Source organism: Boleophthalmus pectinirostris, unplaced genomic scaffold (genome assembly GCF_026225935.1).
Source record: "Boleophthalmus pectinirostris isolate CB_2022bp ecotype Guang Dong unplaced genomic scaffold, ASM2622593v1 HiC_scaffold_4, whole genome shotgun sequence".
In the NCBI taxonomy this organism is placed as follows: domain Eukaryota; kingdom Metazoa; phylum Chordata; class Actinopteri; order Gobiiformes; family Gobiidae; genus Boleophthalmus; species Boleophthalmus pectinirostris.
Window position 1 is genome coordinate 21,506,011 of NW_026571353.1, and position 121,429 is coordinate 21,627,439.

General features: G+C 39.0%; 6 protein-coding genes across 7 annotated transcripts in view; 2 read left to right on the top strand and 4 right to left on the bottom strand.

The window, feature by feature from the left end:
* ndufs4 (NADH:ubiquinone oxidoreductase subunit S4) overlaps window positions 1–5,247 on the top strand; it is an 11,197-nt gene extending 5,950 nt beyond the window's left edge. The window contains exons 3-5 of the mRNA XM_020918875.2: window positions 4,093–4,265; window positions 4,372–4,445; window positions 5,054–5,247. Coding sequence (XP_020774534.1) covers window positions 4,093–4,265; window positions 4,372–4,445; window positions 5,054–5,157 — 351 coding nt within the window. The 3' untranslated portion in view covers window positions 5,158–5,247. The remainder of the gene's footprint in view (window positions 1–4,092; window positions 4,266–4,371; window positions 4,446–5,053) is intronic.
* An 8,333-nt stretch (window positions 5,248–13,580) lies between these two features.
* arl15a (ADP-ribosylation factor-like 15a) lies at window positions 13,581–56,148 on the bottom strand. The gene is made up of 5 exons (XM_020937855.2): window positions 55,785–56,148; window positions 40,636–40,780; window positions 38,789–38,848; window positions 35,548–35,756; window positions 13,581–15,425 (listed from the first exon to the last, which is right to left on the bottom strand). The coding sequence occupies exons 1-5, from the start codon at window positions 55,794–55,796 to the stop codon at window positions 15,273–15,275; spliced, it is 579 nt and encodes a 192-aa protein (XP_020793514.1). The 5' UTR covers window positions 55,797–56,148; the 3' UTR covers window positions 13,581–15,272.
* A 736-nt stretch (window positions 56,149–56,884) lies between these two features.
* Window positions 56,885–64,300, top strand: snx18a (sorting nexin 18a). The gene is made up of 2 exons (XM_020937749.2): window positions 56,885–58,631; window positions 63,315–64,300. The coding sequence occupies exons 1-2, from the start codon at window positions 57,152–57,154 to the stop codon at window positions 63,566–63,568; spliced, it is 1,734 nt and encodes a 577-aa protein (XP_020793408.1). The 5' UTR covers window positions 56,885–57,151; the 3' UTR covers window positions 63,569–64,300.
* Window positions 64,301–74,761: 10,461 nt separating this feature from the next.
* LOC110156563 (chondroitin sulfate proteoglycan 4-like) lies at window positions 74,762–93,991 on the bottom strand. Its single transcript, XM_020920771.2, is given in 12 exon segments — window positions 74,762–76,520; window positions 76,523–77,350; window positions 77,353–78,300; window positions 79,016–79,199; window positions 79,505–79,677; window positions 82,112–82,243; window positions 82,677–82,875; window positions 84,810–84,986; window positions 85,215–85,688; window positions 85,966–89,535; window positions 90,944–91,107; window positions 93,907–93,991. Coding segments are annotated over 12 exon segments (7,185 nt in total). The 3' UTR covers window positions 74,762–76,269.
* Window positions 93,992–94,643: 652 nt separating this feature from the next.
* On the bottom strand, window positions 94,644–97,804 carry si:dkey-193c22.1 (uncharacterized protein LOC567837 homolog). 2 transcript variants are annotated; one of them, XM_020920943.2, is made up of 9 exons: window positions 97,705–97,804; window positions 97,039–97,066; window positions 96,815–96,964; window positions 96,604–96,724; window positions 96,328–96,531; window positions 96,154–96,237; window positions 95,922–96,063; window positions 95,561–95,723; window positions 94,644–95,123 (listed from the first exon to the last, which is right to left on the bottom strand). In XM_020920943.2, the coding sequence occupies exons 1-9, from the start codon at window positions 97,706–97,708 to the stop codon at window positions 94,889–94,891; spliced, it is 1,131 nt and encodes a 376-aa protein (XP_020776602.2). In that variant the 5' UTR covers window positions 97,709–97,804; the 3' UTR covers window positions 94,644–94,888. The 2 variants fall into 2 exon arrangements, with proteins under 2 accessions (XP_020776602.2, XP_055017763.1); XM_055161788.1 differs by having other exon boundaries at window positions 97,629–97,749.
* A 17,754-nt stretch (window positions 97,805–115,558) lies between these two features.
* Window positions 115,559–120,155, bottom strand: lipg (lipase, endothelial). The gene is made up of 10 exons (XM_020921902.2): window positions 119,871–120,155; window positions 118,834–119,024; window positions 118,435–118,614; window positions 117,603–117,714; window positions 117,300–117,518; window positions 116,979–117,221; window positions 116,751–116,871; window positions 116,444–116,671; window positions 116,255–116,359; window positions 115,559–116,172 (listed from the first exon to the last, which is right to left on the bottom strand). The coding sequence occupies exons 1-10, from the start codon at window positions 119,953–119,955 to the stop codon at window positions 116,160–116,162; spliced, it is 1,497 nt and encodes a 498-aa protein (XP_020777561.1). The 5' UTR covers window positions 119,956–120,155; the 3' UTR covers window positions 115,559–116,159.
* Between the last annotated feature and the right edge of the window lie 1,274 nt (window positions 120,156–121,429).

A 121,429-nucleotide genomic window follows, 5' to 3' on the forward strand; every position in this document is an offset into this window, starting at 1 on the left:
TAAAAAAATGACCTTTTATTTGATGGATTGTAGATTTTGTATCACACATGTCTACCTTTCATCTGTTCTGTTGTTTTACACCATCCTTGTGTTTTCTTGCTGTTCAGATTTTAGGCATCAGAAATGTTTTGTCTTCCTTAGACTGTTAAAAGATTTACAAGACAGATAATTTTAACATCCAGTGACTGAACCCTCTTGGATGATTTCCGACACAGACGCAAAGTTCCCTTTCTCTGGTTTGTTTAAGGTTTCAAATAATCCCCTTCCTCTAAATGATCACAAAGGGAGTATTGAGTGATGTCTTGAAGTGCAGAGGCCATTTGACTCTCCAAGTGAATGAGCTGTAATGTGTTTAGTGTAAAGTCATGTCCACGCCTCTGCAGAGCTCCGTCTTCATTCAGGTCCAAGCGTCAGAGCAGCTTTTCATCAATGACTGTGACTCTTGCTCTGCATGGTCATGTTCTTTAATAGATCTCCACAGCACACTCACCACATGTTGGCTAAATGTGTCTACTATTCCTGTTACCCAAACAAAGTGTCTGTGCATTGTGACCGGATCTGGAAACAATATTAGAAAAGCACAGAGCATATTTCATGTCACGGTGCCGGTAGAATTGGTTTAATATTCCACTATGTAAACTGAGGAAAATGAACTGCAGGAAACATAGACAAATCATCCACACTGACAGTGTGTGAAGTGATTTGAGGTCAAAGCGAAAGGCCCCTCTGAGGTAGACTCTTGTGGAGGTATGCAGTGCTGTCCAAAGATGTAGTCTATGTACAATTTAAAAATAATTTTAAATGCATTCATCTCTAGTAATTACTTTAAATAAAACTTCCGAGAATACAACGGACCTCATTTAACCTGTAAATATTATTTAGACTAATGTCCGTGTGCATGAACTTAAAGTTGCGTACGCTTCATTCCCCTAACCCTTTATTGTGGAAGGAGTGTTTAAATGTGGGCTGCTGTGCTTGTCAAACGTTTTCATATCAGCTTTTGTTCTCGTGTGATACAGTATCATCGTTGGATGTGCTCTTGTTTACTCAGCCTGTGCCAGCCCAGGTCTCCGCTGGTGCATTGTGGTAGGCCCAGCGGCCCCACAGCGACAAGCCCCTCTGCTCTTTATTTGGCTCATCGCCTGGAAGTGTCACAAATATGGACACGCTTTCATGTGACGAAGACTATGCCAGCGCTTTGGGCCTTTCTTAAGCCAGCCTTTCTGTCTGCGTGGCCAGGTATTGTAGGGCCCCGTGAAGACCCTGTGAATAGTGTCAAACTTGATCGTTCTCATTTTGCTTCCTGTACGCAGCCGAAGAAAAGTGCCCACCGTGTGGGTTTTCCTTTTGTAATGGCCTGCTCTAGTCTTCCTGGGAACACAGCACATTCCAGCCACAATCGTCCTCTTTGTAAAGCTGGCCATTGTGGCTGAGTCTGTTATGCGGATAACCCTCCTAGCTTTCAGTGTAATGCATGCAAGTATCATCCAAGTCTAGACTCTACTTTGCAAACAATAGCAGATAATGAGCGGAGTGTTTTCAGTGATCTGGCAGAGCTTTTGTTTTGACACATCCTCCCCTCATTCAAGACAAACCTTTTGTGCTCATCCACGCCTAAAATGTGATTTAAGGTCTGCTACATCTGGACAAATTATTGCACAAGTTCACCATCCATGGGCCTCATGTGTCAGTTATGCTTTATGTAACGTACATACGCGTAACCATCGTCTGGCCTGCTATTCCCAGGGGCATCGTTTCTAATGCACCTCAGATAGGGACTTTCAGAAGCAGAGCACCAAACAGCTTAACTGCAAATTAGATTTACCTCCACTGTTGTTTTTGAAATTCATCCTGGATTACTTAACTTCAGTGCCTCACTCATGTACTTAACATGTACTTCTGTCATAAAGTTCTGCCCAAAACATCAGAATGTGAAGCTCTGCTACAGCAGGCAAAGATGGTAGTTGTGTTATTGTGTGATGTGGTGCCCACTCTCTTTTCCTGGGGCTGACAAGAACATGTTTTTCTTCTCTCTGTGACAAGAAGGAATTGTTAAGGTTAAGTAGATAGGGCATCCGGAAATAATTACCTAGCACTTGGGAAGTTTTTCCCCTCTTCTTTATGTCCTGTTTTTGTCCTCTTTTCCTTTTATTTGAACTACCCTTTGTATGTGCAAATCTTATTTGTTATTAAATTGAGTGTAGTGTGTTTTAGAAGTGGGACCTGTAATTGACTAGACTGAAATACCATTGCCAGGCTATTTCCAAAGGAAAAGTAAGCTTTTGTGTGGAGTTCACGCAAAATGACCCCTTTTCTACAAATCAACCAGTGGATGACAGACAATGAAGAAAATTTGATTCTTTGAAGTTGTAAAGGCCATTGAAATGTGTTAGATTCTTGTATTGAAAGCCGAGTGCCCCAAAAGGCCTCAGTCCTAGATGGCTTAAGCCTGCTGAGATTTCATCACTTGTTTTCTCATTCCTTCAAAAGTTAACATTGATTTTAATGGGCTCCTCCAAAACCATTCTGGAATATGGGACTTTTCTAAAATAAAAATGTTGAAAGTTGAAAATAAAAGCAATGGTTTGCAAACTCCCTTATAAAATGTATTCTCTCTCTGAAAATGATTTGATGACAGCTCCCCACAAAGAAATAATTGATGTTGGCTTCCAGTTTTTTGTGCTATGATTAAACGAACAACAAAATAAACTCCTGAATACAAAGATGTATTTGTAGAACCGACAAAGGCGAGACAAAAATCCTAGCCAACAGATTAATGTCCAGTTGATCTGCAGAGTTGGCAGGACTCCGAGATGCCCACATGCACACTGTGCGGCGTCAAAGCTCAAAAACACTAAAACCTCAAGCCAAATTTAACATTATTTACTGCAAATATAAATGCCATTGATTTCCTTTCACCTTCTTTATTGTTGTTCTTACACTTAGGATTGGCCCAGTCTGGTCTTTAGTGTCATAGTGAAAATAAATCCCAAGATTGATGTGAATGAAAGATTATAAAACTTAGTCTAACTGATTATTCAAGAACTTTTTATGCCCCTACATTTTTGTACATTTGCTCATTTTTTCAGCTTATGCACTTACGTGTCTAACACCTGCAGGCTAACTTTGGATAACCTTTTCTCTTCAGTAATGCTTGTTTTCTTTGGAGGGAAAGGAAAAGACATGAGCCATTAAGTCTAATAAATTAGGTTTAAATCTTTTAAGTCACTTGAAGCATGCCACAATAATAAAGATAACACAAGTTTAAATATCACACGTAGGCACTCTTCTGTACAACCCACATACTTGAGTGTTGCTTCTAAAGCCATTCAAGTTGTCATATAAATCTCAGCATGCAGCCCAATGTTACCTGTAGTTCAGATGTTGAAATAAATTGGTTTGAGTTTGGTGTTTAGCAAAGGTCTCACTCAACAAAAATATACTAAAGTAAGGTAGTAAAAATTCTATATTTGATACTGAAAAAGGTAAAATCTAGACCTTTCCTGTATAGTTTTATCAGAAATAGTATAAGATGGCAAAATTACTTTTTGTGTGAAAAATTTTGATGTATAACAATATATATATATATATATATATATATATATATATATATATATATATATATATATATATATATATATATATATTCCATGTTATTGTCATAGTTGTGTATACATCAAAATTTTTACTGGTGACAGGAGTTCACTACTGAACACTCAATTTTGAATCATGAGTGAAAAACATGTTTCAGAATGAACTCTGGGCCCCCTTAGACCCTCACTCTTGACGACAAAATACAATTTCATTCAGCCAAATTTTTTATTACATATTGTTGCTTTTACAATGTCCTGTATGGAGTTAAAGGCATTATACTGAAAAGTTTGGTATAGGCCTTTTAAGCTAAGCTCATCCAATTTTGAAGCATTTATCAAAGTGCTGCTTATAGCAGCAGCAATAAGACAAAGTGTTGTTTTATCACTATGGTGTTGAGTCCCGGGCTTTTTCCTTAGTATCAGATTTGAGTAGGGAATGATGTATTATGACATCACTAGTTACCAGAGAGACTAACGTCTGTTTTGTTATTATTTTCAGGACATAACAACGTTGACAGGCGTGCCAGAAGAGCACATCAAAACACGCAAGGTGCACATCTTTGTTCCAGCGAAGAGTGCAATGCAGTCAGGAATCAACAACACCAAGAAATGGAAAATGGACTTTGACACAAGAGAGCGCTGGGAGAATCCACTCATGGGCTGGTCCTCAACGTAAGACTCTCTCAAATAAATTCATAATGATATTACTGTTGTTTGAATAATGGACTTTAGTTGTGTTAGTCAGTGACACATGAAAAAGTTCTGTTGTGCCTTGCAGAGCGGACCCTCTCTCCAACATGGTGCTAAATTTCTCTTCCAAGGAAGATGCCATTGCATTTGCTGAGAAAAATGGTAATGTATTAAAAATCCACATTGTTAAACAATACAAAATTGTAGAACTTTTTTTAGTTTTACTATGTGAAAGAAAAATCAATAAAATCTGTGTAGATTTGCGTTTATCATGCATGTGTCCACTCACAAAACCAGCACATTTTCTTTTAAGAAAACCTAATCCTCACAACAAAGTCAGTAAGCAGATGTAATGTTAATGAAATAAAAAGAGGTAGGGCTGTGCAATTAATTCATATAAGCGACTCATTTTGAGTCATTGATTCAATTATGATTTAAAATTCATTGTGATAATGACATGTTCTGTAATCGAGCTGTGCTCCTAACAGGTCTCCACACTATCTTAAACCTATCCCAAGCACAAATTTAATGTATTTCCACATACCAAGTTCACTGAGGCTTAAGCCTGGACCATCTGGGAAAGTTTGTTGAAAGTGAGCGAAGGAAAGCGGTGTTCTCTGTTTATTGCACCACCAAAGCGATTAGCGCAGATCTGACTCCACACAGCCTGTTGATGTCTACACTTCATTGTGGTTGGCCCACAGCCAAAATGAATATACATGACGTCCTCTTCCCCCATCACTTACTCTGATGTTGTTTTGCTTTTCCAGGTTGGAGCTATGAAATAACAGAGAAGAGGAGCTCCAAGCCTCGAGTGAAATCCTATGGGGCAAACTTCTCGTGGGACAAGAGAACACGGAGGTCCGCCAAATAGAGTGAAGACGGCCATCTGTTGCTTTGCTCTGTTTGTCCCACCACAAACCTGTACAAACCGTCAATAAAGGCATTCTTCTCTAGATGTAAACCATGGACTCATTATCACGTCTCTCTTCTTCAAACAGTCACCTCATTATTACTGACTACCTAACGCTCTTCACTCCATTAGGGAAATGGTTTTGCAACAGAAAAAACATACAAGGATTGCTTGTATTATTACAATTAAGACATTTGTGAGGGGAAGAAATGGTGACACTTTTCCTGTGTTAGTTTTCGTTTACATCCTGGCATCTGAGTGGATGAAATGCTGTATGCTGGAATTTGAAAAACTTGGAACTATTTCTTTCAAAGTTTTACAGCAACATCTGCACAGTGATTACCGCATGTTCCTAATAATATTAGCGCCACAACTAATAACGTTTATTACAATACAGTGAATAGCTTGGCCGCTCATGGAAAGTACCTTTTGAGTTGCCAAGTTTTTTCCCAAAAAGTAAAGTCACAGAGGTGAAGGGTTCCAATCAAAAATATGTTTTACTTTCACTTAAAACACTATACATTTATGGCGTCCTTAATGTCTATGGTCTATTTTTTTCTCGACTAAGACTGAATGTAGTGACGTCCTAGACGGTGAATTAAAACTGAAACAGGCTGATTAGCCGTCAATTGCTGCTCAAATCTCAGTATCTATTTATTTATTTTTAATCTTACTACTACACAATGTTTCTTAATAATAACTTGGTCATCATCAAAATGAATACTGCATTTTGCAACTAGTGATCAACAAGTGCCGTTGCCAATTCTTGTTTACACTCTTTGTGTTCGGTAAATAGTGGAGTAATAAACTGCGTGACTGCACCGACATTCACACACCAATTATGGCTGCCTAATTGCTATAGGTCAATTAACGCAAAGCATCGCAAATCCTTCACAGGCTTGCGCATGCTATTTACTTTGCTCTGTCACTCGGCACATCAAACGCACCGATCTGATATGAGCGTAATGGTCCGGACATGAATGACAGCATGTGCGTTCCCCTTTGAAATGGCCTCGGAGAAAAGCAAAGAGGAAAAATACTTTTGGCACTAGTTTGAAAAGTTGAAAGCATTCCACCAGCCCTGGCCCATAAGACCACAAGTGTGTGAACTTAGAGCAACTGCGTAGTGGCACATCACGGACCAATCCGTGTTCAGCGGTCCTGCTGCCACAAAGCACGCGCCAACTCCGCGTCTCGCAGACGCGAACTCACTATTCAAGAGCACACTTCTGGCAAGATTACAAATAGGCCTTTTGTGAATAATCAACTGTACTTGCCGGGAACATTTTTCTCGTGAAGAAACTGCTGAGAAAAAAACATAGGCCTACACGAATAGTCTGTCTGTTTGGCTCGGCTTATTTAAGGAGGTAGACCTATTCAAAGAGAAAATGTAGGCCAGTAGGCCTGAACCAGCTAAAATAAGGAATAGGCCTTGACTGTATTCTGTCAAATTGAAGGCTATTTTTTATGTCAAACGTTTGAATGTTGAGACGTTAAATTGCCGTTATTGTAGGCTCCTGGCCAAACACATCACTTTAGAGCTAATATTTCCTTGTAGGACAGATGACATTTTATGTTCAGAACACCTCCAACATGCATCACACAGCATCTCAGCACCTGCTCCTTATTATGTAACAGATTTGACGGGGTTTTCAGTCACTAACAGTGTCATTATCTTTTATTGTTTTATGGGCTAAGTAATAATTGCCTAAAGCAGCTGGAAGTTTCAATAAATCCTTTGCAGTGGGTCATCGCACAGTGACGAGAGGCTGTGACACTTCATTCAGTCATGTATTCACCACTGACAGTGACGACAGAAAATGTGGTAGCCACATGCTTCATCAGATCTGTGTGTGGTATGTGGTGTTTGAGGTGGTATACAGTCATGGATGGAGGCAGTGTTTCAACCTAAATGAAACAATGGGTTTTAACTAAGATGAACATTGTGTGCCATTGACATAAATAACACAACATGTCAATCGTTTGACAATATTCAGTTTCTAGATTTTATAATGCAGTACAGTGGGGGTCAAAGGTCACAGTGACCTGCAATAAGGTTAGCAGATTTACATAGTCACGATGATATGTTTTATTAACCAAATTAACCTCTGTCTTGTATTATTCAGCACCAGCCTCTGACAGATGAATAATGAAACCAGAACCACTTAGCTGTCATTAAAGTGTTTTTCACCTGTGCCCAGCCTCCACATGTGGACATGTGAACTGTGACAGTGCAACGCCTGTGTTCCTCATTGGCCGAGACTTTCTGCTCTGACTCCACAGCTGGCACACGCCCACGTGAAAGCCTGAGCCTGAACCAGTGCCAAGGCTTTATTTGTTAATGAAGCTTCTCTAAATAACACAAACACACCTTCACTCACGCAATTGCGTTGTTGCCCCCAGCTTCTTAATCATCAGCAGCACTTATGTAGTTCTCCAACTGGGATAGAGACACGCAACCCCATTTACCCCACTGCACTAAGTGTGCACCCTACAGGTGTGCACCCTCCCCACCACCAGAAACATGGACTTAATTTATCCAGAGAATTCATCCAGAGAATTTATCCAGAGAATTTGACCCATTTTTGATCCATCACAGAGTAGAGACTGACTGTAGAACAACCTCTCAGTCTGTGTGTTTGTGTTACTGGGAGATTGGGAAGATTGGATGTGACAGTTGAGATCTGTAGCTTTGTGCCCCGTCCTAGAGAATGGCAGGAGTATCCAAAGCATGCTGTGTGATTTGGTGTTGCTCACTTCAAAGAGTCACCGTTAGCTGGCGCGACGTTCCCTTTGCGTCTGGGGTCTCCAGCAGAAGAAAGGCTGGGGGTTAGGAAGGCCCTCTCCTGGGACTGAAGGCATCCACAACAACACACTCATGTTCCGCTATTTATCAATTGCTGTATTCATCTTTTCTGTTTCCCCATTCACAGCACTATCAGGTTGGACGTGACACTACCTCCTCTGAAGGGGTCAGGAGAACCCCCACTGCATGCACACCCACACAGTTATCCCCTGAGTGTCCTGAATGAGATCAAAGTTGCCATAGCGCCATGCAGGAGACAAAGGGTGAGTTGAGGTGCTTAAAGCAGCTTGCTGAGATGTCTGTTTCAACAGCTCAGAGCTTTAAGATGAATTCCTCTGCCCAACGTTAACATCTCATTAATAGGTGAAACAGGCATGAGGAATGTGTCCCTATTGACAAATCTAGTTTCTTCTATAAATCACTCAGAGTGCATTCAAATTAGCACAGTTACCACATCAAATTTAGGATTAAACTGGGTCTAAAACTGTGACTAAACCAGTACTAAACAAGGGCAAGAATGGGACCAAATCAAATCTACATTAGCACTTAAACTGAGCCTAACCAGAACATCTATGAATGCATCCTTCAAGAGCATCATTTTTATCTCTTGGTCACAAGCAGCTTATCCTGTACACATCAGTCCAAACTAATCAGCTCTTTGTTTATTTAGATTAAGTTTTAAAAATGTCTGGAAAAGTAATTCATTTTGGCCGTGTTTGAAGTTGTCTGAAAAAATGACAGGTGACGATGAATTGTCCCCCAAAGAGTGAATTGATGGAGGGGAGAAGGCTCGGGGAGGGAAAAGTTCACTTGTCCCTCCCTGTCCTGTTTGAAGGAGATGTGAGTTGGCAGTGCAGCAGAGGCTTGAAGATTAATGTTGCAAAAGGGGGCTCTGACAGCCTTTCCGCTGGTTGCAGTTCTCTTGGGTGGCCCGATTGGTCTTGGATGTCACTTTTGCTACTTAATCTTGTGTATGTGAACCAGACTGATTCTGAAGAGTTTGGGGAGGGGGCACAAACAGGGTGGGGGGCTGTCCACATGGGCAACTGGAGATTAGGACTGAGAAGAATCCTTGAATATCAGGCTTTCAACACCTAAACATGGTTGGTTTGTCATGCTAAGAATTGTTAAAATATTAGACGTACCACTTCTCATTTCCAGTCATATCAAATATTGAATACATATTTGGTAACTATCAGCATATTTAGTAGTATAAGTAATGATTAGTTTCAACAGGGAGGTTAAGCATTGATTTGGTGCTCTGTGCTCTCTTTTGTTGATCTTCCCCCAAAGATCTTCTGGCTTCACTAGTTCATTTCAGGAGCTTCCAAAACTCCTTTGGTCCATTTCAACATGAGCTTCATTTTGAGAGAACACTATAGACTCCTGAGTATTTGAAAAACGGGGTGTAATGATTTTGTTATGTAACTTCCATCTGTTTCTAATATCCTGTAAGCAATACATTTTAGGTATGCAACATATTTAGTTTACCAGTTGTGTTTGTGTGAGAAATGGGTGTTCTTGCATCAAACATTATTAATAGCTGTTTAGCAAACTGAGACTCTTGCAAGTGGTGAGTCAGTGTGGGGCAGCTCTGACACTCTGCACAGATTTTCTTGAAATTTCTCCTGTTGGTTAATCCTATCAGAGGATGTTTAGACTCTGTCCTCAAAGCAGTCCTAAACACACCGGACTGTGTCATACAATACCAAAACACACATCTACTGGAACCAATTATCAAGAGATTGGACTCTTGACATGTCAATATGTGGTAAGCTGCCACCTTACTGCTAAGGGGCATATACAGTACCAGTCAAAAGTTTGGAAAAAACATTTAAATTTATAGTTTTTCTGTTTTCAGTATGTATCTACAATATAGAAAGTAGTAAACAAAAACAAAAAAACCCAACAACAACAAAAAAAAGGAGGAATAGAAATATGAAGGGTGAGAAGGTGTACCTAAACTTTCGACTGGTAATGTGTATACTCTGAGTTTTGATTTACATTTGTACATCTATACTTGGACTTGATTGGATTGAAATCCACATACATGAGAATATGGCTCTTGTTAAAACAGGAGAGTTCTCTTGCAGCTCACCTCTCTAAGCCCATCCAACTGCTGCCCGGCTTGACCCTGTGACTTTTAACCCTAATCCACAGTACCTACAATCTATTTGTGTCCCACATGAAGCCTCTTCATTGCAGCCAGTGGCTGTCATGTTGTGGTGTCTGCAGCTTGCTACTCCAGTCGGGCTGATTCATCCCAGCACCACACTGTTACTCTAGCGCCTCTTGTATTATTTGTTTACTTGAGACTGATTTTGCGGTTTCCTGCGTGAGTCAAGCTCGGTTTCGTCATAGCTCTAAGGGCAAAATTACATTTGCACTTGACCAAATATGGCCCTGGTAATGATCAACATGCTGAGCCAAAGCTGTGGTAAAACACAGGTGCTGCCACTCTTTGTGCTGCTCAGTTCAAATATTGTTTCTGTGAAACACTTAGATTTTCTCCTTTTTGCTTTCACTCAAAACATTTTGAGAAATTAAAGTTTGTGATTTGTCTAGAGTCACACTTGAGCTGTTAACACAGTCAATATTTCAAGTCAGTGACCTAAACCTCCTCATTCCGTTACCATGATGCAGCAGCTACTATTTAAAGATGACTTTAGACATAGGCACATTTGAAAAGATTTGTAACGGCTAGTCCAAGCTCTTTAAGACGATAACTTGCTTCTAAAACCAGAGGTGTCTGGCCTGTTTTATTATCATGCTCTCAGTCTGTGAACTCTTTTCCCACAAGCTGTGATCTCCCCACTTTTTGTTTTCGACTTGTTCAGAGACGTGACAGTAAATTCTACAGTCCACACAAGGCACGCTTAAACCTCTGATGCACAGAATTCTTTAAAGAATTATGACAAGAGCAAGTCACAGTTAAAAAGAGCCAGAACGATTGCCATCAGAGGCACAGGCCCTAGTAAACACAGGGCTCAGTCTAGACCAATGAGACGGGCATGTTAAGGTCATCCTCATAAAGCTGTGAACATGGGGCAGACTGCAGAGCTCACCTGCACACATGGAGGATACTTTCATATGAGGACGCTCTGTGTGAAGACTGGGCCAAACAAAAGCATGAGACCACTGTGAAGTATTTTGACCTAAACATCCAGACGATTCTTTAGTGGCCACCACTAATTGACCTCTGGAAGGAATGCAGCAGCTTCTTCTTGACTGACGTTTGCTTTTAGCGGCTCCTGTGGGACAGGCGATAGTGGGGGAGATCCTCCGGAGATAGAGCGCCATGCCCCCTGTCCCTTCCACAACAAAGAAAGTGAGTGATGTTTTGATGTGGGGGCCACCTGGGATGTGGGTCTCCATCAGCACTCGGGACATGCACAGAGGAAGAGAAACAGATCTGATCCCAGGACAAACACATGAGTGACAAGCCTGCTGCAGTCCCACGGAAGTCCCCAGTCACACGCCACTCACACACGTAGCACAAACAAAAGGCCCTGCACGCTGACCACACAGACCGAGTTCAAATGTACATGTGCTATGTCTCACTGTACTCAACCTACAAGACATAACAATTTTATGTCATGTTAAAGTGTCAATGATAGAATAATGACCACTAACAAACCTTACTAAAAGTGATAAAGCATAAGTGCTTTTCAGTATGATCTCACTCACAGAGAACTGAGTGTAAAACAGAATAGAATGTATGGCATTTGTTGGGGATAATGGTTTCAATGGCCCAAAAAATCTCCATGAATGGCTGCTGGAAGAGTGTAAAAGTTAGGTTAGTGAGAGATTCATTAGGTGACTCACATCACTACAATTCTTAACTTCATTATTAACAGGCACCACAACATGAAAACCTACGAAGAGCTGCCTCCAGTATTGAGTTATGGTAAGACAATAAGAAAACGTATGTTATTTTACACATATGAAATGATGCATCCTTCTCTCGACTTCTATTTATTATATATATTATATATTTATATATTTTGTTGCTGACAGTGCCTTGAATTAAGTACCGAGTGCTGTGGATGTAAAGTGCTGGTCACCCATCATGATTCCATGAGCACAGGGTGTCGTGTGGTAGCTGAGCAGGGGTACAGGGCCCACATGGAAGTCAGGGCACACATCTGTTCCCGTTCGTGGCTGTTTCTTATCAGCAAAAATCCCGCCACAAGTGCTGAGCCGGAGGAAGAGTTTAAGAAAACATGCCTGCTTTTGTTTGTCTTGCAGACGAACAGTGGGCTCCCTGACAGCTTGTGTCATAGACTCTCAGGGCTGACCTGCCCATGTGTCATCATCATACTAAGATACACATGGGACTGCTATAAACCATGTCTTCAACTGCCATTAACAACACTTATAGTAATACTTCGCAATGTGAACTGTTCATTCAGACATTGACAGTTGAGCCCAGCAGTTGGTCACCGTTTGGACAGTGATGCCTTTCCTCAGGCTGTATGAACGTGGGAGATGTCAGAGCCAGGTGTCCTCAGAGTTCACATTCTTCTTCCTGTCACAGTCTTTGATTGATCAGCGGATTCTTCCTAAAACAGAGGACTTGATGAATGCAGACACATTGTCTACAAGCATTTGGAAGTTAACAGTTGTTGTGTCCACATACAAGATTAATCACTTTTTCTAAATAAAGTAGAATTAAACACTAAATATGTCAGATGGAAATGTTAAACAATAACATTTACAACATCAGACAATAAGTTATTGCAGTTGGAAAATCAGTTTATCAACTGATGTGACAAATCTTTCCAAATATTCTCATAATAAAGAATGACAATGGGGATGTCTTCCAGAAAAATATGTAACAACGTGAAATGAAGCATTAGTCAGCATATCATCTAGTGCATATATAAAACACAAATCAGACACTGAAGAGCAGTGGCAAGGCCAGAGACTGCAGACAGACAGGGAGGTGGGGCTTGTTTGGGGTCCTCTGGTCAACCTGATGCCCGTAGCCGTAACTGAAAGGAAACAGAGCACTTAGGAGAAAACCCCAATGAGAGCATGCACAAAAAGAGGAGAGAGCCAGAGAGAGTGAGAGGGAACGAGAAGGACAGAGAGGACCCACAGGCACCAGCCCATGTTCGGCCGGAGCAGCAGCAGACTGAACAGAGACATATGCCCACAGGGAAAGAGTGCAAAACAGGATCAAAGAGTCACTACGGCAACCTGCATGACAGAATTAAAGCCAAACATTTGATAGAGAGAATAGGGAAGGATTGAAGAGAGAGAAGAGGAGGTAGCATATCTGTATCAGGGACCGCTGTCGCACGCACTTAACCCTACACACACAACTTTGTACAAGCTCTCCACTTTTATTTTTCCCCTTTCCCTTTGCCTTGACCTCCATCTGCGTTAGGCCGATTATGCTCCAGGCTCAGATTTCCACCGGTCACCTTAAATCACAAATCAAAGACAACAAAATGCTTCCAGATTGTAAGTAAGGTGTGTGTGCTGTACAAACAAATAAATCAAGTCAAAAAGGACACATGTTATAGAGGCATCTAGATGGCATTAACTTGCATGCTTTAATATATTGTGAAGTTCTTTGTATGTGTTTTTTTTTTTAATGGTGCTCCATAAAAAGCACACTCAGTTATCCATTTCATGTAGTTAATATATAGTGAGTTTTAAGCCATTATTGTTACCTCATCAAAAACATACCTGGAGTTGTGTTCTGTTTCATTCACGTTTGAGAAATCCTTTATTATTAATCTATCTACATCTCACAAGAGCAAAATGGTCTATTCTACCTTGCAATAACCTGAAATCTGCTGCTTCATGATAACAGCTACCTTTTACCTTTAGTTTAGTAGAGATTGGAAAATCAAGGACAGTGTTTTCTGTTTGAGAGAAGAACACAGCCTAAATATGCAGGGTTTGTGTGTAAAACATGTGAATAAAATAAAAAAAATAATTCTAGGTATGTTTTTGATAAGGAAAAATAACATAGATCAGAAAATTACAAAATAGTTTAATAGTTGTGATTCAGTTGCATTATTTGAGTCAGTAATGCATTGGTTTATAAAGGTCTAACAACAACCTTTTAACTATGTTCAGTTAAAAAATTGATAATAGCAATAATTAATTTTTTATCTTTAATTTCTAACATACATAAACAGTTTTGAAAAAGCAAACATACAAACATAAAAAACTGCAGTGTATATTTTATACATACAAGAAAGCAGATGTTTAGTAATGTATTCCTCCAAAATGAAATGGGATGTCCCATTTAAAAAAAGAACAAGTGATTGAGTACATTAAAGAAAATACTGAAGAAATGATGAGAGTTTGTGGTACAGAGGCACAGTTGCAGGCACAGTCAGGAGGGCAGTGTGCAGAGGACCGGGCCTGCTACACAAACCACAGGGAGGGAGGGCTCTTCACACACAGGGAGGGAGGGCTCTTCACACAGTTGGAAGGCATTAGGTTGTCGGACAGGGACTTGTCAGACACAGCTGTTGCTCTGTCTGATTGATAGAATGTGTCTTCTATTTAAGTCACTTATCATAATGATTATGTCAAACTTAAAAAGAATAAAAAAACAACATTGTAAAAAAAAAAAAAAAATGAAATGTTTAAGCCTATACTATATGTTACCAGTGGCCTATTTCCAGTCCATCACTTTTTGGTCTTTAATCGTTTATATAGAAAATCATTGTAATATTAGCACAGCTCTACAGGAAAACTGGAAAATATATTTTGCACATTTCTAAAAGCATTCTGAATTTGGTTGCCCGTTCTTCCAACTGTGTCCATAGGTTCACACAGCACTTGTTATGATTAGTTGTACTTGTGGAAGGTACATAGCAGTACTATGTTTGCATGGGCACATTACTACTTGGACTCACAAAACTATTCAGATTAAATATTCATACATGGTGTAACACACACCAATATGTAACTACTGTACATAACACAAGGCTCTGACTCCGCAACATCTTACAATACACCCACATCCATCAAGTAAATCACTCAAAACTAGTGAATTGTATGACCTGGGCTCCACCATGAGAGGGTTAGTGTTACCTTTGTAGCAGTAAACATATTTTGACTTGTGGAAAACATTTCTCACAGGAAATATCTTGATTTGTGTGCTCTTCAACTGAAAACGTACAACACTAAAGTGAACTGTGAACATGTTAAAAAAAAGGAGGCCAGGGCCTGCTGATCGGACGGTACGAGTGGAGCAGTTGTACTTTCACTTAGCTGTTAATGTCAGTCAGCATTAACAGCATCATATCCTGACAGGTTCTGTGTCTTTGTCCTCCAATAAGCCAATGAAATTGCCAAAACTCTCTTTCACTCCCTCCATGTTGTCAGTCGAGCTGCCGTCAAGTATCCAGCGTTTTCCTCTGGCCAGTGGCTCCAGCTCGAAGTACTTTTTTATCTGCAAACAAACATAAAATGATCTGATTTATCATCAATGTCACAAAAACAATAATTCATGTAAAAAAAAATCATTTGAAGGTCAGATTACACAAATAGTGACATATTGTGTTTGCTCAGTTTCAGAGCCTGCTCTATACCTGTCTCCTAAAAAACAGACCAAACAGCAGGAGAGGTGTTGTTGCCAGAACTAGAACAAGCTGTTTTGTAAACATAAATGTAGCTGATGGACTATTGTGCTTTTGTAATTATTATTGTTACTACTGAATTATTTAAATTGAAGAGAGTGTTCTGCTTAAGACCCAAAGTTTAGAGGACTTCAATCAAATATCAGCAGCAGGGCAAAATAAGTCTGATGACTAAATTAATGCAAGAAAAGTGCGAGTTCTCTCAGGTGTTTGCCAATCAAAAGGACAAACTGTCACAGCCTCACAATCAAATCATCTTTCAACTTGTAATGAAATGGCTTGTGTCTAGACTGTAGGACTGTCTAGCTGCGCCATGGTGTGTGGCAGGAGGAGGATGGAGATAGGGGGAGGGGTGGGTGTGCTCTTTGTGTCTGTTCAGATGCAGCCAGCCATGCCAGCGAGTGGAGAGGGAGCCCAGTGTCTGTCTGCTGTAATGTGAGTTTAATGACAGATTAAGTCACCTCTGCGTGTTTGGCTCAGAAGCCCGGTGAGAAAGCCGAGCGGACCCAAACACAGTTAACAAATCTGTCTGGGTAACTAGAGCCGCCTTAGCCCAGGCTCGAGCCTCAGACCTGCCTGTCTGGCAGCCTGTTCCAAGGCCCTCTTCTGGAAGACTTTGGCCCCTGCACTGGCAGACACAAGTGACCTTCGTACAAGTGCAGCTCAGCCCCAGACACAGCAAATCCTGCCTTTGACACTGTGCAGCAGACAGCTGATCTAAAGAAGCACCCACTGTCATTTATTAAGAGCTCAGTACTGCTCCATTGTACTGAATGAAGAGAAATGCTTATCCATCTAATTATTTTAATTCACAGTAAAGAAGCACATCTTTGTCATCAAAGTGCAAAAGTGAAAAACTCCATGACCCCAGAGGCAGGTGTAACCCTGTGGCAGTCTGTGTGATCCAAACCAGTTTGTTTAAGATTAAGCTTCCTAAGAGCACTTATGCGTGAGGCACTGGGAAGGGTAAGTCATGTTTGCCAGATGGCTCCAAGGAGGTCCACTAGGTCATTCAGTCTAGTGTCTTCTAGGTCATTCAAACCTAGTATGTATGTCTTGTACAGAACAGTCATGGCACAGTCAAAAACTGTGGCAAATGTATTCATCCAAATCAAAAAATGCACACCATTTTTGTATTTTTGAACCATCTGCACTCAACAGAACAATAGTTAGAGACTAAGATACTAAGATTATGACAGTCTGTCCTCGTCCAAGACAGTGACAGAAAGGACAAAGGCATCCAACTTGACCTAAGTCACTTGACTACAGGCGATAAACTACATGAAGACCATGAAAATGAGTCCAACTATAAGTCAGCATTGGCCTGCTAGACACATGTACAAGAGACAACATTAACCTTCTGATTAAATAAAAAGGTCAAATAAATACAATAAAAATTAAGAAGACAAGTCATGCTGGTTATCACAATAACTAAGAGTAGCAGCTTGTTTGGGTCTTATGGCTGAGGCGTGACAAGGTCACTTTTTGGGGCTGGCCCACTCTTTTTGCAAGTGACAACACCCCCAAACTGGACTTGTTTAGACATAGGCCCGACGGAGATGTTTAACTCTTGAGTTTCCTTAAAACGTCAGTAACTGTGTGGAGTGAGGGAAATCTGCCCATTTTTGCTACGCATGTGACATGGCCCTGGACAACAATTTTTATATTTATTCAGCAGTAAATGTAAACATCTTGCACAAACTTATATTTCAAAAGGGAAAATGTCAAACGTATTGCATGTATTATAGTATGTTTTTAAAGGATATGAAGCCTATGCCTTAAAACTGTCTTACATTTATTTTCTTTTTAAAGGAACTACAAATGGATTGCCTCAATGAATTTTGAAATGAGAGAGAAAATGCAGGTGGATTTTAAGTTTGGATTTGAATATGGGTAGAGAGTGGGATGGAGTTCCAGAGATTTACCTAATATTAGGACACATGCTAGTTATGAAATATTGAAGAAAAATCCTGTTCTTTTGTAAATGAGCGGTGCTAATCCTTGGCCATTGCTTAATTCTGTTTTATTTACTTTCAGAGACCTTCTCTTTCACTGTGTAATTAGATTAACTGCCTTCCCCAAGGGAAGAGCGCAGAACTCCAGTAAAATGCACTAAGGTATCAGGAATGGCCACAACACTGTAGATAAAACAGTAGTGGAGTGGTTGATTTGTCCAGAGGTATGTACACGTATTAGGGACATTTAAGTCTTTTCACTCTAGAAGAGGCTAACAGCATTGCCAGATGGAGGTCAGTTGGATACACTTCTGCAGACATCTGTATGAAGTTGTTATACTGTGGCATACAGAAGACCTACTCAGTGTAAATGTGTGGCCCTTTTTCTGTCATTTATTTATTTTCTACCAATCTATAGTAGTGTTCACTGTAACAATTTCTTGGCATAGCTAAATATCTGTTGAACACCTACACAGGATTGTCTCCCCCTCTGGGGAGTATCACTGAAAATGGTCATCAGTAGCATCATGATTTAAGAAAAGTGGAATCAATAGACAACATCAATTACCATAATATGGATTTTCTATATGAATTAATGATTAATGTGTAATTTAAACTACTGTACAGTCCAGTCCAGCTAAGTAAGAGGCATCATAGAGAGAGAAAATATGGGCTTTCAGTCAAGCCATTTAGTGAGGAAAAGATCTAACTGGACAAATACAAGTGCTGACACTGGGCTGGAGCAGAGCCAGGTGTCCGTGTGTCAGAACATTGGGAGATGTCCCACGTAGAGCAGCAGATTTACTGTGCTGTGGAGCTCAGGTGGGACTGTGGGCCTCCCTCCAGCTCAGCCCGGCGCAGGTTCAAAGTGCCTGAGTCAGAACATTTGTGTTCAAAGCCAAGTGACCAGAGCCAGAGAACAGTCCTCTGGGGTACAGTCAATCTGAGACTGACTGCACTAGGGACATTCTTGTAATCCTTGGACCAATTCTACTGCGCTTAGGAGTCTATGGTGATGATGTCCTTTCCATGTTGGCAGTCATTCTGAAAATATATCTAAAAGATGTGCCTTGAGAATTCCCACATGGACAATGAACAAGCTGATCTTTCTGCCCTTTTAAAAAAATAAGTCCAGTGACATTTATTTATGTTTTTCAAGTAGTAGATCAAATGACTTCCAGAAATACTGCTCGTAAATGACCCATGGTGTAAAGTTTGTGCCTGCCTCAGTCACTGTTCATGAAGACATCTATATGTTGGGACAGACAAAAAAATTATGAGGACAATAAAAACATAAGGGTCCACACAATACCAACAGGAAAAAAGACAAGCCATATAGCATATATACTATTCTGAAATTCACAAAATTTGTTACTGTTGAGATATAATCGTTTTCACAACTAATGACCACATGACAGTCATTGAGAATCTTATGACCCAGAAGGCCAGAAGCCTGGCTTTATGCAGGGGCAGAGGGGAAGCTCCTTCATGTAGACAGAAGAATTGGCACCTTCAGTAGATGGAACATGGGGCTGACCCAGAACACACAAACAACCAGTGTGTATGTGGGTGTTATATGGAAAGTCAGTAGAAAAAATTGAAGGGTCACCAAATTGAGACAATTCTCTCTGACATAAATGGATTTTTACATTGGCCTCAAGTTCAGTCACATTCTGTTCCAAAGTGTTACAGGTGTTAATGGAACAGGAGGCATAGTCAAACAGGTCACAGACTCCTCAAGAAGAGGTTATTGGTCCAGATTTCTCAAAGAAATATCTTTACCACTGCTGTTTACATGTATATTAATATGCTGATTTGACATCAATGCAATGCAGCTGCTAATACAAAGCATCTTTTTGGAATAATTTATGTTGCTGAAAATAATAAATGGACAAAATGTTGAGATAGTTGATGAATTCAAACATCTTGTCATATGTATAAGATAGCACACCTACACACAATGCAATAATACAATACCTTTAGAGTTCTGCAGAAAAGAGTGGAAGAGAGTTTTCTTAGTTGTCTTTTTTCATTGTGCATTTCAAGAACAAACTCTTTCAAATGCAATAATTAAATTGAACACTTACTTGCTAAAATGCATCATTCTGTTAATATAAACATGCTGAGCCACCCTAATATAGATTAATGTAAAATGTGTCTCAAACTCATGTCATTTTGCGTTTTGTCGAAAGGCTTCAATGACCGAAATATTATGGATGGAGGAGAACTCCCAGTGGTTCCCAGTATTTGATGTTAATCACCATTAGTCTGGGGGTCAAATCACATTCTGAACATTCTTCACAAAAGTCTCACCCTGGTCAGTGGCAGCCAGTCGTCCGACTCCATTTGACCATTAGACAAAAGGAAAGGAGTGACCACCAGTGGGACGTTTAGTGGTGAATAGGGTCTGATGGTCTGAACTGTTCCTCAGTGATTCTGAGGAGATGGGGTCAGAGCTGTGGGAAAAGATGAGCATAGTGCCCACACAAACTGACGATGCTCCTTAACCTCCCAGTGGGCCAGACCAGGGCCAGAAAAGCCACATGGGTGGGAAGGGGAGGGTGAGCCAAGGTAGGTGGACCGATAAACAACAGATATACCATCAAAAAGACACACGCTTTTAAGTAGCTTGACATATTTTGCAGTGAAGGCCTCACACATATTCCTCTGAGGGAACTGAATATGTGCTGCATGACTGCTTTTCCAATTTCACCTTTAAAGCAGAAGACACAACACTCTCACATCTCCCCGGTTGTAACAGTGCTGAATGAACTTTCTTTTCATTGCCCTCTTTTACAGTGACACTGACCCATTTGCTTTTTTATGCCAACAGAAAAAATTTGTTTGTTTGATAGCTACTAAATGAAACTAAGCAGCACAAGTTCCAACCTGTAGTTTTGGCAGTATAGATGTAATATTCAGTGATTTTCTTCCCCCTCTCAGACATGACTCCTGGTTCTTTATCATAAGCAGTCACCAGATACAACAAGCTACAGATTTTGCACCACATTGCATTTTTTAAAAAGGTTGGCCTGTTTGATTACAGGCAAAACTAATGAGTCAACTATTTGAGCAAAATTAACTTCCATCAGAAAGGATTTAAGCTGACAGTAAACCCCTACTGTTTGCAAAAATCTGACTATTTTTAATAAGCGGCAAACTTACACTTATCATGACTCAAGAGTATTATGGTGTCATATACATTCAAATCAATCAGAAAGAACCTATAGGGGTACAGCAGTCATCTGAAGAGTGAACTTGGCAGAATTTATGAGATTGAGCCTATATTAAATTTCATAATTACACAAATTACATTAAATCACAACCAGAGATGACAAGATGAAGAGAAAAACCCTTGCAGAGACAGATCCCAGTGTCTCAAGAAAGACATTAGAGTCAAAGGTCTTAGAGCAATCAAGCCGTCAGCGCTGCATTTTAGCATGCACGATAGTCATCCAAGTGCACATGGTTAACTATAAGCACCTCTTAAAAGGCCATCACGCCTTGCACTATATGGAATCTCACACATTGGGGCGCAAGCCTGGGGGGGTAACTGATTTTATCCTGGCAATATGTAAACATTATAAGCATGTATGTTCATACAGTAAATTTATGCAATTTTGAATGAGTGAGACAGACAAACAAACAGGGCTGGCACGTTCCCCGGGTGACATCAGGTCCAGGTGTGTGGAGACTCCTCCAAACTCCTCGCTCATAATGTTGTTGCATAATGTGTTTTCCGTGGGCCATTTGTTTTTGCTACAATTGAATCAATTGACCAGAAACAAAATTACATGTAAATTTAACATCAAAAGGGTAAGAGGGTAAGTTTTGTTGATTGTTTGCACTGTACTTAAAGTACTAAATCATAGGATTTGTACACCATTTACACCTCTTTGTCAAAGGTTAATCAAAGACTATAATCTATTCTAAGGGCACAAGTGGTGACTGTTAAAGGGTTGTATTTTTTACAAATAAAAATATATATGGTTGTGCATTGGTTTCTCTTAAAAATAATAGATTTTAAATCTATTTTTGAAATTCTCTCTCTTCCTAGAATGTTAGCAGGTCACTGGCATTGGATGCACTGCTTTGTTGCTGTTCAATATATTGGTATAATTCATACAAAGCTCACCAAGGTCACAGGCCACTGGTCTATTTTTCCACAAGCACCATGTCAAGTGAAGTGCTGTGGAGGGGGTGGGGAGGGCTCCTAGTTGACCGGCTTCAGTCTAGACGGCTCAATATGCAGTTGACTTTTTAAACCCGCTTGTCTGGAAAAAGAGGAGCAATGAGGTAAAAGGGGTGGGGGGTGCTGCCTGCAGCAAAGTGGTGCTCGCGCATTTTGGAAGAGGGAGAGAGACACAGACCAGGAAAACCTCTGTGTCAAGGTCAGGGAGAAATAAACCCCAACCTTTGATGCACAAGCCTCACTCTTAGAGCTTTATTGTAATTAGGATAAAACAACTGCAATAACAGCAACAGGCAGCTGCTACATTGAAACATTAAAAGTTAACACTCTTAATACTTAAAATTCTTAAATGATTAAAATGTGCAACTTCATTCTAAGCTTGGAAATCTGACATAAAAGAAATGTGAATGAAATACTGTGGCTAGCTATACTGCTCCTGTGATGAGTAAGAAATGACTGCTGCTTACTCGGCTAAAGAGGTGCGTGGCAAAACAAAGCACAAGCCAACACAACAGTGTCACGCTGCGTGTGTGTTAGCGTAGCATCATTCATTCGTGATCACGGCTGTTTACACCAAAAGCACAAACAGGACCCCCTCCATGTAATGTCATGAGAACTTTCTCCTCCGGAAACGGATCACAGTTTAGCACAAACAAACTTGCAGACAAATGTAAGTCAGACAACATTTAATAAAAGATCTTAAAGCTGCAATGCTGGCAGTTATTACACACAATAGATTAAAAGTAAACAAAAAGAAGAAATGGGCTGTGGAGTTGAAACATTCCATAATACCCATCATTCATTCAAAACATGACAAGTATTTCTTTTCTTTGGCTCATAGTAGCTTTCTATAAATAGTTTAGTACATTTTGTTCTGGAATTTGACTGACTTCCTAATTTATTTTCATATGTATTATGTAATCATAACAATTGTACTAATTTTGTGAGTATAACACAGCACAGGCTAAAATTTAACGATTAAAATAAATTCACATATTGATATAGCAAAAACACTGTGGCATATGAATGAAAAGAACTACTGTCACTACTACTGACAAGTAAATATAAACTTCAGTTGAGGGGTTGCCAGTATCAAGACATTTCCGCTCCACTATGACGCAAGTGCACTGTATTGTAAAGGGTGATCTTGACAAGTTAGTTGGAGCCATTTGGTACACGAGTTGCTCACACTGTGTTGTTTTCTTGTTAAGGTCATGGATTGGCCCTTACCTGCGTCTCATCTCCTCCACAACCAATCAGGAAGTCCAGAGGAGCTGAGAGTCACCAGCGTCAGCGCCACAATGACACACTCACCATGTGCCAGACGCTTGACGTTTCAGTGTTTCAGACACTGGGCACAATGTGAGTCACTGAGCACAGCCACCACCCAATGTTTGCCAGGCCCCACAAGTTCAGCCTGTGCCCAGTGACTGCACAGGCCTGGCCCAGCCACTTCCGCCCTTGGGACTGTGGATCTAGGTTTGGGCTATTTATGGTCAGCTGCGCAACTTCTAAAACATAAAACAAACCTACACTTTTAATTACTAAATGATTTCAGAGAAAAAAAAATCTGATGAACCAACTTTCTTAAGGCCAAAGACTTGTTTATATAGTAGTAGTAGTTTGTATAGTAAACTGCCACATTAACAAAACTACTGCTGTACTATAGCAAGTGGTCAGGTGCCAACCACCTGTTGACCAAAAATATCATATCAACCACAATCACAACTAACCTCTATTAAACCTTAATCTGTGAATCATATACAAGTTAGCAGGCTATACACTTTCATGAGAAAGAACAGCTTTGTGACATCTTACTTCAGGAACAGAAAGTTAATATGCACCAGCTCTTTTTCTTTGCTAAAAGTGGAAACTGTTGAATTACTTCCAGCTCATGGTAAAGTGCATTTATAAAATAAATGCAGAGAAAAGAAGACCCAACAGTTGGAGTGAAGTGCAAAAGATCAATCTGATGTGGCTACCATTTTCAATGTTTAGTGGTCCGTGTGGAGATCTAGCCACCCAAACCTGCACAAGTTTGACTCAAGGATGTTCTTGACTGTGTAATCAAGAGCCTATAGCAGGTGTGAGAATGTTCATTTGCAACCAACCAAATGCACTGCGCCTGATGTGCCAGGTGATGTCATGATAGACAGGAGGAAGACTAAGTTTTATAAATACTTTTATAAAAGTTTTGCATCTTGTGTCATTACAACTGAACAGCTAATTCCTTAAAAAAAAAAAAAAAGACAGGAGGTAGGGTTAGTGAGGAGGATTTTCACAGACTAGTCCAGACAGAGAGAGAGAGAGAGAGAGAGTGAGCAAAAATAGCTCAAGGGGCAAACAAGGTAACCTTTTTGAAAAGACGCTTCAGGGGGTGTCTGCCAAGTCCCACTCAATACTGTCTGCAGCCTCTGTGTGTTGCAGTTGTATTGCACAGTGGAACAGAAGATCTTAAAACGTCTGGCTGAATTTCTTAAAGCTTGTCAGCTCTCCTAAAACAGTCAGTGGCACTTCACAGTCTGTGTATAAGACTGGATGTGTGATTGGACCCATTACTGCACCACATGATCAGGTTTCATCATGAACGGGACGTTATGCACTTTGTATAGACTCGTGTACAGCAAAAGCAAACATTTACTAATGGCAAATACCTAGTCTTATTTATAAATAATTGGAACAATTTAAGTTAACATTACACTCCATGCATGTGTGCATCTGTAAAGCACAGTATTTTTTCATCAAGGCATACACAGCATATAAGGACAAACCAACCTGAGTAAATGAACACCTTGTACAAAATACCAAACCAAATCTAAATTACACTTAAGATTAAGATTCATTGAGAATACCCTGGCACTGGAGGCAGAGTGTAGCATGTCCGGACATGTCATGGGGGATGTCCCTGTCCTGAGCACACTTGTTCTAAAAGTGTTCAGAGATGGGCCATGCAGATCAAATAGCAGCTTGTTTACACACCAACTTGCGGCAGACTGGCCATACTTTAAAGACCTGCATGTTTCCATAGAATTAAAGCATATTAATTGTAATAAAGTCAGTGACATATCGGCTAAAATACTGTAGCTGGCATTACAAACTCAATAACTGTGCCATAACTTTTATACTAGAGAGACTCACTGTTCCAAACCCCAATCCTCAGATAGAGCTGTAGTCAGTTGTAAATGCTGAATGTTTATTTTGCTGTGAGAAGTTGAATCTCACTATAAGAGCGTAGCTTATGTTCAGTGAAGCCATTAGCCTAGCGGGTTATCTGACTTGAAGAATGCTGGAGATAGTGCTCAGCTTTAATCATAGCCAGACACGAGTGGCACCTGGCCCCACATCTACATCCACACACATCTCCATTTTAGGTAGAACCATTTGGGGAGTCACTGGTGCCTGTGGGCCTATAGAGACAAAACTAGCCACTGATGTTTGATTTTACAAAGAAGATTATTCACTTTTCTCATTATTAGAAAAAATGTAATTAACAATCTATAAAAAGAGCTTGAAACTGTATTTTGTTAATTGTACACAGGCAACAGAATTCATGCAACTGAACGGCAGCTTGCCTCCACACCCAACAACAAAGATTATGTCTTTGCATGTCACCTCCTGTTTGGAAATTTTATCACACTTAAAAGAGATTTTTTTAATGTGTATCAGCGCAATGCTAACCCAACGCAGCTGTACAGTCCAATATGCTGTAATCTAATAGAACATGATGAATGACACATGTAAACATGCAACTGCAGCAGGCTTTCCACAACAGCACAGTCGCTACAACAACAGCCTCTTACAATGACCTGCATCAATGCTTTTTTGTATTCATATAAATATACAGTCCATCACTTTTTCCTTCTGTCTGGATTCAAAGCAATAGCAAGTTATAGAGTTAAACCAAATTGCTAATGTAAGTAGCGTGGTAAGGTTCTGGTCCTTCTTTTTGATTGTAGAAAGAGCTCCTCCAACACAGCAAACCTCACTCAAACCTCCCTCTTGGCAAAACATACCAATTTCCACCTGGATGGTTGTCAAGTATGTGCCGAAAGGATATCACGGCAGCTCCATATCCTCTGTGTGACAGTGTAATTCCCTCTGCCCTCCAGCCATGTCTGCAAATCTCAGACAGTTTACATGTTCATGTAGCTACATTGCACTGGGGAACAGTGACTTGCCAAGTATTCTGTGCATTCATTTGATTTCTGGCGCACACAATCCAAGCTCTTTAACATGAGCTCTACCAGGTGGTATGAAGAGAGGGTGCCGCACCTTGTCCATATATATATATATATATATATATATATATATATATATATACTATATATATATATATATATATATATATATATATATATATATATATATATATATATATATATATATATATATATATATATATATATATATATATATATATATATATATATATATATAATATATATATATATATATCTATCTATCTATCTATCTATCTATCTATCTATATATATATATATATATATATATATATATATATATATATATATTATATATATATAGATATTTTTTTACCTTTAAGCTTAGCCATCCTCCTTGTAAAAACACTATGCATGCTTGATGAAATGCATTTAATTCTGTGTCAGGTTACAAACATGATTTCACTCAGAAATGCAAAAGCAATTGACTCTAATTAGAAGCTATTAGATTTCACACTTGATTCTAGTACAAAGAAAAGAGTAAAGCGCATTTCCTTCCTGTTGGGAAATATTTAATTTGATATATTTTAAATGATGAGATGGAGGTTTGATTAGATAAACGGCAAGTATGATTGTGTTCCAAATGAAAGAACAGAAGGTGCAGTGAACCACATCATTGAGCTTAAGTCTGAAGATAGAGTTCCAAAGAATTGCAAAGAGTTCACAGAGCCAAAGCTACACGTAAGCAAGGTTACCACACAGATAGGCTTGTATGCATGAAAACTAAGTCTATCACAATAACAAATTTTGAAGTGCAAAATATTGCTGAAGAAAATATAGACGATAGATGTTAATATTGAAACTAATTTATGCCACTAACACAATAATCCTTAACCCCCAAAGCACAACTGTAAATGTGAAATATTGGTAAAAACATAAGATACAATAAATAAACAGCAGAATGAAACACTTTAGTTTAGTTAGTTGGAATTTATGAGTCATCACATAGAAGTTATTTATTCAACCCTCTACAGCGCAAATCTATCATAGTGCAGAAAAATTTTAAAATATCCTGCACTAGAACAAAAAAAAAGTTCCATCTATCATTTACTGAACAATAAGTTGTTATAGTATTTATTATAAACAGGCCCATTCAACCAAATAGTAAACTAGTAAAGCACACGAGACATACCCTTTTTGAAAACACTAACATATAACAACATACAGCTGTAGCGGTCAAATATTTTTACCATCTGTCAATCAAATTTTATTGTCTCCACTATCTCCGTCAAAATGACAGTCACAGACGAACAGAGCTCAACCGATTGTTGATTGTGATATAGCTTAACTTTTGATCAAGATATAAAAGTGAAAATGAGTGATATATTAAAGGCCTCTTAGCAGTGGCTTTCATAATATTTGTATTTTCTTCTTTTGATTTACTTATGTTATAGCTATAGGTTCTGCTTACACTCCTCCCTTATCTCTTTCATTATTGTTTTTTAGCCTCTGCATAGTCTCCACAGTCAGTGTTTAAGTTGCTCTAGGCTTGAGCAGTTAGCCATGATTTCTGTCTGCTCACAACTGAGAGAAGAATCAGCTGAACTGCACACATAATAAAATGTAATTATTCTATATTCATATGATCACCACATATATCCTAATATATCACCAGTATATGACATGGTCCAGCCCTTTTGTGCGGCACCTCTGTAGACAGATTGCAGAGCCTCATGGCCTTCAGGTCAGTGGACACAGCGATTACCTACAAGACAAATCTGAGAGCTTTCATCTGTGTCGGTGGGTCACCCTCAAAGCTTAGTTACAGGCTTGACATTTGCCAATTAACACAATTAGCTTTTGGCAGGCTGCCAGAGGTGTCACATGGCACGATCTGTACACTGATAGTACCTGACAAGCCACAAGTCAGTTTCGTCTGCCATTGCAGGGGGTCAGCTACAGAACATGAGGAATGCCAAGGAAAAAACTGACTGTGTAGTGGCGTGGTAATACATTTAGTTCGGCTTAGTACTGCTCTTAAATGAAAAATAACGTTATAACTTAATTAGTATTTTAAAGTTAACACACTGTTCCCAGCTTTGATAATTTGATATGGACTGTGCTCATATGCCAGCTAATTAGCCAAGCATGAACACACAGGCATATTCTGTGGCCTGGTTACAATTGGTGCGCTGATAACTTCGCCCCAGACGATGTGTAGAGAGATAAGCAAAAGGGGAGGTCTGGGGCAATGACACTGTGCCACAATAGCCATCTCATTTGCAGTTTTAAATTGCACTGGTGCTCTCACTTTTACCCAGCCTTGTCTGTGACTTCTCTGTCTGAACACCGGCTGAGTATCTTGAATAACAGAAGATTAGGATCTCTCCTAAAACCAAGAAGCCAGGAAGTGTTTCGTCTGTTGTTATCACAATTCACCCTGCACTGTGGTTTTCCTCTTTACATTAATGTCTGTATTTATGGTTTCCTTTCCGTGGTTATTGAGCATGCTTATTTTAAACATTTTCCATCTGGTGACAGTAGAGCTGTTTAGTGAGGTCTACATGTGGAGAGCTTGGCGAGTAGTTGCATTCCTGAGGGCAGGCAGTGAATTGACCACATAACACCACACTGAATGACAGCATGACATAACCAGGAAGGCAATGTGTGCGTCTGTATGACATGGAACTCATCAGTGCTAGTCAAATGAGGAAATGACCCACACAAAGCCTAAAATTATAAAATAAAATCCATTGATGAAAAGTGGCACTATGAGTATTTTTTTTGTAATGTTTATCAGCTTAATATATGTCATTATAGGCTATTGGTTCTACCTTATTGTCATTACTGCTGTGGGGGCAGGGCCTGTCTGTTTGAGCATTGATCTTCTTGACCCTATTTGAGCGGTTTAAAAGTTTGGTCTGACCTCTTCACGGTCCTCCCTGTATAAGAGTGACAACAGTGGAAGTGGAATGGGAACTTTCATGTGAAAGTTATGGGGAAGTTTCTCTAATCGGAAGATCTTGAATTTAATGGGGTGCTTACAATGAGAATGCACGTTACTGCCAGATTCTGATATGGATTTTTGCAATAAACAATATAACACTAATACAGAATAAGAAAAATACCTGATTTGCCCCTTTGAGGTGAGAGAGAGGAAAGGGAAATGTCCTATAGTATAAGGCAAAGCAGTACACTATTTTAGGTTTAGCTTTATAACTGACTCTTAATTTGGATTACTTCCTAATTTCAATGCTTGTGATCCTGGACTGCAGGATTTAGAAATGTTTCCCAGTTTTTCTAACATGCAACTTTGCAATCAACAAAAATCAAGTTCACATTTTCATTTTTTGTCATAGAAGCACAAACTATGTGAGAAATAAATATCAACTGTGTAAGATTTGACTGGGCCCCATATTGTATGTTATTGGAAGGTGAATAGCAGATAGTCAAATGTTTTATTATTTCTCACACTGTTCCAGAAAATGATCTAAAACAGCATTTCTGCTGAAACATTATGTTTTTAAATGTTGCAATGTTGTTTAGTTTTTAGCACCTTGTTGAAACCTGAGCAAAAAATACTTTAGACAACCCCCTAACTTGAGCATGCAGTCCATTAGATTTTGCAATTCAAACAGACCTGCTTTGTTGAGGTGTTATATCAACAAAGTAACCTCCCCATCACTCCAGCTCTGCTTCCTTGGGCCCCCCAATAGCAGGAGATTGATGTCAACAAGGAATTTTGTCCCATGTTTCCTTCAAGCTCATTTAGACCCACCCTGCTTCTTAAAAACACTTGCACTTGCACAGAGGGGCCCAGTGAGCTATTAGCCAGCACCACCTTGTCCAACACTGCCCCAGCAGCAGTGCCAGCAACACCCTCCGTCCATATAACCCCACACCATAAACAACCAATGCCCCAGAAAACACATTTACCTAGTATCTGTATGCTCAAGAAATAAAGCACCTTTTGAAGTCAACAAAGTGGTTGCTGTGAGAACCGGGCCAACAGAACCACGTCATTTGTGTATAGTGTCATAGCCAGAGGAGCTCAGAGCTGCTACATGTGACCGCGTTCTCGGGTGGTGCTTGTCAAACAGTCTCATGAGGCAGGAACCTGCAATGCAGCTGCAACTGTGGGGTTTGCAAGTTCATATGAGCTCATTGCAACACATGCTGATAGCTTCATAAAAAAAAACAAAAAACTATATATATATATATATATATATATATATATATATATATATACAGTCCCTGATAAAAGTCTTGTCGCTTATCCATTTTGTAGAAACAAAAGCTTATAACCTGACTTTAAATTAATCGATTGGTTTTAAAAATGTCTCATATGAAAGCTAAAACCCTCCCAAATTATGCTCAATATACTAAAATAAATTTGCTTCACTGAAGAAAGATTGATCATTTAATGAACACAGAAAGGTCAGATTTTGGCAAGACAAAAATTGTGTCGCCTAGAGAAAATTGAACAAATAATTTACTTCAAATACAAAAATATGTTGCATAACATCAGTGAATTAAGTAGTGGTGCTGTGAGATCCATATTTAATATCTTGTATGACTTCCATGAGCTTGAAGGACTGCATCCATGCGGTTCGACAATGATTCATACAATTTGTTGATGAAGTCATCAGGAATAGCAAAGAAAGCGTCTTACATGCCTCCCAGTGTTCATCAAGATTCTTTGGTTTTGCCTTCCATGCTTCCTCATTCATTCTACCCCAGACATGCTCAATGATGTTCATGTCTGGTGACTGGGCTGGCCAGTCCTGGACCACCTTGATCTCCTTCGCTTTGAGAAACTTTGATGTAGAGATAGAAGTATGCGATGGAGCACCATCCTGCTGCAAAATTTGACCCCTTTTATGGTTGGGAATGTAAGAGGTAGCTAATATGTCTTGATATTTTAGGTTAGTGATATTGCCTTCCACCCTGCAAATGTCTCGCACACCCCCATACTGGATGTAACCCCAGACCATGATTTTTCCGCCACCAAACTTAACTGTTTTCTGGGTGAATCTTGGATCCATGTGGGCTCCAGTAGGTCTCCTGCAATATTTGCGGTGGCTGTGATGTAATTCAACTGAGGATTCATCTGAGAAATCCACCTTCTGCCACTTTTCCAGTGTCCATCCTTTTAGCAGGCTGTGGGCCTTGGCAAATGCCACACGGTTTTTTAATTGCCTTTTGTTTAGTGCTGGTTTCTATGCACTGATTCGACCATGGAGGCCATTTTGAGACAGAATTCTACAAACTGCTCTGGTTGACACAGGGACTTGAGTTGACCAGGCCTGGTGGAGCTCTGCTGCAGTGGAAAAGGGGCTGGCCTTGGATTTTCGAATCAACAAACTGTCCTCCCGAGCAGTTGTCTTGCGGGGTCTGCCGAACCTGGGCTTGTCAAAAACATCTCCAGTCATTTCAGATCTTTTTCTTATTCTTTGTACTTGACGCTGAGACACATTGAAGGTGTCAGCCACCTCAGCAGTGGATCTGGTCTTCAGCCTCTTGATAATTAACGCTTTGGTCTCAGGGTGGATCTTAGGCATGTTGTCAGAGGTCAAGTTGCAGTTGATGTGAAGGTCTGGTGTGCTGGGGTTCTTTTTCTACACACCCACTAATTGACTGATCAGTAACTGATCACAGGTGAGGCTGTAATCTAGGATTGGGTGCATCATATGACAAGGCGACAAGACTTTTGTCTTGCCAAAATCTGACCTTTCTGTGTTCATTAAATGATCAATCTTTCTTCAGTGAAGCAAATTTATTTTAGTATATTGAGCATAATTTGGGAGGATTTTAGCTTTCATATGAGACATTTCTAAAACCAATCGATTAATTTAAAGTCAGGTTATAAGCTTTTGTTTCTACAAAATGGATAAGCGACAAGACTTTTATCAGGGACTGTGTGTATATATATATATATATATATATATATATATATATATATATACACATACATACATACATACATACACACACACACACACACACACACACACACACACACACACATGATATAGGACATTTTGTAAATGGAAGTTAACTCCAAAGAACTGTAAATGTAAACTGTTATGCAAAATGAGCATTGTTGTGAGACTCTCGTGGTACTTCTAACCCCAAAGTGACATAACTCACAGAACAGAACAGAAAGTTACAGTGAACTAGCAGCACTGGGCCAAAACATTTCCAAAGCTGTGTGCACTGACCCTTGCAGAAGTTTACTTAGCAAAAAGCTAATGGAAATTCTAATAAATAATGAAAAGACACAGCATGCTGCGCATGTATGTTGTCATGCTTCTTTTTGGTTTTGCCAAAAAATTATTACAGTGTAATTACATAATATTCAAAATGGATAAAATAATCAGAGCAATGTTTCATAATTTGCATAGTTAAATATTTGATCTACAAACTTGTGTTAAAAGAACCAAAGCCTTTGGACAGACCAGTCTTGCATCTTTACTGTAGAGAGGTTATCCACAGTGCAGGCTGCAGGCTCACACACTGAGTAACCTGAATACATGAGTGAATCTGGATGTGACGTGCAGAGCGCAGGATCCTCTGAGGCCTGGCACTGTGCAGGGGTCACTGCAGGCCTTTGGTACTACATGGTTTGGTCTGCACAGAAACCTTTGGTCCTTTTGGACTGGATAGTAAAGCATGACATGAGGAGAAGGGATCAATCTCATAACACTGATGAAACCTAAACCTGCAGTGCCGTGGTTATTTTGGATTTTTTTATACAATGTTTTGATTTCTTCTACACGTTATCAAGTGCTAGGAGTTATCCTAACACATTTCTCCACGGTGAGATTAATTAAGTTCTATATTACAAATAATTCATACACTAGAATACAAAAATAAATGTCTTTTTAAATCATGAGAGTGACCTGACCTATAACACAGTTAATGTCATTTTCAATAACTAATGTAAAATAAATAGATGAATTAATCAAATTAAGTGCTGAAGTGTCCAGCATGTGATATAGTGGGAACTCAAGAAGAACAGAAAATAAACCGCAGCAAGACCCCTGTGGGCGCTGAGCAAATGTTAACACAGAGGTTCTGCCCACTTGAACTTGTGCTACAACAGCTGGTGTCAGAATGAGCAAAGAACCAAAGTGATCTAAAGCGTGCTAAGGAAGTTATGTCCAAATGTTGTCAACTTTGACAAACAATCCACATGAGTCAGGAGACAGTGGTATACTACAGACTATGCTATGGGTATATTAAATGCATAATATGTCACAATCTACAACACTATCTGAAACACACAGTACATACTGCACATATAAGGAGTCAGGCCAGCATCTCTACACATCTACAAACAAAGTTTTACTTCCACAGTGCAATATTTAACACATGTAAACTGACGGATACAGGGCATGAAATACATTTTAAAAAGCAGCATAGGAAAAATAAATATTAATGGGAAATGATGTACTCTTAATTTACTGTGAACTTTTCACCTTGCTAATGTTGCCTTAGGCAACATCCATCTCATCCCTCTTACCCTATTAGCTGGTCTCACGTGTCAGCAGTGTTTGCAAACAGTTGAGAAAAGTCGATAGTTAATGACACTGATGCAATGACACTGGCACATGGTGGAGCAGCCCTTAACCCGGAGCAGTGGAACAGGTCAACAACAAACTACAAGCTGAAATTCTAGGCCAAAGTAAAGCATAGATTATCTGGTCAGCAAGCTCACAGACTTCATTCAAATAGTAAGGACGGGCCGCTTGAAAACGTGAAATGTATTAATTTAATACATTGTATTAGTAATTATTGATCATTTACATTATATTATACACATTATATATTTGTTAGATTACTTGTGATGTATTTGGTTGCTATAGATGTTCCATTTGGAGGAACAGTCATTTTTGAAACATGCCAAATTGAATTAAGTGTGAGTTTGTGAAGCTGTTTTGTGAGTGGAGAATCAGAGCGCTCTGTTCTAGCCTCCACAGTGATTCATTCGATCCTGAGGGAAGGTGATGACGTGACCTACTACTCCACCACTACTTCATGACATTTCTACTGTCTTCTTACAAGACGCCGTCTAAAATCACACACATACTTACACTAGCATTTGCAAGACCTGTAAAGTAAACAACTAATAACTTACCTTAAAAGTTCCAAACAGCCTAATATAAACTGTTGAATAAATGTCTTGATAAACCACATCTAAGGTTTGAAGCATAAATTGTACAAAAGAGAAAGTGTGTTCCAAAGTCCAAAAGATGTTTCATGGATCATTTACTGGCAGGGACAAACACAAGCATCTTGAAAACATATGCCCAGAATGTTCCCAATTCATTTGTATTACAAAACGCTTGAGAAGTCACAATCTGAAATTCTGTTCAGTTTCACTTTGACATGTTTTATGTAGACTAAAGAAGGAACAGAATATTAATTTAAGACTATTAGGATGTTGTAGCTGCTTTTTTTTTTTTTTTTTTATCGGTCAATTGTTCAGTTATACATAGTTATAATTTAGTGGGGCTGCATGAATGTACAGAAACGCAATGCCCAGGAATAGAAAATTTTGTTCATGTGAATAATTCATTTTGGGCTCGACCATATCATCTAATTTATATGGGGATGATGTGAAATTAGAAATATTGTGATGCACACCAGCTGATTCTCCTCTCAGTGGTGAGCGCAGGCAAACAGAGGCAAACTGTTAAAGCTCAGAGCAACTAAAACACTTAATAGCAGAACTTACATATAACTTCAGTAGCTCAAGACAAATAATATTACAAAGCAACATTATATATAGATATATTGTCAGTTGTCAATAATCCATTTACTTATTTGATATACCTTGATTACTACCTAATAATGTGGAAATGTAGTGTTAGTGGTTTTCATATTCTGCAAGAGCCTGTTTTTCCTATCGATCAGATTGTATTTTGCACTGAAATATGCAAAATACAATCTTTGTGAACTTCAACATGATTAAGATCACAAATGTTCAACTTAATCATTTTAATTTGTGACTGGACGCAAACTCACTGTATTACAATAAAAAACTGCCATTTTTACTATATTAACATATTATCTGTGTTAAAGGGACTATATTTTCTGCTCTGTGTTTTAATGTTGTTTCCTCATCAAAATCATTGCAGTTGTTTATTTTTAATTCAATTCATACATGTTTAACACACTAATCCTGCACCCTGCAGCTCCTCAAGCTGAGTTCATCTCTCAAATTCTGTTCCCCCTTGTCATGTAGTAACATAAGAAGTGCTCCACTGTGTTTTTAAACTCCATACTAGTGAAGGTTCACTAGAATCAATTGGATAATTTCAGAGCAGAAATTGCCAATCTCTACTGAACTAAAGGTAAAAAGGTAACTGCTGACTTAAAAACTACTACTTCATGAAGTCATAAAGTGGAGGTTTTTGAGCTTTGGAGATTTAGATAGACAAATAATAAAGTGTTACTTACACATGTGTGAACGAAACAACTCCATGTAAGTTTTTGAGGATGTAACAGCGTTCTAACGTGGCATAAAGCTCAGAAGAGTCAATTTTGCGTAATTTAGGACCTTTAAATATTACTGGCCTAACCCAACAACACAACATTGCAGTACCTGGCTTGGCGTCCTGGCTGCAGGCTTGTCTTGATGGTTGGCCAGTATAAGGAAAGGCAAAGTACAAAGCTGTGGGTGTTGCAGGGCAGAGTGCAGCTCATTTCGTGCAGCCTCCAGGTCCTCATCAGACGAAGCGCTGTCCAGGACAAAGATCACTCCCTGGGACCCCTGGTAGTAACGGCTCCAATACTTTTTGATGTTGTCAGCACCTAGACATGTCATAAAAATAAATAATTAGAAACACGAATGCACATTGTATTTATATTGTATGCCATTATTATAATTATTGCAATACATTTTGAAGAGTCAAATGTCTTACTATTATTATTATTAGAAGTCATATTGAAACACAAATAGTTCATATTCTGAGGTAATAAAAAAAAACTTGCATGTTTTTAGATGAAAGTGAGCCATCTGTGTAAAATAACTAATTATCTTATTCCACCATTTTAATTTATAGGGACTTTTGTTGCAATAGGCTGATGCTAAGAATGAAATTTAATTTACTTTAAATTAATCTAATGTTGGTAATTGATGAACTGTATAGTGACATTAGAGGCTCTTATCCATTCTGCTCCTTCACTTTCACCTCTCGTCCCACACTTCGGCTTGAGTGGAAATCGAGCAAACAAAGTGGTACTTGAGAGATGGACTTCGAAGTCTCTCTTATCTTTACCATGAAACACTCTGGTGTCTGTCTACTCTCATTACAAAGAGGAGGCAACTTCTGCCCCCTATTGGTTTGACAGGAGATTTCTAGTGCTGCCACAGTTCTGTTGACAGTTCGTATTGTAAGCATCCCTAATTGTACATCTGTGCTTGTTGGCTGCAGACCTCGAGCCATCTAAATCCGTTTATCAAACATTTTTATATATCATGTTGGCTTAATTAAACTGCTTGACATTCACACCTGAACTGTAGTACTGTAAACTCTGCAAAAAGAATAAATTATTTTGTCCATGCTTAGTACATGTGGCAGTTGTACCATACAACTCAAACCATCACAAAACTATTGTGAATTTACTGAAGATTTTTCTGGCTCTCAGTTTGCAAGAATCAAAGACCCTGTGAGAGCATGTGCTTTGCACTTCAATCAAAATGTACTTTTACTTGAAGCTTTTTCTGCACCAAATCTCTGCTCAGTCCAGAAACAGCCGCTGGTCCCTTTTGAGGCTAATAATAACCACATTGTGTTCAGTGATGTGTGCACATGTCCTTTTGCCTGTTGGTGGTCGCTGAAAACTTTTCAAAAACTAACATAAAAACAAATGAGGAGTACTTTATTGTATTAATGTGGTTTATTACTGCAATGTTTATCCTCAATGATTAGACTGGCCTTGAGAAAATAGAAAAAGGCTGCAATCATCATGTTATGCATAAAATAGATTTTCTTAATGACTTAAAAGATACTGTTTGTACTACCCATCCCAGCAGATAGAGAGGTGACTATTGGGAGCACTTGTCCGTTGGCTGTTAATGTGCCACGAAAGAGCATGGGGAAATAGCTTGTCTAGACTTGACGTCACATCAGTGTCCAGACATACACGCACCACACACTTAATAGATCCTCACCGTGTCCCCAGAGGTGCCCTTCCCACCTAATCTGTATACCTGGCACCAGCACTCACTGCATTTGACAGTGTCTGTGTCCAGTAGCTCACAAGCCCTTGTTACATGATCCTCATTAAATGCATGAAGTACTGTAGGTGATCCTAGGCACTTTGATAGAATTAATGGAGCATACCACGCTAAAGCAGTGCATGTTTGACTACTGAACGCTATAATGGTAAAATAAAATAAAATTTTCGAGAGTACTTTTTTGTTATTTTTCTGTACTACAATATGAATTGAACAGTGGAGGGTTAAATAAATTATTTCAATGATAGACAATAAGAACTAGAGTGTTTCATTCTGTTGTTTATAAATTGCAGTTCATGTTTTGTTTTACAATATTGTACACTGATCATAGTTTTATTGTATGTTTTATTTTATTTTTTTTATTATTTGTTGTTATCGACCTTGTACTATAGCACACAACTGTCAATCTCATTTTAAGAATCTAGTAGATTTCTTTTGTATTTTTTATTCCAAGGTATAATGTAAACACTAGGAGTTGGAAAAGTTTTGGAGGAGACTAGACCCAACATGGGAGGTGCAGGTGAAATAAAAAAGGTTTCATCTGAAAAAACAACTTGAAGTGTCAAAACATCACGTGCTCGTCTTGTGCCCCTGAACTCATCCATAGCGGCCGGCATCATAAATCGCTCAGATTCTTTTACTCTGTATTTACAAGAAAAGGAACAGGGGAGGAGGGGTCTAGGCGGGGGGCAGAGAGAGAGGGAGAAAGGGAGCAGATTTCATCATTCTTTACTGTGGTGGTACGCCATATACAAACGCCCCTAAATCAAACGTGTCATCCATGGGACTAGTGTTTTTCCTACCACAATAATGCCCCACCAGACAGCCTTTAACCTAATTCAGAAAAAAACTCTTTTCAAAAGCGCCCAATGTGCTCTGTCCAAATTTGGTAGCGCCCTCGTTGGTGGTCCCGGGTGCCTCTTTGTGTATGTGTTACTGTGTGTGTCTGGGAGAGTATGTTTTTCATCCTTTCAGAGCGTCAGGTTGATTCCCTTCAAAATATGCATTGCACCTGTCATATGTGTGTTCACAACATGAGAAAAAGGATGGCATCACTTCAGAATAAGTGATTTCTGTGTATCAAGGTCTGGAAGAACTATTTGTTGTTTATGTTTGAGCACCTTGTCCCCGCTCATCTGGGCTTCCTCGAGTGCTTCACGTTTCCAGGAAAAACAGCAGCAGATTGTGCAGCCACTTTACACAACATTAACAGGTGTGACGTCTTTCCTCCCACAGTGAGCACAAAGCATGACGCTACAAGAGGTTTCCCTTTTACACATTTACAAATAAGACTTCAAAGTGAAAAACATCAAGGATCTGCTTTGGCTACGCATCAACAAGCACTACAAGTGATGGTAAATATACCTTATTTGACTATTCACAATGTTTTATACACTTTTATTCCAGAGTCAGAATTCTAATGCTGATCGCTGTACATTATTTTTGTATTTTTTGCATCAACTAAAACAGAAATGCTTTGAACATCCACAGACAGCTAAAAGGTTGTCAGATTTAAAAGTTAACCATTTGCAGTTTGTGGGACCATGGTACAGTATGTAACATGAAATGAAATGTCAAAGAATACAGTTACTTTTCTTCTTACCTCCAAGTTCTTTTACATTCAGAATAGCATTTGGGAATGGCACAGCTTTAATACTGAAACCTGAAAAAGAAAAAAGTAATTGAAACCAAACAGAATAACATCTATATTACATCACCCTTGATTAACAAAAAGCGGTACGATGGTAGCTTGCCACAGGCAAGTATTGGAGTGAATAAATAATGCACAAAATTGTAAAGTCATTGATAAAGTAAAGGCACTGATATTGTTTGATCTAATTGAAACATTGCACTACACTTTTCCCAATATCTTAAAGCAGGCTGAGCTAAGGCTGAGCTTCTTTTTTTATTTCCATGATTATTTACATATTTACATTGTAGATTCTCATGGAAGGCATCAAAATTATGAATGACACATATGGTTGCACTGGTTAGCAGGTATTTTTACCCATTTCACAAACTGCTCCAGTTGTCTTAGGTTTGAAGGGTTCCTTCTCCATGTTTCAGCTCCTTTCACAGATGTTTAATACCACAAGACCACTTCAGAACAGTCCAGTGTTCTGTTCTTAGCCATTCTTGGGTGTTTTTAGCTGTATGTTTTGGGTCATTGTCCTGTTGGAAGACCCATGACCTATGACTGAGACCAAGCTTTCTGGCACTAGGCAACACATTTCATTCCAAAATACCTTGAGTCTTGAGATTACATATCGACACATATTCAAGACACCTTGTGCCAGATGCAGCAAAACAGCCCCAGAACATAACCAAGCCTCCTCCATGCTTCACAGTAGGAAGAGTGTTCTTTTCTTGGTGTGCTTCATTTTTGCATCTGTGAACATAGAGCCAAAGAGCTCTAGTTTTGTCTCAGCTGTCCAAAGGACATTCTCTTAGAAGCTTTGTGGCTTGTTAATATGCATTGTGACAAATTCCAGTCTCACTTTTTTATGATTTCCTCTCAGCAGTGGTGTCCTCACATGAAGTCCACTTTGGCATAAACATTGACGGATGGTGCGATCTGACACTGATGTACCTTGCCCTTCCGAGTTCACATTTAATTTGTTTGGAGGTTGTTCTGGGCTCTTTGGTTACCATTCATATTATCCATCTCTTCAATTTGTCATCAGTTTTCTTCTTGCGGCCCTGTCCAGGGAGGTTGGCTACAGTCCTGTGGACCTTAAACTTCTGAAGAACATGAGCAACTGTAATCACAGGAACATCAAGCTGTTTGGAGACGGTCTTATTGCCTTTATCTTTAACCTGCTTGCCCATCATTTTCTTTCTAGTCTCCTGGCTCCTTCGCTTTCTCTGGTCCATGTTCAGTGTTGTATCCATCATGTCTCCAAACAGCACAATGACACATGTCCATTTAAATAGGCAGACTGACTGAGGACAAGTTTGAAGACACCTGTGAGGCTGATTGGAGGACACACCTAAGTTTAACATGTCCCTTTTGTCCAGTTACTTACAATCTTTTCTAGGGGTACCATTATTTAATTTTGTCCAGGCCGGTTTCATTAGATTGTTTTTTAAAATGATTCTGTTGAACAACAATTCATAAACAGTGTGTGAATATATATGTGTGTGTGTATGTGTGTATATATATATATGTGTGTGTGTGTGTGTGTGTATATATATATATGTGTGTTTATATGTGTATGTGTGTATATATATATATATATATATATATATATATATATATATATATATAATACACACACACACACACACACACACATATATATATATATATATATATATATTTTTTTTTTTTTACACACAAATAGATATACACAAACATATACAGTGATGTACACTGGTAGCGAGTTTGCATTGAGCAAGTGAATTGACTGACTGATAATGAGCTGATAATAAAATACAGTGAATACAAACCTGTAGTGGGAACGATGCCATCACTGCTCTCGCTGCACAGGCGGGACAGCAGGCTGGTCTTTCCGGCACCTGTCAGGCCGATGCACACCACATCATACTCTGGTCTGGGCGGCGGAGGTCCTTTACAGCACAGCGCACGGAAACACTGCAAGACACAGCAGACTAACTGTTCAATGCTGCCATAAAAATGTGTATTACATAATGTTCTGAAAGATGGAGATGTTATTACTTTATCTGCCCTAGAATATTTCACAGTATGGCATTAAACTTGTCTATCTCCATGGAGACAAGCCAGTGACGTCATGAGGGCAAGTGAAAGGACAGATATGTAAAAAGTCAATCCAGTGCTCAGTAAGAATACTACTAAAACACCTGTAATGAAACACATATGCTAAGTCAATCGGTCTAATGCTGTACTATGGAACATTTTTAGGTAAAATGGAAGTAGCAGAGCTTCCACCAGAAAAGTTACATAGTACAGCATTAAAACACTTAAAAGAAGTCACCACACATGTTGTATGTATGGAGTGCAGTTTGTGTGGTGCAGGGCTGGTGTGGGCTGCAGGTCACCAGTGGTGTGTGGTTGGAGACCCCCAGAGGCAGACCTGTCGTGCTTGAGTCATGACCTGGGTCCAAGTGCCTGCTGTGAGACATTAAGAACAAAATGCAGTGTGAACCGTGAACAGCACTTTAAACGTGTGTGGAGAAAGCAGCAGTATCCAAAGCAAAAAGAGATCTCTTTTATTAGCAGGACAGGAACCAGCCTGGACAACACGCACACTTCACTATATGTGCAATATCAGGTTTCAGGAGCAGCATGGGCACATAAGACCACTCGCTGTTTATGACATAAGAGGGGTCTATAAAAACAAGTGGAGATCAGCAACCCTTTACCCTGTCTCTCATTTTAGGACTACTGTAAATTGTCCTTTCAATGAAAAGTAAAAAGTTGCTAAATTAGTGCAACTGTTGCCAAGTCTGTAGCCAGCTACTATACTGTGATTTATTATCCATTGTATCCAAACTAAGAAAAAAGTTTCCCTGTCAATATTTGGCATTATTTCTATGGTGATGAAAATAATTCAAAGACAATAGTCTTGAGTCTCCTATCAGACGGTGCCCATCAGCTCCAGACGTGAACGTAGCAACCCGACCCCGACTCCTGCCTGAACCCGGCCGTCTGCCCCAACAGGAAACCCCGTTCTCTGCACTAAAGGCTCCATCAGAAACACTCTGTGTATCAGGAGAAAAGTTAATGAGAATACGACAGGCCACACACAAAAACACACAAACAAGGTCATATACAACAATGAATATCAATGCAAATGTGCATATTATGCTAAACTGACTTGTTATAACAGCCACCTTCCATCAATAGCTTATTGTATTTTTATTCATGCATGTATTGTTTTGTAATCAAGGCACATGTTTTTTTTTTTATGTACACCCTATCTCCACCCAATACTATACTTCATTCAGTGCTCCTAACTGTATCGTATTTTAAAGCATTGTGAATCAATACTGTAATGATTTTTATGAATTGGAATTATTGTACAAGTGCCTGCAGTAACTGTAATTGTCTTTTTTGTATTGTATCAGTCTACTAGTGTTTGCACCTTTGTACTTCATGCCTAAGATTAAGTTCCCAGAGTTTACCGTTCATAGACCAAAAACAGGAGGAATCGGGTAATGACACTAACTACTTAAATGTATGTATGTGTTGTATGAGGTCAGGCTGAGTTGAGAACTTCTAAACTGTTTGTATGTTGTAGATGCACCTGACATGGATGGAAGGCACAGGACCTGGTGCGTTTTTAGAACACGCTCAGTATTTTTAGAGATAATAAATGTGGGTGAGCAGAGCCCAGACGCTCCAGACTGGTTCATGTTACATTCCTGTACACACTGCTCATTCACTGGGGACTCCTCTTTTACTAGCAGAATTAAAGACAATGCGCCTGATGTGACCATGATCGATCTCTGAATGAGACCCTAATCCTTGCACATTCACTGCTGTCCTTATGCACACTACATAAGGAAGTGTTCATCACATGTGAGAAAGATGAAGAATGTTTTACATAAACGTGTGGCAGCCAAGCAGCACTGGTCCATTGCTAGTAAACATTTTAAATAGTGCAAATGAGTTTGTGTTACTAAATATTTTAAATAGTGCAAGTGTTATTAAAGGGACAGAGTCAGTAGCAGTGGAGTGAAAAATGAAAGGGAAAGGACATGCAGAGGCACAGGGCACAGATGGGTCCAGTACCAGACGTTTTTATTTTTCCAGACTGGGTGTCGGGACAACACTTGTGTGGAGGACTCACTCGTGACCTTTGGAAATGACAGCCCTTTATATGGGTGTCCCGGCGGAGAAGCAGCACAGATTTGTGTGTAATACACACCGGCAACAGTCATAACACAGGCCCGTAAAGCTGTGAGGGCGGGACAGACCGCACTGTAGTGTGCCTCGCTCTCAGAGCCATGGGGGCAGGGAGCTGAGGGCCACATTCATTCATCCTCATTCATCTTCTCCCCTTCACTTGTTGTTGTTATTTGCACTTTGAAGCAGCGGGTGGGGGTGCTCAGTACAGTGAGGGGAGCGCTGCATGCCATTCTCGTTAAGGCCCAGACAGACATGGCTGCTCATGGGCTCTTCCCAGGCCTGTGTTCAAATGACTGAGACTACTTTGCCTTCATACAACATCAAATATCTTCCTAGGAAATCAAAAAGGTCTTTCGTCAACCCAAAGATTTGGAGGGAGAAATTAGACTTTTTTGTGTTAAATGGTTCTCATTAAATGTGTGCAAGTTCATACAAGAGGGAAATAATTAGATACCTTTTTTGTCATATTACCTAACTCTACGTAGTGATTTGACTTGGTGCACTCCAAAAATAGTGGCTTGTCAGGTCTCTGAACAGGTGCATTTATGAGTTGTGCAGCAGGACTAGAGCTCATGTGCACAATTGGCCTATCACTTTTATCTCTTGACATGAGTGTAGGAATGCGTTGAAAACAAGCCTTTGAGTGCATCATTGTCTAGTGTGGAGTGTCCGACATACAGCAAAAATAAGGTGACCCTGTCTGCATCAGTGTAGCATCCGTCTGGTGAAGTAGACCGTGCCATACTTAAGTCAACAAAACCTTCAACAACACACATTATGAGAGAGACAGAAAGAGAGACAGAGAGGAAGAGGGGGAGACAGAGAGATGGGAGAGGGAAGGGAGAAAGAGGAAGCGAGAGAGGGGAAGGGAAAGGGAGAGAGAGTAAAAAGGGCAAAGAAAGAGCTGGGAGGAACAGCGAAAGAAGGAGAGAGAATGGAGAGGGAGAGAGATGGGGGAGGGAGAGACAGATAAGAGAAACAGGGATGAAGAGGAGGACAGGGGTGTGACAGACACAAAGGGGGAGACAGAAGAAAGAGGGAGTAGAAGGAAGACAGAATGGAAGGAAGGGAGGGAGAGAAGCGCGTGAGAGACATTGCATAGATGCATTATAAATTTACATATATATATATTTAAATCTAAATAGTCGAATTGTACAGTGACATTATTCATAAAAGTGTAAATATGGCACCATATCATGACTCAGTCTTATAAAGCAGATAAAACACTGGCCTCCTCCGGGTCCTTCCTCACACTACACACACACTCAGAGGCTGCTGACCATCAGCTGAAGAATCTAGAATGGAGGTAAACATCATGAACCTCTCCAACTGGGATCATGAAGTTGGGGCACTTGGCTAAAGTTACCACCAAATCTGTCAATATGAGGCAAGCTGTATCTGCAGCATCGAAAATTATGGAGCCCTTAACATAAACCATTGATGACTAGGGCATTTTCACATGAGGTTTCACAAGAGGACAGAATACAGAGTGATTAGGTGGCATAAACTGCTGTAAGCACAGTGACAGAAGCCTTGACTATTACAAGAAATGGGACTGTTCTGATGGAGGCTGTATGTACCTGGTGCCAGGGGCCAGTCTAGACACGCAGGTATAGCAGACTCAAACATCATCTGGATGTGGCAGTGGCACCAATCCACCCCATCAACAATACCAAAATTAGTTTATTTGTTTGGATCCCCATCAGCTGTCAACTTGACAGATTCCATTTCTGTGGCCATTCCCTGAGAAAGAATACCATATTCTGATTTAATGACATACATTCATCAAGAGTTTTACAAACCAGTTGTAAGGCTGAGGACAAAGAGTGGAGCAAACTGCAGACCAAAGACACAAACGCCCAGAGCAAGCATCACAGAGACAGGCTCTGCTTGGGTCCACTGGTAAATAAACTGTAATTAGGACGGGTGATCATTTGGGAACATTAAATAGCTGTGCCAAAAATGTTGGTTTCCTGGACACAGTATAACGCAAAAGATGTTTTTCCACACCCATGTAGAGGATCAAAGCTTTTGGGGCCCCCTTTTGAAGGCCCTGAAACCAGTGTGCAAGAACCAAGGGGGGTTGAGGGTACCCCATCTCACCGAAACAAAAAGACTGGATAGATAGAGAGAATACTTGCCCTACTTACATCCGATAACACATTTTCATCTGACCCTTTCAGAACAACTACATTTTATGATAAAATGAGCCATTAATCTCTGTGGGTCCATTCCTTCACATTCAACAAGTGTAAAACACCATGCCAAAAAACATTTACATTGATTTCATGATAACATAAAAAACAATGATTATGTCACTCAATTTTGATATCATAATTTTTTTTATAGATAAAAGTGTGGTGCATCAGCAAGCTTCATATGATGAAAACGAACAGATGAAATTAAAATTATACCACATTGGCTTTTATGAACTTTACAAGTCAAAAGTTACAACACTGTTCACACACAGTTCCTGTGAGATCAAGATTTGCACTCACAGAAACATGTGCACATACAATGCTTTTCAGAGTTAGTTTAAATCATCTTTTTTGTTGGGTTCAATAATTACAAATAATCTCTTAATTTGATTTATTGCACAGCTCTAGCATGCACAAGTACAATTACAACATGTTCTGGTTTAAAATGCATTTTACTACAATCTTCTCTCCATTTCAGTAGTATGTCAACAGCTGACCTTTGAGTCACTGATCTAGGCTGATTCACCCTGGACTCTTCCTCATTTCAAACTCTGGACACAATTAAGTTGTTGTATTTTCCCAGACAAAATGGTCGAATTATTGTGCCCTTCTCCAGAATCATAACAATAATTGAATTTTTTAAACTGTTACAAAGTAACAGCTTAAAGATTAAATAATGGTTAATTAGAGTAAAGTCAAACATATCAATAGTTATGACTACCGGGTGCTGACAGTTACAGTTTGATATTTTGTCTCTTTCCCATTCTACTCTTTATCCATTATTGGATGCCAAACAGGCAGGTCCATAGTTCCATGCCCTTATTGATATTTGGAGACTTGGGGCGTTCCGGCACATTTGTCGGAAGTGAACCAGACACATTGTTTTAACCTTTGCTTGAGGAGCCTCTGTCTCATTCCCAGAGGCTGCCTGTGTATAAGGGTCAATGACTTCAATAGGCCTTCATTAAGCACAGTTAGTGTCAACAGTTAATTATGCAAATATGGAGACCCCTCGTGATGTTTGTGGCCTCCTCCTTTCAAAGGCGCAGACAAAAGTCCCACCTCTTCACAGCTCCAACGTTTGTAACATACGTCCTTCAAACCAGACCATTTACCTCACTAATTTTTGTCAGGAACCAGACATGAAGTGTTATGGAGCTGAGGCCCCTACAGTTAAAGAACCTCTAGAAGGTTCTCACTGTGTGAAGCACTTTTCCTCACAGCGACTGGGGAGAGACGGATGATGTGGGCTGCTCGGGAAAACTATGATGTGGGGGGAAAAAAAATAAAAAATCAACATCAAAACAGTAGTTAATTTGAGCAAAAATGCATGACAGGCAAATCCAAGCTTTGTTTGTGTGACGATAATGACAGGCCTCGACCACACCAGGACAGTGGCCCGAGGTTTCAAGGCCGGGAAGCTGTTGTGATAATAACCATACACTCATACTTTCTTTTGTTCCTATAGATGACACATACAGAAGAAACGCATACATGTGACTTTATCGTAAAACAGTTGGACAGGTGTCAGCTTTGTCAGTGTAAGTTTACTGTCACAAACGTGGAGCACATGTTTCACTCACACTGGACTAGATCACAGTGTTTAATAAACAAATCCACACTACATGAAGCCGGTGACTGTGCACAGAGTGGACAGAGGCCATGTGCTCCAACATGTGAAGAGAAGACTACACAGTGTAGAGACAGCCCCACACAGAGCAGGAGCTCAACACGATTGATTCCACATGCTCTTCCTCTTCAAAGAGAACGTCCAAGCACAAACAGTGTATGTCAGAATGGGACATGGACTCATCTGCTACCCACTCTGTGGCTAATGACACAGCAGCAAGAAGAAGTGTCTGTACCAAGCACTGGTGTCATGCAACCGCCTGGCCACCCAATGGACATGGACAGCAAACTGTAAACCAGATTGTGTCAGAGGCATTAGGTGATATTAAAATGTACAATAAATAAAAAATAAATGGTCAGACAAAGTGAAGCTTTGAAGATGAGTCAAAGCACTCAAAAGTCTGTTCTGATCTAAAGGGACTTAGGATGAGGACTTGAGAAAATCCACTTTACCGGAAGAGGAGATGTGTGCTCACAGACAAACACAGGCCGCTCTCCCACACACTCCACAGAGCCAAGGCTGATGGACACATGTGCTGCAGCGCAGGGCAGATTGCGAAAGGAGCTTTCATAAACGGCTGAGCACAGAGGGAAACATTTACTTAGTCAAAGACAGGAAAGAACAGATCCTGATGCACCACAGGCCTCACCTGTGACACTGCACAGTGCAGGCGGAGGAAGAGGAGGAGGAGGAGGAGGTAGCTCTTCCTCTCCAGAGACATGAGCCCTTCAGACCCGAGGATGACGACTGATGGGAAAGCCTCTGCAGACCCACACAAACTAAGATCAACCAAAAAGACACTGCCTAATATTAAGCCCTCATGCAAGGAAGTAGTCAAACACAATGTGCTTTTCATTCACTCAGCGGTTGGAGCTGATTTTTGTAAATCCAGCCTGATTTTCTACTGATGTTTAACTTTGAAGATTTTAGGAAACCAAGGCCCCACTATTAGTCTTCATGTTTTAGTTTTAGTGCCATCTGCAATGCAACAAGACAGCATGCAACATGTGCCAAGGCAAACTGATGAAACTGAGAGGAGCATTTAAAAGTGAATGACTACATCTTGGAGTAGGGGAATTACACTTTTAATTGACTCTTAGAGTTTCCACTTCCTCCCATGATTGTAGGCTACTCTTCAGTACAAACCAGTGAAGTCTGATGACATATTTATTACAGCACAGACTCAGTCTGGCTGGGTTACCCTCAACTGACCCAATGAAGACAATAGAGCAAGCTCTTGTATGGTCCAGATTATGCAAAGTCAACATTTAATATAGTATTAAACTACATTTATCACAGAAGTACATTTAATCTGCTTGATACATTATATAGAAATTAGACTTTTGGTGAAAGAAGTACTAATTCAGAGGACTGGAGCTTATTAGTGATTTGATGGCTCCACCTAGAGGACATGGCAAGAATGCCTGGAGCATGTTCAAGAGAACAAGCACCACTTTATGAATGAAAGGTGTTTAACAATATAGCTGTAAAAAAAAACAAAAAAAAAAAAACACAGCAACTAAAGCAGGCAATGAATTAGAGTACAGCAAAAATGGTAACAACATGTAGATTTTTATTTCTGTGACTTCCTTCTGTGAAAAGTTACCTGTAAAATTAAGATGATAAAAAGTATTAATACTGTTATATCATAATTAAATTAAATTCCACCATTACAAAGATACAAGATTATAGGCCCACACTCTATACTATGGATTTGCCCGATGACAATGTTCACTCAACTGTCACAATGTATATGGAAAGTCAGATCTTTGGTTTTTCAACAGACAAGAACTCTACACAAGGACAAACCAAGAAGAGGACAAATATGAAACAAATTGACTGTATTAAGATTAGAGTTTGCTAAAACTGCAGGCACATAATTCACAGTGCATCAATGGGCCCAGGCTTCTCAAAAGTGCATTTCCTTTGCTTTCCAGCAGGGGGAGATAAAGCTGTTTTACTCAAATCACAAGTGAAGCAAGTTCAAACATTACCTTGAATTCTTGCTCAAGTAATCTTAAAGAGTAAACCAACAAAGCACAACAATGTGGTCAAAAATCTCAGATGGGGTTGTGATTCACAGTGGAGCAGCAGGCCTTTAAGGGAACACAGATAATCACTTGCACTTGATATAAACAAGATATAATGTTTGGATTTTTTAAATTTACATGCAGTGGTTTGTGACACTCATTGGCCCACAGTTCCATGGTCTTGTGGTAGCTATTAGCTACATTATGCTTCAAAGAGAAATTACAGATAGAAGTGGAGGTAACACAAATATTATGTGCAATCATGTGTGACAAGATTTTGACTTTGGTCCATAAACAGTCTATAGTATGATCTGAGAACTATCGTCCAAATGTCATACACATACACAGAACTACGATGAAGTGAAAAAGATCTGTCTGTCAATCACTACACTTAGAGCCACCAATGTTTTTTTCATGGCCAATGGTGAACCTAGGAGAACTGATGGTTGATATTTCTGGGCCTACAGGTAGGGCCATATTTTAATAAAACTGTATTCAGGGGAAATTTATTTATGTTATTATTATTATTTATTTTATATAGCAAACTCATCCACAACTTGTTTAACTACAAACTTGAGGGTGTGGCACTGACGGAAGGTCTAAGAAATATTTGGATATTGCGCAAAACTAAATACAGAGCGCTACTATAAGTAGCATCTTCATAAGTGAAAAGGCAACTGAAACAGTTACTCCCAAAACTTCAGCTAAACTACGCATGCATTCCTCCTCCTGCTGTGATTCATAAATTCTTTTAATCCTAATAAAATAATTAGGGTGACTAACAGCATATTTTCTAATATCTAATCATGGGTCCTGTGAATCAATACATATTGTACTGGACAAAACACTAATCTAATCTGCAACGAAAACATAATGCATAAAACATAATAACTTTAAATGAATCTATAATTTGTACACATGATACATGAAAAACTTTCATTTTCATATTTGAGATAGATAATATCTGAAGTATCACATTGTTTTCATTCATTTAGGCCAACACAATCAATTGTATTGTACTGAATTGTATTCAAGACCCAAATAATTGTAATATAATTTCATCTATAACTGTACAGCTCTTACCTGGGCAGCCCAGACCCCACGCTTTAAAAAAACTTTACAAAGTCGTGTTTGTCTGGAACCATCCTGTTGTACCTCTACAACTGATGGATTAATGACAATATTCTAAAATGTGGGTTTTGCCATGGGGCATGTCAAAGGTCAACTAGTACATCTTTTCGAGGAAGTTCTTGTAGTGCCTTGGAAACAATCACAGTGAAGTTCTTGTATAAGTGACCCTGGTGATTACTCAACTTGTACTGCAGTTATTTTTAAGTGTGGGGTATATAAGGGCCAGGAGGGGCACAGACTGCTCCCATCCTGTCTTTGAAAATCAACGGAAGTGTTCGGAAACAGCTTTTCACACAGCGTGGGAAAAAGAGAAACATCAAGGTGTTTGTATGTGGCAGGAGCTCTCACTGGTCAGTGGTCACAAGACACAAGGTTCATTTCACTAAGCACAAGTGAAGCTTTGTGCCAGATACCACCACAACTCATCAGTTCCACATCACAGCTCAAGTTAAATGGTATCTGAAAACAGGGCGTTGGCGAGCAGAGGTAGGCTGCCACTATCTAGTTGCGATCCCTAAATATCAACATATCTGTAGTTCTGTCGTTGCACCTGTAGTCTGCATGCAGGCCTGTCTATGGTTAGTGTGGTGGTGGCTATATTATCATTTAATGTGATATTTTTCTTAGCAAGCTATATTACACTACAATACAATAACACACAAATGTGTTATTGTAATAGGCCTATCTGCATGTCCGTTATGCTTTGGGTTGTGGCAAATTTGGATTTATGCCTGAAGGTTTTCAAAGATTAAAACGTGGATTAATATAGCGACTAAGCAACCACTGAAGCAAGCACATACAAAAACATTTTGTTTTGACCTGTGCCTGCAGCGATCATGTTCCACTTGATTAAGGACATAATGAGATGACCACAAAGTGCCCCACACGTCTCTTAAATCCCTAATGGTTTGAGCATTGTGCCGATCCACAGAGAAGCTTGGGCCACTGGGCAGTGAAGTTCAGGCACAATGCAGTACTTTGACTTTGTTCACACTGTTGAAAGCAGAAATTCTTTGACTCAGCAAATGATCTAAAAATGGGATCACCAAGTAAGTATAATCTGAAGTATCACATTTATAGCAAAGATTACATGAAATGATGAAAACGCTTGTGTAGAAGGAAATATTGTTTACATTTCACCAGAATGTCTGACAATGTATAACCTTCTTGACTCGGCCTGGTTAAAATAAAACTTATTCCCGTTTAAACATTTAAAGCCACATGGGTCTGATCCAGAATAAGTCCAGTGCTTTTTACATCTACATTCATGTTCATTCCACACACTTCTCTGAATCCACCTGTTGCATTAGTCCGACTGTGTGACACCCACTCAGTGCTTCCTCTTTTCACTGTGACCAGGCAACGCATAAGACGCCAATGTCTCTCCCCCATTTGAGTTTCAAACACACCACAATCATCCATTAAGCACAAAAAGCATTAGCACTTAAGATATCCACACTCACTTATAACAGATATGAGTAAATGGAGCTTGTTCTTACCGTGTAAAGCCCTATCCTGCACAAGGCAAGAGAGAGCTGCATGTGCTCCGACATTGTGGTTGACAACAAGTGTAACCCACGGCAACAAACAAGCCAAGCCTCTGAGAGTGAATGGATAGAGGAGCAGCAGGTTAACGTCAAGTCCAGCCCTTACTGTCTCACCTCCACCACTCAGCTACTGTCAGCTAATGCACTGAAAAAGAACATTATTGTTCCAGAAATAGGATGGATTACAGACTGCTGCATCACTGTTAAAAACAATAAACAAAATCCATGACACAAGTCTCAGATTAGTGTGTAAGAATCTAACAAACTGAGATTATCCGCTCTGTGGCCAATAGTGATCCAGAATAAGACTGCAAATGGGATTAGTCACCACTATGTGCCCACACTCTGTGTCTGCTCTATGCTCTATTGAGAAAACTATTCTGTACATTATTCAACAGCTCAGAGCATAAAGAGCATAAGGAGCATGTGGCACTGTGGCCTGGCTGGAAAGACTTGTCATCACTGACTGACAAACAGCTAGTGTAGCCAAAAATAAATAAATAAATAACATAGTTAAAAAAAAACATAGTCTCTGTCTCCAGTATTGAAGAAGCATCACATTCTTTTGCTTACTTATCATCAAACACTATGTGATAGGGCTGGGATATATGGTGACGAACATGAAATTGTAATCAGAGACAATTTGGTCATATACCATGAGCAACTTTCTGTTTAATGCAGCTCTAGACTCAAACCCAAACACTTTCCGCCACCCACTCTTCCAACTGATCAGCCTCCAACATACTCTGGGTGAATGACAGGTGGAGTTGACCAATCACAGTGTAGCGTGAACTATATAAACCTGTATTAACAACCAAGTGCATAAATTGTGATCTGGCTCCAAAAAAATTGTGATATAAATTTTTTGGGCATATCGACCAACTAAAAGATAGATTGAAACATGCACTATTTTTGCATAGAATTCATGTTGCACTTCACTAAAAGACAGACAACTAGTGTCATTAATAAATGATTAATTAAATGATTGTTTAGGGCACCCTTTCACTTTATGGCAAATCATGCTTCAGATCTGTACTGTGTTTTCACAGCAGTAGTCCATTAATCCTTCACTCCTTAGGCACATTGGTAGTACTTCTTTAACAAGGTATACTGAGCTTCTCTGGCTTTACCTGGCATAATCCAATGAGGTAAAGGGGGTGAGGTGTCTTGGCAAATAGCACAACAACAACAATTTGCAATGCCAGAAGGAATTGAAAATTCAGCCTTTTGTTGATCAAAGATAAAGGCCAGAACTGGTGGGTTTTTGTCCTCGTATTTTACATTTCCTTTGAGCAAGGCACTAAAGCCTTCAATCTTCACAGGGACAGGAGGATGCTGACTCAGTAGCACCTCCCAGAGGGGGGCAAACTTTACTACATAAACATTCAGCACTAGCCTAAATTAAAGACGTAGGTCTTTCCCGGCTATAGGAACAAAAATAGTGCTCAGTGTCCTCTGCTTCTGAACTGTAGAAGTACATTTTCCATTCATTTTTTTCCATTGTGTTTTAGTTGAGTAACATTTAAAAAAAGGAAAAAGTCAATGCAGTTAACCAGTTATGTGGTAACTAGTGTCCATTACTTAGTGATACAGTTTCAGAAAATGGGAAATTTTATTTATTAATAAGTCCATGAGAAATTTTCAGTATTGGACTAAAACAGATATCAGATATCCCCACCAATATTACAGTCAATGTATCACCCATCCACAATTTGAACCTCGACCTTGGGATCAGAGAACGAACCAACTGAGCTACAGCTTACTAAAAACTAACTTACTGAATGCTTTAGTCATTGCCTCTGCTGAAAATTGCAGTGTTTTCCTCTGTATTTTGTATGTACGTGCTGTTGTTATTGTTTTTTTTTGTTTCGTTTTGTTTTTACACATAAACAGACAATGGGTTTCTTTTATTGGTTAATCTACTCGTTGATCATGTCCATCTGAACTCTGGGAGGCAAAAAAGGCGCAGACTACACAGCCTCAATTATCTATCTCCTCTATTTTGCAAGAAATGGGTGAGGAAATCCCACTACATAGGAGACACAGCGAAGAGAAGAGAAGAGGAGCAGAGAAAAGAGGAGGAGAGGTGAAAAAAGTAGGGATGAGCAGAGGAGAGAGGAGCAGATAAGAAAGGAGCAGAAGAGAAAGAAGCTGATGAGAAAGGAGTAGTGGAGAGATGAGCAGAGGAGAGAGAAGCAGAGGAGGCACAGTGATGAGAGAGGACCTGAGGAGAAGGGAGTAGAGGAGCAGACACGAGCTGAGGGTCAATATACAGCCTTTCCTCGGGTACTAGTTCTATCCGAAATAACCCAGTAGTGAAGAATAAGGCTTACAGTGTCTTGCATTATTGCAGGACTTTTAAACCAAAGTCAGACCAATGTTTTTGCTTTCAGATAAATGTGTTTTAGTTTTTATGTGAAATTCAGGATTATGCAACATGACAAACATCCTTACTGCTCGCTCTATACTTGTGTTGCTACAATAATACAAACCCCTATAAAATTTGATCTGATTCCTTGAACCCTCGCTCATGTCTCCACCAAGTGTGGTTTACTTCTACTTTGCCTCCTCTGAGCTTTGGGACACCACCTAATATGGCACATTTAATTGACAGCTGAAACATGGAGGAACAAGGAGAGGAGAAGAGGAGGAGAGGAAAGAAAGCAAGGAAAGAGAATTCTGACCGACTCCACGACTGGTAGTACTTTTTCTAACGCAATTCACAACTAATATATTGTAGTGTTGCAGTCCATAGACAGGCCTAAATTAATCAGTGTAATCCCTCATTGGCCCAGGAATGTTTCATCATAGGAAAGGTTTCAAAGCTAGTCATCTCGGGGCCGTTTTTTAAATGAGGACAGTCCTCCTACCATGTGAAACTGAAGTCATTTTCAGTGGGAAGGTACTGGCCTAAGAAACTAAACTGAGAAACTGCCCTGAACTAGCTAAGTCATTAGAGCATCTCCTCTACAGCAAACTCTCAAACACAGAACAACTATCCATCACCTCTTAGGGTCCAGGACCATCCAAACCCCTCATCCAACCAGCAGCAAATGCTCTGAAAACAATGTATGCAAGTTTACTCTTCACTGTAATTGGTTAAATCCAGTTGTCACTCACTGAGAGGCTAGAGGCTGACCAATAAGAGAAGTGGGTGGGGGAAAAATACTACAGACAGTTGCAGTACAACAGCAACAGTAGAATAATTAGAGAAATAATAAATCACGATATGAACAAAACAACAAATAGTCAGGGTGAAATGATTTTTATCGTCATATCACCTAGCCCTACACTTACTTGAGTAATGGGAAATACTGAGTAAGTAATAGTAGCCTATTAATCAGGCCCGTTGTCAGAAATTTGGGGGGTCCAGGGCAAGAAGACTCACATGGGCCCCCCGTTAATATTAATTAATAGGCAGAGATTCCAATTCTAGAAGGAGAAGTGACCTCTGAAATAGCCAAGTGCACAGCTGGCCCACTGGTATGTCACAAACTTATCTTCAAAAGAGCTAACATGAGCTGTATTCATTTTTTCAAAACTGGATGGTAATTTCTGTTTGTAATAACAAGTGGACAACATTCTACTACTGCTTCTGCATAGGACTAGTAATGAATAAAGAAATGAATGTCCTATACTCAAAACAAGAGAGTTCAAAGTCCTTGTTACATCTTGGGAGGCATGTGATAAACTGCCTGATAACACTGTGGCCTCATGAGAAATGGCAGCACAAGGTTGAAGAAGTTTGGTTCCTTGTGCTTCATAAATTTCCATTGTAAGCCCAGTTACTGTTTTCCTCCCATTGTTGAATGTTGCTGGAGCATTCTAGCAGCACCCAGGCTGTTGCTCCTATTGTACACAAAATGCAACCCTATTATAAAAACAACTCTTCAGGTCTCACATATAGAGTATTAACATAAATGTGACATATACGGGTGCTTTAAATCGCTTGGACGCAGAAGTAAACCAGGTTAATAGGGTGCCCGCCTATTCCCATACCTAACAGCAGTACCTTGGGGGCTTTCTTCTCATATTTCAAATGCGGTCACACAGATCAGGGTCTGGGTCAACCAGTTATACTCATTTTACCTCCGTGGTGTACATTATTGACATCAAACAAAGTCGAGCGCTTATGGTTGGCGTAGCACACCTGTTTGTCTTGAGTAAGGTTATTACAAGACAGAACTTCATGGACAAAGCAATCCCCCCCATTTTGCTGCATTCACTTACCAGATAATCCATGTACTATGACAAACCAGTCACAGCTACACGAAGTGCCTTAATTGTAATCCCGTTTTGCCTCGGTGAAACCAAAATGTAATGGTTTTAATCCCTCGCCGCTTTGTATTCCCCGCCTTTCGAAAGGCACAGCAAAATAAAAACAGTCTTAAGAGGTTTTGCAGACTAGAAGTGTCGCCGTTTTCTTCAATACTCGCACAGATCTCACTAAAGAAGAGGCCCTCTTTGTTAAAGGTATTCACACTGCACGGTTTGGGTTGTTTTTCTTTTAAAAAGCACCTCGCCCACCGGCTCTCTTGCAATTTTATCACACAAAATCAGACGAGTGTTTGGTTGAGGAAACTGGCGAAATCTACAGCGCTACGTCACGCACGTCGCTTCCCGAACGTAACGTGTCACATGACCAAACACATGGAGGCTATTTTCGTTTGCACAGGCATGATGGTGTGACTTCTATCGATATGGCAACATATGGCACACGTCCTTTTGTTACATGTCCCGCAAATATCGTTTACTAGCAATTACATATGTCTGGACTTTTGGTATTGGACAAATTAATCGCAAAAGACACAAAGACCACACTAGATAACATTAAATTGTCGTGATGAAATATGTTATTTATATTTAATTTAAAACAAACAAACAAACAAACAAACAAAAATAATACAATAGATTTAAAATACATGATTTTCCTGAATTGCCACCTGGGGGCAGTATTTACCAACAAAACTATTAGTAGATGAACAAAACACCTATACCTCTTTTGAGACAAGTTTATTCATAAAATGTATTATTAAAAATAGAATAAAATAAAATAAAAAAGTAAATAAAACAAATGCACTTGAAGCGATTATTTGCATATGGGGTGGAAACTAAAGATTGCTTAGCCAGGAAGTTTATGCTTTAATCTAGTTTTGTGGCTTCCATTCAACACAGTGATTCAGTGATTGAAAATGAATAATGTAAATGTAAATCATATACATTCAGATTCCGCTCATAGATGACCCCGGCTGTCCTCCGCTGGGGGTGTCTGCCTGTCGAGACTCCGCCCTCGATTATCGGGCCTGATGACGCGCTGTTGCTGCGCAGCGCACCGCCTCGCTCTGCGCTCTGCTCTTGAGTCCCAAACGGAGGAGCCTGTGTGGTAGCGAAAATATCTCTGTATTACCAGGCTGCAGGATTTGGATATAAATCACCACGAGTTCATCTGTCACTTGTATTGGAGACACTGAACAGCAGGCTCTGCAAAGAGGCTGATAAAGTTAACGGGGCGAGTTTGAGGCGGAGTTTGGGGTGAGCTAGCCTGTTTCACGGCCAGTCACCACAAGCCCGCGGACCTCTTCCAGCTGCGGTGCATCATGGCGCTCCGAGCCAGGGCGCTTTACGACTTCAACTCGGAAAACCCGGGAGAAGTGTCGGTGAGAGAAAACGAAATCCTAACTTTGTACAGCGAGCAAGACATTGATGGCTGGTTTGAAGGTGTGAACAGTAAAGGGGAGAGGGGACTGTTCCCCGCTTCCTACGTTGAGATACTGAGGAACGACGCCACCTCCACGTACAACAACAACAGCTGCAACACATCTGGAGAAACATACCCGGACTCCCGTTACGCCAATGTCCCCTCTGGAGACTCGTCATTTAAGCCTCCGAATAAAGTCGAAAACTTTTCCAAACCAAATCCTCCGTCTTTCAGCACGTTTGCAGTGCCCTCTCAGCAACAGCACAGCCAGGGCAGTGACGATGACTGGGACGACGACTGGGATGACAGCTCCACTGTTGCGGATGAGCCAGGTACAGTGGGGAGATACCGAGACTATGAAGGCAATGGGTCCTCCACCTACAGCCTATCCACCACATCACACAGAGGGAACGCACAGGCCAAAGGCTCGGCCACGGTCAGTAGAAACCTCAACAGGTTCTCCACCTTTGTCAAATCAGGGGGAGAGGCATTTGTGCTTGGAGAAGCGTCTGGTTTTGTTAAAGATGGGGATAAGATTTGTGTGGTGATGGGACAATATGGACCAGAGTGGCAGGAAAATCCATACCCATTTTCATGTGCTATTGATGACCCCACAAAACAAACGAAGTTCAAAGGTATGAAGAGCTATATTTCTTATAAACTCACCCCTACCCATACTCAAACCCAAGTGAACAGAAGATACAAGCACTTTGACTGGCTGTATGCGCGTTTGGTGGAGAAATTCCCTGTGATCTCTGTGCCCCACATCCCAGAGAAACAAGCCACGGGTCGTTTTGAAGAGGACTTTATCTCCAAGAGGCAGAAGGGTCTTATGTGGTGGATGAACCATATGACCAGCCACCCTGTATTGGCTCGCTGTGATGTTTTTCAGCACTTTCTTACCTGTAACAGCACAGACGAGAAGGCATGGAAGCAGGGTAAAAGAAAGGCGGAAAAGGATGAAATGGTTGGGGCGAACTTTTTCCTCACAATCAGCACACCAACCACGCCACTAGATTTTCAAGAAGTAGAGAGTAAAATTGATGGTTTCAAAACTTTCACAAAACGCATGGATGACAGCACCTTGCAGCTCAATGCTACAGTCAATGAGTTTGCACGTAAGCAGATGAGTGGTTTCAAGAAGGAGTATCAGAGAATGGGATTTTCATTCAAAGTTCTGAGCCAGGCTTTTGAAATGGACCAGCAATCGTACTCATCCAGACTCAACCAGGCCATCTCCTTCACTGGTGAGGCATATGAAGCCATTGGAGACTATTTTGCAGAACAGCCGAACAAGGACTTGGACCCCATTATGGATTTGTTGGCTCTTTACCAGGGACACTTAGCAAATTATCCAGACATCATCCATGTTCAAAAAGGTAAAGTATACCTTAATACAACAAAGCTTAAACATGCACTATGTAAGTTTTTCGGTTGAGAGCCTGTCACCTGCTGCCTCATGGAAATGTTTGCTTTGCCTGGAATGTTCCACAGTGTGTTATGATTTCAGGTAAAACATCTTCATGGAGAAAATAAGTTTTTGGACTATACACCTTAAAACTGACAGTACCCCTTTAATTCACTAGACAAACACAATAACCAGTTTTTCTATACTCCACAGTGCCTCACTTGATCTTAATTTCATTTTATCCTCATATGTCTAAAAGGAAATTTTACCACATTCACTTTTAATTTATACAACATTATAGATCTATATTGCACCTTATTTTTTTCTCTTGAGAGGGGGGAGGGGACTGCGATGTTTTGGTTTTCACCTGTTGAATTTAGACCCACTAGTTTCCTCCAGTTGTAAATGGCCAGATCACCATCAGTATTTCAGTCCAATTATGAGTTGTTATGCAACTGGAAAAACAATGTCATACCAAGGAGGAAGGATGTTTTAAGTTTTGTCATCACATGTTGCTTTCCAGTTTAAGAATTCTACAAACTGCCCTGCTTTGCTATAGCTTTAATTCTACATACTTATACGCATTCCTAATCCTATGATTTATTATACTGCTCTTAATACCATTAACATTTAAAACTGAACTTTAATATGTGGAGCAAACAAAGCCTAAACATTTAGCCTAGAGACCAGTCAGGTGACATATGCATTGTTCTATCAAGATAATAAGACCAGTTTGATTTGACAGAAACACTGAGTCAATCACACTAAGGCCAGGGAGGGCGGTAACATATAGGACCATTCTTCTATTATGATGAATAGCCTTGTGGCCAACTGTGCTTTTAGCTGAACATGTGAACAGCAGCAAGTGCACATCCTTTGTTGTGTTAAACCAAGTATTTCCGCAAAAGAAGAGGTTGGTCAAAATGTATTGTTTAAAGTAGGTTAGTGAGAAGCAAAAATAGGAGATAGTGTTGGCAAGTTTTAGGTTATAAAAGATTTATTGAACAAACCAATACAGAATTTAACCTGCCAATTGTTTGTTTCCAGTACTTCTCTTCTGTTGGATTTCAAAGTGTGGCTGCATTTCCTATTGTTCAAACAAGATAGCGCTTTTGGCAGATAAGAAATTAGGTTACTTACTGCCGTGTTAAAACTATAACACGTTTTATTTTCACCCCACTATTTACAAAGTTGTCCTGAAAAGACTACTTTGGGTTATTGTGTTGTAGTTGAAAATAATCCTGCGCTGATGAAGATTTATTTGGTCCATTTAGTCTTGTTTTCCTGTTCATTATCTGATTCTGTCTAAACAACAGTGGCAGTTGTTAATGCACACCAACATCAGATTATTATATGATTTCTTTATGATTATGTAAATGACATGCAAACCACAAAATCTGATGTGAGTAATCAGACTGTTCATGACTCGGAAGAAATCTGATTATTTTTCTGTTAGATGTCATTTTAATAGTCCATCTTTCTAGATAGCTCATAATAAGCATTAGTCAAATTTTGAGTGCACACGTGACTCTACCCTGCCATCTAAGGGGCTGTCTGTCAGTCCCTCAAATAAGATCTAAACAGAAGTTCTAGGTGGAGACTACAGCCCTAGTCTGACTGGCATTAGTAATGATTGGTAGTGGTTGTTCAGGTCAATGGTGTTCAGTGGCTAATGTTACATAAGCATTACGTAAGCCCCACATCCAGTGAGCCCAGTCGGCTGTGTGCCACCTCCACACGCCCAAGGAACAGCACTCCTTCACTCTGGTCTAGTCATAGGACCATAATTAAAATTTTGTGCCACAATCATCATAGTCAAAGAAATTTTGATTAATGATAATATAATGATAATCAGAAGTGAGTCAAAAAATTGTATGTTATGATTTTCTTGGAGCTAGATTTTGACTGTATTCCATTTCAAGTATAGCATGTGCCTTGTAGGTAACTGAAGTTATCTGCTTCTTCTGAAAAGTCACGTCATTGCATTTGGTTAAATCCAAATGTCACTCAGTATTGCTGAAGGTGTGGGTGGGTAAGTGTCTGGGTGTTGGCACAGAGCTGCATTCAAGAGACATTGGTGAATCACAATGTGGCAATTTTACAAAAAAAAACAGATTGGATGAAGGATGAGCTCACAATTAAATTTTTCTTACCACATTGCACAGTTTAATATTAGTAATTGCAATTTTAATATGAATAAGTTCCATGTTTAAACAACTATTATAGTATTGTACTTATAATATATATAATATAAGCAGGAACAGCAGCATGGATAACATGATTGATAAGTAGCTTTTTCATCCACAGTCTGTTGGTATAATGAACAAGCATATATAAACAAGCAATATAATTGTTTATTGTCCCATCCCTATTCTAGTCTTAGAGTCCTATAACCTAATATGATGCTGCTAGCAGATTCTTCATCAGATCTTTTTTCACTAGATTTAGAATAGGTTTAAGATGGATGTTCTTATTGGCACAACCTACCTATTGATCTGTTACTAAAAATGCCTTTGGTTTTGTCTGGAAATATGACAGTTATCCTCTACTGCTAAAGATGTATCTTGAAGAATTCTGTTAACTATTCATGGAAAGTTGTAATTATGGCAGATGATTGGAACTCATTAAATAAACTGGAGAACTTAATGTTTACTAAATTCATGGCATTAGCAGTTTAAGATGATAAAGGGTTAAAGCCTTGATACTATAATTAGCGAGGGAGAGATCTTAGTTCAGCTTAATATTTATTCCAGTGATATGTGACACATTAACTCCACCATTATGCAGTGAATGTGAATATGTCTGAGTGCTTGTTTTGTGTTTTGCATTTGCCAACAGGGCTTGCAAGCAGCAGCAGCAGCTGTGAAAATGATTCCCTCCGTTCATTGCACTTTGCTGACACTATTACCACAACTGAACCCCTGCCTTTCTTGTATAGTTTCTATGGCAACAATTAGCCCTCCTTAGTGCATTAGTGAGACTTAATGCAATACACATAAAGATTATGAACGTGCACCTTGAAGCCTGGCATTTGTGAACACAGGGACATTTGCTCAGGTTTAGAAAAGATGTATGTTTGTTTCCGTATTTCATTACGGAACATCTTGCGAGTGTGGGTTTGGTCAACCACCAACCAAAGCAGAACTTACTTGTTTTGAGTCTTCCTGGTACCGCAATTTAAGTTACACATTTCAGTTTTTGTATCTCAATATACTATGTCATTTTCACAAGATAAATTATGACTATATGATTCAGTACCTCTTTTTCAATTAGCTGATAAGTTGTCTTTGATCCACAACTAATCTAAGTGAATAATTTTGTCTGTGGACAATTGTGGACATTTCACAAAATATATTAATTATGGCATGAATGACAATGCATTCAACTTTACAAATAAATAGCTCAAAAGCATGAGTCACCAAACAATAATGCACAAGTACCTCCATTCTACAGAAACTTGTGTGGTCTGTCACTGTGACGCACCATTTTTCATTTCTCATTACAACATAACTCAGACCCTAAGATGGGAGGCTATAAGACATCATGTGGGCCCATGACTAACATTACTGTTTTCATTATAGGTTCAAGGTCGCAAATATTATTTTAAGGGTTATGCATTTCCTCAAAATGCCTAAGGGTTAGCCTTAGCTTTTAAATGTGTAACAATTAGCACATGGACCTGAGGCTGTATACTCCACCATAATAATGTGTTAAAATATTATTTGAACACCAGAAGGATATTGCTGTTTGCTGTTAGCCTTGTGGCTTATCCTTTGGTTACACTTTATTTGCTGAGAACATCACATGAAACGTACTTAGGACCAACTACTGCTATTTGCACATTTGAGCTCTTTCAAAAATGTCAGGACTTTTGGTCAGAACCTGAGCTTCCTTCTCGCCCAGTGGTTTGTCTGGAAAGTCGTGGGCTAGCTTTGGTCACACACCCTTATGTTGGAAATGCCACAAACCTCAGCTCTGTGACTGCAGAGGTAGCAGTTCCTGGCTTATTCAGCTCTCACTATGAGTATGAGAGTAATAAAGCTAGAGGCTTATTGTGTTTAGTCATATCATATGAAAACAATACAGAACAAATTGATGCCTAAGACCTTAGTTCCATCTGTCTAGTAATTGCAAATTAGCAGAACTGAAACTGCTGTTACTGAAAGCTTTGCAGATGTATTAAACATTTTCCCTTAAATGGCATAAAATATAATAAGCACTGTATTTTTAGCATGGGGCAGGCCTAACAACATTGAATACTGGCGTTATTTGGATTTCCCAGGAGGTGGAGTGTGCTAAGAGCTCTCGGGCTATTTTGGTTAATATTGCATTTTTAGATCAAAATGGAACAGTTATTGTATTTTTATGGTTAGGCATCCATTGTTTTCCACAACACATTTGTAAAATGAATTGGCAACAAAGATAGACAACAATGTTAAATAAAAAAATTAAAAAAATAGCATACTGAAGCTTTATTTTTATTCTGTGTTCATTGTAAATGTGTTGCTTATTCAAATGAGCTATTATGTACAGCCGGGTCTTTCACTTTATAATCTGAGGTCTTGTCAATAGAATGTTGCTGTTTATGAGCTCCTTTGACATGATTTTTAATGATTATGTTCTTGATCATTTTTATGACTATCTTTCCCTTCAGGAGCCTTGACCAAAGTGAAGGAGAGTCAGAAGCACGTGGAGGAGGGGAAGATGGACCCATCTCAGGCTGAAGGCATCAATGAGCGCTGCAACATCATCTCCTGTGCCACACTGGCTGAAATCCAGCACTTCCACCACATCAGAGTCCGAGACTTCAAGGCCCAGATGCAGCACCACCTCCAACAGCAGATTGCCTTCTTCCAGAAAATTACCAGCAAGTTAGAGGAGGCTTTACAAAAGTATGACAATGCTTAACAGACAGATCATTGTCAAACTGGTGTGAAGACATACAGACCTATAGGGGAGCATGACATACAGTGACATAATCAAATGTGCCTATAATGTGGACTGATACAAATGTCTGTGCCATTTATAAATGGAATATGAAGTTACCAATCCAACAAAATTTCAAATCTAGTAATAATGAAGGTGCTTAAATTGTGTCAAATGGTTGTTAATACTGAAGGCCTGTTGCGGCAATCCCAGGTATTAGCCTTATAACTCTATTTTAGCACAGCAGTAAAATGAAGGATTAGCTCCTGTGGCTAACATGCACACACTGCCTTCTGGTAAATCCATGCTGTGGAGTGCCACCCTAAGTTCTCCTTGTTTACAGTCAGCTCGCCAAGCAACCGCTGCCCCTGTCACGCGGTGCCTTTTGACATTACTGTCAATTTGTTTTTAATTACTAAATAACCTTATATACCATTTTAAGATAGATACTATTATTTCAGTTTTTAGCATATAGTGCGCTGATGCTTCACAGGTTGTGCAATTTTAGGAGTTACTGATTTCAAGCACACAGCGTGACTCTCTTGGGTAACAGGGATTCAGACTCATGCAAAAGACACTGATTATAAAAAGATGATGTCTCATAATGGTGTTGTCATTGTTTACAGATGAAGAGATCTTTTATTAAAGTTTTATAGATGTTAACCTGGTGTCACAGGAAATGAAAATAAATTCATTTGCTGTAATCTAAAATAATTTTGTCTCTGCCATTGTCTAATTTAAAAGAACACACACATGATCCTAGAGGTGTACTGCGTTTCATATAGGCATCACAGATGTGCTGACAGAGCAGTGCAGGGTGCCAGACTGTTAAGTCACAGCTCACTGTGAACAAGCTAATCATTTCACTGTTCTACCATAAAGTCAGAAACAAAGTAAAGCGATCATAGCCTCATAAATCTGATTCATGCAGTTCTGCAACTCTCAATATCCCACAATTTTTCTGGCATAAGCTGTATGCTAAATATGTGTTGACATAATGTGTAATTTCTATATGTTTAATAAGCATTCTTTCTTATAATTTTTCATCATAAATTCTTTATTGAGTTACTAAGATCATACCCCGAGTTTGTGTATGTGCCAAGCCCCAAGGAAATAGGTGCTCCATTTTTGGTGGCCCTTTCATGCAAGTAACTCAAGACAGCTTTTTTTTTTTGTTTACAAGACCTTTTAAACATAATCTTGTAAGATGAAAGTTCCATATAAATTCTTAATACTCTTAATATGTCCTCTATTACAGTGTCTTGTAAAACTTCTGAGTTGCTGCATTTAGCCCAACTTTGGACTATTAATATAATGTCCAGTGTAAAACCCTTCCAATGTACTCCAGTGGACAATGATGTGTACACTGGTTTATGTTATTATTAAAGAAAAGTAAGCTTCGAATATCATCATCATAACATACAATTGCAAAACTGTCTTCTTCATTAGTGATCCTTGACTGTGTTCATGCTGAGTTCTCAGAAGTTGCTGTAGTTAAAATATCCTTACTCATGTACTTGCAGCCGGCTCTGTTTTGTCTCTGTTGAGGAATGTGCATGGACTCAGCAGATTTGTACAGAAGGAGCTCAGGGATCCATCTGGTTCCACTTAGACCTGAGCCTTTGAACTGAACCGGGCCAAAGAGGACTGACCTGCTCCTGACTCTCGCACAGTGCTCATAGTGCACACTCACAAGGCGAATTCAGTCAGATGCCCTTCATGTTATCAGCTCTGCCTGTATTAGATGTGCACACACTGTACACTGCAGGTCTAAAAGGTTTAAAGCAGCTTGTTGATAGCTCACCATTTAAGGGTGTGGTGACACTTCCTGGTTTGGTCCTGGTTTGAGCCCAGTTAAGTCCTGATGTAGGCTTGGTTTGGTCCTGTTCTAGTCCTGATTTAGTCCTTGTCTAAAATTTTGAATACTTTTAGATTAAATACTCAATTGTCAATTTGAACATATTATAATATATTGTGGTTGGTTGATGTGGTCCTCCCATAACAATAAGTGCATTGATTGTCATAGAAAAGGAAATAGCTCCTCCAACATAATTTCCATGTTGTTAGCACATTCAGTTCATTCATAAATGCAAATGCTGAACCAACACATGTCTTTACGCATGCTCAAATGTTCACTCTATTTGACTTCTACTGGAACTACAATCTACACAACACAATATATTTCCTCTCTCTCTTGAATTAATTAATCTAAAAGCCTTAGCATAAAGTTGAGTAAAATGGGCCTATGACATCAGTGAGGCACAGACTGTACCCTCTCTGCCCAGTGTCCAGAGGAAGCGTCCCAGACCAGCCCCACCCGCCCTGCAAACACTGGTTCTGCCTTATGTCATCAGTTTAGTTTTTTTAGCATCAGGGTTTGAATAGACACATGAGAAGACTGGAAGTGGTTGAACTGTGACCAATATGTAAGAAAGGTCAATATCGTGCAACATGAGGCAACAATAGATTAATGGAAGCGTTCTGCAGGTTAGAAATATATGATACCTGTATTTCAGACTGCAGGAGATAGGTTGTATAATATTTTTCATATAAATATGTTTATTTCGGGGCTAAATAGTGCTGATTCTAATACCACAACGGTATTGCGGTTTCAAACGTTCCACTGATTATTGCACTAGTATGTAACATTTCTGGTGTAGGGTTTGCCACCTGCTTGCCTCCATGGAGATGTTATTGCTTTGCCTGCATGTTCCACAGTATGTTATTTAAAGTTTCCTTGTTTAATTAAAAAAAAACAAAAAACTTTGAAAATCATGAAATCTTATTGTGAGCTGGGTCGCCTCTTCACAAATCTGACCAGTTACTTGACCTGATAATACCACCTGCTTAGAATAACGTTCCCATGGAGACAAGCAGATAGCAGACTCTACCAGGAAGTTACATAGTCCACCTTTAAAATTGTTACTTGATACTTTACCAGTTACTTTATCAAACAAATGATGCTTTCTTTGGGCTTGTTATTTCACCCAAACTATGTTCTATTGCCTGACAGCACAATTTGCTTTGAATGCTTTAAAAGTCCTTTCTACACTGATAGTTGAGGAATTTCTCAGTTTTACAGATTACAGAGTTAAAATTAGATGCAACATTCCTTCCCATATGTGAAATCCTTATCTGCTTTATTAAAGGCCCCTTGGAGACTAAAAAGATACAAGAACTTTTAGGAGTAATTTCTAGAAGAGAAACAAAACACAGATTTGTCACATTTCATCAGTGTAACAAAGTTGTAGAGATTGTTGTGTTCCTGGTAAATTGTTGACGAAACTGGGAGCAGGGTACATTCTTTGGTGGCGTTTTTTGTTTTTACAGCGCACACAGGAAGCTGGCTCTCTCTGGTGGGGCCTCATTCATGTTGTCTGAAAACTGCTGACTGCCCTCCTCCTCTCTGGCTCCTCTCCAACACAAGCACACAGTTTTGTCTCTGTGGGACACTGTGCATTCTCCCCTCCCCCAGACCATATCGCAGATTACATTTATAGCATTGATTAAAATACACGGACAAACAGGCTGCAGTGTACCTTCACTGTGTGTTTTACAGGAAATGAACTGTTTTCCATAATTTGTCACTGTTTGAATCGAGGTACATGAAGTAGTCTGGATCTGTATTTGTATTTGAGAGGAAAAACTAGTACCACTTTAAGACAACTACACTTTATTTTAGTCAGTTAATAATTCATAATGAATAGTTTATTGAGAATGATTCAAGCTTAGTAACTTCTTAATTAAGGGATTGGGTTAAGGTGTTATAATTAAAGACTCTGAACCTTTCTTAATAAACTATTTATTCATTATGAAGTAAGTCTTTATCCATGATCTATTAAAAGAAAAACTATTAGGACTAATACCAAATAATACAATTCCTAGGACTACCGCTATTATTTCCCTACTTTCCCTATTTATATCTTAGGTCCATTAAATGTACTTTACCACATTTACTTTGGCTTATTAAGTAGGCCTATATACCATAACTTGTCCTGACTGTTGTTATGTGCCTAACCACTGAACACAGCTGACCCCAGGGATTGAATGCTTCATTTCCGCCACAAGCATGAACTGCTGACCGCTCATAAAGGCAGAACACACACAACCTCAAATGACACTAAACCGCATGTATAGTAGGGATGTGAATCAGCTTTTAAAAGACTGTCAGAAGAACGCATCAAGAATGCATTGTGGTAGATAGGTCTATAATTATAAGAAATCAATATTAAAGATGCATTATATAACTTCGGGTGAAGGGTAAGCCACCTGTTTGATATAATTAATTTGCCTGAAATGATCCACAGTATGGCATAAAACATATAGATCTGTGCATGTCTTCGAATAATATTATTTGAATAACATTAGTATAGTATTAGTACACTGTAAAGAATTTCTCTGTAAAATAACAGTAAAGAGCTGGCAGCAGAGACGCCTGCACATTACTGTTATTTAACAGTATTTGTACTGTGAATTCACCTCACGGCATATTGCTGTAATAGTGAATTACAGTATATTTCTGTATTTTTTTAAATTTACAGTAAAGTTCTGGCAGCAGAGACGCCAGCACTTTACTGTTATTTTACAGTAATTTGACTTTACAGCTTATTATTGTTTTGGTGAAATACAGTATATATGTGTGCTTTTTAAATTTACAATTAACTACTGGCAGCAGAGATCCTCCAATATACTGTAATTTTGTAGTTTCCATACTGTTGACCAATTCACAGATCATAACCTATTACAGTAAAAATAAAATGCAGTATTTCAGTGATTATTTTAATTTACAACATCCTTGGGTTACTAAATGTTTACTGTAGCCAGGCATAATACAGTGACTCAGCACTTTAGAATATCTAAAATCTCAAAATTCACTGCAATCAAAATTAAAATTGTTCTGTGGACTATGGCTTAAACCTATGCATAATAACCAATAAACAATTTACAAAGGATATAAATCACACAAATATTTATTGAAACAGGCATTGTCAATATGAATACTGTTACTGTAAAATACAATAATAATACAAAATAATAATAATAATAATAATAAACAAAAAAGATGTTACATGACAAGCCAAAGAGATTCTGAGTAGCAAAATAAAAATAGCCAAATAGTGTCTGCAGGATGCAATGGCAATTAACAAAAAATTCTCAGATTGCATGTCAGAGACCTTACCAAACATGAAAGCACAAAAGTTGTAACTGTTTCCATACTATTGTTTAACAAATACCATACTGAACTTTACCTTGGATCAACCAATTGGGCCAAACACTGAGGCGACTAATACAAAGGAAATGAGTGTTTAACCTAGAAAGAATTAAGGAATGCTTATATGCTCTCAAAAGGCAGTTTAAGTATAAATTTACTCCAGTGTATTCTCTGCTGTTTGCAAATATGCATCACTAAGAACATCTAAAAGTATGTATCAATAACAACATTTGTAAAACACACTTTTCCAAGATTTTGAAAATGTATATTAAGACAATTGTGAAAATACACATCAGTAAGAACTTGTCGAAAATAGGCATCAATTACAACATTTGGGAAGAAACTGTAGGTAAGCTGTTTTTTCCTAGTCCTGTGAGGTACATGTATATGTTCTATCAAAAAGCAATTATATCTACAGCATATAGATTTACTGGAATGTATTATCTGCTGTCTATAGAACTATACCTCAGTAAGAATTTCAGTCAATGGCAACATTTGGGGGAAAAAACTATCTAGTCCTCCTGGTTCAGTCCTGGGATCAGTCCTGGTTTAGAAATATTCTTGTGCATAGGATAGAAATCCGTGCATAAAATAAATATTTGTAAAGTCTCAAATGAGTCCAGTCATACATAGAATGTATTGTGTGCATTTTATCCATCAGAATACAAATTGAAAAGTTACAACATCAAGACTTACAATCACGAAATGAAAATTTACGATTACACTTTCTTCAGTACGAATACAAATTCACAGACACAACTCGACTGTCAAAAATACAACATCATTTCACAAGCAGAAGAAACATCAATCGAGATGCCGGACTTTTGGGCCGCATACGGACTGAACCAGGTCTAAACCAGGACTAAACCAGGACTACACCAGGACTAAACCAGGACTGAACCAGGACTGAACCAGGACTAAAACATGTTTAAACCATGTAACCATGCATCTCGATTGATGTTTCTTCTGCTTGTGAAGTGATGTTGTATTTTTGACAGTTGAGTCGGGTCTGTGAATTCATATTCGTACTGAAGAAAGCGTAATTGTAAATTTTCATTTCGTGATTGTAATTCTTGATGTCGTAACTTTTCAGTTCGTATTCCGATGGATAAAATACACACAATATATTTTATGTACGACTGGACGCATTCGAGATTTTACGAATATTTATTTTATGCTCAACCACAGACAAATATGCACGGATTTCCCAAATATGCACAGATTCTATGTACACAAATATTTCTAAAAGCTTTCTTACTCCATAGTTTTAACTCTTAAAATAGGTCTCTGAGGTACTTTTACTTCTTAAAGGAGTTCTGTGACATAGACTCATATTTTAAACTTTTAAAATAGTATGTGAGTTAGGCTTGTGCTTTACCACCAAAGAGTCCCGTAAGGCCTGTGTTTTACCTCTTAAAAGTAAGTGCATTCGTATGAGTAGGTGTGGACAGTGATTCAAAGAGGAATCATCTCAGTCATGGAGAAATGAGTGTCACCAGGCTAGTTGTTGTTCCTCTTCCTGGCTTTATTCCAGCGTTGCCACTCTAAACTGCAACAAACACAATAATCAAAAATAAGGGACGTACAATAACATTACATCCTTCGTAAGCTAGGTAACCATAAAATAGTTATTGAGGATTGTTTCAGACGGAGCACTACTGAAGGCCTAGGTGTGAAATGCACGCTCTGCCACTGGAATTATCATTATTATTATTATTTTTTCACCACTTTTCATCAGCCAATTTATTCCTGTCTGTGTGCGTGTGTCTGTGGCACGCAGGAGACCAAATAACATATTGCAACAGACAGACAATTTAGATAAATTAAATTCAAAATTTCAAGAAAGCAAACCCATTTTCAACAGTCTAATTGTTACAAAAATCGTTACGCCTCATGTAAAAATTGTTTTACCAAACAAGGATTAACGTTAGCTAACTTGCCTCAACTCAGTGTTTAACAAATTTCATTCAGACTCGACAGAAAGTAAAATAAACTCACCACAGCATCTCTGTTCTCTGTCATTTCACTATTTCCTCATCCACCAACTGTAGTTTACTCGTTATAACCCCTTAATACTCTCTGCTAGATGTAAATATGTTCTAGCTTTAATTCATGCACCTCTTTCCCTCCTGGTTATGCTAACGTGACTGTGTAGCATTAACTGAGCTGCTTTTGTCACTCGTTCGAAGGAAGAGCAGTATATTAAATTGACCATAGCAAAATCAAATACAAAAAATAAATTACAATAACACACTCACTCACTAGATAACTTGTTGAGCAACAGTTCGATTTCAAACATGATTTTACTTGTATTCTCTTGGCAAAGACAGTTTTTACTTACCGTTTTATTTGTAGATGCACAATCCGATGCAGAGGAAGCAGGTCGTCTTGCAACGCATGTCTCCGATGCACTGGCAGTAAAACTTTCCCTCGCAAGTTTAGCGCGCACCAGATTTCAAAAAATACTGTAGTTTACTGTGATTTACTCTGATTTATAACATTAACATACTGTTGAAGGCATGTGTGCTGTTGCTTCACGTTCAGCAGCCCACAATGCATTGCAAATTACAGTATAAAACTGTATTACAGTAATACAGTATATTACTGTTGGAAATTGGCCGTAAATTTACAGCAATTGCTTACAGTGTAGTTACAGCAGCTGCAGTTACTCCACTTTTATTTTGAATCACTTAAGAAACTACTTAGTTTCTTTACATCAAGATTTCTCAAAAACAAGACAGAGTCATAAAACTTAGTCATAAATAAAACAGGTGTTTTTTGTATTAACTCAATTTTGACAAAATACACAGTTACTGTGTTTCTCCTTTGAGACAGTAATAGTCACACTATGTACTTTTAAAGTGGTACATATAGTGCATAAAAATCCAAATCATTCAACAGTGGGGGAAAAAACACTTTCAAAACATATTTATCTACTTCAAATATCAGGGGAGATTACACGGTCTCATATAATAATACTAGTAGATGTACTGTTTTTCAGAATAATTGTTTAAATAATAATAATAAAAATTGCATCTGTAGACAAATGTATGAATAGTTTAAATGAATACAGCTTGTAGCTTTTTCCAGATGTGACACTGTGTCAAAACACTTAATATAGTGGAGCCAGAGAATGCATTTAGCTTTTTTGATTTTCAACATGGATTAGATAAAAAACTGTGCTAATTTGCGTTAGATAAAATCCCAAACAATTACAGTTTAAGTGGTTTCAGAATAGACGATTGTTTGTGTACCATGTTCTCAAACAGACCACCCAGTGCAAAATAACATCTAGCAGCCTTTTATGTGTTTGCGGATTCCAGATACTGACACACAGATTTGAAGTTCAGCCTAGGCCATGGCAGAATCAAGACTGTTGTATGGATTTTAGGAAGTAGCATTGTGAGAAACATTCTGTAATGAAATGTCATACGCAAATGAAACTATGAACAGGATATGAAGTCATAGTATCGCTCAGTGATTTGTTTTGTTACGGTATTTGTAAATCAAAGAACATTGTCTAATTCTAGCAGTATGGGGAACTGACAGAGGAGAAAATGCTGACCGGATGCCCTGCAGACCTACTTCATGGTGATGTCTGTCTGCAAATATCACATGTCTGTTACTCAGAGAGGTTAGTGCCAAGAGGTACAAAACAGATCTGACTTACACTCAAAATGATTTAAAAAGTTGTAACAGTAACAGTTGTGTTCATTACACTAAAAAATGCAGCAAAACGTGTTTTTACTGTGAGCAGGGTCCATCTCCACAAACCTGACTTTTATTTGGCCTGGAAGTGAATCTCCTCCTTCTTGTCTCCATGGAAATATTGTTCCTTGGGCTATAATCTTCCACAGTATGGCATAAAATAATCTATCTCTTTGAAAAATGTTTCAAAGTATAGTTTTAACTTTATGGAATGGCATGGAATTGTGCAGGCAATGTGCCACCTCAAGAAAGAAACATACTGTACCTTTAAATCACTGTGTATTCTACTAAAGTTTTCTGTCTCTGTGTCTGCAACCTTAAATATAAGCATTTTTGCATCATAATTGGTAATTTAGTAATGCTCTACTTTTTTAGTAGTAACTATACAATGCCCTCTTATAGGTAAAATCATTCTAATTTATCATTTCCAACACCAGGTCAAGATACAGTTCATATCTATGGACAAGGCAGCAGCCCTATGTGTTTCCAAGATGTTTTTAAAGTAACAAAAACATATGCAATTGAAGATAAGGTTAATGCCATACATTGAAACATTCCAGGCAAAGCAATGACATCTCGGTGAAGAAAATCAGATGGCCAACACCACATCAGGAAAAGTAACAGAGTATCTTGAAGAATAATGTATGCTTTTTACACATACATAGCCCACTTGGAGTCTTAATTAGCCTACAGTCTGCAGAATACAACCAGTCTCGGTAAGATGTAATTAGCAGTGAGAGTAAAAAAGTGATCAAGATCATTTGGGGGTCTCTAATAATGGGGAAGGGGACGCTGAACAATGGGAGCCTGCCAGACAAAACCCAGGGCAACACACGCTCACTGCTCTTGTGATTTAGGGTCTGTACAATCCCAGATGGTTCGTTACATCACTTTGAGCTGCTATTACACACTATAGTAAAACACATGTTGCCTTTTGATGAACCACAGTTAAAATAAAATGGTTATGGTGTAATTTAGTTTATTCATAAAAACAAATCAAGGCCTGTCAAATACCACATAGGCAGTGCAAATGTTACAAGCTGGTGTTGAAAGTCTGTTGCTCAAATGATGAAGTAAAAAGAAAAGCTGCTGTGAAATCTGGCAGTGTTGCTTTCCTTCCTCCAGCTCTTAGCATATCAAGATGTTTTATCAGCAAAATGCCAAGTGTGCTTTGTCATCTGATCTTCCATAGCTTAAAAGGTTTGACCAAAGAAAGGTATAGACAACAGTAGATAAAGGTACCAAATTAATATTATTGTTCACATGTTACAATGCAGTGTTATTATCATGAGGTTTTAAACTGCTAAATTGACTGTTGTGAGTTTAAAGTCCTGTTATAATGCTGTTACCTCCTCAGAAACATACCCAGAGTTGTGTTTTGTTTCATTCACATATGTTTGAGTAATCCTGCATTATTAGTCTGTCTAAATGTCTAAAGCTCAAAATGCTCTGTCCCACTCAGTTCCACCTTATGTGCACTTTATCACATGCCATCACAATATTCTTCTGAAGTAAACATGTGTGAATAAAACAAAACATAACTCCAGGTATGTTTGTGATGAGGAAACAATTAGAGAATTGATCAGAAAATAGCTGAATATGGGCCCTCTAATATTATTGCTAACATGTTACTCATGTCATTATAATGGGTAAACCAGCTGTTTGTCTCTATGGAGCTTCTTACTTTGGTTGTTTCACAGTATGGCATTAAATGTATTAATCTCAAGCAGTCAAGCAGGTCACGTGTGGAGAGGTGATCTGCTCACGGTATAATACATTTGTCTTTGTTATATTCTGTTGAGTATACATATAAACTTGTCTTGTCTATTTCAAGGTATTTTTGAGCAATTAAAACACATGCAAGTGAAAGATAAGTTAATGCTCTTAAGTTATGTTGAAACATCACAGTCAAAGCAATAACACATCCACAGAGACAAGCCTCCTATCAGGAAAGTTACTTTTTCTCACCACAGCACCACAGTGTAAAGTTTGTAGTCCACATGAGACTTCACAGCCCACTGAACCTCGCTGCTCATTACACGTCTTTAAGATCATTTAGCAGACAAGCCTCAAGCACTGACAATTACACTTCACAATAGTGAAAGAGTCTTACAAATATCAACAGGAAGAAAAAATATGTCATTATTTATCTGTATTACATCGTATATAATTATTTTAGTTTGAGTAATTGATTGATGAGGTGGTTTGGTGAAACATTCAGCATTTCTCCTCAAAATAAAACATGTTACAGTAAATGTTTTCAAATGTTTATTACAAATATGGTATAAATAAATGTTTCGTAGTGGTATATTATTAATTTTAGATTGGTACATAACAAGCGAACACAACAAAATTATCTTATAAAACAAAGAACAGGCTTACAGTGTTTGAATTCCTCCCACTTTCACACAGCAGTACTTCCTAACAGGGTATTAAACCATATGCACCATAACATAGTCAATAAAATAATTTATATAAATAACAGTAGTTATTTCAGTCAAATCAAAAGGCTATGAACTTGTAAAGCATATTTACAAATTGTTACAGCCATAATAATATATTCCAGTTTTTTAGCAGCTACTCAAGGTAAAACATGTAAAGAACAGTGTAAATAAAAGTGTACCACAGGAGTTCAGTTTTACTTTTTCTAATAGTGAGGCATTTTAGAGCCTCCATACATTTAATGGAGTTGAATCACTGAACTAATAAGCAAATACCTGAGCTTACAACATGTTTTACACAGATGTATCATGTACTACACAGCTACAATATAAAATGACAATGATACAGTAATGTCGCAGCAGTTTCAATCATTCACAGTTTTTAGTATGTTTTTATCAGCAGTTAAAGGTGTGGTGCACTGGTGTAGGGCCTAAACTCTGGTATTACATACAGCACAAGGGGGAAAGACATTTCTCAAACATAAACCCCATGTCTTCCATAGACTGTATAAAGGAAATTTTATATCTACTATCTATGATTTCTACCATAATATAAATACTCAGACAGGCACATGTGAATTGATTGTACTGGGTTATGTTGTTGCACAGTACATGCAGAGGTCAAATCTAACATACCAGTCTGCAAGGCCAGCCTCTCAGCTCTGTAATTCATCAAAAGATTTACACATCTGGGTCACCATTATACATTCCACTTAAAGAAATAAAAAATTCACCTTTGGTTGCTAGTTCAAAAAGAAATGCGTTTAGTTGATCTATTTTGACTGTAACCCAGTGTTGTAACAAAACATTATATAGAAAAATATATTCCAAACTTTGGCCAAAAAAAACATAAAACTAGTCATCAGCTAGTTGGTGTAATCCCTCATTTGTCCAGGAGTGGTCCAAGGTAGAAAAGGTTTCAAAAGCAGTCACCTTCAAATCAGTGTTCAGACTGAAACTTTAATTCTCAACTAATATAAGACAATCCAGATTCACATAGTTAAAGCTACCATCTGTAAATTTAGTTGTTTTTTTTTTCACCAGAAGATGGCAGATGTGAAACTTGTTCCCCTTCTTCCCTCCCCTCACCTATCCTTTGTTCAGGCTCACCTGAGCTTTCTGGTCTTCTTCTGTCAGGCCAAAGCTGGTGTACTATCAAACACAAGTAACAACTAGTGGTGATATGTGAGAATGTAAGAGGATGGGGAATAGGCCAATCTAATTACAAATGGTAGCTTTATGTGTAAAAGGTATTCACACGATAGGCAATTTATACCTGCCTTCTCTTACAGACTGAAAAAGGTCAAAGAATTCTTCATAGCTCATACCCAGTATTGGTTTTTACGAAGAGTTGGGGTAGCAACAGTTATGATCTGAGAGGATGCTGCAGGCGAATCATTACTCCACGTGCTAAACATGGAAGAGTCAATAGTGTTATAGGCCGAGCTCTGATGGTGTGACAGGAAGCGATCTAATACAGGGCTAGAGGGACAACTGCCTGGGTTAAGTGGAGTTACTGTTACAGTGGGAACTGTGGGACTACTATACGACTGACTACCAGACATATTTTGAGGGTGGGCTCTGTTGGCATGGCCCTTTTTGGCTTTCTCTGCCTGTGATGCCTGAGGAACACCACAAGTACTACAAATATGATGACAAGCAAAAGCAAAGCCAGTAATGGTAAAATGACAAGGAGAGGATTGGGAGATTTTTGAGGATAAGACTCTACACGAACCGGTGTGTTCCTAAACGGCATGTCTTCTTCAGTTACATGTTTCGGTTTGCCAAGAGTGGTGCTAAAAATGCTAGTTCTGTTTGAATTCCCCCAGCGGTTACGTCCTTTGTGGTATTTCTGCTGGTTTTTGCTTGGCTGCTGCGTAGCGGGAAATGGAGTGGATGTGATGAGACGAGTAGTCCCGTTTTGCAGTGTCCGAATAGCTGTCTGAGGAGAAGGCATTGTGGTAACAGTGGGGCTTTTTGTGGTAGGTAAAAGTGCTGGATCATATGGCACAATGCTAAAGTGGAACTCCCCTTTCGCTGGAGGAACACTATCTGCTTTCAGGACAAATATGAGAGAGTCATTCAATTCCTGCACCCCAGTCATGTTCGCACTCAGCTCCAAAGCAATTTTCCCTTGCATTAACTCCTCATATGTAAAAGACTGCACAGGTGAACTTTTCTTGGCCTCTATCCGAATGATCTTCCCTTTATTTGGATGGGACACTATTTTGAATACAGGAGCACTCTCACTCATAAAAGCCAACTGAGAGGCATTGAGTAAGCTAGGGTTAAGCTTAACAGCCACTCCATTGGGAATTACTACACCTTGTCCTATGTGGATCAATGGTTTAACAGAGATATTGAGTACTTGTTCAGTTAAATTAGCTTCTGAAGTGAAAACAATTTAAAGCTATCTTCTCCAGATGCTTGTGAGATCATGTGGTATGACACCTTCCCCAATAAATCCTCTTGCCCAAATTGTGCGATCTCTTGGTTATCTTTTAAAAGTTTTCCATATCGTGGTGGCTCTGTAATCTGGTACCTAATTGTAGTGTTTTTGCCATTTGTTTTTGCATAAAGATTGCTTTGTGAGAGTAGGGCTGATGTTTTGTCTTGCGTCAGCGTAATCTCACTGTGGTTAACAAGAAAGATAATAATTTCAGTCACATCGACATTAAAGAGTTTGTAGATTGGCTTGTGGTAACCATCAGTGACACTGAAATAGAACACACCAGAGGCAGTGCTCCCATCATGGACAAAAAACACGCTACCATTATTAATCTGGGCTTGAGTGAAAGAATTTACTGACTCATTCAAGCTCACATCAAGAGCTAGATACCCATTATTAGGTTTGCTGATCACAGTAAATTTAATATCATCTGGAGGGTTGTCCAAATCTTCAACTTTGAGGTTTTCAGGCCTCAACGATACAGTATCTCCCTGAACCACTTTCAAACTAGGAGATTTAGTTTTGAGCACAGGTGGTTGGTCATTCACGGAGGATATTGTTATATTAAATGTTTCTTCAATAACATCACCATTACTAGGTCGCTGTGCTGTTTGTCCTTTAGCATTGAGCCAAGCGCTGAAAATGAATTGGTCATGAACAGTCTCAGAGTTGTCATGTTTATAGGTGATTCCGTACTTGTTGATGATAAACTGTGAGAAGTTCGGTTTTTCTTTGGTGAGGTTGCGTTCGCCAACTACAATAACGCCGTGCTGTGGCAGAGACGTGACCTGATACCAGACTTCAAAAGCACCCCGGTCTGGGGCAGGCAGCTTTGTCAGCAGGTTTGAAGCATCCAGGCTGGACTTACTGATCACAACACTCTCCCCTTCTGTTACATTAGCACCTGTGCAGAGTGAAAACATGTAATCAGGGTTGTATTTACCAAAAGCAGTTAAAGATTATACATCACAGTTTGTGACATACTAACAATACAAAAGATTAAATAAAAAATAAATAAACAAAAAAGGATTCAAAATTACATTGCAGTGTTTCCTACCGATTTATACCACTATGATGGCAGAGTCAATCCTCACAGGGGGAACCAAATCATTGTTTTGCAAGTAAAGTAAGTCTCAAGTCTTTGCCTCCAAGTTCAAGTCAAGTCCTAAATCAGCAGCTTGTATTTTTGCAAACTATATGATTTTTAAACTAAATTGTACTTAAACATTTATGGTACATTTATATGTGCAATATTTTGGAGAGGCTTCAAGAGAAGTGCTGCTTTCTCCTTTTAAAATGTCTTGACAAGAACTTAGTGCGAATCATTATGATCATAAAAGAAAAAATTAAATTTAAAAGTGCTTAATAACAGTTATTTTCTCATGTAGTCTGCACTGAAATGGAAGGATCATGATTGTACAGTAACAAATAGAGAAGTGAGCATTGTTTATATTTAATATGTTAATTGTTTCTTTGACATATATTTGTAAAAGCAGTAGTAACAAATAGAGAAGTGAGTATTGTTTATATTTAATAGATAAATTGTTTCTTTGAAATATTTTGTAAGAAGTAGAAGTTAGCAATATAACTAGTTAGAGCAATTAAGTGTGCAAACATACCAGTGTTTGCTAGCAGCACAGTGTTGTGTCCTGGTCCAGTGTTTTCATAGGAGATGTCTATCTTAAAGGTCTGGCTCTCCAAAGAAGTAGGAGGTGATGAGATAGAGAAGGTCATGGAGTCCATAGCCTCCCATCCCACTGAGTCAATAGGAGCCTGGACATACAGCACTTCCTCTCTGTCCACCTGTGTAGCAGCAAACACAATTTAACAGATTAAGCCTTGTACAACAGGCTTCCTCAGGAGTAAGTATGCACTCTGCCTTGGCGCTTAAGAGAAAAATCCATCAGCATATATTGATTACATGCAAGACTCCACATTTTCTGTTTAGCAAGGAAAGCAAAGTCAGCTCTCTGGATATAATGACCTATCTATTATTTAAAACAATAAAAAAATCCACTTTACTTGAATGAGACCTACTGTTAAATATTCAGTACAATGGTATTGTATGCAGTCTGGTGACCTAAATAAAGAAATTTTTGTATATTTACCATGTCTTGTGTGAAAGTGGAAATGTCAACCACAGAGTTATCAGGTTGCTTCAGTATGAGGCGGCCCAGTTTTGGATGTCGGGTCACACTGAAGGTGATGGTGCGGTTAGAAGTGTCACTGATATCATTGGTCACTGCTTGCAAATTGTCATTAGTAATTGGCACTGATAAACCTGCAACAACAAAAAAAAACGTCTTGTGAGCTTTAAGTCATGTTAGAATGTTGTTACCATTTCAAAAATATATTTTGAGTTGTGCTTTGTTTCATTCACACATGTTTGAGCAATCTTTTATTATTAGTCTATCTATCCATCCATCCATCCATTTTGTCCGCTTATCCAGGGCCGGGTCGCGGGGGCAGCAGCCTAAGCAGGGACTCCCAGACTTCTTTCACCCCAGACACTATAGTCTATCTATATCTCCAAATTTAAAAATGCTCTGTTCCACTTTGTGATATCATCAAGAAGTAGTTTTCAAATTAACAACTACCTTTTAAATTACATTTTTGGTTTGGAAGAACAACTCAACCTAAATATGCAAGTTTGTGTGTTAAACATATGTAACTAAGCACAACTTCAGGTATATGTATATTCAGTGTTGGGGAGTAACAGATTACATGTACTGGGATTACGTAATCAGAGTACAATTTATGAGTAACTGTATTCAGTTACAGTTACTGTTTCAGTGAGTGGTAATTGGATTACAGTTACTTTGTTGAAATAAATGGATTACACGGCGGTATTTTCCTGTTTTCACATTTTGGGCTAAACCAGGACTGAACCAGGTCTAAAAGCAGGACTAAACCTGGTCTAGACAATATGACACCTAACAGTAGAGTGGACATAATTTAAGGCAGCAGTGATTTCATATAGAAATAATTTCTCTATCAATATTTTTTGAACAAACAAGAGTTTTCAGGATGCGGTTGCTACATTCGTGTCGTTTTAAAAAACACGACAATACAAGTAATCCAAAGTATTCAGATTACGTTACTCACTTTAAGTAATTTAATGGATTACGTTACAAACTACATTTTGGGGTATGTAATCTGTAATCTGTAGGGTAATACATTTTAAAAGTAACCTTCCCAACACTGTGTATTTGATGAGGAAACAACATTATGACATAGATTAGAAAATAGCATAAATTATGTTAAATAGTGCACCTTTAATTTTTCTGGAGTAGGGTTTGTCTATATTATTACCATGAAAATACTAACAATGTAATTTATAGTCTTTGACGTTAGGTTAACACTATAAAAAGTAGAGAAAGTTAAATAAAAATAAAAATAATACCTAAGTTGAGATGGCAGGATTTTTATAAAACAGTGCAGTGTCAAAACATTCCTGAAATTTTAAATAAGGTCCACAACTAACAGAATATTCTTGTGTCAAAGCCTAAATAAGCTATTAAGAGGACTTGGCCAGTATTAGGAATCAGAAGCAGTGGCACTGACTAGTAAATGTTTCTTGTGTTCCAACATAAATTACATAGAAGGCTATGAGAATACCAAAGCAGGCAGTTGATAAATGAATGGACTGATAGAGAGGCACTAAAGCCACAGAAAGATTCATTCATCATTTTGCGTGTGCACACCCACCATCACAGTCTCATGGGAAACTCTCCTTATAGATAAGAGGAGGAGGCACAGGCTTACTGAATTCCTCATACCATTATGTGATGCCTGACTTCTTGTAACAAAACAAGCAAAACATTTTAAGACATAAAATAATGGACTGAAAATTATTTTATGGAGAGTTTGTGACCACTTTTAGTATCTGTACGAACACATTAAAGGGCCCATATTGCGTTATTTTCTACACAAACCTAACTGGAGATTTGTTTTGTTTCATTCACACATGTTTAACACACAAACCCTGTATATTTAGGCTTCTTAGTTCTTCTCTCAAACTGAATACACTCTGCTCCACTTTGTGATGTCTTGTGGTAATATCGGAAGTGCTCCAATGTGTTTTTGTTTACACTCCATACACATTTTAGTCTTGGAATTTCTCATTTCTACTAGACAAAGTTAAAAGGTTAACTTGTAAACTACAACTTCATGACATCAGAGCATTTTGAGCTTTGGGGATGTAGACAGACTAATAATAAAGGGTTACTGAAACTTATGTGAACAAAACACAACACCAGGCATGTTTTTGAGGACATAACAACATTATAACATGGCTAAGAGTCAACTTTGTATAATATCGGACTTTTAAAGCAGGCCTATCCCAGAATAATACAGAACAAATATAACCTCAGATTTTCTTAGTCTGACCAAATTAATTATTTCACATCCCCTGAGAAAGTGGTCCAGGATTGGCCTCACTCTATATCAAGCCCTTCATTGTCAGTGCCCTCCTTCCCAGCATGCCCCTTGTGCTGGCAGGCCTGGCACAGAAACAAACATGGCCGCTCACAGTGTTTCAAGTGCCTGTGGCTGGAAGAGCAGGAGAGCATGACAGCTGGCACTTTGCTGTCTCACACTATCCCTTTCTTCTGACGTAAACCAGACCACGAGAGTCATGTGCAGACAATACCCATGAGTGAATTACCAAAACAATTTAATGTTAAACAGCAAAACTAGTCTGTCAAAAGCATTACCTGGAAACACTTTGAGAGGCCGGTTCTTCTCCAAAATAATAACCAAAGCTCTGGCTGTGATGCTGAATATTTGTCGTGGAGTAAAATTTACACCATCATTGACTTGGAAATTGAATCCTCCAGACATGGCTCCTACACAAAGAAACAACGTGTAATAGTGAGAATGATACTCCCATGCATATTTAGAAGCAACATCTTTGCCATGAAATTCAGTGCTATCATAATATTTACTTGTAATGACCAAAAAGATCAATAAATAGACCAAGCACTCTCACAGCGTGAAGGAAAATCCTTCAGCTGAGGTATTCCTGACCAAGCCTAGCTCGAGATCTGAAGACTGAACACCCACTGCCCTTGATAGGGTGCTCCAGTGGCATTGAAGGATGGGTCAAATGCAGAAGACGTGTAGTGTACATTAACCTTGACCTTAGCTGAGAGCCAAACTGGGGCAGTGTTAAAGGCAAGGCCCCTGAATCTTCCATGTGTATAGTATGATGTTTTAATGTGCATTAATGTTCCATCAACATGCATAACACACAAGCCAAAGAAGTACAACTGCTGTCACCTTTGTGAACAAAAAGCAGCTGGCCCTGGTCTATGTGGGCCTGCGTGAAGTTGAGCACCGGCCTCATGGGGGCGCTCTTCAAGGCCAGGTGACCGTTACTGGGAGGAGTGATCATGTAGTGCAGATCATCTGAAGGTGAGTCCAGGTCTTCAGCCCTGAGGTCCTCTGGTCTTATTTCGGTCACTGATGACACCCAAACCTGCTCCCAAACAAAACACAGCTGCTTCAATATCTTCTACAGTCACATTAGAAGTGCATGATATTTGATATTTGCATACTTGACACACACGACACATTATATGACTTAATATCGCAAACCCGACATGAGGGATGTACACTGTGAAACACAGTCTAGAGATGCAAATCTGTATTAATAATGCAAAAACCTCAAGCTGGATACTTTATTTGCCAAAGAACATGAAACAGAAATTATATTTTTGACACAAATATAATGAGTTTACTTAGCAGAGTTCCATAATTCATATGTTTTTCTCCTTTTCAGTGTTCTGTATTCTCTGAAATTGAGGTAGATTTTTTTTCTTTTTTGCATTAAGGCCTCTACCTATACCTCTTCGCCTATCCCTTACAATTAGGGATAAGGCATATGACAGACAGCTAGAATACAAATAAGAAGTAAGTTTAAGACCATTAATATGAATATGGAGAAGATACATAAGAGACACTGAAACATTCAGTCATCAAACACTTGACGTGAATCCCACAGTGGAACATTGAACGTTAAAATGTACAGGAAGTGAATCACCCCCAGTAAAGCCCCTCTAAACCACAGCAGATTAGTGCAATGATTCTTCAAAGTATTCTCACTGCTGCTGCAGTAGCTGCAGTTGCAGATTATGGCAATTGTCCTATGTTTTTATTTGATTTAATTTTATTTGAGCAGATTGTTACACACTATTGAACCTGTTGAACCTTGAAGAACTAACATGGTGCCAGTCATTCTCTGTTCAAATTTTTCATATAAAAATATTGTTGTACTGCTCTTGCGTGAACAAAAGATATCAGTTGCAGAATAGTGTGAAGTAAACTGTTGGTACACTGTGCAGGCACTGTAAACATTTGGAGGACAAGAAACAGATATAGAGGGCCATCTTGTGGCCATTGGAAAAACTACATGGTGGTCATATAAGTTACTAGAAGGATATCAAGTGTACATATAGCATGAACAGTATTTTATTTCATTGTGTAACATAAACATCTATGTGCAATAAATGTCTCACATTTTATAGGTATGCTGTCATTATGTTTCAATATTTGTTTATTCCTATTATTTGTATTTTTTTTTTGAATGAACAGAAATGCTGAATGTAACTGAAATGTGAGATTTTTGATGAAACAAGATTCACAGCCCTTACATTACGCTGATAAGCTGACATTTTGCACATTTACTACAGAAGTGCAGTTCATTTGAAATGCTCCGTATTAGCCATCAGGCAGAAGAGAATGATTAAATATTGAATATTCAGCCTTAGGTGGGTCTTGGGGTTTCTCTTAAAACTTTCTCCACTAAACCTGAGGCCAGCAGTTCTCAACAAATGGACACTTATGGTAGCAGGTTACAACTGGTTTACAGGGAAAGCATTTAAAATACATGGCAGGGAAAGTACTTTTTCACTGACTGGTTGTAAATAATGCAAACGTTCTCTTGTACTCTATAGAGCAGTCGGATGCATAGAGCAACGTAACCAGGGCAGTCACAAAGTTATTTACAGCTCCTGCTAACATGTCATTCTGCACTGCAATAGGCAGTTTCACATAGTCTACTAGACTGGCTGTCACAACCTAAACCAATATGAACATACTTATTGTATGCTTAAACTTATCTGAACTTATATCAGAGCTTGATTCCATATAAACATAGTTGCATCTGGGAAGAATCTGGGACTTACAATATAAGCCCCAGATACTTATTTGGTATGCCAAGTTCTGCAGGGTACCAGCCCCATGGTCCCTCCTCTACATAGCAAACATATTTTCCCCTTCGGGCTAGCCATCCAGTCAGCCATGGCAAATAGTACCACTGCCCACATGAAAATTGTCTGACAGTAAGCTATGGTGCCAGAGCTGCAAGTAAAAAAACTTCAGAGATTAAATATAGAGCGGGCACAGACTCACCCTGAGGACCCTGTTGGCTGTAATAACAGGAGGCTCATCGTTGACAGCTGTAACCTGGATGTGCACCGCCTGGACTGCACTCTGCTTCCTCAGACCTGTGTCATTGGCCACCACTGAGAAGTTGTCAGCTAAAGTCTCACTGCTGTCATGCACATAGTAAATATACTCATGTTCAACCTAGAGATAAACAGAATGAAACATCATTGTCAAAAATCAATCATCAGTGGTACTCAAGTTTTAAAACCAAACACCTAACAATAAACTAGCCCTGCAAGTGCCACCAGGTCTAAAGCAGGGATTCATGTTGGATAAATAAAATTACACTACTAAACAATGTAATCTATCTGCTTACTGTTTACCAGGATAAAAACATGAAAATAGTGTACGAGTGTAAAAATAACCCACCTGCCTCCTGGTGAAAGAGGTTAGAGCCACCCCCGGGTGTCGGGAGTGTTCAATGTGACCATGGTACGGTGGCTGAGTCAAACTGTAGAGGAAGTTGATTCCAGAAAAATGGCGGTTGGTGACCTTTAGAATCTCCTGTGTGAGTGCCTTAGAGGCGCCCTCTTCCAGGGAGAAGTCAGAGACCTGCAAAGGGATGAGGCGTGGGATAATGTCGACAGACACCCTGATGCCCTGCACGTCTGTGACCCCATTGGTGACATCAAGGACGAAAGTGTCACTGAACGTGTCAGGGTCCACCTGCATGTACTGGATGTGTCCATTGTAAATGTCTGCTTGGCTGAACATCTTGACAGGAGACTGCCTGGTTCCGATGTAGCGCTCCTCCGGTTCAGCGAAACGTCGCAGAAATCCATGTGCTGGTCCTTCTATCACAGTGAATACAATCTCAGATGGCAGGTTGTCTTCATGAGTCACCTGCAGCAACGAGAACAAATGTTAAAAATCATCTGTGTGCCACTAGAGATATGTTTTGTTTGGTGAAAGGGCACTGTAGCAGAAAGATGTAAAACCAACAAACAATGCACCATGACAGTTTTCTGTTTATCTCATATTTCATTATGTTTCAGGAATGGTTATAGACTGTGAGTTATTTAACAACACAAGATTAAGATAAAGACAAAATATTATTTAATATATTAACTAGACAGTGTGAGGGGTTATATTTTGTAGTGAATAATCTGGACTCACTTACTTCTAGTTTAGTTTCATCAATCTTCACTGGCTTCCCCTCCTCCACCAGCACTGTGTTATGAGTCTGTATGATGGGAGGCCTCTGATGACTTTCTAGGTAAACTTTTACATTGACCTTTGCTGACAAGTGGAGTTCTTTGGCTTTGACTGTTAAGTTGAAGTGGTCTGCCAGATGTGTGCTGTCATTGTGGTGATATGAAAGACAACCAGCTTTTAAATCAGCTTGTGTGAATGAACTGACTTTTTCTCCACTGCAGTAAATAGCACCACTTTTAGGCATCTCATTCACTATAAACAGAACATCGTGGTCCTCTCTGATGTCCAGATTGTAAGCAACGGTAAAATTACTTGTGGAGATAGAGACAGATTTTCCCTTTTGGACCAGTAAGCCGCTATTATTTACAACTTTCAAGAACGGATCATGTGCACTGATGTCCAGCAAGCTGGAGACAAAATGTTTTCCATCTGAGACAAAAAGCACAAATCTACCAGTGCTAACACCTTTATGAATGAATAGCACACGATTCTCCTCCAAGTCCTTCTGGTGAAATTGGAACAGCCTGTGTGTTGTGTCATTCACCAATACAAGATCTCCCATTGGGATGCCTCGCCGGGTGTACAACAACTGTCCGTCATCGAAATCAGAGTCTGCGTCATAGTAACGTAAATCCTCTGCAGTCAGTAACCTCTGTCCATCTCTGACAACATGGAAAACCTTATCAATCACACGTACAGGTTTCTGATCATTGACCAGCTGGATTGAAATGTTAAACGTTTCCTCCTTGGAGCCAACCTCATCCTCTGCAATAGATGATTTAAATCCCTGAGTGGTGGATGCAATGAAAGTGAATGCATCTTCAGTTGTTTCACTATCATCATGAATGTACATAAGTCGCTTGTCCAAGATATCCTGGTTACTGAAAGTTAAAATGTTGGTATAGCTTGCATTCGAATTGGACTGACTAATGCGTGCTAGCTTCCCATGTTTAGGGCCAATAGTAACAGTGTAATACATATAAGTAGTACTCAAAGTCTCTGCAAACAGCTCATCTTTAGTGATTAATTTGCTTTCTCCTTCCAAAAGTGACAGTCCATCATTTTTTATAAACACACTATTAACATCTGCTTTGATTGTGAATTGGAAATCATAGTTTTGAGACTGGGCATGTTTGGAAAAAAGCAGAAATTTGAACCTATCACTTGTATCTTCGTAAGGCCTGTCCACTAATTCATAATGCACTTTATATTCAGTTACATTTCTCTGACTAAAACTTGTATTTTTGCCCAAAACAGTGGAGTCCAATAGCAGCCTTCCTTTCTTTGGTGTGGTCAGAACTCTATAATAAAGGTCGTCTTCTGACAGATCCACTCCTTCAGCAGTAGCAAATAGATTCTCTGAGCCAAGTGTCACTTTGCGCACTTTATCCAGGTCAATAATGACATTTCTAACCAGAGTGTACTTAACCCACTTGACTGTGATAGGGAAAAGTAATTCAGTATTTGCCCTCGCCGCCACATTAATTTTGCACTTGAAGTAATCAGATGCGTTCGAAGTCTGTAATTCTAGATAAGTGTTGACATATCTTAGCCGCTCTTTTTCGAGTAGCCTCTGGGAGAATGAATCAGTGGCTCTCCATTCACCACTAGAGTGAAGCCTCTGCAGCTCTCCGTATTGTGGAGGTTCAGTGATGTCATAGCGGATGTCAACAACCTGTTTCACGGCATTCGTCTGCACGGCTAAATGAGACGTGCCGATTATAGCCCAGTCTCCCTGTGTGATCTCCAGACCCGTGTTGTTTGTAATTTTATACTCCAGTGTGATGGCCAACACTCTCAGGACCACGGTGTTACTGACCTTCTCCCCATCGCTCACTCTGAACACTATTCGGGAGTTTCTGACCCCTGTGTGGACATAGTGCACCCTCAACTCCTCCAGATCTGTGTATGTGAAGGAGGTCACAGTTGTACCAGGGTTACCTTCAAGCTCCAGATATCCTGCATCTGCATTCAGGTTTCCCAGAACAGAGAAGACCAGATCTGTGTTGGGACTGTCGATATCTGTGGCCTTCAGAATATCTGTAGTGAGACGTTTCTTTGAGTTTTCCAGCAGAAGAAAGAGATTTCCCTCAGGGAGGCTTAACTCAGGGGCATCATTGGTGGGTGTTACAGTTATGTTGTAGCGGTACAGTTTATTGTTCTTCAAGTAATCGGGGACAGGTTTTCTGCTACTCGAATAAATGGAAAACATGAAGAAATCGTCTGGATCTTCAGATCCTCCATGAATGTACATGACCCTCTCGTGCCAGAGGTCCAACATGCTGAAGGTGTGTTCCTCTTGGTCTGGGTCTACATCCAGACGCATTTGACCACGCAGTGGCTGTTCTTGAATTCTGAACATAATTTGTGACTGTCGAATACCCAGAGCCTTGAAATCCAGCAGAATCTTAATGTGTTTAGCCTCCAAAGACGCTCGACCGCCTTCAGGAACAACAAGGTTTCGAAGATGAACAAAATTAGCTCCATACCTTCTATCAAGGCCTTTGGCCAGTGTGGACATGTGCAGGGATGGGGTGGGTGTCAAAAAGCGCCCGGAGCTGGGGGCACTGGTGGGGCTCACAGTGGTGGCTGGCTCTGGTTCCTTTTCTGGCTCACATCCAACAGAGATGTCCTTTGTGACTACAGCAGTGGAGAGACCCATTTTTACACCATTAACAACAACATTTCTCAGGCATCCCTTAAAAGAACCTCCTTTGGCCCGTTTTCCAGTTACAGAGACCAGAGCAGCTTTCCGAGCTTCTAACCTGGAGCTTTCATCAGTGCCACCAACAAATAAATAGCCCTTAAGATGTAGCTCTTCAGAGTGAGAGACTATGCTGGCTTTTACTTCTTTGTCATCCACATAGAGCTGAAGGCTTTGTAAATTTAAATGTAACTTGACAGTATGCCATTTTCTGTCATTGATAAATGTCATTGAACGAAGTTCAGTTTTGCTTCCTCCTTTTCCAATTAGAGCAACCAGCAATCCATCCCGAATCTCCACAGCTACAAAATCGCCCTGACTGCCAGAATTATACAGTAGAATTCCTTCTTTAGCAGAAGTGTGCACAACACACTCAAATACAACTTCTTTTGGAGAGCCCAAAGGGGGAAGGGAAATATAGGCCCGAGAGCTGAAGAAGCTGACAGGGTCCTCCTCTGTAGCAAAGAACTGAGGACTGCAGCCGAGTGACACTTCATAGACCGTCTTTAATCCTGCATAAGGCCTCAGGGAGGACAACAGGTCATGCTCATTGAACTGCACTTCCTCCATGCAGCCTCTGAATCCTATCATCTCTCTGTAGAGATAGGGCCTGTTGAGTCCTCCCGAGCCCCCCACATAGAAGCCATTGTCCACACTGAGCTGAGCAGAGGGACCAGTCATCGTCAGGCTGCTCTGGGAGTTCCTGTCCAGAGCCAGGGTCACATTGTGTCCCACATGAGAGACCTCAACCGAGTGCCAGGCCAAGTCATTGAGCTGTGAGCCCTTTTCTGACTGCAGCACGTGCTCCCCAGATCCAACATCCAGTTTCAGCTGAAAAACAAAGCACAAATCTATAAATACTTTACATTTAAAATGTTAAAATGAACTGAAGCTAAAATGAGTACAGGGAATAATGAAGATTGGATTATTTCTATATAGACACAATGGGAATACACACACTACACATAATAAAGTCACCTGTTGTTCTAACTGGAAGCACTGTCTGTCATTTTGAGCAGGAAGTCTCTTATTATGTTCTTGCTGTCAGCTATGTCCTCTGAGCATCATGTCACTACCTCTAGCTAATGCTGCACTTGGATGACATGCTTGTCAAGGCTTGCTGCAGAGTCCCAGTTATTCGAGCCTGGCCACACTCATATCTGACTAAGATGGAACAGGGCCTCACACCCCGGGACAACGAGCTTGAGTGACTACAAAAACTATTTGGTGACCTGTGCCTTCAAAGAGTCCTTCCCTTGTGCTCAGTGAAGTACAACAATGCACCCCAGTCGCCAAATGATTCACTCTTAAATATAACACGAATAGATGGTTAGTCACAAGGATTTATCAAGTGTAATGCACAAAACTTAGAAGTCACCTTGTCACTGTGTGGCTTAGAAAGTGTATGGGTTACTTTTTAAAAATGTCCACGCTCTCTGCTGATTTAGCACCACAGCGGGGCTTAGATGGCTGTTTTAGAGTTTGCCTTTGGACTAAAAATAGCACATCAAACACATGACTATATTTTGTCATTTGTGTTCAAAGTATTTCTGACTAAAGTAAATCAATCTGGAGACTAAATATAGCAATGACTATTTTAAGTTAATAAACTAAAATGCTCTTCTAAAATGTAAAAGTTATATTTTGCAAACTATTTACATAGATCTGACATAAATCCTTTTATTGAAATACAGTAGCAGTGCATGATGTACCCAAATAATTTAGTAATATCACCTTTTTTGGCTCATAACCCAGTCTATACCTAGTCCATATTTACAAAGTCCAAAGTCTTGTATAATAAGAAACGTTAAAATGGTTTAATACAGCGTTAGGCATTTACCCACAAGTCAGAAAGTTAGCAGTTCAATCCATGCCCATGTCAGAAAGTAAAAATATGAATAATAATAACATGTTTTATTCTTCTTTTACTTCTATTTGCAGTGAAACCTTAAATCTAGCTGAAGGTTAAATATCTTGAAAACACCAGTGTGACTGCCATGATTTTCCCCTTGTTCCGACTGTGACAGGAAGTGACTGCTATAGAGTTAACACTCCTCTGCTGTCTGCTTCTGTTTCTGAGCAGAGAGACTGATGCTGTCAACTGAGATGAAGTTATAGCTTTAGGTGACCAGTGCGCGTCTTTGACTTTTGGTGCACACACATGTATGCACTCATGTATGTACTCATGTATGCATAGAGCAATATGCTGATACACTGCTGCAGCTATGGTTGTACCTACCTGGAGGCGCCCGGCGTGGAGCTCCAGCAGAAAGTAGTGTCTCTGGCCAGCAGCGACAAACAGCAGACCACTGGTGCGGGAGGTCCGGAAGCGCAGCCGCAGTATGTTATGGTCCGACGACTCTTTTGCTTTGAGCTGGACAAAGCCATCACCATAGAAGGAGGCTGTAGAAAGAGAAAGATGTTTGTAATTAAAATTCATAACATTTTTATTAAGCCACAGAAATGATAACATCAAATACTGTGGAGACAAAGGCACAAAAACACACAAGTCAGGTCCTGCATTGTGGTCTTAATTTAGCAACACATGACATTTAAATGTAAAAGGCAACCTAATTATCATCCTGGGTGTTCTTTACAAGTGAAGCAGAGACATGCACGCTCTCAGGGATTTACAGTCTGGATAACAATCACACGTTTGGTTTATAGAGTCACATTTCTGCACTTGCTTTGCTGGAAGGTCTGCTCGTGTTTACATTCTCTGTGTTATTCACTAATGAAAATGTACAGGCATATTGTTAGGACAAGATAAAACATGACTTTCAACTTACTTTCGAACCTGTACTTTAGTATTCTGCACCAAAGAACAATTACAAGACATTCATTTTGCCACTGATGCCATAATGAAAATGGAACAAGTATATAGCATAATGAAACACAACAGCGTAACTTTTCTGACTTTTTAAAAAGCACTGTGTAACTTTTCTAACATTTATTCAACTATGCATTTCTTTTGCTCCAAAATACCTTTAAAACATACATTCTTAGACTGAACAAGGTTGCCTCTCCACAGACCTAACCTTTAATTTCATCTTGTGGAATCTTGAGCTGGTCTCTATTGAGAATTTTGACTAGAATAAAGTTTATACTGTAGAACATTGCAAGCAAAGCAACATAGTCATCATGAACATAAGATACTCACTGGTAAAGTTACTTAGTGTACCTTTAAATACAGAGTGGATGCGCAGGGGGCTATGTGAGGGCTAGAGACATGTACAGACGTGCCTGGCCTGACTGGAACCTTCAACCTGAACATGAAAGATGTTCTCACATTGAAACACGACAGAGAAGACCCAAGGCCCAGCTGTTTCTTTAAGAGACTTCTCATCACCCTGTAATCGGGTCCGTAGTCTCTGAACTCTGGTCATGTGTGGGCTGTATCAATTTAATGTAGGCAGTTTTAAATTAGTAAGCATGTTCTACATAGCAATGTGGTAATCTAAACTTCATTTTATATGTGTGGTTTGTAGCCCAGGAGCAAAAAAAAAAAAAAAATGGATGGTGCCATTAGTTAAAAGCAATGTTAGTTAATGCAGTGTTTTAGTCTAAAAGGGGTTAATGGACTAATTAATGGACTAATGGACTTTTCATGCCCTGGTGCAAATTAACAGATTTAAACACCAATAGCCCATTTAAGTAATTTTGCCTTTAATTAAATTGGATGGATTTTTTAAAATGAAAGCTCAAACCTGCATGGAACATACAATGTCATTGTGTCCTTATTTTATATCTTATTTGCAGTAAATTATTTTACATTGTCTATGCAGAGTAAAAAAATTAAAACATCCAGCAAACGGGTCAAGAGGAAAGCAATGACATTTCCCCCCTTGTTTATCCACAACACTGGGCATGCTCAAATGCATTAATGTGTTGTAGTGGCAATCGCACCATAAGATGTCAGATGGCTACTACCAGAAATTAGTGTTTCTTTAATTGAGATACAATGGACAGCCTATAGGTTCTGCTGTAGAATCAGTGAAACGTAGGGGTTATAAGACTATGACAGAGAAGAGGTGGGAATCAGGAAACAGGCCAGTGCAGTGGTGAGCTGTGCTTCATGAGGCTGTTCTGTGCTTCATGAGGCTGTTCTGTAATCTATGTCCAAGGGCCACTTTTGGTCATGACAGGGACAATGTCTGCCTAACTACAAAGATGCCCTTTTGCCCCTCATCTTTTACAGTTAATTTGAGGAGCGGGACCAGAGCTTGTCACTGCTTGTGTGCTGAGTTTATACAACAACTGTGAGATTGGATTTGACTGGAGTGCCTCTGTGGTTTGGGTTGGCTGTCACACCACTCCGTTGATACAATGTCTCAGAGATGAATACTAATAAACTGCAGTCAGAGGAACTACAGAGGAAGTTAAAGAGTCGCAGGAACGCACCCAAGTATAAGTAAATGTCTATAATGTAGTTGTTTTCAATGAAGGGCATAGGAAGAGTGAGTCATACTGAAATATTCCTGATAATTCCCAGAGGCCAGGGCTGTATATATAGGCTGAAATATAATGACACATGCCCAGATCAACTCATGCAGCAGGCAAACAAACGCCTTCATGGATGTGAACAGCAGATGATGTACATAACTCACTAAAACATATTTTGCCTTAGGTCTTACAACGCAGGCTGTCCACTTTCTTCAACTCATTTAAGTGAGCTATTGTCATAGCCAGATAATTCTTCCAGTGCACTGGACATCACAGCTCTTATCTGCTGAAGCCTCTGATAAGGTATATGTCCAACCACTGTACCCACTTCATGCATCTTCATTTGAGTACAGAGAATACTGTGATTCAATGATTTTGATCCCTAATTTTTATAATTAACAAAAATTTTAAACCCTGATTTTAAACGAGCGGGGACAACATTAGTAAAGCCTTTGTTACAAGAGGTTAAGCTCAAAACACATGTGCAAGTCTACCTTTCATGGGTCAACATTCAAAACAGAAAAGGCACACGAACAATATAAGACAAATATGGGTTTGTTTCACGTTTGTCAAGTTACCTAAAACAAAACCTACCCCTTGAGGATTAGGGGGAGGATACAAATAACCTCACAACAAATCAGACACGACTTAAACTAATAAAAGTTATCCCCTAAAACGCATATGGAGAGCTAAGAAACAAGGGCGCACACTTATACGCACCATTTTAATTGCAACAAAGAAAGACTGAAGCAGAATTACCTCCAGACGACAGCGCGATGAGAAGCGACCACCAAAGAAGACCACAAAGACACAACTTCTTGCCGTTTTCCCCCATAGCCTCCATCGTCCGTCTTTTTAAAGGGAACAGCTAAAGTAACAGGCTCTCCTGTGTTACATATTTACAGACTTGGCTGCACTGTCCCAAGTTTTTGGCACGTTTTCCCACATTATAGTCAATGTACGCGTGACCCAACGAGTCTCCACACCGGAATGTGTGCAGGAGTCTCGGACGAAAGTGCTCCAAAGCAGCGACACGTAAACTCCGCCTCGCGAGAGAGTACGGGCTCTGTGCGCGCTCATGAATGCGCGCCATAGTCTACTGGAAACTGAGTAGGATTTCTGAATAAGTCAATATTATACTTTTAACTCCTTCATCTTAGCCAAATTGCATGTCCGTAACATAAAATCCCTTAATAGAAAACCTATTCCCACTTTCCAACAATAAACAAACAGTTATAAACAACACAAACCACAGAGCTGTCACTTAATATTTTTTGGACTTTCTTTTTTCATCTCGTTTCTTTGCTTTCTGTAATCTGATGTATAGTACTGTGAGATTTATGCTGTCTTATTTTTTTCGCAACAAAATAAAATGAATAAATACAACTCTGATTTATACAACGAGCAGAATATATATGTAATTATTAAACAGAATACTGAGTCACATTATTGGAGCTTTAATCTATTCTAAGTCAAAATACAGGTATGTTATAATCTATGCGTCCACATTTTTTTCATTATTACTGAAACATGCATGAAGATAGATGACTAAAGGATTAGGCTACTTTAAGTAACCCAGAGGTATAAAATTAGTGCACACTCACAGTATGAAAAACAATAAAACAGAAAAGATAAAATGTATTTCAGTGGTTCTCCAGATGTAAAAAAAAAAACAATGTAGCCCTTTGAGCTTCAGTGCTGAGGTACTGTGTAATTAAGAAGTGATAAGAAATCTGGCACATTAAGGGCCTTTAATAAGTTTGGTGTACTCCTGCTTGATACAGGTGTAGATGCTGTGGTAGAAAGGCCTGTCTGGAGCCATGATATCGGTCACCATTTCAGTGTGGTCAACTCTTGGCAGGAGGAAGAGCACCGCAGACAGCGAAAGTGAGCACAGCAGATCAGAAAACTTTGTAGAAGACTCAACTGGAACAATTATATCATCAGTCCCATGAAGCAAAACAAATGGAGGCACTCTGAAATTAAAAGGATATAAAGCAAATTTATAAGGGGTACATTATTATATTAACTATAACCTAATATTTAGGTCAGATTTTTGGTGTGTGTTTACATGAACAAAATCTGATAATGAATAAACCTGGTGACATGTGTCAGTTAGTCAATAGATTTTAGAGAAACTGTTGTATTTACTCTGAATTTTTACAATTAACTTTATAATAACTCAATCTTTATTAACATTTTATTTTTGTCTTTGGCGCATTAGTTTGCCATTTTTACATGATCTTACACTGTCAAATTTGCACAGGTGTGAACAATCAGAAAGAAACCAAATTACTCAAATGAGATGTAATTATACGACATTTCAATAATCGAATAACTCCAGAATGGATTGAGTTCATGTATTGTAAACATAGCCATTGTGACATAAACTGATTTAATAAAATTTACAGACCTTTTTAGTTTGTCTTCTCCAAATGTTTTGAGTACATGAGTTGGGGAGTAGTATGAAAAGTTATGTACTCCATTCATGGCTTTGTGCATAGTAGAAACGTACTCAATCCCTCTCATCTGTTCATGCTCATAGTGATCCAAGATGTTGTAAACTCCACTGAGACCTGTACATTTTAATACAATGAGTTTATTACAGTATTGTGTAGTAGAGGTTTTAGTCAAAAGATGTCTGTACTAGCGTTATCAAAGCAGAAGAAAAATAATAAAATTGATACTAAAACTAGTATTGTGTTATATCCTTAGTACCACAATCAAGTTTGCAATTTCAGTAGCGTAACAACTGTACAGTAGGTGTAGCATACCTATAACTCCTTTTAGTGATGGAGTAATATCTTGCTGTTTGCTTGTCTCAATGAAAAGTTCCTCTCTTGAGTCAATTAGAAACAGTGTGGTAAGTGTGCACAGATGTGCACCAGCAGAGTGTCCAATTAAAATAATGTTGTTCTGCAAAGACAATGAAATGTAAAAAATCACATGTACTGATATATATCAAACTGAACTTTAAAAAAAGAAAGTATTTAAAATATTTTTTACATGATCAAATTTGAACTTCTCTGCACTCTCTTTAGCCCAAATTAGGCAGTCTGCAATATCTTGGACCATTCCCAATACATTGCTCTGTAAAGTAAATAATAAACCTCATCATAAGAAGTAATTACTAGACACTATACCTTACTGAACGACAGACATTAAAAGCACCTTCTGTACCTTTGGATAAGTGCTGTAGTCAGGACATATTACAGTGGCATTTAATTCTTCAGCCATGTGTCTGGCAAGCAAACAATAAATAGCTCTTTCTCCAGAGCCCCAAGCTCCTCCATAGATGAAAACTATAAGAGGTACTTTGACATTTTCCATCTTTGGGGAGTAGTATAAGTCCAGCTTGTTACCTCTACGCCCAAAAGAGATGCCCTGTCCAAGAATAATCAGTAGAAAGCATATCAGTATAAAACAATTTCAAATATGTCTCATATTTCAACTAACCTTTTCATAATGTTTACAATTTTCAACATCTTTATACCAGGATTTCCATCTGAAGTAAAGTCTTCCATACTGCAGATATTTCAGAGTTTCTAGTACTGCTCTAGCCAAGCAGTAAATGCGCCTGTTGGAGGTAAACACAAAGTTGTTAATGAACTGCCAAGAACATATCATACTTGAACACTGCTGTTGGATATTAGGCCTGTTGTGCTACCTTGGTTTAAGGGCTTCTGTGTACTTCTTGTATCCAGGCTTGTTGGGCCACCCGTACAACCACTGGGCAGCGAGAGAAATGGAGTACGGCAATCCAACGAGCAAAACACCTGCTGCTACAGGTACACTCATGTGAGACCTAAGCTGCAACCTGCAAATACAAAGTATGTTAACATTGTATTACATGAATGGATTATAAATTTAGACTTTCAATAAAACACTTACATATTGTGATTCATTAGGCTCTGACCACCTGCAGAAATAAAGACAAATAGTATATACATTACACATGATATATACACATTATATTACTAAAAATTACTAAAATTAAAAAGTCAGGTTTCTGAAAAAAATAAAATGCACTGATTGAACTTTGATTTGTGCCATGGCGCCCTCAAGTGTTGTACAAAACAAACAAGCACAGTAAAAGATATCAAAGCTAGTCTCGGCTAAATGCAAAAAATACACACATTTTACCTGTACCATGTTACAGTCAGCTTTAATATCACATCATTCAGTAATTTACAGAGATGACGCGTAAACCGTGCTTTGCCAAAGCTTTTTTTTTTTTTTTTTTTCGTGCTTTGCCAAAGCAGTTATCATCCCATCTGCAGTACGGTCAAAAATACAGTAGTCTTACCACTTTCAAGAAATTCACATGTCTAACAGGAATATAGCCTAAATCAAAATAGATAGATAGACCATGCATGTATACTTCCAGGACCCCATCCCATAAGCTAACTCTTTTGCACATTAAGGAACAGAAACGCATCACAAGAACAATTTACACAGGGCTACTGCTAATAATTACTCGCCATGAAGTGAGCATGCGCCCTCAGAGTATGTTAGTTGTTCGTAATATCAGTGTTTAAGTTATTGCAGTCTTCTTACACATGAAACATCCAAAACCATCTGATGCCCTTCATCTAAAGCCGGTGTCACCTGATCGCACGAAGGTGTTTGGAAAAACAGTTCGGTGACCGCTACTTCCGTTTTCGCACGGAAGTGCAAATGACTGGAACCTACTCACGTGTAGCTTTTTAGTTATTTAGATTTTTTTCAACAAATGAACCTCCAAGGTAAGTTGAACGTTAAATCATTTTGCATATTGTGTTAATAGGATCCATGGCATCTGAAAAAGTATAGCAAGAGTGAGAATGAGCCTTCTTATGATAACCAGTCTATGCTGCAGATTTTGTGTTGTTAAAATAAGTTAATGGCATTAATAATAAGTCTGCCAAACTTTTATAAAGGTAGTCTTACGGCTAAATGTACATCCTTGCGTGTTTCATAAAAAGGCATTGACAACATTAGTCCACTAGAGGGTGAAATAAGCTCACAATGTAGAGCCGTGTGTGGCTAGCCCTGTACTTGCAGGTGACTCTGTCCAGCCCTGGTATGTAAATGCTACTGTAAATGCTACTGGAAATACACCTCATCTTTCATATCATGTTAAACAAATTAGGTTATGTAAAACTTTCTCTGAGTCCTGCTTCCAAATAGATAAGGGATCATAAATGTGATGTGGAATTAAGCTTTATATACATATTTTAACATGTTTAAGCTCTGTACATGATCATCCTGTCACATTTTTCAATAATAGCTTCATTCTAAGGTCAAATTAATTACCTTAACCAAACCCCAAGATCCAACACCAACATTTACACATTACTTGTGGTTTACATAGAAACACTTCTCTATTAAAGCACCAATAAATCATTCTGTGTTAGCCCATTGTGGTGCCTCTGCCTCAGTCTGTGGAAACTTGGATGAAGCTCTGCAAATTCATTGAAAGCTGAGAGTTTACAGAGCCGAATAGAGCCTGGGTTATTGTCATATTTGTTGTATTTGGCCCCACAGAGCTGCTTGTCCAGCCTTGAATAGGTGTGCGGTGGTACCTCTGTCTCCGCAATGTGGGGAGTCCCAGGTGCAGTGAAGGAACCAGCGCCAAGCCAGGACTTCCTGTGGCAGAATAAGCATGGTCAGCTGCTTTTAAATACTCTACTGAATATTTGTGGGGTCTCTCATGCCCATTTAAGACATTATTATTGTTCTTTGGGGAATTATTGAATGAATGGTGGTATTCAGATGATATAGACTGATGTACTTCAAGCATAGGCTAGATTTGTATTTTGTGATTAGTTAATTATTCAAGTCAGTGGACATGCAAGATGAGGTCCTATTTATCTTAATGATAACAATGTACCATACAAACAATGATTTATAAAACCACAATTACAAATCTGTGAATTAATCATAGTTAGCTAGTTTGAACAAATCAGTCAATCGCTTGATTAGTTATCAAAGTATTATAGCTCAAATAAGAATTTAACTGACATAGTGCAAAATAAATGAAATGCAACAGGCCTACATGACTAGTACTTTCTTGCAACCAGTAGGGTATTTATACTTTGCAGTGACATCACTCTGAGGGTGTTCTGTATGTATCTCTATGCTGGAATGTTCAGCAGTTACCATGGTGACACAATGCTGACAATAGCAAACATGGTCAAAAACTGTTAAAACTCAAGAAAAAAATACAAAACTGATATAAAGAACATATTTTCAGGAGTCTGTGATCACGGTCAGGTTTAGGTGTTTCTGTTTAACTAAAAGGTGTGAGTGACTATAACTAAAAAATGGTTGTCTAATACTAGTTGGCTTGTGAATGCAATTTTATGGGCGAGAAAATTTATTAACAGGACAAATCATCTTATGTGATTCCATCTGAAACAGTTCTTTACTCTCAGATTGTATTCAAATAAAACTCAGATTAACGTCTAACATGCCTCAAATAGAGCAGTTCTTACAGTTAGCATCACACCCCTATGTGGATGACATCAGAGGCAAAGTATCAATTGGCGGTATAAGAATGATCTTTGGTTTCTTAGGAGATATAACAATGGTTAAGTAGGTGCTATTATTTACCATTGAGCTCAGAGCTTACTTTCAATTGTACTCTTTTCACACTTTGACTAGATTACACAACAGCATCTAACGTTAACCTAAATTTAGGTCTTAAAAATGCCATGTGCCAGTAACAACATTACTAGTACATAACATTCCAACTAGTAACCTTGATTTTGATGTGTGCTTCTGTTTCTTGTGGAACTGAAATTCTACGTCTGAGTCTTGTCCTTTTCAGTTCAACAGGGATGTCGACCTGAGGGGTAAAAGTACTGGTTTATACAGAGCTCAGTGAAGAAGTTTTTGTCTGTGCAATTTTCTGACAGGGTACATTTAATGCCGGCCAATCAAAATGTTTTATACCCAAGGAATTTTGTTAGAAAGTTAGAAAGGGCTTCAATCATTGTTTGAGTTGATGTTTGACAACCAACAGCAGCATCCTGGTTCTTACTTTGTTGACTGTTGTACAACAAACATGAGGAAAAAGGACAGAGAGGACAGATTATAAAAGGACCTTCAAACAGATACTTTCTATTGAAGTGCAGTGCAACTTCAAAGATTGTTGATTTTGTAATTGATATTTGTTTCAAAACACATGAGCCACACCAATTGGAAGCAACATGTTCAACAGGCTTAGCTCAGGCTTGTATATACTTGAGTCTATTCCTCAAACTATGGGCCACGTACATTCATACACTGATAAAGAGCATTCAATCTTTTTCCAATGTACTGGTTTTGGTCCATGTACAAGGCAGGAGTATCATGTGAACCTAATGCAAGATCCGGTTTTCCCATATCGTTGCATTTATATTATCAGCAATTAATAATACATTTCAAAACACATACACTAAAGTATTTCTTCTGAGGATTTCTAATTATTCAAAATCCTTAATTCATGGTTGTATTATTAGTGATAAATTCTACTTTTTGATTACATTTAATTTAGTCTTTTCTATCTGCAAAGTCTGAACTCCGCAAAGTCTGAACTTTCTCTGAAAGAGGATCTTAAAATGTAATTTCCCAGTCCTTCATTAATGTACAGTAACTTGGGCTATTGCATTTAAATCTTTTAAAATTGTGTCATCTCCTTCCATCTGTCTGCCCCAGGGCAGCTGAAGCTACAATAGTAGCTTACCACCACAGAGTGTGGAGTGAATAAATGAATGCTCTGTGAAGTGCTTTGGGTGTCTTGAATGGAGCTACATAAAATCCAAAAGATAAAATTCAACAGATGTACTTGATGTATAATATATACCATTGGCTACAGCTGAAAACCTGTTTGCAGTCACTGTGCATACACATTGGTCTATTTGCCTCCCCCCGGTGGACCCCTTTGGTGACCCAGTCTCCTATATACCCCTCACTGATGTATGGCTCAGTGCCCGCATGCATGCAGGCTGGTTTCCTCGTCTCTATCTACATCTCTGCACTTTCCAATTTGCCTTGAGTCGTTTGGGGATTCTGCCTTATGTGGCTTGGGATCGGTGGACACAGGGCCATCTTTTAAGTGGAAATTCACCAATACACTGCGTTTAAATGAATGTTCTTTTACAGAGGGGAACCATGGAAACTGGCACTAACCACAAGGCCCAAATTCTAGGTATCCCAGTGCCTGGAATCACGCCCTAAGTCCTGCTCGTCCGGGGGAAGACAGAGGTGCGGTGATTGATAGGACAGAAACAGAGTGGCCATTCTTGTCTGATGTGGCTCAATGAATGCTAACTGACCTGGGAGGATGCTCAACACTGCATAGATTACAAAAAGACAGAGAGGTTTGGCGACATAAGCCAGTTGATGGGGTAACTGCCCAAGCAAATCAAAGATCAGTTAGTGTCCATGCTAAGGTTGAGGGGGTTCAGAGGTAACAGGTTGCTCTTTATATAGTCCAGCCCTTTACAGCGAGCGGTCAAATTTCAGTGCGTCATGTCTCTTTCCAGCACCCACTGAGTCAACAGAAGGGAAGAGGCACACAGCATGGGGCGGAATCGCCAACTCACACATGACCGATAAGCTTTCTACAGTGGAAATAGCGGCAATACAAATATAAAATGTGAACAATATTGTGCCCCTCTCTGTGTGGACACTGTGTGGCACAATCACAGCTGCTTCTCCACCACAGCACGTTTCTGCTTTCTTTGCTTCTCTGGCAGACTTGAGAACCACCTGCACTGTTTTATAATGATGGTTTTAGTCGTTTGATAGCGCTGCTTCTCCCACTTCTGCTGAAGATTTTCACATCTTTAAATTAGGCTAATGCCATGACATATTTATAGACAGCAGAGGTGTCAGTGGAGACACTTCTCATACAGCTCAAACTTCTGTTGCAGTCCGCCTCCAGCTTTAGAGAGAAAGTGGTTTCCAACCTGTGGCATGAGGTCTATTGGTGGTTCACATGTTATTTCTGGTATGGAACTTTCCAAATGCAGTGCAGTTACTCATACTGCTATAAATTATTTGGTTTAGCTAATTGATTTAAGCAGAGAGCTTGCCTAAATTGCCTAAACATGGATTATTCATTGTTATTAATAGTATTAAGTATGTTTATGAATTGGAAAATGTGTGATAGTCAACCATCCAACATGAAAACAATGTAATCCTTTATAATCATTTGCAGGTCCTGTAAGTTGCGGTCTTGACCAGAATTTACAGTATATAATCTCATGGCAAAAAGTTCCTGGTTTCCACTGATGGCATGTGGAATAAGTCAGCAGAAATGGATCCATTGTAACAGCATGTGCGTAACTCGGTATGTTTTTATTCCGTACCTTTGTTTGCCTTTGAGCTCTGTGCGTGCAGTGTTCATGGCTCAGGCAGAAGACATTCTTTCCACAGTTTCTGTATCAAATAGTACAGGGCTGCCATGCTAAACACTTGCTCCCAAACGTAGAAAGGCCCACATAAGTTATAGAATTATGCACAAGAAAAACTTTCCAGTAAAAATACAAGGATGGCCTTCCCCAAACTGCCCTGGCCCCCAGACTGCTGTGCATGCAATATTTTACAGTGTACTGTTCAGAGTGTCCACTGAGAGATTCCTGGACAGAGCCTTAGGAACAGGAGCTGCGATTTATTACTCCAATACTGTACAAAAAGATCTATATTTTCCGAGGCCACTAACTCTGAAGGCTTTAATGAGGCTGCATAGTTCACATAGTCACTCCTCCTTACTTGTGCAGAAACCAGCCACAGAATCAATGTTAACTATGCAAGCAAGAACAACCAACAGTATTGTTGTAATTATTTTTACATAATTATTCCAAATAATTGCACAACTATGACAAACAAAGAATCAGAATAATTTTTAGTGAACACAATATAGGTCAACATACTTTGATATACTATTCAAAATATATAGTATGAGCAGAACAACAGTGCAAAATCTCTGAGTGAAAATAGGTTAATTACAGTAGTTTAAAGTGACAGTGCTTGGTGCTATAAAGTGACAGGTGTTATAAAGTGTTCATGAGTGCAATGGCAGACTTGTTCTGTCTAAGGAATTTCCTATTTTAGAATGGATTATATTTTCATCACATATAGTATAAAGCCACATGCATTGAACCAATATTATTTGATATTGAAATTATGTTCTATTGTTTAAAAAAGCTGTGTTTTTTTGTTATTATGCTATAAAATTGGTATAGAGTATCGAGACTTTTCCTGACATCAAGTTATTTTAACGTTTTCATTTGTTCCTCATGAAAATGCACAGTAGTACAATGAACAATACATAATGTAAATGTACATAACAGAAGGCATTCCCATGATTAAAAAAGAGCACATATGATGAAAAAAATCTAATATTAGTCTACCCCTTTATTTACTGGTACATTTAATAGAAACTATTGGATGGCCTTGTCATTTTCCCATACCCTTCCCTGTGTGAACCATGATTCTTTATATTTGACATTTATCAGTCATCCAGATTTTGAAATTTTTATATCAACACATATTGGTGAAGTCAGAAAATAGTCTCATTATTTGTAGTAAAAGGGAAGAATTACATCAACTACTGGCTAGTAACCACATAAGTTTATTAGCGGTAGGTTGACAATGCTGGCTGTGTTGGATTCTGTGCAATAAATGGCCTACGACTTACTTGTGTAAGGCTGGGGGACTAACATATAACTGGAAACCATTACTTTAAAAAGCACCCAGTTCCATGTAAGAACATTGTAAACGGTTGAACACAGGTGAATTGTGCTTTAAAGTAGACTATTATTCAGCAAATGAAAGGAATGTCCTGCCCTGGGTGTGCCCTACAGGGGTTTATACCTGTTACCCATAAACTGGTCCTTTGAAGTGGAGGAGTTTGAGCTTCATATGGTTTTAAAGATCATCTAAAACTTTCACATTTGTGTCATGAGTCCTGGAGAAACTATCTAACATTATCACTTTGTTTTTGATAAAAGGTCAACATTTGGTTGCGTTCTGATACATGAGCTTTGATAAACTGTCTTTCTCCAAGATAATCAAGGTCACTGCTCCTGATAATCAAAGTTTTGTCCTGCTATTCCACATTTCAAATCTAAAATCCAGTAAAAGTGGACTGAAGGTTCTTTTTTGGTATAAATCATTTGCATATCTATCTTTGAAAATATAGTTTAACATAGATTCAGACATTTAGCACAGGGCCTTGATTGACTTAAACCTTAATTTCTAACTTATTGTCACTTCTTATAAGCACTGTTTACCTGCTTCCAAATCTAATTTTATCATTAGATGTTTGGGAATTATATTTTAGCTGAAAAATATGCTGCTTATGTATATGTGAATTACACTTGAATAATTACAAAGTATTCTCCTGAAAATTCTCCATATCAAACAACCAGTTATAATGTAATGCTGTAGTTGGGAGTGATGCTTTTCTGGGTATCACTGGTGTCTTATAACTGTTACAGTACAGATGGGGGTTTATCTTTAGGGGGTTGGGAGCAATACTGTGAATTTTAAAACAAAACATCCTTATTAATTGCTATTAAGGAGGAGTATTTTAATGAACCACCTGTTGTCTTAAGCTCCACCTGTCGCTGTGTCCCTAAGCGCAAATTAGAATACATTAGAGCTTTGTGTGTGATCCATGCAGCACTTTCTCACCGGCTCTCCTAACCTGAAGGACCAGTGCCTTTCTGTGCTCTCTTGTATCGGGACAACACCCATTGTCACATGTCCCACCTCAGAGTCACCTTCAGTGCAGAGGTTATGACATTGTTCACAGATTTTATAAGAGATAAGCAGTTACATGAATTTTTTGTGCGTTCTTTCCTTTCCATGTCCAAGTTTAAAGGTGCACTGTGTAACTTCTCAGGAGAGGGTTTACAACCTGTTTGTCTCCACGGAGATGTTAATGATTTTGTTTAAATTATCCACAGTATGGATTTAAACGAATCTGTCTGCAAAAAACATGAATTCTTACTGTGAGTGGGGTTGCCTCTCCAGACAACCAACCTGTAATTTGGCTTGCAAGTCTTCATGGAGATTCTTAAGTTTATGGCCATTCTGTGGAATATTCTAGACACATCTCCATGGAGACAAGCATGTGACTAACGCTACACCAGACAAGTCACACAGTGTGCCTTTAATGAAACCAAAACTAAAGTGTTAATCCATTTCACTTTTTGACGTATCTTTCCCCTATCTTTCCACAGAACTTCACAAAATTCAGAAGTCATTATTTAGCTTCCTTTTTTGCTTCTTTCATTTATATTTTCAGTGTACAATGCATACCAGATGGTGTCAGTTAAATCATGATGAAATGTGATAAAAATATTGACATAGGAACAGGGCCAATATTTTGAGACACATTGTGAGAGTTTGAATCATGCTTTATGTTAGACTAAACAAACGGTGCTCTGTAAAATGCAGTATCTTAGGAGCTAAAGTATTTTCCTTGGTAGAAGGACCATATCATTGTCCACACAGACACACTATTACTAGAGGGGCATTGTTGTCTGTGAATGTGGTGAAAGATTTAACGACAGGTCAAAACAGGCCCAGTTACTGTCATATAGGCAGAGGTACATGTAAATTATGTATAACTGCTTTCTGGTCTATTAAGATATTTTGATGCTTAAAATGATCATGGGACATTCACAGCTGTGGTACACTGTCCATTGTGTAGTCTAGTAGTGTACCAAAAATACAATTCACAACAATTCACAAATCAAAGTTTGGTACATACAACATACAAGCTTGTGGGAACAACAAAACAATGTAATATCCATCTTTATTTCAACATCATTTCATTCAATCAACTCAATTCAAATTCAAGTTTTATAGCCTAATAGTATGTACTATACTTTATATGACAGGTACTTCAAACAGAATACAGAATATTTTTTCTCTTAGGCATCTTGCACCCAATAACCCTTTGGGATTTACATGAACTTACTTCAAAAGACATTAGAGACGTGCAACACTTGCCTTTGGGTAAGTCATCAAAAAACCTGTCTTTATTATGTCATGTATTTTCTTGTTGTACAGATCAGCTGATTGGTTGGAAGTGGCGTGAAGGTGGTGTGACAGTTGCAATGGCTGTTAAGTTGGTTTTTTTTTTGAAGCTGGATGAACATCACAAAGAACTGCACACTTTGGCAGTTGTCAGTGTTGAAATATTTTTGTGTGAAACTATTTGCATAGTTTTATGATTGTGAGATTCTTCCTGTCCCAAACATCTGGTCCTCAGCCTTCCTGATATTGTCTGGCTTTGTTGAATGGACCATCTGACAGCTGGTTCAGAGGAAACTGTAGTGACTGCAACATCACACAATAAAAAAAAAAAATTACTATAAAATGATTTAAGTTACAATACATATTTGAACTTTTTATTTTTTCTTCTTTATTTTTTATTTTTTGTTACTGAAAGACCAAGTTCTCCTGGGGCTGTTTCTGTAGACCACATGTGCGTGTGTTGGGGACATAAAAGCCAGTCTGAGCTCTCCAGGCCAACGTGTCATTTTGGACTCATTTCCTGCAGTGAGACAGGGGAAGAATTTAAAGGAGATCTGGAGAGGCAGCTTTTTGTGTTGAAAGACATAGTCTACTTCAGATGTGCCAGAAACAAGCTGTCTTAAAAACAATACAATTTAAGTCTTATAGTGATTTTATTGTTACATTTGTTAACTAATTATTATCTTTAAAAAAAAAAAAAATTGAAAAAAATCTAACCACATGTATATTTATTGTGGAAATTATTTGGCAGCACTTTCCCACCGAGTGTTTCAGCTGGATGTCACACAGTGTTCCTTTGTTTGGCTAAGTGCCACACACTGAATGGGCAACACTGAGAGAAAGCACGGGTCACGGTGCAGGAATTAGGGTCAGTTTAAAGGTTTGCTGTAGGAGCAGGAGGAAGGGTCAGCGTGAAGGTTATAGAGCTGGTATTGAGGGATGCACAGGACCCAGTGGGAACGTGTAGCTCATGTTATTTTAATCTCAATGCTATGATGCTTCTTTACTGTTTTTCTCCTCAACTTGTGCACACTGTGACACTCTGCCTGTTGAATTTCAATGTTTGAGTGCTAAGAATTAAAGAGCCTTTCGTGGATTGTGGATAGGGAAACGGTCTGTTGTTTTGTGTGTGTCAATTCTGAACCAGAGACTTGTGTTAGGAATGATTTGTCTGACTGTAATGTTCACCATGCCACTGCTGCAGCAACCTTTTGAAGGAAGCTCTGAACCTCTTTGATATTTCAACAATAAATGTCACTATATATTGATATAAATGTCCTGTGGGTGATCTGTAGTAGCACTTGTCAAACAAGCCCTCCTCTTACTGCTCTAAAAAGTATTTCTTTGTAGTAAATGTCACTCTCAAACATGCCATAATTACCACAAATACCAAAATGTTGGTGTCAATGAACGGGAGTAACCCTGTTTTAAGGTGAGGCCATGCCTCTCAGCCAATCACAACGGGCCAAGAATCAGGCACCATGCCTACAGCCAATCAGCATTTTGCGCTTTTTTGCAAGATGCCTCTCATCTTTCTTACCTCCCTTCATTTCTCCTCCAAGCTATTTCATACTTACTCACACTCATTTCACAGAGGAAGTGGTTACTGAAAGTGGTTACTATGCATTTCTCTTTTTTTCTTTTGCTCCTTGTATGTCGGGAACGTGGATGCCACGCCATTGTGTTAAGGCGCTCTCATTCATAATAGACACAATAGTGGGGAAATCCCTCACCCTGCTCCAGAGCTGTGGTGCTGTAATGCTAGCAAGTCCATGCTTGCACTGCTGTATCATTAGCATTAGCATTAGTGTTCATGTTCGTGTTGAGAACCATGTGAGATGTACACAGCTGTCTCCCTAAGTGTAACTGGAGGTGGTCTGTCATCTGCCTCTTTCAGGAGTTGCATAATGTATGTGAAGACACGGCTGTCTCTGTTTCTTACACAAGCAGGTTCCCACAGACTCCTGAACAGCTGGTGGTGAGTTCCCACATATGAAGGAGGTAGGAACGCTGTGAGTGGGCTGCTCTGAGCATAGTCCTGTTTTAATAGTAAGCGGATCTTATTAAAAACTTGTCTCACTCCAAAGATCATCTGACATTGTCAAACAATATGCAGAGGAGAAACAAATAAATGCACCCAAACAGCATAATACTTCAAGAAGACTTTTCTATTTAGTTTCATTACACAAGACACTGTATCAACAGAAGAGTTGGTGTGACTATACCAATTTACACTTAATGAGTTTATATGAAACAGAGAATATAATATGTGATAATCTCATGCATTATTAAATGTTTGGACTATAAGAGACATACATGCGTAAAAAAAAATTCTGCACATAGAGTTGCAATGTTTTGCCAAACTTACCTATCTGATATAGGATCCACCTCTGATGAAGAGGTGTGTCTGGTTTCACATGATGAGTCATTCTTGAACACAAAAGCAGTCAGGGTTAGACCTATAGCACAAGGAGATTATCAGATGATCTAACACTAAAAACTCTTAAAACGCAAATTATATTTGAGTTGTATATGTGAACTGCAGTTAGTTTCAAAAACAAGTCTATCACATTTTTGATAAAGGTAAATAAAGCTTTTCTCTACAGTCTCCATGTGTTGGCATTAAAAGATTAAGAGTAAATCCCCAGTCTACCCAAGAGTAGAATAATGAAAAGTGAAATTTTCTTTGAGGTAGGATCTTTCTGTCAGGTCTAACACTCCCTGTTGGGTTGATCTACTGTACTATTAAGACAAAGCCATCGAATCAGATGAAGCTGACCATGTGACCACTCCTGTCATATAGGCTTCACTCTAGGCTCAGAAGTAGTACAGAGTCTATAGGGTTATGATGTCCCAATTTTGACTACTTATAACTTTTGAAAAGACATGTATAATAAAATGCCTAGCATATTCAGAATGATCTCTCTGTATTTTTTAATACAGATCAATATCAGCCTAGTCCCCACACCCTTTGTTGCATCTCAAGCTGGTCAGACGTAATCGTGCTATAACCGGTAAATTTGTTTTTTCAGTGACGTGTGTGAAACAAGGGAGCTCATTAGTTACCTATGATGTATGAATAAAATAATATTTACTCACCTTAGAGTTTAGTGCTTTGGTCATTGATTCTGCAGAAATCTATAATGTTTTTCTGGCCTCTGTGATATTTTTTTCTTTATTATTTTTTTTCTGGTGCAGACTATGTGTGTCCCTGACTGGCTAATTTCACTGTCAATCATGCCCATTTGAAAAGGGGAGACTCACCCATGACCAGACTCACATCTTTGTAAAGTATTGAAGAACTGTGTATTCTAGAGCCCAGGCAAGTTAATAATAGAAACTATCACAATGGTACAACATAGTCATACACAGGAGCCAGCAATACTGTGTCTGGTAGAACAATGATTAATCAATTAGACATGCAATTAACTTCTTGGGTTCTTTTTAAAGACAATGCAGTTGAACAGTTCTGAAGATGACTTGCAGCTAGCAGCCGAAACATGTCAACAAGGTAAACACACTTTACTGCATTGTCTTTAAAAAGAACCCAAGAAGTTAAAGTATATAAGAAGACAAAATGAACATCTTTTGCTTAATAGACATGCAATTTTTCATGGCATAGTTAACCACTGAAGATGCGCTTCACCAGCCATCCATGTACAAGTTACATGATACTTTAAACTCAGATGTTAGTCCTTGGATTTTACAAGTCTATTTCTGAAAGCTGAAACAACACACTTTTACTTTATTGCAGTAGTAGTTGGGGACACATTAGACCTGGGACCGTCTTGTTGTGAAGTGAGCCCCCATTACCTTTTTAGCAGTTGCAAAATGGACCTACTGTATTATTAACACAAGGGCCCCACACAAACAGTTACATATGTTGTTTACAAGTTAGCATGTGCTTGTGAACTAAACCAACAAGTGGCCAAGTCGGGATTAAGATAAAATAGCCACAATGGTAAGTATTTTGGTTACAAGCTGCTTATTTAGTTATGAAAGACAGGAAGACTATGCAATCACAAGAATCTATAAGACAGTATCGTTTGGCAACTTTACCAACAAGCAATGCTCTGTAGACCTCATTCACATGTGTGCAATGTGTTGACCCATTTCCCATGTCCACTCCCGATGTGGAAGTTTAAGCTGATTTGCTGTATAGTTCACTCGGACAGGCCTGCTCCAAACCTCACCCAAACGCACCCTTTGTAGCATGTGAGAATTATATAAATCCTATTCTGGGGCCAGATTATACTTTTTTTTCCCACTTTCTGTCAGACTTTCTTTGCATTTCTCTGTCTGGCTTGTTCCCATGAGAAAGCTGTGTTTTTGAAGCTATGAAAAAGTGAAAAGAGTGCAGTGTCAGAAGTTCAGATGTGTGGATGGCCGTGACTCCAGTTGAGACATTTTTCAGAGTGGGAGATTCTGAACCTTTGAACACAACAATCTATTGAAGTATTATTTTGGACACAAATACATACTCATATCGAAATTGTAATTCAAATAGCCCCTTAAGAAATTCCACTCCTTTAAAATTTCTCAAGCATTGACTTATAATTAATCCTAATTGTCACTAATTCTCAGCAAAGGTTATGAATGCCTGCTGCAGTAAACGCCTTAGAATGGTGCTAAGAGATTTAAGTTTCTATTGGGAAATTAACCATAGTCACAGAATGCAAGATATTTTCATGTCTTAATGCCACGTGAGCCGCAGTTTTGTGGAGTGGAAAATTTTACAAATGGCTTTCCATAAAACTGAATGTTTACTCTACCAGTAACTATTTATCATACTCTCAAATGGATTTCCCTTTTCCTCTTTATAGAAAACTAAGGAAGACAAAAATAGACATTTGTTGTACCATAAAGACTAATAATTAAACAGTGATAATTTTAAGCCATAAAAATTGGCATACTGAAAGGAATGTCTAGGTCATATAACTCAAAAGTATGTTACTGCCCATGAAATGACTGGAATTCAGGTTCCTCAGCATGGAAAATTATACAGATGTTTGTGTTATGAATTTCCATTTTTCTTTAGAACTGTTTATCACTTGCAAAGTATAATGTGACAAACGGGGGTGCTTAAATATTGAAAATACAGAAAAATACAAATGTAAAATAATTAACTATGTGACAATACTAAATAAATAATACTAACTAATAACATGATATCAGATGTTCAGAGTTTAAGATAACAGACAAACTTGCATGACTAAACTACACCCATACAAAGACAACTTTTAGTGAGGCTTCCTGTCAGTGGTCAGAGGAAATGTCTACATAGTTATTATTTATAGAATTAGACCGTGTTTTTGTAACATCCCCATATTAATTCACACCATACCATTAAAAAATAAGCATAAAGGGCAGAAGGGGGAAAATCAGATGAGACCTGTTAACTACTTCCACATTGCTCAAATTCATTAAATTTTTATACTTATACGTGTCTTTTGTTGCATAAGCCCCAACCTGTAGTGAACTTGACCCAACAGGAATTCTTAGCTGGAAGTAGTAAAACAAGGGGTTGTCAACAGCGGAGTGCATGTCTTACCTCTCCTGTTTGCCCATATACAACACTGGGGACAGATGAGGTAAGAACAACAAAGGAAAATTGTGTGACAAACTCTGTCAACTGAAGAGGTCAGGGGTTGTCTATGGAAAATTGTTCCACGCTCACTCTTCCACATGCTATAAGGAAACAGGTGCCAGAGTAATAATAGAGGACTATAAACAAATACTGTGTATACAGTACAGTATACAGAATGTACCCCCTGAGGTTCTATTAATAATGAGTAGTGCTTTATGACCGGACAACATAGGTCCAAGTCTGTCAACAGTGCATGGAGGTACAAGGTCTGTTTATATTTGTGATTGACATTGAGGATTGAAATTTACCCTGCAACATGCAGAGCCGTGTTCAACATGTTCTGCAAGAAGTAAAACTGAATACAGATTGGCATTCATATGAGAAATCAAAATATGATCAATCAAAACACCACAATAATAAAAAAATAAAAACATAAAATAATATATAAATTTGTGTTGCCATTACAAATATGGACCAGTCAGACATATTTTGATACACATGCTATTTGAAAACTGATTGCAAAACCTTGAAATGACTTTTCCCCAAATGAGTTGGATCTGCTGTATATCGACTGACGTAGATGTTGCTGCCCTAAGGTAACGGTCTGGCTTTGGCATTATGCAATAGCTTTCACCACTCGTCATGGACAGCATGTTCAAGTTTACTGTTTTGTTCCAATGTTTGATATATGATCTATGTTCTGCATCACCCCCTCCATAAAAGGAGAAGAGATGGCACCATTGCTCTTGGGCATTTGCCCATTCTTAGAAATTAGTAGAAGCCCTTAGAAAACCAGAGCCCATGTGATTTTGTGTTTTGAACTGTGGCCAGCTTTTTCAGTGCTGTGCCTAGCTTGCCACTGAGAATATTTCTACACTCATGAATCACCCATTAGTCTACGATTACGTGTCATTATTATCACTAATGTAAGTACAGCTTTAACTAATACTTTCACCAATACTACTACAATTACTGCTATTAATACTACTGCTGTGTTTACTGTTACTACTCCTACACCTATGACGTATGCTACAATTACTAACTAATTTATGCTGTACCTACTTCCCTATTATGTGTCATCAGGGTCATAATCTTATGTTAGCTGTAGCTTTAGCAGGTTACTTAGGTGAATTACTTGTGTATCCCGTAGTTTTCAACATCCCATTACCATCACTGTAAACAAAGGAATGGAGGTCATCAGCCTGCTTTACACGCAGCTCTCTCCACAGCTGCACGTCACAGCATTTGTGTTTCCAGCGTCCCACTCTCAGATGAGATCATGTGAGGTGACATCCCCCTGTGCTTTTGCTGTGCTGTGAAATAGAGCCAGCACTACAACATGTGGTAATGTTTGCCACTCCACTCTTCAATCTGCCCCGCACGTGGCTCCATGGAAACCATCCACATGGAGCTGCACTGGTCCGCTGTGCTAAGTCAACTGGAAGTAATGTCATGCTGTGAATAAAAATAGCATCAGTTTGTATTTGACCAACCAACAGTAAATAGTTTATTATCTAAAATGTCACAACCAAATCAAAGGCACCACAATGGACATAATGACCTTTTTTAATTATTATTATTCATTTTATTATTATCTACTTTCTGTAGAAGTTGGACTTACCATGTAACTTTTCTGGTGAGGGTCCAATATTGTTGCTTGTTTCCATGCTTTGCATGCATTGCTTTGTTGGGAGAGCTCCAGAGTATGGCATTTATTTGCATTTATTTCAACAATAGGTGATTTTATTGCTGAGCAGACCTCTCCACAGACCTGACATGTCACTTGGCCCTGTGGCATCACCTACTTGTCTCCGTAGAAATATTGTGGAACATTATAGACAGAATAATATAAACTCCATGGAGACAAGCAGATGTTAGAGCCTCTACCACAAAAGCTGTGGTCAGTTTACTGAATACTCTGGTTACAACTTATTTGGTTCTTGTTTCTGAAAAGGATATTTCACATCAGTGGTGCTGAGTCTGGGCAGAGGTCAGGCCAAAGTAGAGATCATGTCTGGAAAAATGTACAGTACATACAATATAAGCTTAATCAGACATCTGTTACATGCAGCAGTAAATGTAGTTGTATTCCTATTTATTAATATATAAAGTTGCTCTGTCTAAGCCTATGCATTATATCTTATCTATGTATTATATTCTTTTGTGATTAAGGGATGCAACTTATCAAAAGAAATAACCACTGACTAAAGAGAGTTGACTACTAAATAAAATAATCATAAGTTATGGCCCCATACGCCCTCACTATTTGCTACAAAATGTGCTGTTTTATCTTTTCTGATCCTTTATCTTCTTCAGAACCTAATAGAATGTCCAAACATCATTCTACTTATTCACATTCACCAAACTGACAGTGATTCTCTTCTCTGGTCCAGTTTTTGACCTAAGCATCTTTCACTTACATCAAATGCTGTCAAGATGTTGTAGACACAATATACTATTTGTAAAATTTTCCAAAGTTTTGAGCAAACATTCTTCTACACATTTTTTTTTTAATTTCTAAGGGAAAAATTAAACAGTGAACAAAGGAAAGGAAACTGAACAAAAACTTGATATTGGTGTCATTTGAAAACAGTTATTCCCTATTACTGATGAAACAAGGGCAATCAGAGATAGCAACCTGGTCCCCCATAAGGCATCGGTGGGGGCAGTTTATCTCCACAGAAGCCAGCTTATGAGGAGCCCAGCCCATACCCCGGGTATGTGTGTGCCAACTTGTGTGATGATTGGGTGAATATTTTAGCCTGCAGATGGTTCAGAAATTGCAGAAATTGCCTATCCTTTATAATGGTGTGACCATTCAATTGACCCGTGTGACCTCAAATCACTTTGGATCGTCACCAAACTTTTTTTGTGGCATCGGGCATGGGGGCTTGACCCATGTACTAAATTTGGTGACAATCGGTCCATAAATGGCAGAATTATTGTGGGTGGACAGACACACACATACACACAGACACACAAGGTGAATATAAAACCTGGTCAACCCTTAGGGGACCAGGTAATTATATTAAGTGACTTGATAATAAAATGGAGTTAAGATATTCCAGTTGCACAGTACAACAAGTGACAGATAAAGTGGGGAGTGGCATACTTGGGTACAGGCAGGTTCTCTGTAAGCTTCTAGGCATTTCTGTCAGACATGCCGCAACACAGTGTGGTGTGATCCTTTGAATATTTTCAGAATGTGTAATTTTCTCTAGGACGTTTCCGTGATAGAATAAAGTAAGACAAGCTTCCAGATATTATCTTGCAGTATCAAAGAACAAATAATTCTATCATTGTTGGAGTACGTCCAATAGTGAATAATCTGTGTTAACATCCACTGTAGTATTTAAAATAGACAGGAAGTCTGCAGATAAGATCAGTTATTCTCTTAACGGTTAAAGTTGGAAGTTGTAAATGCCATTGCTGCGAGTCACTATTAGCAGAGCATATCAGTCTGAAAGACTCACTGGGTTTGGACTTACAGTTCCCTTCATTTATATTTCGTCACTCCAGTTTCCAATTTCATCATTACTGTAAAAGCTGGAATTTTCAGTGGTTTAAGGCTATTCTGAAAACATCTGATTTGAAATATTTGAGCTACCAACAATAGCATATTCTGACAACTTGAAGTCATGGACTGTGTGTGCACCAGTCTCACACAAGGCAGTGATCATATAATAGTGTGTTTATCTTTTACTAGCTTAAGTGAGTTTAAACTGCAAAAACAAATTTTTAAAAACAAAACACCTATAGCCTTATATCTCATTCCTTGATTTTACATGAACACAAGGAATTAGTAAATAATGTGAATTTATTTTTTCTTCCAAAAAGTTATTTACATTATGTACACTGACACACCCACAAATGAAGCATTATACAGGTACAAAAGGTACAGAAAATGTGTGTGTGTGTGTGCAATGAGATGAGAATCTCTTCAGTGTTTCATCAGTAATCTCTCAGTAACAACATACAACACAAGCATTACAACTCAGACATAGCAAATACTGCATTAAACAAATGTCTCATTGTGGAGTGTGCTTTCATAAATAACATTGGTCTTGCAGTGCTTTCATTTTCTTATAAATAAAAATAGTTTAAAATGTACAGTACCACGACTACAAACGCTGGTGTCCACAGACATTTAACTATATTCTACTTCACTAGTCCACACCAAAGAAACGTCCTGTCATCAGGCAGTCCCGACACAGCTGGGAAAGCCTTTGTGCTTCTCTGCTCCTGCTCTGGGCAGAAACAGCTCACTGTCAATGGAAACTGCAGGTTCAGTACAAGGCCTCCATCCTCCTGCTTTGAAAAGTGCTTGTTCCAGAAGCCGTGGCTTCTCGTCTCTACAATGGGTCCCCAAGGTGATGGTGCATTGGTTGTTGGAAGTGCTAAGTCATTACATTGGCAGTCTGTGAATTAGAAATTGGATTTAGTCTTCTCTTAAAGAGGTCAAAATGAAAAGTACTTTTTATATGTAGTTACTGTTCATACCGTTTTCTTGGTTTTAATTCCCAGCCATCATGGCATTTTACAAATGTTAGGGACTCTCCTGGTGAAATGTCCATTTTTGACTCGTCTGAGACACAAAATGTAAACCTGAAAACACATAATTTAACAGTGGTGAGGATTTTAGGTTTTTTTAGACAAAATGCTGGTTACTTCTGCTTGGATTTTACATACTTCTTTTGGGTTTCTCCGGCTTTCACACGGATACGCCGCACTTGTAGCACTGGTTTGTTCAAGCTGGTATTCCAGGATAAGAAACTCTTCCTAAAGCTTTTCCAAACTGAGCTCCAGGACTCCCCTTCTCCTTCCCAGCTCAACTCAATCTTCAACAGATCGCCAATGTCCTCTTCAGTAAACACCAAAAAGGTGTTAGTGGCATTCAAACCGATTTTATTGTCAGGGCTACAAAAAGAAAAATCCAAAATCAAAAGGCCTGAAGTTAAATACCATAGTTCTAAATGCCATAACAGTGCATACTTACACTTCTACATATATGCCACTTGTATCGTTGTGGGCACCATACAACTTCACATGAAATGTGGGATCTGGATCAACAGACAGTTTCCTGTCAAACACATGCATCTTCATCTGGTAGTGGAAGCCTAAGATAAAAAAAACAAAACAAACATATATATGTATAAAAATCTTAAGCAATCACATTGGTAGTTTGCATGTGTTATAGACTGAGGCACAGATTTGAGTAACTCACCTCCAAATGGAGTGTCAGCACGGGTCTTCAGGTACATTTTGGTGTTGCGTCTCTTGCGCATCTTTCTAGCATTGTAGCCAATATTATTACAGCGGTTTTTGCGACAACTGAGACATATACCCTTCTTGAAGCGATCTGGCCCGGTGCACTGGAAGGCGTAGCTCATGTGATCTTTATTCATAAGCGAGTCCACGAACAAGTGCACAGCTCGCTCATGTTCACATTTCACAACCTCCATGAAATCTACAGGAAGAAATGCATCTCCATTAACAAACCATAACATATGAGATTATAGAAAATTATTTTGTCTGTCAAACTCACTTCCAGCCACTGCCAGCACATCACCAATTGCACACCCAGGCTGCACATCGCCTCCATTAGGGTAGATGTCAATATCCCCAATGGGCTGCTGGATACCGATGCTCACTCCCAGGGCCTCACGGGTATAGGTGTGGAGCACATCCACAAAGTCTGCATCATCGGAGGAGAGGCGCTTCTGCTCATCTACCCCCTCAAACATGGGTCCAGCTGGGTCCAGGCCTAATCACACAAGCTAAGATTATTAAAACGTAGCTAGAGAAAGATCTTCAAGCCTTAATATTAGACATTTTATGCATTTCATACCCGTGATTCTTCCAATGGTTCCTTGTACAAATGTCCCTGCGTAGCCTGCTACGTGTGCACCAAGACTGTATCCAATGAGGTGGACATTTTCCAAAGGCAGTTGCGTTTCATCCTAGAAAAGAAGACAAACCTTCCACTTAGTTGCTGCCATTGTGAATACTGATCAGCATGAACAACCTGGACTTGAGCCAACTATAATCCGTCATGCTCACATCTTTCCTGCTTTAGGTCGGATCTACTACACACCGTCCCTTCATGCTACAGCGCCTCCACCATCTGTCCTAGTTTGTCTCCATGAAAAACTCTTTTGTTTCTGTTTACAACCAACTGGCAGGCAGATTTTCACTTTGTGTACACACAAATTTTGGGACAACTCATTTTAAAGTGAACTGTTACATGCCAAAGTGGTGCACGAAAGACCTTAACCTAAATACACAGGTTGGCAGTAAAGTTATATAAAAAGAAAACTCATGTGTTCTCCTGTTTTATTGCACATGAAATTGCGTGTCAAATGCCTTCCAGGACATATAGTAATGTTGCCTCAAGTCTGATCATGACAGCTTCACAAATCATCTTAAGAACTGAACACATGGGAACGTACGGTATCCATTTTCGTCACAAGCCTAAATACTAGAGACACCTAACGTTTATAATACACAGAAGGTAGCATAAATCTAGTACGACCTTGGCTTTGGTAAGCAAACTTCACACATTATAATGACCAAAAAATAACTGTGTGTAACTGACACACACAGACACACACAGACACACACACACGACACACACACACACACACACACGCGCACACACACACACACAAAGTTTAACTTACCTTGAGCCAATCGAGCATGTCCGCTATACTTTGGCCCACATTGCGAGTATGGTTCACAGCATCAGGGTAGAGCTGCTGTGCCATTGATATCCAATCAACCACCACCACATTGGCCTCAGTTTCTCGCTGCATCACAGCAGAGACAAGCTTGTGCATCCAGTTCTCAAACATCCCACTCATCTGTGAAGAGGAAAACCCAGGTCAATCAGTCCACATGACCCCAAGGACCTTTACACAGGACAGATGCAAAGCTGTCTCTCATTCACTTGATACATTCTTCCTTTGATAGAAAGGATACAGTTGAATATTGCAGTTTATACAACAGATCAAATTTTATATGAGGGGCTGTACAGTAAATGCAATGGTGACCTATATATCTTGAAGCTACTTTGAACTTACTGTCCAGCCATGGATGATAAAGATGCTTTTGGCTGTAGCATTGAAGCCACATTCTTCTAAACACTCTTTTTTGCCCATCTGTAGGTAGCAGCCCTCCTGCTCCAGATCTAGGCTTTTTCTCATGTTGAATTTAATAGGGCCTTCTTTGGACTTGCTGCTCGTTGACAGTTCATCAAGATCACTGGCTTCACCTAACAAGCAAAGCAAGAAACATTTAGAGACTTAGACGTTTTTTATTTAATAAAAATATTCAGTTCTAATCTCAAATGGCATTTGAAATCTGATGGAAATCTAGTATCCACTTCTTGATTATGTTAAATCAATTAGTTCTTGTGCAAGATCCACAACAAAATGCACTCAAGGTTGTCACTGTCACAAGATTGCAGGCACATTTTAAACTATGACAAAGTAGGCCAACTATTCAGCTAAAGCCATTAAGCCATGAGGAGTTTATACATTTACATTTATACATTTACTGTTACATTTATAGTTTGGGGAGAGTGGGTGTTACTTTTGTATAATCAAACCATTTAGTCTATTAAAAATGGGAGTTGTCGGAGTGATTTGATTCCAGACGCGCAAAGCCAATTGTCATATCCGAGGCGGTGAACGCTCTGCCCTTTGGTGGAGCCGGCTAAATTATTTCAGCTGGGATGAAATTTTATAGAGACTAAACTGGTCTGTGGTAAAACGTGGGTTCAGCGTAACCCTCTTCCAAATATTTCCCACAGTCTTGCTATCATGAGTTACTCCCAATAAGGACACGTACTGATGCTACTGAATCCATTCCTGCTTTTCACGCTCACTTTCTGCCGCCACACTTGTTCACATGCAACTATATCAAGCAATAAAAGAAATAAATCCCAGGCGACAGAACATGTAGAATATTATAGACTAAGCGCAGAGTCGTATTTTTATTAAAACTGGGTCTAGTGTCCAGTGGCAGCTGTGCGTAATTTGGACCTGTCCGTTAAACTCAAATGACTGGAAAATGAAAATAGAATGAATGAACAATGGACAAAAAAACAGGCTCTTACCCTTAAGCACGGCGTTTTCCCCAAAAACTGAAGACACGAAGGCGCACTGTAGTAAAATCCACAGTGAAATTACTTTTTGAATCATTTCTTGACCTCAAGAGAATACAGAGAGATTGTAGCTTCCCGGTGAAAATGTGCTTTGTAAATGGTAGCTTGGTGAGGTGTGTGCTTAAATATCCAGGGCGACAAAGAGCCGGTGGCGTGGTGCGTTTGGTGCGCACTAGTGAGGTGCCGCTCAAGAAATGTATTAACTGGCATCAAGTGTCTCATTAGAGTTTTAAATAGTTTCTCCTTTTCAGTCATCTGATCATCGGCTGATCTATGGTGAATTCTATTGGTCAAGCCCCCGTTTGTTTACGTTGAAAGGCGTGGCAAAGTTGAATGAAGTAGTAGTATGGGCGTCTCACGTTGCGCGCGCCGAAGCTTGTGGTTGTTTTGGGGTGTGTACCTGTACTTCTGACGCAAGATGCTATAAATTGTAACCGTTCATGCATGAAGAAGGTCACCTACCGCTTTAGCTCGTCAAACCTGATTCTTACATGGCGTAAAGATAGTCTGGTCAGAAAGTGTTCAATGGCTCAAAAATGGATAACCTAACCCACCGAAAGTCCTCAACTTAATACAGTTCTGTAGATTTTAAGTGGGATTCTCCGCGTCCCCTGTGCTGCCTGCGTATGGTGTAGTGCGGTGTCCCGTGCAGAGGGATTTACCACCCATAGACATTGAACCCTGGTGGCTATGGGCGACGTGCCAAAGCCAGTTCAGCGCACAATAGGCGATTCAAATAATAATAATAATAATAATAATCATAATAATATATACACACACACACACACACACACACACACATATATATATATATATATATATATATATATATATATATATATATATATATATATATATATATATATATATATATATATACACACACATATATAATCTCCTCTACTGCTGCATTGTTTTCTTAATTAGCCCATATATGCAGCTTTCAGTAGTGGTCCTAATTGCCCATGTGTTAATAAGCATATCATAATGCTCGTGCGAGCAGCAGGGCAAAGCTGAGAGGTTACTGGAGTTCAGTGATGCAGTGTGTGATACAGGCCATATTGGAATGCTACATACTAGACAATGATTTTTATAAAGCTAACAACCTATAATTTTATCCCACTTGGTGTTTTTCATAACCTACAAATTTGAGGATGAGGATATTTTGTGATTTTACAGCAATCTTTTATTGTAGAAAAATCCCTTTTTATTGCTTTTTTATTGTCTTTTCTTTAAAATATCTCTTTATTTAAAATTAATTGAACTGTTATGTTTATGAGCCTATAACAAGTTAAAAGTCTTGGCTAATGGGGGTATATCATATATAACCTATTTCCAAGAAGGTTCCCTCATATTGGCCTGGCCATGGTTGTAACAAATTTCATATGTAGAATCCAATATTCTGTGATTAGGCCCGGAATTTAATTATTTATTTTACACAAATATGCATATGAGAAAATTTGCATGTTAGCTATATTTTAACTGCACCTATATGTCTAACAGGACCCTGA

Bases quoted from the DNA above. Each gene is read 5' to 3' on its own strand.
- arl15a (XM_020937855.2), bottom strand. The intron at 35,757-38,788 runs GTAAGAAGAAAA...TGACATGTCTAG, and splicing joins GAATGTAAAAGAACTTGGAG to GTGCTGACAACATCAAAAAG. The intron at 15,426-35,547 runs GTACTGCAATGT...GTTTGTTTGCAG, and splicing joins CAGCCAGGACGCCAAGCCAG to ATAAAAAAGTACTTCGAGCT.
- snx18a (XM_020937749.2), top strand. From the start codon at position 57,152: ATGGCGCTCCGAGCCAGGGCGCTTTACGACTTCAACTCGGAAAACCCG. The intron at 58,632-63,314 runs GTAAAGTATACC...CTTTCCCTTCAG, and splicing joins CATCATCCATGTTCAAAAAG to GAGCCTTGACCAAAGTGAAG.
- si:dkey-193c22.1 (XM_020920943.2), bottom strand. The intron at 96,532-96,603 runs GTTAGTTGAAAT...ATTCTTGGACAG, and splicing joins ATTGTAAACATTATGAAAAG to GGCATCTCTTTTGGGCGTAG. The intron at 95,724-95,921 runs GTATGCTACACC...TAAAATGTACAG, and splicing joins ATCACTAAAAGGAGTTATAG to GTCTCAGTGGAGTTTACAAC.
- lipg (XM_020921902.2), bottom strand. From the start codon at position 119,955: ATGATTCAAAAAGTAATTTCACTGTGGATTTTACTACAGTGCGCCTTC. The intron at 117,222-117,299 runs GTGAGTTTGACA...TTCTTCCTGTAG, and splicing joins TGTGCTGGCAGTGGCTGGAA to ATTTCATGGAGGTTGTGAAA. The intron at 116,672-116,750 runs GTAAGTATGCAC...TTCTTTTTGTAG, and splicing joins AGTGGCATATATGTAGAAGT to CCCTGACAATAAAATCGGTT.